Here is a 144179-nt window from a genome sequence, read left to right on the forward strand (position 1 = left end):
TCAGATGAGGGACACCCTGCAAGCCTTCCAGGTAACAACAGAGGCCTGCCATCAGGTGATCTAAGTGAAGGGGGAATCAGCCATGATGGAGGCATTGTCCAAAATCAAAACGGAATAGCCCGCTGCCGGATGTACATAGTTCTTTAGTTATAGTTTCCCTCTTTTTCTTATTTATTTTTACATGGACAATTTTTCCTGTCCCTTTTTATGCATAGTTTGTCTTAAATGCATTTTATTATCATGATTCTAACAGAACAATTGCTGTCTCTTTGTCAATGTGCAACTTTGGTTTGGCCATTTTCTCCAAGTGAGTATGTCCTATGACCGTCATGTGGGTTGGGTACACACTCTGTGAGTCATGTTGTAACTGTGCTGTTTTCTGGGGGGCATGTGTGTATGCTTCGGTTGGGTGATGTCTAGTATGTTGCATCCATGTCCGATTAATGTATGTTGTCTATTGTACATTTGGGGAGGTGATATGTTTTGGGATTCATATGTTTCACACCATTGACATGCGCATCTGTTACTTGCCTACTTCAGTGCTTGCAGTACAGGCATGCTGGACAATTGTCTACATGGTCAGTGTGGGTGTGTGATACATGTATGCTATTGTTGACATGGCACTTCGTTTGTGAATATGTTCATGGGTGTTGAGTGATGTTGTGGGTTGTTTTTGGTAGCTATGGTGGCCTTACTTTTATTGACTTGAACATGTGTTTCACATGTAGGGAAGTGACCACCAGATGGCTAGAGGTGGCAAGGGCTGCTTGTATGATGCCATTCTTTGTGCAGGGGCACTGCATGTTTGTTTTCTGTGCATCAGGGTTGGTGAAGTTCTTTATTTATGTATTTATTATATTTATTTTTAAATTTATAATACGCCTAAACCTGCAGGCATCAAAGCACACAAAAAGATGTTAGACAACAGAAATGACAGGACAAGTACAAAGAAAAGAACAGATACAGGTGGGGAAGTCAAGACAAACTAAGGTGCCAGGTGAAAAAAAGAGTCTTCAGTCTCTTGTGGAACACCGAAAGATTCTTTTCCACACAAAGTTCCACTTGGAGAGAGTTCTGAATGTATTAGAGGACTGAGTGGATCTGGTCTCCTGTTGTTGAGTAAGGCTCAGCTTAAGATAAGAAGGAGCTGCACCAAATAAGCATTTGTGGACCATGATGTTTAGCTTGAACTGAATTCTGGAAGGAATGGATAGCCAATGGAGGGCTCTCCTATGGTACGAAATGTGATCTCTTTTAGAGACATTTTTAACATTCCGTTCTGCAACATTTTGGAGAACTTGTAATTTGCATAAGGCAAGTTTACTGGCCCCACTAAGGAGAGCATTGCAGAAGTCTAGTCGAGGCATAATAGTTGAGGGTTTCACAATTTTCGGAAGACACGTAGTGCTTTACTGGCCTCAATAACCTCAGATGATACTGAGATTTTTTAACAGTGCTGTCCACCTGGGGGTCAGCTCCCAGGGAAGCATAAAAAATCACAGTAAGGCTCTTTACCTTTTCTTGGACAGTAATCACATGCCCCTTAATTATCAAATTGGAGAAACAAAAATCCATCTTCGCTCTCGCAAGAGGTGAACAAAAGATTAAGAGTTCTGTTTTAGAACTATTCAGGCATAACCAATTTTCTGACATCCAATGATTCACTCCGTTATATATATTGTGTACCATCGTAGAGTCATCAATATAGTCAACTGTAAGTTCGATCAGGAGGGTGTCATAAGCATAATTAGTGAATAAAACACCTGACTCATCTAGCAGATTGCATAGAGGTTGAATGTAAATGGTAAGGAGGGCTGGTGATAGGCAGGTGCCCTGAGGCACACCACAAGTAATGCCCAGTTGAGGAGAGGATGCTTGGTCAATGCTACCCTAGACATGCGATTGCCAAGGAAAAAGCTGAGCCAATCAATAGCTTCTCTTGAGCATTCACCTGTAGTCGATTGACAGTAATCTTTTGTGACCCACCAAGTCGAATGCTGATGATAGATCCAGAAACAGGAGAAGACCGGATTTGTCCCTGTCGACTATATCTAGCATTTGTGTCTGGAGATCAACCAAAGCGAATTCTGTGCTGAAATTGGAATGGAAACCAGACTGTCTGGGGTGTAAGATATTAAAAGATTCAAGGTGGCTTTGGAGTTCTTATTAAAGATTTTAGAACGGGTTGTGTATTTACAAATGTCAATGTTTGTGAAGGAAAATAACATCCTAAATAAATGGCAATCAGGCTTTAGACAGGGACACAGCACAGAGTCAGCCCTATTAGATATAAAATAACAGATCCTACAATATATGGATAAAGGACAAGCAGTGACACTAATGCTGTTGGACCTGTCAGCCGCCTTTGATATGGTGGATCATAACAAACTGATCACCAGATTGAGGGGCGTAGCGAGATTTTCAGAGAATGCAGCCAAAGTGGTTGATCCATTTCTGAGTAAACAGAGTTGCAGAGTCTGGAGTGGAGATGCAAAACAAACCCCTATAATCTCAAATGCGGGGTGTCACAGGGTGCAGCCTGTCACCCTCCTTCTTCAATATATTCACAGTGCCTTTTTTTAATTTACTAGAAAAACGTAATATAGGTTTCACCAATTTTGCAGATGATACTCAATGTATCATTTCCATGACAGGTGAACATGAAGAGTATGAAAAAAGATTAAATGAAACCTATAAAATCATTCATTGTTTGACGGTGGAAAATGGCTTGTCACTAAATAAGGAAAAAACAGAGTTGATGGTGATAGGTACAAGAAATAAAATCAATAAACTTGACAATGTTATGTTATGTTATGTTACTTGGCATTTACATAGCTCTCTATATGTCATTGGTATGACCTCAAAGCGCTGGTAGGTTGAACACCCTCGGGGACCGTAGTTCTGGTCAGTAGAGAGAGATAGTGTCATAGGGTGCATGGGTGCACCAGATATGTGTGCAGCTGATGTAATTGCCGAGTGGTAGCTGCATTCTAGCGTTTTGATGTGGTGCTGGAGATATCAGTTGGATGTGTGCAGTCTTTTGTGTGGACACCCAGACTGGGCTCTGGATGCGTTAGGCCTGAAGGACGCATATGTGAGCAGCTAGGCCAGAATGTGCTTGGTTAGCTGCTTTTTTATCAGGGTGATGAGGTGTTCATGGGCCGTATTTGTATGTGAACAGCTAGGCCAAATTAATCAGAGCTATAGCTGTGTTCTAGTTGAATGATGGTGTATAGTAGAGAGTAAGCCTAGTGATGTGATATGATGGTTATCTTTAAGGTGATAACTAACAACATTTCAAAATAGCTGGTTGTACTACAGAAACAAAAAATAAAGTGAAAACATTGAAGATAGTCTTTGATCAAAATCTGAATATGAAGGCAGATATAAGCAGGTTTGTCTCCGGCCTATCATATTAAACTAATAACCCAACTTAGACCTTTAATTTCCCAAGCTAACTGTGAAACGATTGCTAGGGCAATTGTTGGGTCAAATATCGACTACTGTGGTAGTCTCCTGGTAGGAGCAACCGTAAAATGAAGCTGCACGTCTGCAGACACTTCAAAACACTATGGTTAGAACCATTGAAGGCCTGAAAAGGAGAGATCATGTTACAGAGGCTAGACAAGGACTGCATTGGCTCCCCGTTGCCTCTAGGTCCCAGTTTAGATTACTTATTATTACCCATAAATGCCTTAGGGGAATCGGCCCATGCTATCTCACCAAAACACTTCAAAGAAAATGTAATACTAGAACATTGAGGTCAAACGCTCTATATCAGTTACAAATCCAAAAATGTAACCTCACTCAGGTTACCAATAGTGAATTTTTCATGGCAGCTCCTCCAGGCCTTAGAGATATTGACTCTTTAGCAACATTCAAGAAAGGAATCAAGACTTTGTTGTTCAAATAACACATTTTCTACTGTTGATGCTCTGCCTATCTCACATGACCTTCGTTTGTTTTCTGTTGCGCCTTCACGCCTCTGGGTTTTATGGTGCGCTATATAAATATAATAAAGTAAAGTAAAGGAGTTGGCTAGTGGCCACTTTATCAGCAATTTTCAGCAGGAAAGGGACATTAGTGATTGGTCTCAGATTGCTAGTATTGGAAGGATCAAGGGCTCATTTTTTTAGCCGGGGTGTCACTACAACATTTTATATTTTGTCTGGGATAATTTTGTGATGAAAAGAGGTATTTGTAAAATGTGTAAATAAAGGGGCAAACATTTCAAGTTGTTCAGTACAAACTTAGGCGAAAGAACATTGTTTGGGTAGGAAGTGGGGTTCATTTTTTTCAAGATGACCCCCATCTCAACAACGGAGATGGGGATGAAATTGAAAAGCAAGCCAGGCTTCGTAACCGTAGTGGCTAGGGCCACAGGAGTCAGTGAGGAAGCATCCTTAGGTGATTCTTCTGAAATGTTAACCCGAGCTGCTTTAATCTTTTCTAAGAAAGCCTGCCGGATTGTTGTGCAGTCGTTATCCGTGTGAAATGATAATTCGGTTTGCAAATGAGGCTGTTCTAAGTATTTGAAAATGGCAAGAAATGTGTTTTGCATCAAGGACATTTTGTCTATAAGACTCTTGTAACTTTTTCCAGGCCTGTCAGTTTTCTCCTCTGTTTTGTCCTTCAACCATACCCTTTCGACACGTTGCTTTTCCTGCTTCTACCAGGCATGAGAATTGCAGTCATTCTTAATAACCCTAGATTACAAGGGTACTGATTGCTCCAGAAAACGACTCAGGTAGTTGTAAGAGGCAGCTAACTGAATAGGGGTTTCAGAGTCCAAGGTTTCAGCCATTAATCTGCCTAGACAACTACAGAGCTCATCAGGGTCGATTCTCTTCATATTGCGATATGCTTAGAGACCATGGGTCTCGGAAGGGGTTTGTCTGGAAATTTGACCCTAAAATTAACAAAGAAATGATCAGACCATATACAAGGGGCAATATTTGAGGAATTAAGACATACATTTCTGAAAGCTATCCAGTCCAGGGTGTTACCTAATATATATGGGTTTGGGCACTATTGTGAATAGTCATGTCATTGTTCAGGAGGTGTTGTTCTAAAGCTGTAGCCTCACTGTTGGCAGAATTATTCCACCCTCTACTGAAATCACCAAAAGCAAGAGTAGAAAGATTGGATTTATTCATTGGTGCCAGTATATTCATTAAGGATTTGGTAAAGTTGGGCATAGGTAAGTTAAGAGGACAATAGGTTCAATAAAATCAGCACAAGTGTTAGCAGTAGGGGTCATGTTTAAGTATAGCACCTCACAATGCTAACAAAGAACAGGTAATGTGAAAAAGGTGAGCTCTCTTCTGGAAATTAAGGCAACACCACCACTGTTTCCATAGTAAGGTTTTGTCCAAAGAAGTTATAGCCTATTGGGGTATAACGGTACATTTCAGGACCATTGGGGTCCTTCAACCAGGTTTCAGTAAGACACATCAAATAAACATTGTTATCTGTTATATAACTGTGCATGTTGAGTGTGTGCCTACTAAAGGAACGAGGGTTGAGCAGAGAGATGACAATTATTTGTGCAAACGAGCAAACATCAGAGGAACAGGGCTAGCGGAGTCAAAGTAATAAGTTTGTAAGTTTACAAACTTAAGTAAGTTTGTTATTGATTGTGTGCCTCATTATGTCAATGGGTCTCATCATGGGTTGGGCAGCGAGGTAAAAATGTGGCAGTAAAGCTATTGCCTCCCCATTACCGCTCTGTCCAATCCCGAGTTTGGGAGGAAAGTTGGAGGGTAAATCTTGTCATTTTCCACCCATTTTTGTCACTATTACTGCAGCGCTAATAGCGCCCATAATGCCCCATTGGGTCTGGACTGAGTTGCGATAATGTATTTGCATTGGGCAGTATCCGGGCGGATTTACTGCTGGGATACCGCCCGACTTGTGATGAGGTCCAATGTGCAGATGTATTTGGTGATGGGTGAGATGTTGCATGATGGTGGTTAGGGTCTCTCATTGGGATAGGTACTCATTTCTTCATGTATCCTGCCACATGGTTAACAAGGGTTAGATGTTTGTTGTATCTAGTGACAGCTCATTCACCTCTACCCGTTCACTCCTCAAGGTTCTGTTCATTGTACGTTGTGTTACTTTGAGGGCAACTGATGTTTTGATGTTCCTTTGGCACTTACTTGTCAATGTGGATGTGCTCACACTACATTTACATGTATGGCTCATTTTCATTGGGAATGGTGAGTTGGTATATGGCCTCACTGTGAATGCCTGGGATACGCACATCACATCTGAACTATGTTGCATGTGCATCGTGGGACCAAGGTGTACCTGATGTAACTGTATGGTTGCCTGTTGATGTGCACCTGAGTATGATCCTAAAGTGAGCCAAAGAAGAGGCTACAGTCCTGGATTCAACCGGAATGCTCCCAGGTGTTCATTTTGGAGGAAGATGTCTGGCAGGTGTACTTCATGATGGGGCATTGTTGGTGAAGTTAGTTATTGATGTTGTGTCTCAACGTGTCAATGTGCGTATGATTTTGGTAAGGGTGAGATGTTTAATGATGGTGTTTGAGTTCTCTTATTGGGGTAGGTACTAATTTCTTCATGTGTCTTGCCATATGTTCAATAAGGTTTACATGTTTGTTGTATTTGGTGACAGCTCATTCACTTACTGAAGGTATTGTTCATTGTACGTCTAGTTATGTATTTATTTATTGGGTATGTATAATGTGCCTATACAGCAAATGGTGTTTCAAGGTGCATCAAGACAAAAGAGGGGTGGGGGGACAGGGATAAAGAAAAACAAACATGGTCCAACTAGGTCTTGCCTCATTTGGATCATGCAGGTGCAGTAACAAGAAGTGCAGGGGAGTGGGGTCGGGGGGAATTGCCGGTCAGAGCAGAATGTGCTAGTGCTAAGGTCAACCATTCTATCCTGATAAAAAGGTTCTGAGATTCCCTCGGCATCACGGACCAGGCACTGGAATGGCTAACCTCTTTCATCTCTAACTGCTTTTGCCAGTTGCAACTGGGCCCTTTCTCCTGCACCACCTCACTCTCTACCTGCAGAGTCCCCCACGGCTCTATCCTATCGCTCTAGCTCTTCAATATCTATCTCGCCCCACTTGCTCACCTGATCTCCTCCTTCTCTCCTTATTTCCAGTGTTAAGCTGATGACACACAACTCTCCTTCAAATTTCTCTCTACTACCTCCCATGCCCCAGAAAGCCTTGTGGTTGATGCAGAGGGTCTAGAACTTGATCCTCACAGCAACCAAGAGCCAGTGGAGAGATTTTAGGGTTGGAGGGATTCTGTCCCTGGGCTTGAGGCCGAGGATAAATCTTGCAGTCCTATTCTGGATTAGTTGTGCTACATTCACTACTCGGGGTACTGTTCATTGTACATTGTATTACTTTGAGGTCCACTGATGTTTTGATGTCCCTTTGGCACTTGCTTGTCAATGAGGATGTGATCACACTCCATTCACAGGCATGGATCATTGGCACTGGGTATGGTGAGGTGGGATACAGCCTCACTGTGGATGCCTGGGCTATCCACATCACATGTGCACTATGTCACATGTGCATCGAGAGACAAGGTGTACCTGCTGTGACTGGATGGTTGCCTGATGATGTGCAACAGAGCATGATCCATATGTGAGAAATGGTAGAACCTACAGACCTGGATTCAATGAGACTGCTCCCAGGTTTTCAGGTTGAAGGAGGATGTCTGGCAGGTGTACTTCATGGTGAAGGCAGGCCAGAAGAGTTGATTTAGGTTGGTGCTCCAAATTGGACTGTGAGGAGGACAGACTTCTGGGTGCTGCCTGGGGTTGGGGCACAGGTCAGTGAGGGTACTGGGAGGAGGATAGATTTGTGTGTGCTGCCTGGGGTTGGGGTACAAGTCAGTGAGGGGTGGGAGAATGGACTTGTGGGTGATGCCTGAGGTTGCGGCACATGTCAGTGGGGGTACTGGGAGGATGAAGGACTTGTTGATGCTACCTGGGGTTGGGGCACATGCCAGTGGGTTACTGGTAGGAGGGTGGACATGTGGGTGCTGCTTCGGGTTGGGGCACATATCAGTGGGGGTACTGAGCAGAGGTTGGATGTGTGGGTGCTGCCTGGGGTAGGGGCATAGGTCAGTGGGGTACTGGGAGGAGGGCAGACTTGTGGATGCTGCCTGGGGTTGGGGCACAGGTCAGTGGGGGTATTGGGAGGAGGACGGACTTGTGGGGGCTGCCTGGGGTTGGGGCAAAAGTCAGTGGGGGTACTGGGAGGAGGGTGGACTTGTGGCTGCTGCCTGGGTTTGGGGCACAGGTCAGTAGGGCTCCTGGGAGGAGGACGGACTTGCAGGTGTTTGCTGGGGCTGGTGCACAGGTGAGGGCACAGTGAGGGTGGACTTGCAGGTCAGTGGTGACGCTGGGAGGAGGGCGGGCTTGCAGGGGCTGCCAAGGTTTTGGGGGCTGGGGTAAAGGTCAGTGGTGGTACTGGTAGGAGGATGGACTTGTGGGCCCTGCCTGGGGTTGGGGCACAGGTCAGTGGGGGTCCTGGGAGGAGGACAGACTTGCAGGTGCTGGCTGGAGTTGGGACACATGTCAGTGGGGGAACTGGGAGGAGGGTGGACTTGCGCGGGCTGCCTGGGATTGGAGGAACAGGTCATTGAGGTACTGGGAGGAGGGTGGACATGTGCAGGCTGCCTAGGGTTGGGGGCACAGGTCAGCGAGGTACTGGGAGGAGGGTGGACTTGTGGGTGCTGCCTGTGGTTGGGTCACAGATCAGTAGGGGAACTGGGAGGAGGAAGGACTTGCAAGTGCTACCTGGCATTGGGGGATTGGGGCACCGTGCAGTGGGGGTACTGGTAGGAGGACGAATTTGGAGGTGCTGCCTGGGGTTGGGGTACAGGTTAGTGAGGGCACTGGGAGGATGGACTTGTGGGTCCTTCCAGGGGTTGGGACACAGGTAATCGGGTCCTGGCAGGAGGGCGGACTTGTGGGGGCTGCCTGGGGTTGGCGCACAGGTCAGTGAGGGTACTGGGACGAGAGCAGACTTGCGGGGCTGCCTGGGGATGGGGACACAGGTAAGTGGGGGTCCTGGGAGGAGGACGGACTTACAGGTGCTGGCTGGGGTTGGGGCAAAGGTCAGTGATGTCAATGGGAGGACAGACTTGCAGGTGCTGCCTGGGGTTGGGACACAGGTCAGTGGGGGTACTGGGAGGAAGGTGGACTTGTGATGGCTGCCTGTGGTTGGGGCACAGGTCAGGTAGGGTACTGGGAGGAGAGTAGATTTGCGGGTGCTCTCTGGGATTGGGGCACAGGTTAGGGGGGTACTGGGAGGAGGACAGACTTGCAGGTGCTGTCTGGGGTTGGAGGGTTGGGCCACATGTCGGTGGGGGTACTGGGAGAAGAGCGGACTTGCAGGTGCTGACTGGGATTGGGGTACAGGCCAGTGGGGTACAGGGAGGAGGGCAGACTTGTTGGTGCTGCCTGGGGTTGGGGCAGAGGTCAGTGGGGATACTGGGAGGAGGATGGACCTTCGGGTGCTGCCCTGGTGGCATTTATTTATGTATTGGCCATTTATATAGTGACATATACACTTAACAGGCGTTTCAAAGCACAGCAATGCAGGGAGGAGAGTAGATAAGCAATCAGAATTGACATTCTTAATAGGCATTGGAACAATCAGAAGGGGCAAGTGCTACATATTTGGAGGTACAACATAGAACAAAGAGGAATACAGACTGATTACAACATATAACATAATTATTATACATGCCTGACGGTCGTTTCAATAATGCAAGAGCTATACATAAAAAAAGGAGAGAGAGGATGGAGAGGGTAGGGTAGGTTAAGACGAAAAGGGCAATGAGTCCATCATACATGCCTGCAGCGTTTCTGATAGTGATAAGTGCATGAGACATGTAATAGGAGAGGAGGAGGGGGTGGCAGGGAGATGCATACTAGGCACAAGAACGAAATGTGGCTGTAGATGTAAAGACGAAAGAAAGAGGGGTGGGCTGCACTGCACAGTCCTGGCCTGTCTCTAGGAGGCCTAATAGATAAGGAGGGTACACCTGCAGAGCATTAGGTGGGGGTGCCAGTCATTTGTGCTGCTTTGATAGACTTGAACATGTGTTTCACATTTAGGGGAGTGAACATCAGACGTCTGGATATGGAAAGGGGTGCTTGTCTGATGCCATTCCTTGTGCAAGGGGTACTGCATGTTTGTTGTCTGTGTATTAGTGTTGGCGAAGCTAGTTATTGATTGTGTGTCTCATGGTGTAAACGTGTGGATGAATTTGGTGATTGGTGAGATGTTTCATGATGATGTTTGGGGTATCTCATTGGGATAGGTACTCATTTCTTCATGTGTCTTGCTCCATGTTCAACATGGTTTAGATGTTTGTTGTATCTGGTGAAAGCTCATTCACCTCTACCCATCACTCTTCTAGGTTCTGGTAATTGTACATTGTGTTACTTTGAGGTCGACTGATGTTTTGATATCCCTTTGGCACTTGCTTGTCAATGTGGATCTGCTCATACTCCATTCACAGGTATGGCTCTTTGGCATTGGGGAGGGTGAAGTTGGATGTGGCCTCAATGTGGATGGATGGGCTAAATCACATGTGCATAGGGGGACCAAGGTGTACCTGCTGTGACTGTATGGTTGCCTGTCGATGTGCAACAGAGAATAATCCAAAAGTGAGCCATGGAAGAGGTTACACTCCTGGATTCAATGGGCCTGCTCCCAGGTGTTCATGTTGGAGGAGGATGTCTGGCAAGTGTAATTCATGGTGGAGGCAGGCCAGAGGAGTGGAGGTAGGTATGTCCTCCACATGAGACTGTGAGGAGGGTGGACTTGTGAATCCTGCCTGGGGTTGGGTCACAGGTTAGTGAGGGTACTGGAAGGAGGACATACTTGTGGGTACTGGCTAGCATTGGGCGTTTGGGGCACAGGTCAGTGGGTCTACTGGGAGGAGGACGGAATTGTGGGTGCTACCTGGGGGTGGGGCACAGGTCAGTGAGGGAATGGGACGTGGAACTTGCGGGTGTTGCCTGAGGTTGGGGCAAAGGTCCGTGGGGGTACTGGGAGGACCAAGGATGTTTGGGTGCTACCTGGGGTTGGGCGGTTGGGGCACAGGTCAGTGGTGATTCTGGGATGAGGGCGGTTCTGCAGGTGATGCTTGTGGTTAGGGCACTGTTCAGTGAGGTTACTGGGAGAAGAGATGAGGTGCGGGTGCTGCCTGCGATTGGGGCACAGGTCATTGGGGGTACTGGGCAGAGGACGGACTGCATGTGCTGCCTGGGGTTTACAGGTTATGCACAAGTAAGTGGAGTACAGAGAGGAGGGCAGACTTGCGGGTGTTGCCTGGGATTAAGGGTTTGGGGCACAGGTGGGTACGGGTACTGGGAGGGGGGCAGATTTGTGGGTGGTGTCTAGGGTCGGGGGTTGTGGCACCGGTCAGTGGGGGTACTGGGAGAAGGGTGACCATGTAGGTGCTATATGTGTTCGGGGCACAGTTCAGTGGGGTACCGAGAGGAGGGCGGACTTGCGGGTCCTGCCTGGTGTTGGGACACTGTGAAGAGTACAGACTTGCGGCTTGTGCCTGGGTTTGGGGCACAGGTGAGTAGGGGTACTAGGAGGAGGGCAGACCTGTGGACGGTGCCTAGGTTTAGGGGTTGTGGCACAGATGAGTGAGGCTACCTGGAGGGTGGCGGACAATCAGATGCCACCTGAGGTTGGGGCACAGTTCAGTGGGGGTACTGGGAGGAGGGTGGAATTGCGGGTGCTACCTGTGGTTGGGGCACAGGTCATTGGGGGTACTAGGAGGAGGGTGGAATCGCTGGGCCTGCCTTGGGTTGGGGGGTTGAGGGCACAGGTCAGTGGGCTACTGGAAGGAGGGTGGACTTGCAGATGCTTCCTGGGGTTGGGGCACTGGCCAGTGGGTGTACTGGAAGGAGGGTGGACTTTGGCTGCTGTCTGGGGTCAGGGGATTGATGCATAGGTCAGTGGGGGTACTGGGAGAAGGGCAGACATGTGGGATCTACCTGCGTTTGGGGCGCTAGTCAGTGAGGGTACTGGGTTGAGGGCAGACTTGCGGGTGCTGCCTTAGGTTGGGGCACAGGTCAGTGGGGGTACTGGGAGGAGCACATATTTTCAAGTGCTTCCTGGGGTTCAGAGGTTGGACACAGGCCATTGGGGGTACTGGGAGGACTGACATGCATGTGCTGCCTGTGGTTCAGTGGTTGCGGCACAGTGGGGATACTTGGAGGAGGGGGAGCTTACAGGTGTTTTCCTGGATGGTGGACTTGCAGGTGGTACCTGTGGTTGGTGCACAGGTCAGTGGTGGTACTGGGACTAGGGTGGACTTGTGGGTATTGCTTTAAATAAGAAGGCCGAGGCACCGTTTCGTCGGGGTATGTGGGTTCTGCTTTAAGTTAGGGGACCGAGGCTCAGTGTCATCGAGGAAACACAGAAAGAGAAATGCTGTTGCCAATGTTGATACTAATGTGGTTATTAGCTAGGAACCTAGTCGCATCATCCAATAATATATCGTTCAAAGTGGTAACTGTCTCCAAAAGTAGTCATACAGACCATTGAAATGTGTTCAGAGCGGAACATAAATGTTAGTTTATTACTATAATGCATCAGAGTATTCGAGATTTGGCTCACATAACAACATGGACAATTAATAGCAATAATACAAATCCAAAACCAATTTGTGTGTAATGAGCGTAGATACAATGCAAAGAATGAGTGGAAGTACTGAGGAAGAGAGATCATGAAGGAGGCCCAGTGATGGTAGTGTCTGGAACCACAACTAGAAGATGAGGGTTGCAGAAAACTTGAGAAAAGTGAAAGAAAGTGAATACAATGTGTATAAAAACGGTATGCAAAAAATACGTATATGCGGAATAGTAAGAAAATAGTTAATTGGAAAATATTCGCCAAATTCCCTTAATTTACAAAGGCACTGTCTTAACTTTGTACACAGAAACCAGCAAATGTGGTTGATTAAGCAGTTTGATAGTACTGCCTGTTTAAAACATGGAATGAGACAAGAATCCTAAATCACATCACATACAGTAACATTTCAACTGAGCACTTAAGTCCAATGATGCTATTTGTTCAGAACAGGAAATGAGGCAACAATAATAATATTAAATCACATAACATATGGTGACAATTCAATTACTGAAAGCTGAGTTGCTCCTATTTTCTCATGTTCTTCTTAGGTTGAAAGAGGGAATTTAAAACAACCTAAAGATGATACACCAAAGCCAAGGGTCTGCCTACGTGACAGCGGGGTTTTGTTTAGTTTCATGCAGTAGGTTGGTAGTCAGTGCAGGCAAGCGTGGTGTGGTCCCCAATTCAAATCACGTTTCAGCGGCGTAAGGATGTTGAGAGTCGGCTTCCTCAGGGCGTGGCTATAGAGACCCTGTGGGATGTTTGTGTATAAGTACAGTTATGTCTGCATGTGGTTGGAAACAATCGAGACGGGTACAATTTAATTGGAGAGCAAGTTAATATAGGGAATAATGGCAACGTGTATTGGATTCCATGTTCATAACTTACCATGACAACATATACTCCAATTTTGAAGTGCTGGACTGGAGAGACACTCCACGAGTATGGCGCGTACGTGGCAGAAATGGCAGGTCAGGGGAGGTGAGCTGCTTGTTGCTAACAAGTGGCTGCGTTTGTGGTGCACAATGGGCTAAGCTCTGGTGCAGTCCTAGTAGAAAGGCATGAAGAAAGCATAGGAAGCCTCAATGTATGAGTTCCTAGTATCAAGGAATGGCTAGCTAAAGGAAACGGCAAGTGAAACTTACCTAAAATTCACAGGGGCGTAGTCAGCGGGGTGAAAAATAATAAGCGCACTTACGTGCATTGTCCCTGAAACTGGCGTGAGCGCCGTGTGGTAGTGGCTCGAGTTTGCAGTCCTAAATGGAGAAATGTGGTCAAGCGAAGGCAAGTAAGTAAAATCCTTGGTGATAGGGATCCACTGTCGGACATGTTCGGTAACTGAGTGGACAGAGAGGAAAGACGGAGCCTGGAGTGCTTAATGTCACATGTCGGGTAGTCCGCATGTAGAAATCATGCCACCAGCGTACGTAGTAGAGCTCGTCCGGAAACAAGCAGGGACTTGCTAACCCGGATTTACTAAGCTACAGGGGGTGGTTGGTCTATATTAAAGGGACCGATGGATGAGCAGATTGGATCTGCTTGTGCGATGTCAAACTGGAAAGAAGTGCGGGTGTTGCTAAGGCAATCCATCGTGCAAGCCCTGTATCGCTTGGTAACAGAGACGCTGATGCATGCAGGGTGTAGGTGTGGCTCCATGAGCCAAAAGGAACCTAAGGCTGCAGTAAGCGAAAATATGTGCCTCCGCGCTAGCTACAAGCAAGACCAGGTTGTACGAAACAAGGGTGAAAGGGTCTTCATGAAAGGACGTGTAGTGGCCATTGCCAGTGGAGCTGGCGTGCTATTCCAGTATAAGTGAGTCGAAAATAGACCCACGTTGTATATTTCTGTGTACTAAATACAAAGGAGAAAAAGTAGCTTCTGGGTTCGCAGTATGAACCGGCTGGTGGATGTAAGCGGGAGGGAAACACAGGGGCTTATGTTGGTATGCCCTGGAAGGTGAATTATGCGAGTGGTAATGTAATGTCACCAGATGGCATAGGAATGCCAGTGTTGTAACTAGCAGCGAGACCTGGGGGGAGGGGAAAAGGCGGAGGGGCTGGTGGGAGGGGAGTGGCTGCAAGTTTGTGTGTACAAATCACTATCTAATGGGGGTGACTGGATCAGCAAAGTAATTGGGAGACAAGCAGCGAGTTTAATGTCTGAGTGCATCCCTCTAGTCCTCTAGTCCTGAAAGTTCTGACAAACTATGGTTGCAGGGAGGAGGAGGGCATGCAAGATAGTGTCATGAGTTGGTCAGCATATGGGACACCTTCTTATGTCAGAGGTGGTAGGAACTGGTCACTGAGTCCACTGTTGACCGTATCAAGTCTGTGTAGCCACCTGGAGTGGAGTGGAAGTAATGGTGATTACTGATAATGGCGCAAACGTTCTTCGCAGCTGATATGTTCTGTTTACAATGGGAACGTGGTGCGGTTATTCGAGGCGCAATTCGTTATTGTTTGCACAGCAGGTTTCTTTGCGCTTTTGATTCCATGAATTGGCTCCCCGCGCTATTCTTTTCGTCCTTGCAATGTTCTTTCTCACGCAAAGTAGTTAGTGCAGACTTAGCATGTTTTTAGTAAATTAGACCCCTAGTGTGAATGGAAATCCATATCTGAGAGCAAAAAGCGTAATTCTTATGTTTTTTAACTACCTTCGACACAAGAAATAACAGGAAATTAAAAGAAGCTAAAAACAAAACACCAGTTATTTACTTCACGGACCAACACATTAGCAATATCCAGTTTAGTATATAATGGGCCTCATTCCGAGTCTGCCGGTCCGGAATGCAGTCATTCCGTGACGACGGTGACACCGTTACCGCGACCGCAAGGTTGCGGAATGAATGGATGATTACGGCTTGTCAGTCACGTGCACCACACCAACACGGAAATGGTGTCACCACTGGCATGTAAACACCCACGGACTGGGTCATACTACCCCAAAAAGCGGTGCAAAACCTGTGACCGCCCCTGCCGTCATGCGCACAGAATCACTGGAAGTGGAAATAGCGTGACCGCGAAAACCAGAAACAGAGAGGCGGCCATTACTTAAACCACAATCCACTGCCATCCTCACACATTACAGGCCAGATCACCTCCCTGAGCTGTAAAAATCATCAACCACTATGGCATCCAGGATTCCAGCACGAAGACAGCACAAGCAGAGGTTTAGTGAGGCTTAGTGAGGCAGAGCTCACAGTGCTTATGGAGCATATAGTGGACCATGCGTAAATGCATTTCAGCGCAGACCAGCGGCGCACCACCCAGCAACGCCGTGAGGAGGTGTGGGCTGAAGCAAAAGGTGGGTTGACCTCAGGCTCAGAGTGCATAACCTCATCGCTGCACACTGCCAGCACAGCACTGGCACCGGTGGAGGCCTAGCATCCCCACTGAAACTGAAGTCATGGGAGGAGCGGTGCAGCAGTGTCCTGCACCTTAAGGGCATACACAGCATTGGAGACACAGAGGCAGGACTGAGCCCACCTGTTTATGCCGGTAAGTGCACAAAGTACAAAGCCATGACTGTGAATGGACCCCAGGAGTGACCCAATGGACCTACTGATAACCCCCCCCCCAGCCAGGGCATGAGCGACCCAATGGACCCACTGATAACCCCCCCCAGCCAGGGCAGGAGTGACCTAATAGACCCACTGATAACCCCCCTCCAGCCAGGGCAGGAGTGACCCAACCCAACACCCCTCTGCCGGGGCAGGAGTGAACCAATGGACCCACTGATAACCCCCCCACCCCCAGCCAGGGCATGAGTGACCCAATGGACCCACTGATAATCCCCCCACCCAGCCAGGGCAGGAGTGACCCAATGGACCCACCAATCACCCAGATGACAAGCAATACGCACAATACATGGCCCCTGTACATGCACACAGTGCGTGACTGAGTACACGCTGAGACACACACATCTGAGTGCATGAACAGTCAAATGTGTGTACATGCAAGTGGTCACAGATTGTTCAGTGTGATGCATGTGATGAACCCATCAAGTACCACCACACAACTAACAGCATGCCCTCTGTATCCCCACAGGCATGTCAAGTGAAAGCGACAATGCCCAACAGGCACAACATCCACCTGCACGTGATGACGAGGCAAGCAGCTCCAGGACATAGGCACCAGCACCAGCTGCATCTGGCATGGATACACCAGCCAATGTCTCCATCCCCATGCAGGCTGCCACCACACAAGTGGCACACACTCCCACCATGGCCACAGATTCCATCCTGCAGGCCGTCTGCACTGCGGAGGAGGCTGCATCCAGTGGCAACAGTGCACCAGCCATTCAGTCCGAAGTTAGAGGACAGGAGGAGGGGGACAACATGGATGACCTGTCAACCCTCCACAACCTGCAGTTCAGCTCCCCTCAATGCACAGCCCCATGAGGTCGCCAACACCCTCCATGGCAGAGCTAAGTGCCCGCATGCAGCGGATGGAGGAACAGCAGGCCACCCTATCGCAGCTTGTGGAAAGGCAGCTGGAGGAGGCAAGGCTGCAGTGGGAGGGGGCCATGCAGCAGCGGGAGGAGGCGAGGCTGCAGCAAGAGAGCAATGCAGCATCGGTGCGTCGGCCTACCAGGGCCATCGGACGTTTTGCCACGACCATTGTCACCGTGGCATGCCATGTCTGGGAGGGCAACAGTGTGACATCCACCATTGCAAAGTCCATGTTGGTTGCCCAGCAGGCGTTTCTTGGATGTGTGCCACCAGTCACACCACCAGTGCCGTCCACCAGCATCACCTCATTAAGCTCCACCTCTGCCAGCCCACGGAGGCGTTCCAGTCAGCTTGCTGAACCCTCCGGCAAGGACTCTCATGTGCATAAGCACCCACAGAAATAGTGCAATGTGGAAATGGCTGTCCACAAGACATTCTGGGACACAATGGGTGTATGGGGGTGAATACATTTGGGTGGTGGCGGAGGTCCATTAAGGGGTTAATGGTTTGGGGCCTGGTTGGGGATGGGTAAGTTTGGGTCGTGGGGGAGGTCCATTATGGGGTTAGTGATTTGGGGCCTGGTTGGGGGTGGGTACGTTTAGGTGGTGGGGGAGGTCCATTCTGGGGTTAGTGGTTTGGGGCCTGGTTGGGGGAGGGTACGTTTGGGTGGTGGGTGGACACGGGTGGACAGCTTTCCTATCCAATACACCTTCTTTCCTGCTTTTTTGACATAAATCACCTTTGTAAACTCTTTCACGAGTTGACATCTGTAATTTCATTTGCAATCAATCCATTTATTAACGTGCATCATCATATTCATGCACTGCTGTTCATGTGCAGTCTCTCAAAGTAAATGCGAATGAAGGCATCCCTTGCATGCTGACCATCTTGTGCCCCCCTGCGAGGGAGTGCAGCCATTCCATCCCCATCCCCATCTTCATCATCAACTTCATCATCACCCACTATGTCTGGGGGCAGAGGAATGTTCCTGCGCATGCACAGATTGTGCAGCATGGTACACACAAGCACTATTTTACCCGTCTTCACTGGGTTGTACAGCAGTGATCAGCCGGATCTGCTCAAGCAGCAGAACCTGGCCTTCAGTAGACCAAATGTCCTCTCGATCATGCCACGTGTGCTGACGTGTGCCCTGTTGTAGGCCTCCTCATGCCTGTTCCTTGGCCTCCGTATGGGTGTCATCAGCCATGGCGTGAGTGCATATCCTGCATCACCTACATGGGATGTAAATGGAGGGGACATGTCAGTGTTGGTGGTATACATGTCTTCATCAGTTGCAGTCCAATCATGTGTCATCAGTCATTCAACCATGTGGTGAAAGCAGTGGTCTGACCAGTGGGTAATCACCATTCCTGGGTCAACTGTCCACATTTCCGCTTAGACATTGCCCAACGACCTGCTGTGCATATGAAGTTGTCCTTGTGGCCAGTAGTGGTTGGTGAGTATGGCATTGTGCAGTGATGTACACACATGGAGGAGTAAGTCACTAGACACTGTGATGATGTGGTCGATGCAGATTGTCTGATGTGCACACATCATGTGCATTGGGGGACAGTGGTGCATAGTGTGGGTGGGTGTATTCAGTGGCTCTTGTCGTATTAGCTTGTGCTACCAGTACATGTCTTGGTGTGCATCTCCTTTGGCACGGTGTGTATGGGCACACTGTGCCCACCTGTCATGTGTAGCTTTGTGATGTGTGGGTTGTGGTGACTGTCCATTACATTGGCTAGGGGTGATGCATTGGCAGTAGCAGCCCAGTCACACAGGCCATTGCCCTGGACCCCCCCCTTTCACAGGGGCCATGCATTGGCAGATGTACTCACCCAATAGCCATGTGCTTTGTCCAGCATAGCGTTCCATGTACCGTGGCAATGTAGAATTCAGCAGGACCATTGAGTCATGTGTTGACCCCGGGAAACGTGTGCAGCAATGTGTTATCACTTGTCCAGCGTCACATACCATCTGTACATTCAGTGAGTGGTATTTTTTCCTATTGCCATCTCCATAGCATGTGGTACTTTCAGCTCTATGTGGGTGCAGTGTACTGCACCAATGCAATTTGGCATGGCAGCAATGGCATGGAAGGCCAAGTTGGTGGCAATGACCTGGGCAAGGGTATAGGGTAGGACGATGTGTTCCGACACATGGCGCAGCGGGGCATCCAGTACCTGGCCCAGTACTCGTGAGAAACAGGGTTGTGACAGCCCATGCAGCTCACCAACAGTGTGCTGATACATTCCAGTGCCAAGAAAATGCAGTAGCGAAACCACCTTCAGAAGGGGGAATTGCCGTCAAAATGCCAATGCAGCTGCTGATGTCGTCCTCAATCATGGTGGTGATGTACATGATTGTTGGGCGGTCCAGCTGGTATAATGTGTGGATCTGTCCTGGGGTCAGGTTCCAGGGTGAGGCCCTGATGTAGGGTTTTTCAGGCTGCGTGCGGGGTCGTGCCGGGTGCACAATTCGGTTTGGCATGGGTGCAGGGTTTGCTAACTGCTGCCTGCGCCTCCTCCGCCTCCGCCTCCTCCTCCTCATCCTCTGCACCATTGCTGCCACCATGTGCACTGCTGCTTATAGGTTCAATAGCCCCAGTCCCAATGCTGCTACAGCGGCTGCCTGCATAGTTGTGTTTGGAGTTGAGGGGTGTGGGTGTGGCCCTTTTGTAGGCTCCCAGTGGCCTGCTGGGTACAGCTGGGCTCATTTGGTGCACCTCTGGCCTGATTCTGCTCACCAGACACTATTTAACAACATCTCCGCAGTGGTGGCGATACCGCCACGGTGTCCATGATGTTTCTGCCATTTTTGTGGCGGAATTTCCGTGTCCGTGCTACTCGTAATGCGCACGGTGTTACGTATTGCCGGTAACTGGGGGGGGGGTCGTCGTGCTGTGTCTGCCGACGCAGTTATTGGGTGCGTTGACTCTGCAGTGGCGGTTTCGGGGTGGTGGAATTTCCGGGATCGAAGGTCAGAATTCGCCAGTCCGGTAAACGGTGACGGTATGGTTATACCGGCAAAGTTAAGTCCGGACCGGCGGACTTGTAATGATCCTTACCATCCTGCAGAATGTACACAAGAAAGAAGCTCTGTAGTTGCAGAGCCACAGAAACTTTGGCATTGTTTATGCCAAATCAGCAAAATAAAGAAGTGGACACACTAGATGAAATTAAAAACGGTGGTTTTGATCCATAAATCAATCTCTTAGTTACATTAGCTAAGGAACTGAAAAAGAACAGCAGACTTTTAAAGGCGAATGTGGTCTGTCAGGGTCAGCTATTAATAGGAGTGGTAAGGCTGTATTGAGTAGAATCATAACCGCAAACATGATATCCATCTGGGGAGTGGAGGCAACCCTGCTGCAGATGTTCTACTGTTATCAAAGCGGATAATGCCAAGCCTATGGGCCAAGTGCATCTGTTTTGGGGGCTCAGTTCATTGTAAACAAGAGAAAGTATATTCAAAGAAAAAGTGGAACACCAGTGTTTGAAGCAACTTGATTGCAATGTAGTGCGTTGCAAAGCCCCATAAAAAAATATATAAAAATGAAGACGTGAACAAGAACACAGATCGTAAAAGTGGCTTTACATATTCTAAAATGTAAATGCGTATTTTCACGCTGAATCGACATTCCAAGAGGTAACTTTTCTTCACAAACGACTCTTTGAATGCTGGTAAATATGTACTTCCACTAACGCCAAACGAAAAGATCCAACGTTGTTACACAAAGAACGTGCAATGTGTTGCTATCAACAACATAGGACAAGAAAGCAGTTCATTGCGAAATATTTGGCATTTAGAGGATGAAGAAGGATCATTTTAGCACAGTCTGATGACGCCAATTTCCGCGGGGCATAGAAATAGTTCTTGGAGTCCAAAACGACAAGGTTTTTTGAAATGAAAGAGTACAATTATATCAAGTTGGGCCATTTTTCACACACATTTTATTTAGCTAACGCATACAGAACTACGTGTGAAATCTGATTATAGTTCTTTCCTTATCGTATGATCTGCCATCACAGGTGGCAATGCCAACCGGCCTCCGATAACGGTATTGGCAACAGAAATGCGACCTTCTTAAAAGGTGTTCATTAACAGCTCCAAATAGAGAAATCGGCCATTGGAAAGGACATCTCGTGGAATGAAGCACCTTCTGATGCTTTTAAAAGCTGGGGAATTAAACCAAACAGGGCACGTCACCCGTCTATTTGTTTAGCCCTCTGGCAACAGACCAAACAGCCAGTGAACTGGCAAGGCTCATGACATGAGTGCACTATCAGCAACGATATAACCATGAAGGACAGCAGCACAGAAGCACATCGTCCATTAAGAGGTTTTAGCGATGAAAGAAAAGATGATCAGAAGGAGAGGCGTTATGGGCAGATTCCAAGTCAAGTACAGAAAGGAAGGACATATGGACCAGGCTTCAGTGTTTAAGTACTGATGCTGAGCAGGTGGGTGATTGTGTCATCCGCAGGCAAGAAGAGAAAAACACAGGTGGTGGGTAGCGGCCGAGCAGTGTAACAAAGTACACGTATGGCCAGGGACGTCATTTCACCAAATTGCCAAGGGTAGCAGAAGTGATATCATACAACCCTTGAACTCTGATGACATCACAGGAAGTGATGTCATTTGACCGCGCCCCAAGTAACATCACAGGAAGTGATGGCACGCAACTTGTCACACCTTGACAAAAAACTGGAAGTGGCATCACATAACATTGTTCCTCAGTACACTAAGAAAAATATGGTTACAATATCAATGTAAAATTATATACATTTCATACAAGAATTGATCACCATATGTAGCATTAATATCAGTGTGTTTAGACCCATATTACAAAATGACTGCAAATGTAAGCAAACGTCCAACACAGCAACCTGGACTACTGTACATCACTCAGGCTAAACTGTAAACAGACAGAGCATCTCGAAGAGGCCCAAAGCCCAAAGGGCAGACATCCAGTGCCTGCCTAGTGTCTGGCCAGAGACGGATAACAGCATTAACCAACACAAGTCCAGCCAGAAAAACTATAGTGTGGAGGGATGCCAAGAGCTGTGCCAGTGGTTATGAATGATTTGAAACCTTCCAGCTATCACCTTTCTGTTTTGCTTATTTTTTAAGTAACCCACCGTTTATTTTTCTGTTAGATGGGTGTTAGAGTGGAAGGATGTGTTGCACAGTAATTGCAGTTTTTTAAAACTTTTAAAATGAAAAGAGCAGCGCCCTCCGCTCCATGACATCACCCCTAGAAAAGGCCAATTTTATGATTTTCTTTGGTCCTTTATATCTTGCTTAATGTCTCCTCCAGCTTCTAAGCACTGATATGAAATGATATGGCATTTATAACGAAACTATACACACATTTTTCAACGTGCGAAACAGGAACAGGAACCCATGTTGCACTTCATCCTCTTGTTCCCAAAGCAAGTGCGTTGCCCATGAGCTATCCTTCCAAATATTTATATTTTTTTACTTGAGGAAGTAACCGATGGTTTACTTGAAAGGTGACACATAAATGAAGTCCCTGTCTATGGCTGATGACGCATCTGCACCACAGAGAAGGCATTAAACAGTCTCGCAAGATCAGGCAAAAGCAAAAACATGCAGGGCCACTGCAAAATAAATAAATACGTATCCTTTCACAGGGCTGTAATAAAAGAGTAGAAGGTAGAAGGTAAGACACACATAAGAGAGGAGACACACAGGGACTCATGCATAGCAAGTAAATGCGAGGTACTGTAAACAAAAAAACATTCAAAATAGAGACATGTATTTGGTGCATTACAAGACCACAACATGAGAACTACACACATGGAGAGATAGGAGGGAGCTATAAAATGAACTGAGAAATTAGCCTGGTCGTGACATGGATGAAACATCAGAATCCCCTAACAAACACAGAGATAAAGCCATAGCAGTGTTAATGTTAATGTTAAAGGATATTTGTGCCGTGCACTATCACCACCGGAGTGGTCCCCTGGCGCTCTGGAGGCTCTGAAAGAGGGAGAAGGGGGGTGAGTTAGTGGGAATAAGCTGGAAAAGTGCAAGAGAGCAGTGATGTGCTGTTGGCAGCCTCAGCCCGGTGGGTCCGTTCGCTGGGCTTGGGGTGTTTTACGGTCGGAAGTCATTGTGCGCCAAGAACCAGGCCGGTGTATAGAAAATATATTTGTATTTATTTGAATAATATATAATGTAGATCACACTAACACGGCACATGCCACCTTCTTCGTGGCTCACAATTAAACCTCTTGTTACACAAATAAATCACACAAGTTGGTTGGGAAAAACACAAATCACAATACTTTACCCCAATTTCACTTCCAGAAATATTCACACCGGTGAATAAACAAAAGTACTTTACCTCTATAGTGCTGTGCAGTTTCGATGTATTGTGTGCTTAAAAGGCTAACAGGTTGGCATATAGATTGGTACAAATGCAGATGGCATTTATGATTTCACTCACACCTTTGCTTTAAAACAAACACAGGGTGATTAACTGCTATGTTTTCAGACCTCGCTCACATAAAGGGCCTGTGTTGGGGAAGCTGGACAACACAAATTTGGATGATTGACACATTTTGGATGTTCAGCTTCCCTCCACTTAAAGGCCTTTCTTAGGGGAAGTTGAACAGTACAAATTTTAAGGATTTAAGAATTTTGGATTTTTAGCCACCTCCAATTAATGGCCTGTGTTAGGGGAAGCTGGCCAGTATAAATTGGGATGATTTATGAATGTTGGATATTCAGCCCCCCTCCAGTTAAAGGCCTATGTTGGGGAAGCTGGAATCATAGGATAAATTACAGTCTATAGTTTTCAGCGCACACTGGGAATGAGCTTCGTTAATTTCAAATTTTAACAAAAATCACCCTGTGATGTTCTGCCAAGGGGAATTAATTAAATTAATAGTTTTAGTTAAATAAGCTACGGATCTACACAGTTTTGCCCCCATCCCCACCCACCCATTATAAAGGGAAAGGATTTAAGGAAAGCAGACTCCCCCACCTTTGGTTTAAATTTACTCAACTCTACTTACATTGAAAGCCTCTGTTTAGATTTCAGGAAAGCCAGCTGCATTTCAGGACCATATGGGAGGACAGGGCAGGGGTCTGGTGACACCACTCTCATGGATGGTCATCAGCTCTTCATTTTAGGGCTGAGTCAGCTTTTAAGGCCTCCTTCTGATTTTCCTTAGGTGTTTCCTTGTGGCTGTCAGATAATAATTTTCAGCAGCTCTCCCCTTCTCTCACAGTGCAACCACTTTATATACAAGTAATGACATGATCAAGATCTCAATATTGGGCACTTCCCGCAAGAGTTCTCACAACCAGGATTAAACATTTACCCCTATCTCTCCTCCCAGGTCCAGCCTCTCTCTAAGGATTGGTTTAGGAGTCTGTAGCAGACATATGGCAATTTCCATTTGCATTCCCCCTTGTTTTTACGTCAACATTTGGCAAACATCTAGTTATGTGTCAAAAATGTTGTGATTTACTTGGAGCTGCCATAACATATATATAAATATATATATATATATATATATATATATATATATATATATATATATGTATATATATATATATATGCTTCTTTCCTGCGCCAAAAATTGGTTTGATGGTCTATGCAAGAACAGATCTATGGTGTCCGTCAAACTGGATTTACCAAGGGAGTCGGAGTAGAAGGTAATTTACTGATACTAAACTCATTAAAACTTAAAAGCTTGAAGGAAAAAAGAAAACTATTTTTTGCAATCATCGACTTAAGGAGGGCCTTTGAAAGCATCAACTGAGGTAAGCTGTGGCCGAAAATGACAAACTGGAACTGCCCTCAAAATCTGCTGCAACCAATAAAAGCCCTACACTCCAACACCATCATACGGGTACGCCTAAACAATAAGGGCGACCCATCAGAGAAAATACCCATGGAAAAATGAGTGAATTAGGGTTGCCCATTGGCTGCTGGACTTTTCAAACTGTTCATCTCTGATTTCCCGATACAATTACAATCTGTTCGTTGCTTTCCGCCAAAAATTAACAATATGGAAATTCATTGAATAACTTATGCCAATGATCTCGTTTCAATAGACCTTATGCAGATTGGCCTCCAACGGCTTCTAACGAAGCTATATGAGTACCTTAGCCTGAATGATCTCAAATTAAACACAGAAAAGACTAAGATCATGACCATTGGGGCTGCAGGAATCAAAAAGTCTAACATCTTCCAGTGGAAAATTAACGGAACCCCTCTAAGTTTGGTAAATTCCATCAGATATCTCGGCATTAAGTTTAATACATCTCTCAGAGAACGCCATTGGAAGCTTGACCTCGTTAATCGAATGACGCAATTCAGTATCCAAGGCCTGAAAAAAAACAAGTTTTATGGAAAATTCACGCTCGCCCCAGTTCAAATTTTTTATGCCCAAAAGGTTCTCCCAGCAATTACCTTTGGGTCTGAATCGGGCTGGAACATCGAACCCCAGTTTTGGCAGAAGCTAGAAGGCATATTCTGGTGCCGGGTACTGAGGTTGCCACCTTACATCTCGATGAGCTCACTTTGTTATGAACTTTCATTAAACTCCATGCACATCTGTGTTATGTGGAAATCATTGATGGTGATGCGAAAGATGAAACTGAATCCCTTGACCCCGTCGTATCGAATCTTTGAACAAATTGCAGGTCGTGGGAGTCCAAGTCTCTTAGACGATTGGCGATCGTCGCTAGAGGCAGTCCTAGCCAATGCTAATCTAAATCTAGCCAATCAGATTTCACAACCCCAATATGTTAAAAAGAAGTTCTGGGGCTGGATTCAGAATTGCGATTTGCGACAGATGATGCCATCTACATTGAAATCGGGCATCAGTGAACACAAGCTCAATGTCCAGTGTCGCTACTTAACAAACTGCCCATCGCGACATCATCACGACCAATTTTTGAGGCTGCGCCTAAACGCTTTGAAGACCAGGGAGATGCAATTTCGCCGACATTTCAAGGAAATAAACGACGATCTCTATCGCTTTTGCAACGTTGAAATTGAAACCTTAGAACACTTAATAACTGGATGTCCTGCAATAACCTTATGGCGAAAGCGCCACCTAGGAGGTTTCCGACCCGTGGAATTCAACGATCAGAGCTGGTGGTCATACGCCATCGTGGGTCACAATGTTAAACTAACCTGTGCAATCGTGGACTTCCTGGATTCTTTACATCTAAATGAGAATGTTGTCTCAAAATGAATATTAACGTGAACTCTTGTGGATTCTTTAGAATCAGAACGAAATTGTTGGTTGCAACAAATTTTCTTACCTTAATTTATGTTATGGTAATGGAGTCTCTTTTTTCCTAGCCTCATAAATGAGGCCGATGTTTTTTATGACTTGCTGACCAACTTGTTTGTAAAAGAGGAAATAGGTCGGGAGAATCTGCTGTAACAAAAATTTGGCGTCCTGTTAGCTCGCTTTCAGGGTTCGCTGAGCTGGTGTATTACAAAAATAAATAAAATATATATATATTCCACTTCAGGTAATCATGGGGAATTTGATAAAACAACACCCGGGTCCGCACCATGTTGCACGGCCGTTTGACAATTTATGCCATTTTTACAAAAAGCATAATAGTTTAGGAACATGTCATTTACTCCCCACATTCCTAGTTTTACCCTCCACCAGCACACCAATTCTCATATTTGGGACATGTTCGGCACAGCCAGGAACACCTTTTATCTGCCCATTACAATTCCCTAAATCGCAGGTGGAGGATTTTTATTTCAACAACATTGCCTGAAAAAATATTGAAAACGTGACATGAAAATGAAGGCAGTATGACTTATGGTTGCTGAGAAAAATGCCTAAATGATAATAGTCCTTTCAAATTAATAGCACATGTTTCTGTTATGCAAATTGCAGCTCTGGGCCAGCCTGTGACCAGAGTTTTTTATTAGTCCCTTTTTTGTTTTCAGTGTAGGCTGCAGATCGTAAATATCTGGGATGCACCAGCCACACAGAGATCCCCCACTGCAGCCATCTGCAGCATCCTGTCCTCTTATCTGAATGAGACCACCATTTTGTTCTGGAAAGCATCTATTTTCCTGTCATTGTTTTCAGAGTTCAGCCTTGATTTCTGCACCTATTTTCACACATCCCCCTACATTCCAGTCATTCACTGGCTAGGTCATCTGCCCTGCACAGAAATGAGCTTTCAGAGTCTCCCAGTCTGGGGGAAGTCTGTTTTCAACACCCCTAGTGGCCACACTTTATTGCAGTGTAAACAGTTGGGATGCAAGCCAGACATTCAGTGGGGAAGTCCTTTGCAACATTTGCCCCACAACAAGCAAAAGGGTCTGCCTCAGGCCTACAGGAGCTTTTCATGGAAACAAAGTGGGCTTTTCTTTTCAAATGTTTGCTGCTATTTTGCTGCTATTTTGCATGTGAAGCATAAGATATATTATATCTTTTCAACACACACTATGGGCTTCATCACGCCTTGGTGGTATCCCAGCGGTAATACCACTAGAATACCGCCAGCACAAATAGCATTACTGCTATTCGGTCTGGCGCTATTAGCTCCTTATCACGAGTAGTGATATGATAGTAAATGCCCATTCCTCATTGAGTCCAATGACCCCATGGGTTTTTCGGCACTACTAGTGCCGATGCAATTGGTGCTGGCACTGAAAATGGGCAAAAAGTTGAGATTTTTACCTCCAGCAATAAGCTGGAGGTAAAACTCCAACTTTCCGGCTGACTTATGATTGGGCTAACCCTTAAATGCAGCGATAATAGTGTTAACGCTTCATTTTAGGGCTGCCTCCCAACTCGTGATGAGGCCCTATGTCTTTTCCCTGACATCTTTATGTTAGAAGGGGAACATTTTTCTCATTTCTTGCTTTAAACTGCAAACACACATGCAAAGCGGTTTAGGTGTCAATGTTTGAAACTCTTGTTTTTCATGTGAAAGGAACCTTTCAATTTCTTCCGCCACTTGCAAATTGAAGTGCTGCTTTTCCTTTTCTAATGACAGGTAGGCCTTTTTCATATGACCCCTCCTTTTGTTACTTGCAGAAACACCACAGCCTGCTTTAATAGGCATGTTTTCAGTGTGAAGGTTCTTTTATAAATGCTGCAGGTCATTTTTTTCAGTGGGCCCTTCAGTTCCGTTGGTTTGGGTCCTTTGATTGCACCCCACAATACAAACAGTAACTGAACACACTTGCTAATAAGAGCTTAGATGAGCAGCAGGTGTACCCTTACATAAAAGTCACATTTTCTATATAGCATTCCTGTCTTATTTCTATTGATGCAGTACCCAGTAGTAAATTATTCTGACATACAATGGTTGAACATACAATGGTATTGAGTTCACAATTCTTACGCTGGCAATAGTCATTACCGAGATGTTCTGAGGTATAGTAGCTGCTAAGCTAATTGGATAACATTTGATGAAAACACTTGCATGTTTTTTCACTAATGTTATGGATAACATATTTTGTGTGCACCCTTGGGTAATTAGCTTGCTCCAGGCTCGTCCCACACTGGGAAAATGTAGCATCTTCCTGTGGACCATGCTTACTCATGTGAGGAGTGGTGGGTGGGACATCCTTGAGGGGGTCTATAAGCTGCCTGCTGGTAGGTTTTTTGACAATTAATTCACATTTTTTGTTGGCTCTGGAAAGTACCCACGAACGGTTGTCCCTTTGGAGGTTCACCCACTCTGGCTTGTGTCTGATGAAGGTGATAATCAGTTGGGGGAGGGGGTGTCCTGGATGCCCCCTGACATAGCTCTGCTGGCAGTTGTGGGTTATTTTCAGGCTCGTCAACCAAATGTAGAAACCAGGTGGACTGGATGCTTCCAGCCCTTTAAGATAAGTAGCAATACCCTGGAGATAGATGGGGATGCAGATTTTAATCAAACATCAATAATTCAGATGACACAAATAGCTTGGCAAAGGTTTGTCTGTTTTAATGCAAGTATTTAAAACAGGGTGTACAATGAACATCAGCCATCGCTCGATACTCTAACTCTCAATCATTTCATAAAAAAGATGCGTTCTTAAACCCATAATTGGTCATATTTGACGTGTTGACCTGCATAATTACCAACGTCATTGTAACGCTCACCTGGTATCCACGGGGAGGTCACTCAGCCTGTTCTGACCTCTTACGACCTTGAACCCTTCCCTGGAGTCTACTCGACTGGAGACTTGGCCTGAAACACAGGATTGGTAGAGTTTAACTCCCTATTGTCTCTGTGTGCTTGAACCCCTTCTTCCCCATGGTCCAACCCTTCCCTTTAATCCACAGCTCACCTTGTTTTCTTGGAAAGTGTGCTCTCCGTACTGCTTTCAGCGCAGGGGTGCGTTGATTGATGCGGGCTCGTTGCTGCCTAGTTACTTCGCTGGCAAGAGTCTGACAGGTAAGTATAATGAGTCTTTTGAACAGTTCTCTAACTTCGTTCCTTTCCTTCCTTAGATGATGGCCGGCGTCCGGGGATGGCGACGTACTGCGGAGATGAGTAGCGCTGAAGGTGAGTGAGAGCACGATGCGCCATGCAACCCTTTCGTATTTGTACTGAACTGAGTTCTTTTTCTGTGTCTTTTAGGTGCCGCAATGTTTTCAGCGTGGATGCTGGTTATGCAGAAGAAATGCGGTGAGTAAGCGTGGTATGCGGCGCCCCTAGATGTTTCCACGCTAACCTGGAGTGTCTTTTCCTTCTTGCAGATGGATGAGAAGTTCCAGAGACAGAGATCCACCAGAGCGGCTGGGATTCAGGTAAGCGTTTGAAGCTCGTACAGTCTTTAAAAAATAAGCGAAGTTTTGCTGAATGCTTACTAATGCCTTTTTTCTGTTCTTTTCCCTTTTCCTTAGGAAGCGGCGTGCTGGGATGGGATTGACACCGCCGAAGATGCCCGCAGAACAGAAGGAGCGATGAATGATGGGCAGAAGTGCCGCAAGGTATGTCTGTTCCTAACGGTGTTCTTGTTCTTGCAGGAGCTGAGCGCAGAAGAAAGATGCAGGCCTACTGGAGACCGATCCGAACACGGTGAGTGTCACGCTGCAGGTGCAGAAAACACAAAGCATGTTTCTCAGCCTGGGCATGGCTTAAATAGTCTCTGGATATCCCAGGTGTCTCTGGGCTGAACCACACCCAAAAGACTAGACTGCACATGCAGTTCTGGGAACCAAAATATGTGGGGGCATCCATCTTGTCCCCATAAATGCACTACAAGTCCAATCCCCAATGTTATCCTATGTCCTTTGCTCTGCTTGACCTTCTTCACCAGGAGTTTCTGTTCTTTTACATTAATTGTATCCAATGTCAGCCAATTCCAGTTCTGATAAGACCTTGGCTTCTTTGGCTCAGCCAACTCCTTAGCTGAAATATATTCTGTTTAATTCACTTGCTTTTATAACTGCTACACTGAATTGAGGCTTTCCTCGTTGCTCAAGACTGCTTTAAACGTAGTGGAATCATTCATTCTTTATTTAATCCATATGTATCTATGAGGTATATATGTATATGTTGGCGCTAGCCACAATCTATCTATTTGAAAGCATTTGGCTAGCTTCATGATTGCTTTGCTGCTTGTGTTTCATTGCATCTGTACACGTTTAAACTAGCTAAGTTCCTTCATCACGTTTGTGGCATAAGTTTCTTTATCTTGATCCCAAGATGTAACTTATCCTTGGTATTTCTTTGTTCTTTATAAATCGTCTGCCTCTCTGGTCTGGTTATCTTTTTATCTGGGTGTCGATTAAGCTTTGCATGGTGTCATCATTCATCCTGGTCTTTCAGTTTCTTTGCTTCTTCAGGAATCTCGTTCAAATGGACATCATATTGTCTTGGATGCTGGCATGGTTTCCTCAATGGGTACTTCACCTCCCATATTCTCTTAGGTATAGGTATTCTTATGGGTACTGCACAAAGACCTCTCTCTTTCCTTTTCTGGTTTACTTGTTCAGCATATGTCACATACTTTTTTCATACGTTTCAGGTAATGTAGGCGGGGCAGGTGGAGTGGGGGTACTTGGCTCCTCCTCAATAAAGGTAGTAAGGTAGTAAAAAATCAGCAGCAGTCTCAGGTGAAGATTCCAAGTTACTTTAATCTTTAGTCTTACCGGTTACAGGTTACAGGATACATGGAGTAAAACATCCCCCAGGCACAGCTTTTCATTCAGCTCCCAGACACCAGTGGCTTCTCATGGAACATTTAACCATGCAATACTCTCAACATTCCACTGAGCATCATACAGCAACGTCACACGCTCACATCGTCACTACTCAACTGGATGAAACAATAGTGAACACATACAACTTAGGCATCTCAAAGTGTGAGCCAAATACATTTAAACTGTCCATGAACAAGGACACATTTGATTTTTTATCTAGCTATTAATTAATTTAATCATCTGTTACTTGTAGCTTGTCCATGTGATTGGCCTGATGCTTTGGAGTGAGATGGGTATTAGCAAGCAGATAGTGATTGTCAGTGTTATAGGTTAGCTGAGCAAAGGGGTGTGTGGAGGAGGACCAAATGTGAGGTAGAATGAAGTGAGGAGGGCTAACGTATTTGTCTTCAGAATACAATGGAAGTAATTGTAATTCTCTTCCTGCAGAAGCTCGATTGGTTCAAATCAATCTTCGTGAGAACTTGCTGTATAATCACTCTTGGTGACTAATATATTTCTTTATGTTCCTCTGCATAGTGTTAGTACTATATCTGTGTTTACTCTGTTATTAAATAAACATAAGACCACATTAAAGACAGATGCAATACAAAATAGAAAATGTGTGAATCGTGATAGAACTTGTCCCAAAGCCTTAGGTGAGTGTTCATATACACTATCACGTATGAATACACAACTGTTCATATAGAAAAGAAAAAACAAAATAACTCGGTAGAGAGTACCTTTTGTTAATTGGTAAATCTATCCATATACCAGAATCACTATCTAATGAATGTTTCACACAAAACTAATCACTATTATTAAAATATGAGGGCCCATAATACTGAACCTTTGATCATTCAAATCAAGCCAGTTAAGTCAAATAATAGTGATTTCCTCTGTTTTTGTTTCCCTTTTTGTGCATCATTCTGTAATATGTGGAAAATGACAGCCTTGAACACGGCTCTGTAGTGCGAGACACTTGTTGGTGTGCCGAATAAACAGGATTTGTTACAGTGTTGTTAGATTAATACACTGTTTAAATGTGCACTTGAATATCAGTGTTCCAAGAACTACTGTTTTATTGTTCAGAATTTGAAAAAAAATACTCTGCATCATGTTCAATTAGTTCTACGCGTTTGTGCCACATGGCATATTTTTTCAATATAACTGAATGAGATAAGTGCTAATTGATTTTAAGTGAATTAAGTTAAGTGTAAAAAGACTGGCAGCACTATTTCAATGATTAGGGCAGAGGAACACTTTTACATTGATTCGTTGTCTTAGAATCTGTATTGGCAAGGAGTTCCAGAGGAAGCGGCTTGTACTGTTAGTCGTCAGCCACCCAGTCCTTGCTTGGTGAATGGTGAAACTGACACGAACAAGGCATTTAAGAATCCCAGGGAACTTTGTGTCAGGTAGACCTTGATGTAGAATCAGAGAAATATTGGGCCCGGCCATGGACACCTTGTACCTATGGTAAATTGGATTGAATTCTGTCCAAGAGGAACAATCGGGTAGCCAATGAAGCTGAAAAAGTGCCTGGCAGTTACAATTGTGTGGTATCAAGTAGCTAAAGATTGGTCTAGCTGCTTTATATTTTACAGTGCGAGTCTGGAATGGCCACTTGCGAGTATTCACTATAGTATGGTCCAACCTTTGTTCACTTTCAAGTATTCTAAATGTGCGCCAAGTGTTTGGATATGTTAGAGTGCCTAGCACACTCCCCGAGCTTAGTGTAATCAACATACACCTGGAACACCTATTATGCGTGTGCATGTTTGTATTTAAAAGTAGAGAAGACACCAAAGTACCCTGTGGTGAGCTGCACTATATTTCAATTGTTATCTTATTTTTCTTTCCAACAACAAAAACAAGTAATTTACATAAATTGCTTCATACACATAGCACTTGTAAGAGGTGCAGCATAGTAAGAACACTGATGGGGAAGTGTGATTTGGTGGATTTGGGGAAGTTTGAAATGTTTGTAATAGCTGAGTAACCAAAACATAACATAATTAATGATTACATACATAGCAAAACACTCTATACGTTTAAACTTTAGCAGCCTGCCATTTTAAATGTCCATAACTGGTCGGTCACTATTAGCGAAATATACTGGTGAAGAATTACACCTTACATTGCGAACCAGAGAAGCTTGAAATGTTCATAGAAACTGAAAAAAATAGTGTATATAGTGAAAATATCCCTATAGGATGAGATTTTTATAGGTCCAAAAAGAGTCAAGCAATATCAGCCATGTATACTAATTGTGAAAGGCACTTCAAAGTGAGAATCTGGGAACTTTCACATTTGCATGAAAGCAGAGTAACATGACATACCGTAACAAAACAGTGCTTGAAATTCTGAAAGATCACATTTCAGAGGTTGAAACAATAGTCACTCACTATCAGCAAAGCATACTGATGAGGAATGACATCTTAAAGTCTGATACAGAGAAGTTTGAAATTTACAATAAAACTAAGTAAAATTGCAAGATAGTGCATATTATCATTCAGAATGTGAAGTATACTGATAATGGAAGACACTTTAAAGTGAGAATCTGAGAAGTTTGAAATTTGCATAAAAGCAGAGTAACATTGTATAACGCAACAGTGTATAAAACCTATATGATGATATACCAGAAATCACAAAATAGCCCATAGCTATCAATGAATTAAACTGATAATGAATCATACCTTAAAGTCGGAATCAGCAGTTTGAAATATATGAACACAGATTATCACCCGGGTGGAGGTAGCCAGCCAATCAGATGGGTAGGAACGCAGGCTTGAACCACCGGTACAAGTCCGTGTTTCAAGCCACCTGTTGGTCGGCTCCCCCTTCCACCATCTTCCCACACTCTGTCCCATTATTTTTATTCTTTTAATCCCCCCAAACCCCTACTTACCTTATTTCTTCGGCAGCGATTGCCACTACCGCCGCATCCTCTCCTTCCCTTCGCTTCCCACATGCCACCATGGAAAGGGAAGAGAGGCTCCGTACAGAGTTCTGCCTTCCCTTTCCATGGCATCCATCTTGGAAAAGGATTTTCCGTCTAACAGCGGGACGTTGAACGCGCCCCATTGTAGGAGGGAAAATCTTTTATTTTTTAGCACCCCGGGTTACTGGTTTGGTAACCCAGGGTGCTAATGGCCTTCATCGCCCGTTCCAGGGGCTGGAACGGAGGATAACAGCCCAGAGGCCTAGTTATCCACTTGCTTCGCTCGGGCCGATAACTTGGGCTGCCGGGCCATTATCCCCTGTTGCAGGGGGATGAATGCCACAGTAACATGATATATAACATAACATAGTGCATACAACTATACATTATGACATTTTAGTTGTACAAAAATATTGCCTTACTATCAGCAAATGATACTGCTGTTGTCCACTATCAACGAAGTATACTGATAAGGAATATCTTAAGGAGTGATTGGGAATAGTGCATATTTTTCAAGGGATGCCATTTTAGAGTCCCAAACGTAGTTGCTCACTATGAGCAAAGCATATTAATGGTGAAATCAAAGAAGCTTGAAATGTGCATGAAATGGAGTAAGATACAATTGAATATGAATAGTGCATTCAACTCTACCAGATGGCGTTTTGTAGGTGGAAATGAAATTTCAGAGGTTCAAAAATGTAGTTGCTCACTATCAGTGAAGCGTTACAATCACCTGATGTGCAAAAGGTACCCACCCTACTCCAGCCCCTTTTCAATCACTGCCAGCATGTGTTTCTTCACCTGCAATCGTGGCACCATCTTTAAGCCAAGAGATGGTGCACCCTGCTTTGTGAGGGCACTTTGAATCAAGATTCTACACTCTGCCTTTTACTTTTCCTGCTCTTCATCTCGTCAACCTATAAAGAACCCCATACAGAGTTTCAGCATCCTCATGACGTCAAATGAATGAGGACCAGAGAATTGAGGCACGGGACTTTTTTGGCCTGTGCCTATGCGTGTTGGGTGAAAGGGGTTTGAATATTGTTGAAGACACGGGAGTACAACCACTCGTTCTTGCCCCTGTCCAAATGACCTGACAAATGTCTGATACAAGCTTTTGTATTGCCCTGATTAGCAAAGGTCCCAGTGTCTAGCTGAGTTTGAGATGGCCCTCAGACGGCCAACCAACAAACTAAGCAAGGTGAAATGAGCTATGGTGGGTTTCACATTTTAGGCAACCCTTATACAACTAGGCACTTCAGATATGGCATTGAGCAGATACCCTTGACTATTGCCCTCATCTGCCTGTTCCCAGATTCGTGGTGCACACAGTGCACGATGTACTATTTAAGAGAGACAGAGAGAGTGACAGAGAAGGGGTTTGACTTTGGCAAAGTGGCAAAGTAAAATGTGAGCTGCATGCAGAGGCCAATACTTGGTGTGCTGAATTAAACGTCAGATTGCTATGCTTTGCAAACCCTTCTTCATGCTTTTTATTATAACGTCTAATGTTTCGTTAAGCCTTCATATGATCTTCTGGCTTAAAGTTTGTTTGTACCCCTCACCAGCCTACCCTGCGAGTTGTCCACTTCTTACTCCCCGCATAAACACATTTAGATTCAACATCCCAACAATCAATACATATACAAACGAAACCACCCATAAATGGCAATTGAACACCTCTCTCAATATACTTTAAAAAAACAGACAACTACACCTGAACATCCCGCTTACATACTGTATGCACAACCAATGCATACCAGCACCAGGGACAGGAGGTTTCCATTTAGACCAAAAAAACAATGTTGCTCTTGACACAAAAAACAACTAGAACTGAACCCACATGCAGTATTCAGGGTACCTCGAGTCTGCACAATCAATGCCACAACAAACCTATTTTGCATTTTCCCAATAACCTCTCTTTCAGATGTGCCAGAAAATCTGGAGACTATCAACTGGCAGTGGACCATGGTATAAGTCTCAGCAATATAAAATAACATACCATACCATAAATGTACTTAAAAAAATCAAACACCAGGTCCAGCTTGCTTCCAGCCCCTACTGCTATTATTCGGACCTAAAGATCAAGCCTTTTTACCCTTCCCAATCTTTGGTCAGATACAAAGTGTTCCAAATAGGCTGACACCTAAATCTCATTTGAGTTGTCTCTAGAATGACCTCCTCTTAAATATGTTCCCCAATCACTTCACAGCGATACTGCTTCGAAGCAGGGGATCACAAGGAATACAATGTCTGGAAGTCAAAATACCTTTTTGAAAAAACATTGTCGTTCTCCTGACTAAATAGCCCTGTATGGACAGCAAAACGGATCTTGAATGGTATAATAATGTTTAATTTCTATTGATATACATTTCAGACACCCTGCCTGTAATCCAAGAACAGAATGCCTTCTGTTTAGGGCATTCTGCTGTAATGTGAAAGAGATCCACCCCAGATCCAGGAAATTGAGACAGGACACTATCAGGGTCAGCTACCCTATATGTGCCATGGCAGGGTAGTGCACATGTTTTAAGCACCTTTAATCGTGTATCAAGAAATGTGTATAAAGGTGAACATACAAACATGTTTTTAGTTTATAACAAAATGCACCTTACGTTTCCTGCTTTGGAAATATTTGCCCCCGCTTATGCATTGTCTTATCCTGTTTCCTCTCTGAAAGTTTCAGTAAATAGCTGTAGTAGCTTGCAATGGCACCTGCCCCAGTCACCACCTTATTAATGGAGGCATCTTATTTTGGAGTCAGATCTTTCCCTAATATGTTGTGACTGCTTAATAGCTTCTAATTTGAAGATATTTAAAATGGTTTACACAACAGATTACATTTTATTTACAAGATCTAAACTGATATTAAGATGGCCTCTGGAAACAGCTGTGCCATTGTGCTCAGGCTACTTTTTGTATATCTTTTAATGTTATTTTCTGCAATGATCTCTGATATTCTTGGTTTATCAGAGGGGCTCCCATTTAAAATGTAAGTAATCTGTGGTATATCAAAATGCTTCATAATGCTGTTCCAATTGTGGGCAGAACTATCTAATGTTCAGAGGTGTGTGAGCTTAAACACCCTGAATGGTAAAATCCTGTTTGAGTTCCTATCCCATTTTTGCCATGGTATGAGCTCTATGGATTTAGAGTAATCAAGTTGGTAATACTTCTTGATATGGAATAATCCAGCTGTGCATTTATTCTGTGGTAGCTCTGCGAAAACCAACTCACCATCATTCCCGACTTTAAGTAAAAATGAGCCCTTCGATCTAGTGCCTCGCTCTCATAAATGTTTTTATTTATTTTAATGTTGTCAATCATTCTTGGTCATATGTATGGGTAGTACACATGAAAAGCATACAGGACCTTTGTCAAAGCCAGCATTTAGGTGATGTTCATGCCTACTGACAGTGGGAGTCTTGATATGTGGGCAAAGGTTGGTAAACGCTCATGTTGATGAGTTCCAGCTCACTCAAATGTGGTCTGTGACAAAGCATCCAGCTTCTATCCTGATAATCTCTTGAACAAATGTGTTGAATGTATTATGTGAGGGTAAATCTGAGCAGGGTTGCTATGGATAGCGATGAAATCATATTCAGTCACTTTGTAAATGTTCATGCCTTCAGGGTTATATTTGTATAGGGCAGGACATTGCATGGCTCAGAGCCCTGCCAAATACCTTGCTCTGTTGAAAGAACATCTTTGGGGTCTCCACACACCAAAAGCCGGCAATGTTGATGGAAAGAAATCCTCCAGCAGTTGACTTCCATCATGACCTAGCAAAGGAAGCTCCAGCAGATTTCGTCAAATGACTTTTCAGTATTAGAAACATGTAGTTCCAGCCTAATGTTCAGATTAGTGGCCACTTCTAAAACATTTTACACCAACTGAGAGTTTTTGAGGGTATCCTGTCTGAGGACAAACCCAGACTGCCACAAGCCCATAACAGATCTGATGTTCTGCGACAATCTCACTGCCATAATACTGCTGAACATATTATTATCCATCCCGCTTGTCTTATCGCCCAGGTTTGTTGCTGCTGCCGCTAGAGAGAGAGACACAGGGTTTAAAAACCCATTTTGGCCACGGAGCGGCCGTGGAGAGCTGCGAGGAGGTGCAGTCTGGCAGTCGACCCTGAACTTTTTTCTACCTGCTTCAGAAGTCTTTTTTCACTTTCTACAGAGACACTGGGTTTAAAAACCCATTTTGGTAGCAGAGCGGCCATGGAGAGCTGCGAGGAGGTGCAGTCTGGCAGTCGACCCTGAACTTTTTTCTACCTGCTTCAGAAGTCTTTTTTCACTTTCTACAGAGACACAGGGTTTAAAAACCCATTTTGGCTGTGGAGCGGCCGCGGAGAGCTGCGAGGAGGTGCAGTCTGGCAGTTGACCCTGAACTTTTTTCTACCTGCTTCAGAAGTCTTTTTTCACTTTCTACATAGACACAGGGTTTAAAAACCCATTTTGCCCACGGAGCGGCCGCGGAGAGCTGCGAGGAGGTGCAGTCTGGCAGTCTGGCTGCCAGCGCACTGCGCGACTGCTCACGACAATGTACATCAAGCCAAAGCCAAAGTCTTGCGAAAACAAGCTGTTTACAGAACCCCGTTTAAACGACTGTGAGCCCCTACTATATCATTACTAATTCAGCATCTCAAAACATCTCAACTGCCGGTGAACCCGGTATTATGGAAGGCGCCCCGGGGGCAGGAAAGCCTCAGTCTAATGATCACGAGGAAACGGGCCGCGTGCTAAGAAGCGGCGTTCAAACAACAAAAACGCCGGCGACGACTCAAGCACATACAAAATCAGTAACTATACCAACTGAGACTTCGAACTTGGGAAATTTCAATTCCTCGCCTCCAATTCCCCCCCTTAGATCTCCCCACCACCACAGCTTACCTTGGAGGGAAGCAGCAAGCTTGGAGCTTGAATCCGCCAGTGTTGAGCCGCCGCGGATCCCTGGGGAGCATGCGCCCTTTGATGGGTATGCCTCGCCTCGGTCTCCCCAGCGCGGGGGGGATGGTGGGGGGATGCTCCCTGGAGAAGTCGGGGCTGGGTCTGCCGTCTTCCGCTCCTGCGGGACCGGACGAGGTTGGGGGAGCTGGTGGCGTTCGAGCGGAGGATCCCTGTGGGGAGGAGGAGGAGGCTGGAGGGACGAGGACGGACCCCATGCTAATACATCCGGGGCTGAGCTTGGAAATCCAGGGGAGAGGAGTGCGAGGGCTCGACACAGTGCAAGGAGATGATCCGCCCCCTGGTGGTACAACAGAAACATTTGATAAAACGTTTAACACAGTCAATGAAAACGAACAAAATCAAATTACTAAAAATGGTTTAAAAGAGTCCTTAGACAAAACTCCTTCAAAGAAAAACAAGAGGCAAGAATCAAATGGACTTTCACAAAAATCTGAAAGAGACCTCCACCCAGTGACAGTTCGAGCTGATCTACCAAGCCCGGACTGGAACCTAAAAGAGATTAGAGACACTATCTGTCAGAATACAACTTTATCATACCTGGATGAACTAGAAGTGGGAGAAACAGAGGAAATAAACATTCTGAGAGAACACAACTGGGTAAAAATACACACTTACTCACAAGCAGAAAATCAAGTTGAGGAATTCCATCAACCAGAAGTAAACCACCTATTTGATGATCAAAAAAACTACAAAGAACAACAAATCATTCTCGGACATAAACCAAATGAACTTCTAACTGACCAACAAACAAAAACACAAGGAGTCAAAAAACATAACCCAACTGGCTCATCGACCCCAACAACGGATTACCATCAAAATTCTAGATAAAAAAAACGGGCAAACTGATACTTCCGTCTAACAACCCGATTGGAAGATTCTTTGAAAAATTAGGGAAGACTTCCACAGTAAACCGCTTTGAACTTTCTGATCTAGAAATTCTGGAAGGAATCCCACTATCTCCCCAAAGAAACCTAGCCAACACACCAAAGCCAGAAAAGCCTACTGAAACTGGCGGTTCGCTACCGCATATACGCTGGCACTTTAGCCAACCTTTCCGCACCAAAAGACAGAAACAATTAAAACTGGTATAGACAGCGGAACTACAGAGCATAGACCACAAGGCTATGACGGAGAGAAGGACAAACCAACACAGAAAACACTAACACCAGTAGAGGATAATGGAAAAAAACAAGAAAGTAAACCAAAGTGTGACCTGATTGACGGAAAAAATTATAAAGAACCAACAAAGCCAGAAGACAATGTAAATCACAAATCACCACCCACACAACCAGACATGTCGGACGAAAAAAACACTGATACTTAATTTAACGAAAGCAAAATTATGAAAGTGAAAAAAAGAGAAGACAGCCTAACGAAGTCTCGAACATGTCATCAGTGGAACCAAGAAGAAATAAAACTGGCAGAGGCAATATTGAACTATAAAAACATGTTAAAACACAGAGAGAATACCCCGGGGTGGAAACCATCGCCACAACAAAAGAAGCCTGATGTCTCGGTGGATGCCTTACGGCTACTTTTTTCAATGCCAAACAAAGCAAAAGCGGAAAGCGAGACTCAAAAGAAAAAAGAAAAAAAACTCACCTATTAAAAATGTGGATATACTACCTGTCATGTCAGCCGTGACCATCGCACTGGCACCATTTGGGAAATTATACGAAACGATTAACGAAACATTAAAGGACCACACCTCATTACTAGCAGCCTGCAATTCGAAGCTAACCCATTTGGAAGGGTACATAACAGCCTTAGAGGCATGGAAGGCATCCACAACAGAGCAAGGCACCCTGACGGATATAGCTGAGGCATTTCAGTTTAAAAAAAAAGCAGTGTCCAGTAGTTCCCAGACCGAGCGGACTGAGAACAAGGAAAAGAGATATGTAGATGATCAACTAGCGACCCCAGCAAAAATTAATCCGAAACCGACATCCATTAAAGATAAAGCAGAACACGTAGGACACTCGCGACAACCTGGTACAACAAAAACTTCAAAAGCAAATTTAAGTGAAACTAAAAAGAACTCAAAAGGCGAAACCAAAGAAAAGCAGTCGATATGGAACAATAACGAGAGTAATCACCAACTCCAGAGAAAAAAGATCACAAAAAATAGTTCAATACTGAAAGAACAACCAAGCTTAAGAGGATTAACCGTACAGAACAAACAGCGCACTGAAAGAAACGCAAACCTGTTCATGACTAAATGGATAACTGGGATCGACCAAAAAACAAAAGCTTCAGAGAGTGACTCCCAAGAGATAAACACAATAAAAGCGGTACATAAAAATGCGAAGGACAGCTCGCTCGACCTATCTGACTTAAGCACATATTCGATCGAAAACTCGGAGTCGGAAATACCTCGACCGAGTGGAAAGAAAAGAAAGGTGTCTTTTGCAGAGAGTAACTCCCCAAATACAGACCTAAGGGATAAACATTATCAGAACCAAACAAATACTTCGGAAAAAGAGAAAGGCAAAGTAGACGAACTAAGCTACAGAAGAAGTAGGATAACTCCAGAAAGGAAAACGTTTTTCCGACTGGCCAACATAAGGATAAACAAAACTGAATCCAAATACGAAGGCAACAAAGATCGGCATCCACAAAGTGCAAAGGAAACACCTGAGGTCGAAAGGCTTGAAAATACACCGAACAGCGAAATCCGTCACAGACAAAACCATCAGTACAGCCAAAGAGCAAGGCAAAACAAATCAGAACAACATCATACAGAAAAAAGTTAGACACATCAGCCCACAGAAAAAACAACCAAAGGTTGGAAAAAAACAGATCAAGTGATAAATGCTCAGAAAAAAGAACTGGATCAAACCGAAGACCTTCGGACTCTTTCACACAGCTAAACCCCACTCGGACATCTGCAATCTTCACTCACAAGAGCAATTCATCACGCACTTTGAAACTAGAAAAAAGTGACAAAAGGGAGAAAAGATTCTACTTAACAGAAGAGCAACTATGAGACTTCTACAAAAAGTCCACAAAGGAGACCAAATCAGAAGTGTGGACTTAAATATAGTGGAGTTCGCACATAAAGCTCGGACGGACAGTGTCTTTCTGCATATTACATCTCAAACTGTGAAAAAACTTTTGTTGTCAGCGGCAGGAGAACTGTCAAAAAAAGGGTACACCTTGAGAGAAACAACATCAGAGGAAAGAGGGCACAGAAGAGACAATTCATACACAACAAGACAAAAACGTAATTATGAGATAAATGAAAAAGAAGAAAGGAAAAATTCACAGATAACACCTGAAACCAAAAAATCCACTAGAGTGAAGAGAAAATTCAATCTAATATCAGAGAAAGATGCTCGAAAAGAAGAAGACGAACGACGAAAACCACGAGAAACAATTGGCTCAAGCTGGTCAAACACGAAAAGCGACAAAGAAAGATTAAAGGCAAGAGAAAATCTTTCCACTCAAGACAGCTGGATACAAAATGATAAGGAATCACAAAGAATGTCTCCTAGAAATCCAAAAGGTCCATTTCCTATGCAGTCCACCAGAGAAAAGGAAAGTCGTACCGAGGGTGGAAACCCTTCGATTCAGAACCAGGCTAAAAAAGCTGAAAAGGATCCCAAAAAATGGGCATGGATCCCTTCGGCTCTGACACGATATGTCAGGAAATAGCAACTAAATCGTCCCTCTGACAATTTAGAAAGGGAGACATTAAAGGAGCAACACGGGACCCAAAAGCCAGAGCAAAACACCATCTTTGGATCATGGAACAAAAGAGGCCATACTCACCTGACACAACCAGGAGAGGTGAACCTTGGCCTATTTGATCTAATAAGTCTGCAAGAGACTTGGTTGCTACTTCCGCTGAGCCTGGATGACTTTGAGGTATTACTTACTCCTGCTCAAAAAGGTGAAAGAGGTTGCCCCACTTCAGGCCTTTTAACAGCAGTACGGACTGGTGGAGCCCTTTTCATAGTTCGTAACCTGATATCATCTCTGGAAATTCAGGCAATATTGCTAGAATGGAACAAAGAAGACTCAGTACAGAAAAAGTGCAGTCAGGATCTTATCCTACTACTAAACATCTACTGGAACCCAACGGTAATTAAAACTAACATATTCCTAAACAACGTGGAAAAAATCCTGACAGACGTCACAGGAGTGTACGACGTGGATCACATCTTGATATGCGGCGACTTGAATGCTACCTGTCCTGCTTTTGAGATGGAAACGACACCTCAAAATATTGGCAGCTCACAATCAATAGCAAGAGGTTTAGCATGGGCAAAGCTGATGAAATCCTGTGACTTGTACAACTTAAATTCTTTAGAATCCGCCAAATCCAGAACTCCAACATGGGAAAGTGGCGGCAGAGAAAGTACAATTGACTACATCTTCGATTCAAAAGACCTTTACCTAATAACCAAGAGTTTTAAGGTAGTGAAAACCATCGTTAGTGACCACAACTTACTAACTGCAACGTGGCCAGCAAAAAAAAAGACGCCAGTGATGATGCCGCAAAACTTGGAAATAAACCAACAAGGAAACCGACTGAAAATCACAACAGAAGCCTTAATTTCCATCACAGCATCATACAATAGACAAACAAACTTGAACACTTCCAAAGAAAAATTGGACTACCATCCTCTTCTCATTCCCTATCTACATCCACGAAATAAAAGAACACAGGACAAAACTCACCTGCATAATCACAATGAAGAACTGAAGACAAAGGCCCTCATTACGACCCTGGCGGAGAGGGGTTTATGCCAGCGTAATGCATGGCGTACCTCTCCGCCAGATTACGACTTTCCGTAGCGCCATGGTGATTTTTACGCCCGGATTTTCCGGGCGGAAAAATCCATGGCGCTACGGGACCTCTTGTTAATTACGCCACCGTAATCTACGGTGGCGTAATTAACGCCTTCCCCACTCCCATTATACCCTATGGGGCAAAAATGGGAATGGGGAAGGGTAAATGGGGATTGGGGACTAACCGCCCCGCCAAAGTCGGAATGGGGCGGTAAGTCCGCCAACCCCCATGGCGGAGTTGGCAGCTCTGCGCCATGGACCATGGTGCAAATTGCACCATGGTCCTCCGCCAGGGTCGTAATGAGGCCCAAAGAAATCAGACCTAAGAAAGGCTACACGGCTTGCACAAACAAATCCAACACAAATAAATCCTGACTTGGCAATCAAAAAAAAAAACTGTACAAATCGTGGCTACAATCAATACGATGGAAACTGTATCAAGCGGATGCAGAGACTATGCTGAGAGCAGTGTGTAACAAGAATTCACGAGATTTCTGGACAATAATAAAGCACAAACTTCCACTCACGGATACGAGAACCATAAGCAGTGTCTCAGAAGGAAAATGGAGCGAACACTTTACCGATCTATACAAAGATCCAACTCCATTGGAAGCAATAGTGATCAATCAAGACTCTTCCAAATGGATAGTGTGCTCAGAGGAGAACATTTTGGAAAAGATCAAGAAACTAAACAACTCTCGCGCACCAGGCCCAGATGGAATCTCCAACGTCCACCTGAAACAGGATGCAGAAACCTGGGCTCCGCTAATAACAGAAATCTTTAGACGATCCAGGATTTCGAGAACTATTCCTGACACGTGGAAAACAGCAAACATCGTCCCAATCTATACGAAGGGCCCGAGGGACGATCCGAGAAACTATAGGCCGATTGCACTACTTGATGTGCTTGGCAAACATTTCGGATCTTTGCTGTTGGACGAATTTCAGACATGGCAGAAAGAGGCAGAAACAACTGACCCATTTCAATCAGGGTTCGCAAAGAACTTGGGGACGTCGGTCAACATCACGATGATCAGTATTCTAAAATCAAAAGTCTTTGAGGGGCATCCATCAATATTCATTGCCTCGATTGATTTGGTCCAAGCTTTTGACCGCATGAATAGAGTAAAATTGTTGAGAATATTGGAGAAACAAAAATGCCAACCATCCATTCTTGAACCAGTGAAAGCCCTGTATAGCGAAACTTCTATCAGAATCCGGCTTAACGAAGCAGGCTTGATGTCCAAAACCATAAAAACGGCCAGAGGGGTAAAACAAGGCTGCCCCCTGGCGCCGGCGCTGTACAAGGCATACATGGTAGATATTGCAGACCCGGAAAATGACACTCGCTCATTTCCTCCACAAATAGGCGAATCAAAAGTGACAAGACTGCTGTACGCAGATGATATTCTATTGCTAGACCAAACAGCAATCGGACTCCAGAGACAAATAGACAGCCTCACAACCTATCTAAAGAAAAATGATTTGGAGCTTAACACCTTAAAAACGAAAATCATGATCTTGGAAAAACCATCGAGACCAAGCAAAAGATGGCAGTGGTTCGCAAACTCTGAAAAACTGGATATAGTCAAACGCTGCACATACATAGGGGTGAAACTCTTGTCCAGAAAAATCAACAAGACGATGCAAGAGCATCTTTTTTCCAAGACTAAAACATTAGCAGCTCAGGCATTGTCTTTGGATAGGAAAGTTGGGAAATTTTCAATCCTATCGCTAATAAACTTCTATAGAGCAAAGGTCACTCCAACTCTGACCTTTGGAGCGGAGGCTATGCCATATTTGCCGAAGACATTGTGGGCTAAATTGGAAGGGACATTTTGGCGCAGAGTGCTACGACTGCCGAACTCCACGCCCATAGCAATCATTCGACGCAAATTGAGTCTGCAATCACTGGAATCTGTGGTCATGAGAAATAGCCTATTATTTTTAGGTAAAATCATAAGGCAACCTTGACCCAAAATTTTGGACATCATTCTCCAAGAGATGAAGAGTGAAAAAAATCCAATGATAACAACTTGTACATCAGACTACAGGAACAAGCTGATAAAATTGGATGTTCAGAATGGGACATAGAACGGATCCCGGGAAAAATAAAGGAAAAACTTAAAATACAAGATTGGATCGAGACCTTAGACAAAGCGGAAGACCTCACATCTCCACACATCACACAACGAACACCCAAAAAATAGATGAAGTAAGAAATTATTTTAAAAAGTTTCCAGATAAACGACTGAGAACAACCTTTCTAAGACCACGGTTAAATATACTGAAAACCAATGAAATCCTCTTCCATAGAAAGCAGTCGACCAACAAAAATTGTCGTTACTGTAAGAATTTGGAAACTGAAACATTACTTCATCTACTCCTTCACTGTTCAGGAACGGAAAACCTTCGAAAAACATACCTCAATTCACACAGACTTCTTGCACTTGACCGCAAATGAAGAAACGTGGTGGAATAAGCTAATGTGTGGCGATTCAACAACCCTGAGGGTAGCCACAGCGAAACTACTGGAAAGTCTGAAGTTGGAGGAAATCAACTCTTGAGAAAAAACAAATAGAAAACCGCACAACGACTACAAAGGGAAAAAGGAAATATGCCTGAAGATATGGACAGATTTTGTACAAATTGTAAATACAATTAAACACAAATAAAAAAAATAATAAAAATATTATCCACATTTAGCAAAGCTACATGTCTTTGGTATGAGGAGTTCCATGGGTCTTTATGCTTTTCATGAATGATCACTATATTTAATTTGCTTCATGACTGTAGGACACTGCCTCAACACCATATACACTGCAAGAATTTAGTTAGGTCTGTAGCAATCATCAGCCATAACTGTTGATAGACTCTTGTAGACATGCAAACAGTTCCCTTTACCAGGGTCCATAATGTGCAATGGATCGCTTCATCTTCAATGGCTTGTGAGAGATAACCTTTTGCATAGCTGAACAACTGAGGTATTTCTGGCATTATTTTATAATTTGTAATACTGTCAAAGTCATCGTTGTACAGTTTGGAATAATATTCCTTCTTATTTGACCATATGTTTGCCTGGTTAGAGATACATTGATTTCTTGCATTGACAATGTCCTTCTTTGATACTGAGGAAGATCTTTCTCTAGTGTGCAGTGCGATGAATTGTTTTCCTTTTTTGTTAAGTAAAATTCCACTGGCTTACCTTAACATACCCCGGTGTAAACACATAAAGCAATAATGTTAACATATGTATGGCCCACAGGCTTGCTTTCATAAATATATCTGACAAGGACAGTCTCCATTTCCATTGGTTTCTCTTTTAATGAGTTCACCACCTTCTGCTGCATTTTAAGTCTCTGCAATGGAATTGAGCTAACATTCCTCTAAAGAAGGTTTCAATATTTTCATTGGCAATTACTGGTCTTAGGTTGTGTCATTGGTTTCAGAGTATATATATATATATATATATCTATGTCCTGTATAACGGCTAACCTAACGGCCTCCATTTCCAGTAGTTTTCAGTCAAATGTCCACCTTCTCTGATCCTTCATTTGGTGCAAACCTTCAAACTTTGTAAACACCTCATGGCGATCTTCCTATTCTGCAACTTCAAACTAGCACAGTCATTTGTGAGATTGGGCTCCCTGGGACACATTGGGCCTCACTACGACCCTGGTGGTAGCCGTGCTGGTAAAAACTGCACGCTGCAGCCAGGGTTGTTTGTTTTCCAGCGCCTGGAAATGGGGAATTACTGGGGCATGACAGCCCCGGCGTTTCTGGTAATTCCCCATAGCCAGACGCCAGAAAAAATTACACCCCATTCCCATTTGAGTCCCAGAGTACTCAATGGGAATGGGGAGGACGGATGCACCGGCACGATGTGCAGCAGTGCCGGTGCATCCGTCAAGGTCTGCAAGTGGGTGACGTTCCACCCACCAGGTCAGTTCTAGTCGGTGGAAAGACACCCACTCGCAGAACTCGGAGTATGCCAGTCCGGTAACAACAGTGCTGGTATCTTACTGACACCGTTGTTACCAGACCAGCATACTCATAAGAACGACCATGGTGAATCTATTCCCAAGTACTGAAAGTACAGTGAAGAAAGAAATGTACATTCCCAGGCATAATGATGTGGTTAGGCCAGGCATCTTGCATTTGTTTTTTTATGATGACGCCACTTCAAAGCAGCACCTGTCCTGGGTTCACAATGTGTGAGTCTCCCTGGGGTAATTTCTACTTGCGGACCAGCACATGTTTAATGTCATCACACACTGAAAGATGGCCTTTACAATTCACCATTTCTTATTCAAGATTGTTGACAAATTCTAGATCATCTATGTTAATTGCAGAAATTCCAACTGTTATGCACATGGTATCCTGTTGTGTCTGTATTGTTGGTAAAAACCCATCTACCACCTCTGTCTGACCAAGCTTTTAGAACCTGCAGTGTGAAATAGCCCCAGATGCCATAAGTACAAGGCCAGGGTAAGTGAGGGACTTGCCCCTAAGTAACAGGCCTGCTCTGAAATAAGGAACAAAAACACACATGGACATCTGCACTGACATTCTCAGAAACAGAAGTGCCCAGAATATTGAAATGAAAATGCCAAGATTGCGTTTCAAGCCTTCGCAGCAAAATTAAGCATTTTTACTGTGAAAGAAACAAATGCATGAATATTCATTTTTCGCTTTAAAGTAAAATTATGCTCAGCAAAATGTATGCAAGGCCTTCAAAATATGAACTTGGTTTCTGTATATCATGAGCCATCACATATGAAACAACAGTGCAGAGAATCTATTATGGGATGCTGAACTGGGTTTAAGCAGCTGCAGTAAAATGGAGTCCTTTAATGGGTGAAATCAACAAAATGACATTTTGATTTTGCCTCTAAAGTGACAATCTGCAAATCAAGATGTTCACCAAAGCCCCTAAAAATGGACAGGGGACAACTTTGTAGTGACACTTATACATATAAAACTGTGTGCCTGACAAGAATTCATTTTAAAGTGAAATGTGAAGTTAAAAGTCAATCTACGGCTGAGTTGAAAGTCCCTGTGCTGCTTGCCATTTTTTTTCTCTTTGCTCAAGATGTAAAACTGCATTCCTTCACTTGGTTGTCATAGAAACCTAGAGAGGCCTGTAACTTAAAACCTGAGTGCCTTCCCTTAACAATACAACTTAAAGATGCTTTGAGATCAAATCTGCGGCCGGACAAGATAAAGACAGGTCTGTTCCCCAGCCTTTATGACCCTAGGTCACATAAGCTGCAATAAAACATGCATTAGTTAGTCATTAGCACTTGAAGGGCTGAGCTAATCTAAACACAGAATGCTCTCTGACGTCACAGCCATGAATAGTAATTGGAACTGGGAGAGCAAGGCTGGGAGCCAGAACGAAGGAGTGGTTTGGCTGCCCATTGTGTAAGAATGGAGGAATGCATTTAATTGTGTAAAATTGACAATATTTAACCACGATAGTCGTTTTAGGATTTTTGGAAAGGTGTCATCCCAAAACAAATTGTGTGGGATAAACACAACTAAAGTTATTCATGAAATTGTAATGTGGACCTGCTTGTGAATGTGAGAGATATGAAACGTTGATTAAAGTGGGCCGAGTGTGATTCATGTTCATATGCTGCCTACAAAGGGCCATAGTTTTCAATGATATAATTCTGGACTAAATGAAGAAAAACTGTAGCTCTGCACAGGAATGACATAATGATTTGCAAAATAATTGACTTTAAAAAGCCCTGTTTTCATGTGTGTCCGATTGTAAGGCAAAAAATGAAATTGTTCCCATTTTCCCATTCTGTTCCTATTTTCCCATTGTAACGTAAAAAATGAACTCCCATTTGCATTTTCTTTCCCCACTGAAATTGTGCTCAACATCCCAAATTGATTTCCCATTCTGTTCATAATTCCCCATTGTGAAGTACAAAACGAATTCCCATTTTCATTTTTCTTTCCCCATTGAAACTGTGCTAAACATCCCAAAATCGGGTTTGCCGTCCTGTTCTGACCATTAACCTAAAACCCTGTGTGTTATTGTCAGGGAGCACAAAACAAATGTTCCCATTGTATCTCAGTCTTCTTTCTATTGTTTTTGTGATCAAGCCTTCCAAAATCGGATTTTCCTATTGTGTGCTGACTGATAATCTATAAAAACCTGCCTGTCTTTTAAGCGTAAGCAGAACAAATACCCTTCCTTTCAATACTTTCCCATAGCAGTTGTGATAAATATTTTGAAAACCCATTCTTTCATTGTGCTCTAAAAACAAATTTTCCCATTCTTTGCCTGCTCCCCATTTTGTTTCTGTGAACCATATCCCAAATGCAATTTTTCCCTGGTGTCTCGACTCCTTGCTTCTGCCTTCCATCCAAAAGAGACAAGCCTAGTGGATGTTTGGGGGCGTGAGGGTTGCTGGGACCAAAGCATAATTCTGTGGGTATTAATTTTCATGTTTGTTTGCATTCAATTTCCTTGTGCACGTTGAACTGTTCTCCGATTGTAGTAGTGGGAGAAGTAAAAGGAAATTCTTGTCACTGTATATTTTGAGTTATCTCGGTGTGCTTGACCAAAAAGGATATTTTGTCTTTGTGTTGCCACAACATTGGTCGCTGATGTAAGCTGTTAAATTTGACATACATAATAATTTAATAAATATCTTCTTAATACACACTTTGTGAGACAGGTCCGAGGCCTTCTCAAAAAAGGATCTGGATTGTAGAAATAAAAGTGTTTTTATTGTGTGTCACATTCATTGTAGGGGAAGGATATCCCTGACTTTCTAGTGACCATAGAATAAACCGCGACACACCTTTATTTAAGTATGAAAGAAAATATAGCTACCCCCTGGGTTGAACCCTACGTGGTGTTGTCCTTATCTCCTTAGCCCCTTGACATAAAAGTTTCCACCTGTCAGCATGTCTTACCTTTGTATCCTGCAAGCAAGCTAGTACGTACATAAATGAGATGAGCACACTAGGCCTCAACTGCAATAGCCAATCATCAATCCACATTGGTCCTTTATTGTTAACCTCAAAACTATTGCTGATGTGCTAAAATTGCTACAGATACCGGCCTTCCACTACAGTCCAGACAGTGATATTACTTCTAAGTGGCAAGTCAATGTGATGTAGGTGGTTGAGTACTGGTGGAAAAAACATGAAAGGATGCATGACAAAGTGTGCTTACTGCTGCTTACCAGGTGATAATGTTGGCGTTTGTCCTCTTGCAGTATTGTTTTGTTAAAAACCCTGCTTAATGAATAAAGTCAATCACTGCTAGGTAGTGTTCAATCAACATTGCTTTTCAGGCAATGCGTTATCCGAGTTGTATGATAAGGTACCTTATGCCATGGGGAGGCACTAGATTAGTTGCATAGCCAGAACAATCTATTCACCATGGACAAGTAGACCAGTGGGCAAACCATTGAGTACATCACTGTGACTTTCCGTTCCCCAGCCAAATTAGAGGGACCCCGATCACTATGTATTCTTAGAGGACAGCAAGTGCAAAAACCAAGCAGCCGGCCACTTGGTGTATGAAAAGGTTTGAAGCACAGACTCTACAGTGCAGTTACAATCTGGAAGAAGGTGGAGAAGGTGTGGCAGACTGGGTAAGACCATGACACCTACAGCTGAACTTTAGTGCTGCTGATAATGGGCTGAATATAAGTGCTGCCTTATGAATTGACGAGACCATGCATGTTCCTTCATTTGCCCATGTTCTTCAACTTGCACTGACACATTTCATCAGCAATTGCCAGCCTATGAAACATTTCTGTGGCCTAGCTAACATTGAAAGTACTGTCCTGCACCAATTGCAGGTGTTCAACAAGTTGCCATAGCTCAACTTGAAGATGGCAATTGCCACCTGCTGGAATTCCACTGTGACCATGTTTGACTAGCTAAGTGATCAGTGCAATGCCATCACTAATCATTGCAACATTCACAGCCAAGCTTTAGATGGGGAATGCTTTATGACACAATAGTGGCAGCTGCTGCCTGATGCCTGTTGGGTGGTATAGAGTTTTTTTAAGGTGGCCAAGAGTGTGTCAGTTTCCACGGTGCATCACTCAGTGATTTACTGGCAATTCTGTGCCTGCTGGATTTTAGCCTATCCATTTTTTTTATAACTCTGTTTATTTGGATTTAAACAGCACAACAACAACATATATATAAACATAGGCATTAATCAGAAAAACATGGCGGTATTGTCAGTAGCAAAGGCGGCACAGGACAAGGAAGCAATGATACAATCGCAAAACAGGTAATTGCTGGCAATACTGGTTGCGTCTTGTGTCCTGAGTTGAGGGGAGGGTGAAGGGGAAGGGCGAGGATGGGGGAGGAGGGGAGAAAGGGAAATGGGGAGGGGATGAGTCTCAGTGAGCATCGAGCCATTTACCCCATATCTTTTAAAATTTACGTGGGCAACCCCGCGCATTATAGATTTGGCGTTTCAGAGCTGCGCATCTGTTCAGTTTAATGCTCCAACGGTTCGGGTTTAGTGGGTCCGCAGAGCTCCAGTTTGCGGCAATAAACCTTTTCCCCGCACCCAACGCCACTGCAAGAATTTTTTTTTCGTACTTTGTGAAGTCCACTTCTCCCCAGATGCCGAGGAGTGTCATTTTAGGGTCTACAGGAATTGGCGTCGCTAGGATGGTGGAGATTGTATTAATGCAGTCCCCCCAAGACTTGTAATACATGACAGTCCCAGATCATGTGGTAGAAGGTGGCCGGCTCACGCTTGCATCTAATGCATGTCTCTTCCTCGGTCCCCCCCATCTGGCCATGGCTGTACGTGAGTGGTATGAGCGGTGGAGTATACTAAGTTGTATTAGTCTGAGTTTGGCTTCTATCCCAATCTCTCGGGGGGACATTAGTGCATCTAGCCAGTCCTCTGGTTCCAGATTACCCAGGTCTCTGTCCCACCTTTCCTTCAGCCTATCGAGTGGTTTAGCCACGAAGGAGTTAAGGGCCTGGTAGAGGGTGGAGGTGACTTTGGAGAGGATTCGTTGCGGGAGAACATTAGTCTCTATGGGGGATCAGGTGGGTATGGTTGTTATGTCTGGGAACTGGGTACGTATGGCATGAGCTAGTTGTGCGTGTCGAAACCGGTCCATAGGTAACAAGCCAAATTTGTCTTACATGGTATCAAAGCTTAGGAGGCGGCCCTCTTGGATCACGTGCGCTAGTGTGGTTATCCCTTTTGTTCCCCAGTGTTCAAAAGAGCCCATTTTCACTATTTCCGGGAGATATGCATTGTGCCATATGGGTTGGGATAGTGTTGGTTTTGCCTTCCAGCCAACCAGTTTGTGTGCATCTCTCCAGGCGTGACGGATGTGGCGTGACATTCTCGGTAGTGTTGGGAATTGGTTATTGGTAGCATACAAGACCTGTAGTGGCGGGACTGATAGCATGGTCTCTATTTCAATGTGGATGTGTGGTAGTGTGGGGTCTGCGTGTAACCAGTCATTTACCACCCCTATCTGTGACGCTAGCTAATATGTGCGTATACAGGGTAGACCAATGCCTCCCTCCCATACTGATCTTTGGAGTGTATCGAGGGCGATTCTGGGTTGTTTCCCTCCATAGCAGTGTGCGGAGATTCCTATCAATGAGTGTGAAGGTTTCATGGGGGATGGGATGCGGGGCATTTTGGAGAATGTATCGGAGTCTTGGGAGTGTCATCATTTTAAACAGCGCTGCCCTGCCTATTAGTGATAGGGGGAGTGATTGCCAGTGGGAGACATCTCTGTTAAACCTCTCCAATACAGGTTGTAGGTTGAGTTGAACAAATCCATCTAGAGTCGGGCCATTGCGTATCCCCAGGTATTTAAACTCCCTGATACAGACATGGTAGGGGCAAGTCTCTGGGATTGCAGACTCGCCTCCCTGAATCGGGAATAAAGTGGTTTTGGCCTCATTCACCTTTAGGCCGGCAAAGGTTTGGTATTCCTTAAGGATAAGGGATTCATTCGGGCATGAAGTAATCAGGTTACTAAGGTATATAAGGAGGTCGTCTGCGTACAGCGAAAGCCGATCCTCCCCTCCCCCTGGCCAGGTGAATCCGGACCAATTTTTGTTTGATCTAAGTTCAGTTGCTAGTGGCTCGATAGCGAGGAGGAAGAGAAGCGGAGACAGGGGGCACCCCTGCCTGGTTCCTCGGCCCATAGGGAATGGTCTGGAGGACTTGCCGTTCACCCTCACAGTGGCTTCTGGGGATGCATAGAGGAGATTAACCCATGAGATGAAGCTTTGCCCGAAGTTCATTCGGGCCATGATTGCCCATAGGGCATCCCACCCCACGGAGTCAAATGCCTTCTCAAAGTCCACCGCCAGGAGGGTCAGTTGCGACGGTATTTCCGTGGCTCTGCTCAGGGCAAGTTGAATTCTACGTAAATTCATGCGGGTGGATTTGTTGGGCATGAATACACATTGATCTGGGGGGACGAGTGTCTCAATCACCTTGAGCAGTCTGTTAGCTAGTGCCCTGGTGAGGACCTTAGCTTCTCTGTTGATCAATAAAATAGGACGGTAGGAGACACATTCTTCCGGGGGCTTTCTAGTTTTATGTATGCCTACTATGCACACCCTCCTGAAGTCCGGGGGGAGTGCAACTTGCTCTTTACTACGTAGGAACATGCGGTGCATGTGAGCCGATAGTGTGCAACCTAGGCATTTCCAGGTCTCTGTTGGGAACCCGTTTGGGCCCGGAGTTTTCCCCAGTTTGAGTTGTGCTCCTGGATTTCGTTCTCAGTAATTTTGGTGTCAAGGAGATCTCTTTGTTGCTGTGACAGTTTTGGGATCTCAATCCAGTCGAGGAAGCGAGAGGGCTCTAATGTGGGGTGTTCATTGGTGGAGTATAGAGTTTCTTATAGTAGGCAGCGAATGTTTCCACTATGTCAGAGTCTTCCATCAACCCCTCCAGAGATCTGATAGCTTGTACATGTCTTTTGCTTTGTTCCCATTTCTCTAACCAGGCCAGGGTTTTATTTGCCTTGTCCCCTTTTTCGTAGATTTGGCTCCGGACCAGCCAGTGGGCCGTTTGCGCATTATCCAGAGCTATGTTGCTGAGGGCTTCCTGAGCTGTGACCAGGGCTTCCTTTATGTCATGGGTATTATGTGCAAGGAGTTGTTGTTTACATTCTTGTACTTGCGTTTCTGCCTCCCTGATCTTTTGGGCATGTCATTTCCGGTGGGCAGATACCGCAGAGATGGCTTCCCCTCGGAGGACGGTTTTATATGCCTCCCATATCGAGATCGGACATTCCACTGAGCCTTTGTTTAATTCAAAGTATTCTGTGGTCTTTTTCTCGAGTTCTTCCGCGATTTTGGGAAGCCGCAAGTGGTATGTGTTCAGGCGCCAGTTGCTATCTGGGTGTCGGCAGGCATTTTTCATGGTTATCAGGAGTGGGGAGTGGTCCGAGATGCCTCTTGCTAGGAATTCAGCTGATAGAAGCCTATTGGTGGTGTTACAGGGGATGAAAGCATAATCAATTCTTGAGAATGACTTGTGCCCACTGGAGAAAAAGGAGAAGCCAGCCTCGTCATTGTGCAGTGATCGCCACGTGTGCAGGGGGACTCATTTATGGACGAGTATCATTGTACCCATGGCGCCTTTAGTGAATACAGCTTGGTAGGTGGGCGGGTAGTTGGATCTTCTGAAGAAGCTGTTTTCAGTGCCAATCAGATGTGTTTAGGTAAGGAGAACTATGTCTGGTGAGTATTGATTGAGATACTGGAGCACCAATCTTCATTTCACACTGGAGCCGAGGCCATTGACATTCCAGGACAATAAGGAGAACTTGTTTGTGTTTGCTCTATCTGCGTGGGTCTCGTAGTGGGGCCTCTGGGAGGATTAATGGTGGTCTAGTGTGTTTTCGGAGTATCCAAGAGTATTTACCGATTGGAGACGTCCAGAGATTGCCATGTGATTGTATGACAGGTAGCTGGATAGTGCGGGTATCATTGGCCCCACCAGTGGGCGGTTTATGATTTCTGTGCCAGTGTGCGTAGGTGTCTTGCCTTCTCATTCTATGATTCTGGTTGCCTACACCCATAGAACTCCCCCACCCTGTACTTCCCCCCCAACTGGGAGCACCTGTCACCCAAACATTAAACTTAGAACTAGAAAACTTCTTCGGGATGGCCCGGACTGGGGTAGTGCTTACACTGCGTGCTGAGCGGCTGCCGCTAGATTAAAGTTCCATGGTGTTACGCTGTAGGTCGGGCCCCATGGGGTAGAGGCCTCTTACATTCTCTGTGGTGCTGTTGGCAAGATGCTTTGTGGTTTCGGCATCCGAGCCCGCTGGGGATAAAGGGGGCGAGGGCAGCCCGGGCCTGAGTTTCTGTGCAGACGGCCTGGGGGGGACGCATCGCGTTCCAGAATCATTGAGGATTTTTGTTTCGAGCCAATCCCATGCATCTTTGGGGTTGTGGAACAGGTGAGTGGTGCCCTCATAAAGGACTTTAAGCATTGCCGGAAAGAACAGAGCATACTTAATTGATAATGACTGGGGTTTCTTTTTAACTGAGTCGAACGACTGGCGGGCCTTTTGGACTTCCTTGGTGTAATTAGGGTAAAACTCAACTCTGTAGCCGTTGTATGTGATTGGGCCGGAGGCCCGTGCAATTTGAAGGATAGCGTTGCGGTCTCGATAATTCAGCAGGCGTGCCATTATCGTTCTAGGCGGGGCTCCGGGGTAGGTCGTCCAGTGGGCACCCTGTGTGCTCTTTCAATGGAAAAGAACCTGGATAGTTTTTTTGGAGCGAAGACATGAGCCAGCCAATCTTCCAGGAAATGTTTGGTGCTGGGGCCTTCTTCCTTCTCCGGAATCCCTAGAATCCTGAGATTATTGCGTCGCGCCCTCCCTTCACTGTCCTCAGCGCGGTATTCAAGCTGGGTAACTTTTTGGGTGATTGTGGCTAGTTGCTGTTCCAGTCGGCAGACCGTGTCTTCTGTGTCTGATACTCTTTGTTCTGCTTCACCGACTCTAGCCGACAGGTTGCGTAGATCTTGGCGAATGAGGGTCACCTCTGTGGATAGGCCTCCAATTTTGAGTTCCAGAGATGTTCTTGAGTCCCCAATCGCTTTCATGAGGTCAGAGAGATAGGAGGGTCGTGGGGCTCCTCTCTGGCACCTTCCTCTTCTGGGGTCTGAGTCTCCCGGCGGGGGGGGGGGCAACAGTGTAAAGGTCCATTCTACTTTGGAGGGTTTGTCTTTTGACCTTTTCTTTTCCCATATCGCTGTCAGTGCACCCGGTATGGTGTCAGGTCTGGGTATTTCGCGTTGCCGCCCCAAGGAGGGTTGGTGTTGGAGTTGGGGGGATCTTGCGTGGCTCTAATTTCTATGCCGCCAGCCGATAAGAGGTGTCCATGGTTGTGTCTGCATACAGGCGGTGTCCAAAGCTGTAGAGTGTGCACCCCCTGGGTATGGATCCCTCCTCCAAGGCTGCCTGTCCCGTTGGGACGGTGCTTAGTGTATTGGGGGTATTCAACCCTTTAGTGATGTTGCCCCACAGGAGCTGCTCCATTGCCAGTCCTCTCAGCCTCCAGCCCGCGGCGCAGTGAGGGAGGAGGAGTCTAGGGTTCCGCCGTGGTTGCAGGGTGCTTATGTTGGTTGGGAGGAGGGGTGCCCCCAGACACTGCCCCCTCACCACACCCTGAATGTATGTAGTCTCTTTGTAGGGGAGGTGGGTCACCCCCCCGCCGACGCAGGGTGATACCCCTGCTGCTCTCACAAGTGTGGCACTGTCCGGTGCATCAGCTATGTTCAAGGAGGGGCGAGTCAGATGTCCCCAGCGAGTCTTGTAGGCTCTGGTGTTGGTGTGGTCGAGGGGGGGGGAGAGGTGGCCCCCACCTCCCCTGCATGTACCTTGTTGGCACTGGGCCCCCTCTGGTGTTTCCCTCACTGGCGGGGGAGCACGGCATAGAGATCCCGTGTCGTGCCGCATCTCGACCCCGGGTGCTGCAGTCTCGCTGGCGGGGGGGGAGCCGCTGCGTGGAGGAGATTGGTGTTGTGGACCGCCCGCGACCTTCGTGGAGCTCAGCAGCTTCAGCCAGGGGCACACTGCATACCAGTCGCTGAAGGGGGATTGCGGGGCGCACATGAGCGCAGGATGTTCTGGTGTCCTGCGGGCGCCGGTGCCGAAGGGGAGCAGTCGCCTCTTGCCGCCTCTTGTCGCAGGGCGCACCAGTGCGGTCCATCCCTTGTGTTCACCTCGTCCTCTCCGGAGCCTCAGCGCTGGTAACAGCCCAGGTGGGAGGGGCGGATCGGCCGTTCAGCAATGGCGGCCGGCCCCGCGCTGGCAATCCTGGGCCGGGATCTGGTGTTTCCAAATTCGTTTTTTTTCTGCAAATGCAGCGTTAGCCGCCCCTGTGGGTCCAACACCGTATTGGAGCGTTTGAGGCCGGGTAGGTTTACAGAAAAGGGAGTATTTTCAGGATAATTGCTGCGGCCACCAGGAGCCGATGTAGTCAGCTCTGCATGCGCGGCTCGCGCATGCGCAGTCCTTGACCTCATTTCTTGATCCATTTTTAAAGACTAGATGGCTGCATTTCAGCCTCATAAGAACTCAGAGAACCAAGAAGAATGAGACAGAGATCTGGTTTGCAAAGATGCACTGATCCATTTTGGTGGAAATTAAATTGTATGAAGACGGGTTCAGGAGGAATATGGAACAACCCCTGTACTTAACACACTACCACCAGTAGATTCAAGAACATTATCATCTTCATTGGGTAGTACATTGCTCATGCCAGCTACACCATTTGACCCTGTGTGCACACTACTGGCTATAGTGATGAGCAAATGATGGAACGCTGGCAGAATACACTGCTCATTTATATATTTTATTTAGTTATTGGATATTTGTAAAGCACCTATAAAACAAATGGCGTTTCAAAGTGTCACAAGACAAAAAAGGCATAGGGACAAGGGAGAGAAATGCAATAACATCCTACTAGGCCTTGTGGCATTCGGATTGTGCACGTGCAGAACAAGAAGTGTGAGGGAGGGTGGGGTAAGTGCCAGTCTGTGCAATATGTGCATTGGGAAGGGAGAGGCAGGGTAAAGAGGATAAGGTGCAAGTGCTAAGGGGAGGCCAGGAAGGCAAGTGCCAGGGAGTGCAGTGGTGCTAGACCACGTGATAAGTGCGATGAAGGGATTTGGATTGTGTGGGGGGACTGGAGCCCTTTAGAACTCAGAGGGAACCAGGCAGTCAGTCACTGAGACAGACAGAAGGTGCTAACAGGGAAGGAGAGAGGAAAAGAAGAGGAAAAAGGAGGGTCTTTAAGAGCTTCTGGAACTTAGGGAGATCCGACTGAAGCCTGAGAGGCTTAGGGAGACTGTTCCTGCGGGAGGCTCATGTGAAGGAGAGAGATCTATCCCCACTCTCTGCATAGAGATGTGTCTGATCTGTAGAGAGTTGGAGATAGCAGACTGAAGGGCTCTAGCAGGGATGTATTTAGGGATTGAGAGTTGGATGTTACAGGGTCTTAGGCTCCAAACAGCCTTGTGGATGATGCAGAGGATCATGAATTTGATTCTAGCAGCAACCGGGAGCCAGTGGAGGAAATTAGGGCAGGCGATATGTGGTCCCTGGGCTTGAGACCAAGGTAGGAATCCTCAAAGTGCAAGGGTATAAAAACATAAACAGACCACTAGCAGTTCCGATTGTGGGTACATATTTATATGTATTTATGCATTTGTATTTATTGAGAACACATGCTTTTGACCAGAAACACACACAAAAGCAAAACACAGTCAGTGGGGAAGCCATGAGTTAGGAGCTATATAATAAAGAGAATAATATTTTGTTAATGGAGGTGGTGGAGTAGGGAGAATGTGAGAGACCAGAGAGAGGCAAAGCAAATAACAGACAACTGATTATTATTTATTTATATATTGCATATATTGTACCCCCAGACCCTGAGGTATCACGGCGTAGTTACAGACATCTTAATTAATCATTGGCATTCAAGGTACATATGTGTCTAGAACAGGTAAGACACAAACATGTACACAACAATTGCATATTACAGATAATAGTTACTTAGTTACTTATACTATTTACAAAACCTATAGTCAAATGCCTTAATTAGCAAAATCAGGGAGTGGGGTGGTGGGCTAGTGTTAGCTGGGTGTGGGCAAGCTAGGATTGGTTGAAAAGCCACGTTTTTAGTCATTTTTTGAATCGCTGGAGAGAGTCTTCATTTTTGATGCTTAGAGGGAGAGAGTTCCAATGTTTGGGGGTCATGACTGGGAAACTACTTCCTCCTGGTCTGGAGTTTTTGAAATGCAGGGCCGAATTTTGATTGGATCTAAGTGTTCTGTTAGGTTCTTTTTTCTTAAGGAATTATTGATATAAGAAGGTGCTTTCTTAGTTAGACAGTTGTGTGTAATACACAGTGCTTTGAATGTGATTCTCGTTTCGATGGGCAGCAAATGGGCCTCCCTCCTGGTGTTTGAGATGTGGTTTGATTTTTTTAGTCCCGGGGCAGCTCGTAGAGCTTTGTTTTGCATTAGTTGTAGTTTGGTTAGGTTGGCTTCAGAGGTACCTAAGAGGAATACATTGCAGTAGTCCAACTTGGATAATATCAGTGCCCTGGCTAATGTGATGCAGCTTTTGAATGTGAGGAACTGATGACTTAAAGCAATTAGTTTGGATGTGTAAGAGGTATATGAGGATAGGGCATTTACATGTTTCATCATGGTTAAGTTGGCGTCTAGTTAAACACCTAGCATTTTTACCTGTTTCACTACTGGGATCCTGGTACCATCAATGATAATTGACGTGTAGTCTGCCTGAAGAGCATTCATTTTTGATGGAGAGCCCACAATGCGGATCTCTTTTTTCTCATCGTTGAGGCATAAACTGTTCAGGGCCATCCAAGTTTGAATTATTGAGTATATTTTGTTGATGACCAAGACGTCATAGTCGTAGTCCCCTGTGATTGGTATGAGGATCTGGGTGTCATCTGCGAAGTTGGTGTCGATGACACCCATGGCATCCAGGGCTACAAATAGTAGCTTTGTAAATGCATTGTAGAGAATGGCCAATAGGCATGACCCTTGGGGACTGGTATGGGGTTGGCTGCCTCATTTCCAATGGAGACTCTAGACGTGCGCTCAGCTAGGAAGGATTTCACCCAGAGTGTGACTTCCTTAGAGAATTTGAAGTCATTTGCTAGTGTCGCAGAGTTTGTTATGATCCACTAGGTAAAATTCTGTCCATAAATCTAAAAGCAATAGTATACATAGTTTGCCAGTATCCCTGATATTGTCCATCTGGATTTTCAAATCGAGGAGTGCCGTTTCTGTGCTGTGGTTCGGTTGAAATCCTGACTGTCTGGCTCCCAGGAGCTGGTTTTGTTCGAGATAGGCCTGAATTTGGGTATAGGCTATTCTGTCTATGATTTTGAGCAAGAGTGGGACCGTGGTAATGGGTCAGTAGTTTGTTGGGACTGTTGGGTCCAAGGCTGTTTTTTTCAGAAGTGGGTTTACCCAAGATTCTTTGATTCTAGGTGGGACAGTGTTTGTATTGAACGAAGCGTTGATTAAGTTAGTAATGATGGCCGTGAAAGTGGGGGCACAGAGTTTAACTAAGTGGGCTGGGAAATGGTCTCCTTTGCAGTTAGAAGCTTTTAGTTTGGATATGGTTTCTAACACTAGGTTTTGGGTCACAGGAGAGAAGTGGAATAATGCGTTAGTCTTATCATTTATTATGTTGATGGTAGAGTGAGGGGTGTTTTTCTCAGCTAGTGTCTTTCTTTTGGTGGTGATTTCTTTCAGTAATAGTTCAATTTTGGAGGTTAGTGCATTTTGAATCGTGATACACCACTCTTTACTAGAATTAATCGGTGTGGTGTCTGTGATAGGATTTTCCGATTCTCTAAGAATGGTGAAAAGCTCCTTGGAATTAGAGGAAGCATTGCTAATGCGTGTGTTATAAGCATTTGCTTTATGAGTTATGATTTCTGCTTTGTAGGTTTTATTCGCTGCTGTGAAAGCATTGGCTGAATCAACTATAAGGTTTTTTTTGTGGATATGTTCAAGGGATCTTTTAAGGCGTCTGAGCACGCCTAGTTCATCATTAAACCAGAAGCTCTTTTGTTTCTCAGCACATCATATTTTAGTTATGACTGGTGCTACTGAATCGATAGTGATGGTAAGAGTAAGACACTTATGGTAGGTGTCTGCGAGGTGGCATGGGTTGTCACTTGAGATGAAGTTGGACGAGAGGGCTTTGCTCAGGATGGGGGATATATTATCTACTGTCAGTTTCCTAGTATTTCTGGTTTCGTAGGAGTTTGCTAACAGGGATTTAGGTGGCTGTTTCTCGTTACTGGCTAATGTGAAGTTGACAATGTGATGGTTAGACCAGTGAAGTGGTACAATCGAGTCAATGTATACCTGGGAGTTGAGTGTGAGTATCCAGTCGAGTCTTCTGTCCATGTTATGGGTAGGAGCATTCACTATTTGCATGAAATTCATGTCTGTGCCACATGGAAGGCGTCTGCTTTGTGATCCTGCTTGCCATTACAACCTAGGTTGAAGTCACCAAGGATAATGCATCTAGTATTCGGCTTGATATGGGGAGCTAGTAAAAGCGGAATGTCAATGTCCGATGCGTATTGTTATTCGACGTACTGTATATGATCAGGAAGTTGGCTGTTGTATTGTATTAGGGTTGGGTGTGAATTTGGCTTGGAGAAGTTTGTAACCTGCAATTTCTTCTGGGGGACATGGACTGATTTGCAGACTAGTTTTTACTATTATGGCCACACCGCCTACCTGGGCATTGGTTTTATCAGACCTAAGAATACTGAAGCCAGGTGGGATGGCAAGAGCTAAAAGGTGACCTGATGCTTGGTGCAACCAGGTTTCTGTTACCACTAATAGGTCCAATTGTTGGTCAATTGTGAGATCATGGATCTAATGGCGTGCACTCCAAGTGAGCGGGCATTAATGAGGGCACCTTTTAGGTTGGATGGGAGTTCAGAGGGAGGTGTTATCAGCATTTGGGGTCCTTTGGTGTTAATGGATTGTTTGGCTGTGGCTTTAGATGGTGAATCTGCTGTTGAGTGATTTAAGTGGGAGTATTTGGTCCTTGATCTTAGTCTAGTTAGTATGGAGTTGCCCTGAATGGGATGGGATGGGAATCAAGTGAAGCTCTAATGAACAGCATAGAAAGTAAAATATAGTTCAGAAAGGCAAAGTGATGGAGGAAGAGTAATGTGAGCGTAGGCAAAGAGCGCACCTTCTTGGTTGAGGAGTTGGAGCTTAGGTGAGCACTTCAGTTATTGGATAGAAGTATCGTTTTTAAGATATAGGGAAAGGAAGTTCCATTGAAGCAGCCCAATAAGGAAGAAGGAGTAGAAGCGACAGGGAGCACAGGATGGGGACGGAATGCCTGGGAGTAAGGAAGAGAAGAGAGTGTACTGGAGGGCATATCTACCTGACACATCTCACATGAGTAGGAATGATGATCAAGAGCAGTGCCAGCTCCATAAGTCATCTGGCAAGGACCTCTTGTGAGGGTTTCCATAGAATCCATACATTTCCCCCTGCAACTGTGCACACTGAGCAAATATTTAGGGCTGATGAGGCTATTGTTTCTTATTCTAGAAGCCTGGTATTCATTAAAAAGCACCAGGTCGACTATGACATGACACCTAGCCATAGCTAATACACTCATTTTGACGATGAAGATCTGTTGTCTACTACAAGTGACAAACTGAAAAGTGCAACAGAGTTTTTAAGAGGTTTCTGGTTGTGAAATGGATAGCTCTAGCTTTTGATTGCTGCTGCGGTGAGGTGTGAATATCATATCATGATGAGATACCATTGTGTTATTACACCTGTCATCTAAAGTCCTGCTCCTATATCCTGTTTAAAAAAAAAATCACAGTAGTTTAGGGAAGAGCTACCTTTTAACAACGTTGAGAGCTAGCAACAGGAATATTTTTTGCTCTCTTTCAGCTACCTGAGATCCACCTTCATTAGACTTTTTTGGGTTCTCCCTGATACCAGAGAGCTGCCAACAGAAGAATGTGTGAGTTCCCCCAGCTACCTGAAAGATGCCAGTGTTAGAATGTTTTAGTTTTGCCTATGCAGGCAAGATACGAGAGACCCACACATAACATTTTTCTTAAGGTCTTCCTGTCGATGGTGATATGGAGATTGAGGAAGGTTCAACATGGTAGTGTTCCAGGAGGAGATCAGTGAATCAGTGCCAGGCTATTATGCAAGTCTATGCAAAAAGCACCAGCATACTCGTCCTTGGCACTTAAGGGGTTAAAGAACAGCCAGGTGAGAAGTTTGCGTGAATCCAAAAATATGTAAAGCTTTTCAATCGCCCCCACACTCAATTTAGTGTGGGATAGTGTTGGGAATGAAATTCAGGTCAGATCCCAGGGCATCTTGAATGGCAGTGTTTTATAGCCTTCATCGTGCTCACCTGGATGACCACCACACCACCATGAAAGTCAGGTGCCAACTACAACAACACAGGCCTGATAGCCGCATCTGGTGTAGCTGACCTTGTGTTGCCCTTTTTCTAATTCTGTGGTATTCTAAGTCATAGTAGGGAACACCCTGCAGCTCCACACAGGTTTTCAGATGCTTCCACAACTGTAGGGGGTTACCATTGCGCATGAGTGGCATGTGCCTATAAAATGTCTGCTAAATGTGATTATGTATTGCAGTTGTACCCAATGTGCAATGCTCCCTCCTTTTGCCCCTCCACGCTGCCTTATTCCAGCATTTGACAAAACTGCACTTGCCTCTGCCTATACCTTCCCCTCAGGCAGGGTGCAGTACTGCCACATTCAGACGGAGACTGCACTACAAACATGTTGGAGCACTTTTTGTTTGTCCCCTCCTCTTGCCACCTTATCCCTTCCACACGACAGTAGACACCAGCAGAACCTCCTCCTCTGGCCACCATGCCTATTCCTCCTTACTTTCTTCCTACTCTTCCTTCTGCCTTGCATCTGTCTCTTCCTGTTCAACAATGTCATGTACCACTGGCTTCTCCCCACCTTCCTCTTCATTGTCCCATTCCTGCTGCCACTCACTTTCTGCCTCTGTATGTTCCACCTCCCGTTCTCCCTCTTCTAGCTATTCGAGTACCCCCTCCAGCTACCCCTCCATGTTTGCATCCTCGTGTTCCACCATCTGTTTATCTTCCATCATTTCCTTTGCCTGTTCCACCTCTCATTGCTGACCCTACCCCTCACTTGTAGATTACATGCTTCCAAAGACATTCACGTGTTCCATAACAATTGTGGGGATAGATAGGGGGCTAAAGAAAAGATATTTTCAGGGAGTTTCTAATAGTACAAAAGATTTCACAGCATGTTTTCAATTTTTTGGGGGTGTTGTAAGAGAAAGCGATTAAAAAATAAAGCGGTTCACAAAAAGCTTCACAAAGGGTTTTTTTAACTTTTTTGGTGTGGAAGGAGAAAAATTAAGGGAAAGTGTCAGAAAACTATCAGAAAGGGATTCACATGGGTTTTCCAAAGGGGCAGTGAGACAACCCCAACAAGAAATCAAATGAAATATAAAAGGACACACACAAAAAAAACACTTTGGCTACAGCACAATCTCTCTCATTCCCGTTGCATGTGAATCAGCCCTAAAACAGCATAGTCCTACTCACAGGGATCCAGCAAGTGAGCTGTGCCTTTTATCTGGTGGTCAAGCTTCTCCAGGGAATCAGGGGATCTAATTGCATGTTATTGTGCACCCTGATGCCCGCGGGCTACTGCCACGGTATAAATAAATAAAAATAAAATTAAAATATTGGCCCATATCTGTGTGGTTTTGCTTGTAGTGCAGGTTAATTTTCCCTCATACCTCTTTCAGTTTTGTGAGCCCATATCTGCGCACCATGAGCTGACGCCAAACCCTAAGGAAAGTATTTGTACAATACCCAAGAAGGTTAACGTCTTCTACATATATAGCATTTTTTCCATTTAAAAATTCTTACTGTCAGTGAAGAAAACCAATCGGCTTTCATATGTTAGTGAACAAAACCAAATAGCCCAGATTTCTGATGTGATCAGTGATGTCATCAATGAAAATTGTGATGTCATCTTGGGTGTTAGTCTTAGCAGTGCACGGTGGTGGCACGAGTTATGGTAGCTTACCTTACCATAACTGGCAAATTTCTGGGGTTTTCAATTTATTTTACTTGTTACCATTATATCCCTTTAACAAAGGTTTCCACTGAATTTGTAAGGATTTTATTAGTGCAACTTAACCATAACGTCTCTTTAACAAAGTTTGTTAACTGAATTTGATAGGTCTGTATTAGTGCATCTTAACCATAACATCAATTTAATGTTTTTTCACTGAATTTAATGGGTTTTTACCAGGATGTCCTTAATTTTCTCTGCATGTTCCTTACATCATACTGAAACCCCTCTTGACCATTGTGATAAAATCAGAGTCCGCGTACCACACAAATCCGTGGACAGCATTCACACTGCCCAAAAGCACAGGGGTTACCTTGCATTGTTGTATCGTATAACCGGCAGAGACAAATACATGGAATAATAAGAGATATATGTACTACATCCAAAAATAAATAGTTATAGGAATTCTGTACTTGAGAACCACAAGTATGTTTTCATAGGGTGCACAACATAATGGAATGTACCAAGCACAAAGCTTAACTGTACACCTAACTGTATCACCTCAGTAGATCCTTGCTTATACACTGACAAGCACCTGGCAGTTATTTCAGAAAAAAACCCTTAGAAAAATAGTAAGTAGACTGTATTTCTTTCTGAAACATTACAATTTATAATGTTACATAACTTGTCAGAAATAGCAGTATTGATTTCTTTGAACGGAAATGACAAGCACACTGGAATGGTTGGAGGAACATTTCCCCCATGACAAAATGAGTGAAGAAAACAACTGTAATGGTACAGAATCCATTTTGTAAAGCAGAAAAAAGTGATGTAATTTGTTGAGATATCACTAAAACATGTTTTTCTTTTTAACAGTACATAGTGGAAAAGAGGAAACAAGGCCCAAATTACATTTGAGTGAATCTTAGATAGGAGCAGACAGCCCCTAACTCCAAATGCAGGGAATGAACTGATGAACTTATCAGCAAAAATGGATGAACTAAATAATCATTTTATGCAGTTGATGACGTTTGTGAAAAATCATGTGAAGCAAAATGTACAATATCTCTGCCTGACTTGTACCTGTGCCCATTCACCCTGTCTCAACCAATCATCCCCGTCAAATTCCCTAAGGGAAAGATGCTATGATGAAACCGAAAACCCTTCCTTCCCTCATGAACATTGTGTAGAACATCACAACTCTCCCATATATGTTTCACATTTCGATTCCCCATCTCTTTCCTAATTGGATGTATGTTTTTGTTTTAAATAAATATGTGTGTGTGTACTGTTGCTGCATTTAATTTTTTTATAAAGCCTAATTTGGAGTCTGCGGACTGCGTGACTCTCCGGGCTGTCGTAACTAAAATGGAGGTGCCCCCGGACACCGCGCCTGTCCAGACATGTCTTCTCGCACATGTCACACTTTGAATTAGTTCGGGGAATCCGGCCCTGTCCTGCGGACACTGGCATGCATGCACACCTGATCTCACTGTGCACCCGGACAATGTGCCTGTCCAGACATGTACATTTGCATGTGTCACACTTTTAATTAGTTTGGGGACTCCGTCATGCTCCTGCAGACACAGGCACGCATGTGCACATGGTCTGCCAGCCAATAGGTGTCCGTAGACATCCGGGGATGTCATCATGTGATGGCACCCGTGTGGCATGACAGACGTGTCAGCGGACATTCCCGGTACCCCAGGACAGTTTAAAACTGCATTTTGGGCCAATCTAGGGAGTTTCAAGCTGAAATTTTACCCGTGCTGAGCTCCTAGACCTTGTCTTAGTTGATCTGGCAACTTTGCATAACCTTTTAAACCCTATTTGTGGCTCGATAGTCCGCAGACAGTCGCACTGTCCGCAGACAGCCCCTCTAAACGGACCCACCAATTACTGCTCCGCATTCTCAATCTGAGTGTCCCGTAGAGAGTACTGGCTGGTTTTTCTGTGATTATTTGAGACCACAATGGCATTTACTATGGCCACTGCAACTGCCCCACCACCATCTGGAGGGCCTGGAGAGGGGAACAGGCATAGTGATACAGAAGTGGATCAAGAGGAAGATGAGGATGAGGTACTGGAAGTCCCTCTTTCCAGCTCTGGTCATGAATCCTGGGTGTGGCAGCTTTTTACCACCATGGGGGTGTACCAAAGGCTAGGGCAGACAAGGTTCAATGCACTGAGAGCAAGGTTTTACTCAGTTGTGGAAAACCAGGTCTATACTCCTATGGGACCATCTCCATGCGACACCACCTCAGGACCAATCACAAGGAAGAGAAGGGACGAGTAGGCTGATGCCCACTACTTCATCCTCATCATCCACTCCTGTCACCACAAGGTACTCTCCTGTGGGGCAGAGGATCCATTGGAAGCGTCACAGGCCATCCATAACACAGTTGACCCTTACCTTTCGAGGGTGACAGTGCTGTGCATGTACTGTAACACACCGTTCTGTAGGAAGGAGCAATATCAGAGTGTTTTTGAGGAAACAGTCAAGGAGCATGAGAAACACTGTCCCCTACCTGATTAAGGCCCACCCGACATCTTCCTCTCTTCACCTGCACCTTCGTCCCTGTGGTTGATGCCCCTTCCCTCTCTTCCCTCCCCTCCCTTGTCTCTACTGTGAAAACAAAAGCCACAAAAAATATAAAACACAAAAAATAATAAATAAAGGTTCTTTTCAGTCACCTTTCACAGTTGAAAAATAGAAGCGCCCCAAAAAGCTATAAGCCCCTATGTAGCCTGCGAGTATGCAGACAGCGCGGTAGCCCACGGACATTACAAAAAATGTGTGTGGTGGCAGCATCAAAAACATTTAACTCTTTTGCATGGGAAAGTGGTGGCTCTGAGAATAACCTTTTTTTATTTTTTGTTTTTAAAAGTTTTTTCAATTTTTAAAGTAACCTAAACAACATTCTACTTAACTAAACATTCTCCCCGTGTTTCCATGTATTTTGTTTTCACCTACTGGAAAATACTTTGTATATTTACAAAAGTTGCTTCAAAGCGTTTTGAATGTTTGGCAGAAAAAGCTGATTACCGTCATAAGTAAGATGTACTCCATCTCTGCGGAAAATATTGGCAATGTCAAATTTAATATTTTCATTATGGAAAGACGTCATGCCAAGATCTCCCAAAAATGCACACACAGCCTTGTTGATATTGTGCCTGGCTTTCTCCATTTATGGACCAAATTAACTTGAGCGCATCCACATCTGACTCTGGGCAATGCGAGAAAAAATCTCGAGGATCTAATTACCACACATGTTCATCTCTCACAGGGGTTCCGGCATAATTTTGAGTTGATGGCAGATCTATCGGGAATACCACATTTTGACACTGATATTATTCCCATCCCATTAGATAAATGTGTTGGGGTTGTCAATCACTTAAAACCCTGCAACCGGTGAGACCAGCATACAGATCAACCCCAATAATCTTAACCACCATGCACAGCACCAGGAGCAAATATGACCAAACCCTGCATGCTCAATGAATAGATATGGCCAATCACAACATGACCATAAACATAGAGAGGCACAGCTCCACCTCACTGATGATGCCCAACAAGGCTGAAACACGTATCTGGGGTTGCTGTTGGTACTCTTGTTCAGAGGAGAATTGCCTAGCATTTTGGTGCTGGACTGCCCAGATGGGTGGGACCAAACTGATATGAAAATAGATAATTCTTCTCTGTGAAAGGTAGAGTGAGCTAAAACGTAGTTGTAAATTCTCCTTGGTGAGAACCTACCCACAGACAGGTTATTTGGACATGTTTGTTCTCGGGTAGAGGTGCACCCAGACCTTTGTTGAAATGGCCAGAAACATGTATGGGCCACATGTCAATCAAAAGTTATTTCCAACCTCCACATATCCACGCACCGTTGTTCCATCTTGCTTGCATCTCTTTCTTCCTTCCATTTTTTTACTCCCTGTCCTTTGTTCTATCCTTCAGCATTGTCTTTACCTTTCTCAACCACTCAGCTCTCCAAAATTCTCAATGAGTTAAGAAATAGTTTTGAGATCAGTGTTAAAACTGCAGATTTCTGTTTAAAGGCCAGCAGGGCCAACCCAGACTTTCAGCCGCCTTTCACCCTTCTGTGGTGGATAACTGGAATACCATTAAATTGCATTAAAATAAAACTGTCATTTACAGTGCAACCAAACAGCAAAATGGCGCGACAATGTATGAACATTCTGATCTCTGATGGATGGCGGCTGTGAAGAACCTGACTGACATGGCATTCCTGCTGATTGAGATTTTCACAGCTATTCTGCAACATCTCAACATTCATTGGCGATGGATCAGGGAAGCACTCCTTACGAGAGGAAACCCTCTGGCCATGACAGGTTTACCACTGCACACATGTAGCAAACCGGACACATCTGCACATTAGAATTGTGGAATGGTAGCCATCACTCCTATTACTCTACTGCCATCGCAGCCCACCACCTCCCACTCAGACATGCATTGGGAAGGATTTCATATTTTTTGTGTTTCATCAAAACTGGATAAAATGTGCCAAAATAATCGGAGCTTGTGAGGCTCAGAATGTTAAAACTTCTTTGAATGAAGGGTTCCTGAACCTATGTGAGGTGTCCACATCCATGTAGCAATCAATGTTGCCATGATGGACCAAAGTTGTGGAAGCAGTGATTTCCCAAGTAAATCTGTTTTGCCGGGTGCAGTTCCACATTTACCAGACTTGGAATGATCCTTACTGTGGTAAGATAGCCAAGTGTTTCATCGATGTGTGAGTTTTCCTTAGGTCACAGGTTTAAAGCATAACTTGGTGACTTCAACAGTTGTCTTCTTTGGATTGCTTAAATTGAGGCGGGTGGTGATAATACCTTTAATTTTGAAACATAAATAGACCAATCGGTTTGTGGTATATATGCATGTAATGTATCTTTATGTATGTATTTATGCATCTCGGTATCTTATGCGGCACAATCCTAGATAGAACGTGGCAGAGATGGCGTGCGTGGCGTTTCTTGTAGTGGGGCCTTCTAATCTTCCTTGAAGTATAGGAGGAAGGGAATCAGCCTGCTATTTCTAGCTAAGTTGTTTTAGAACGCTGGGCCTTTGCAGGACTGCATTTTGGAGGTGCCCTGCCTGTGGGCTTTGCACTCACCTTCTGAGATGATGAAATTCCCAACTAGGTATAATCGTGCATTGATCGTCAGTGTTTTGTGTCTGGTGGACACCATTTTGAAAGTGAAATGTACTCGTTGGAGGCGATGTGAAATGAAAATAATGAAATGTCGTTCTAAATGTGTGAGGGTTTCCATTTGACAGCCACTGTTGGACATTTCTTGCGTTATTAGCAAATTATAAACATTATTTGCGAGTCTGTGTGAATTTGTCGAGCCTATAACCGTAATTGCACTCAAAGCAGGGGCTGCCTTTAAGTTGTGACTGAATGGAGTACATCTGCTCCTGGTTTTAGACAACATAATGTTGGAACCTTGACTGGTCTCCCCTGTGCATCTCGGGTAGGACTCCCGTGAATGCTTTCCAAAATATGGGCATTGGCGAAATAACCTTTTATGTTGTTTAAGGATATGTTAATGATATCACCTGTTCGCATCTCAGTTTATTGAACATACGGACAGCTTAGCTCTCATTAAACATATTGAATGCAATCTATGTTATTAAACATAAATGTTATTTTTTTTAAATGATGTGCGTACGCATTTAAAAATAAAAGTATTAGTTGTGTTGCATAACAAAAATCAGGATGCTGTTTGCGAATATTCGAGGGGATCAAGTTACTGGGAGTGAATTGTGTCACTTATAATTAGCACGCCTGCTTGGGTCTCGCAGCCAGACCTTCTTTCATAGAAGGGAATTACCAGAACACATTTAGTTTTGCAACTACAAAAAAAATCCCCTTCAGGCATCCGTGATTTACAGGTGAGAGATTCAAAGGTGCAAGGTGTGTGAAAAGGCCCATTATGAAGAGCGGAGGCTCGGATTACTGGGAAGGAACAGCCAGCAAAGCCTTTGTGAACTGGCTGCACCCTCTTGGTATTGTACTATCTCCGTGGCAATGAGTATTCATGCTGCCGGAACTGCTGTCCTATGAGCAGACAGGTTCTGCAAAGGTCTGTTGTTCTTGCCAATAACCCCTCTTCCTAGTTAACCCATACATGTCTCCATTTAGCAGAAGACGATTGCGGTGTAAACCAGGAAGGTGACACATGGGCCTATGAACGAACCTTAGATTTGTTCTGCAATTCCAAGTAACATTGAAACACAAATGCATAACACAAATGCGTACTGGAACATGCTCCCAACAGATGTATAGGTTTTAGAACATATTTATGCATTTGAAGACTTTCTGTTGCCGCAGCATACTTTAGGCCACATTACAAGTTTGGCTGTGTGGGGAAAAATGGCCGTACAATAGTGGCAATGGAAATACTGGCCCTCATTCCGAGGTTGGAGCTAGTCATGGCGCTATTAGCGCCATGACTAGCACCAATACCGGGACCGCCACCGACTTGGTGGTATGGGGACCTACAGGTCTATTCCGACCTTTGCGGGACCACTAAGTCCCCATTTGAAAAGCCATTCCCATTTCCATTTGAGCCCCCATAGGGCTCAATGGGAAGGGGGAAGGCGTCAATAACGGTACTGCAATTTGCGGTACTGTTATTGACCCCGGTATCCCTTTGCGGGTCCCGTCCATAACGCCTGGTAAAACCAGGCGTTAAGGGAGGGACCCGCAAAGGGACCTCGGAATAGGGCGCAAAGGGATTACCGGCACCGGTGTCATTACCAGTGCCCGGTATCCCTTTGCGCCCGGGTCGTTCTGACCCCCACTGTCACTTCTCCTCCTCCACCAAATACCGAGGTTGGAGGTGAAGCGTAAGTTTTACCTCCAGCATATAGCTGGAGATAAAGCCTCCAGTTCACTTCCAAAAATCACCCTCTTTAGCAGGATTTACAAATGTCGAAACTCAACTATCTTCAAGCGACTCGTACACCAGAACGCTACATATCGACCTCAATCTGACAGCTCCACTGACTGCAACTGGCTGCAGGGTCCATTTGTATTGCCTTCAGCACTTAGAACTGACGAGCACTTTCACAGCTTTTACGGCAGACTGCAGGCATTATCTGGTAGCCCAAATCCGCCTTTGCATGGCCATCTGAAATGTGCCCGTGCATCTGCCTTGCCTATTGCTCTGGTGTCGCTCTTAATTAACACGTCAGCAATGTCATCATCTCAATAGCTCTCTAAATGCCCTTTCACCATTGGTTATTTTGCACCCTGCCATAATAGTGTATATTGCAATCGTGATAAACGTGTTTACAGACCTCTAACCACACCCCATCATGCTCTCCTTTTACAACTTGTCTCCCTCTGGCTACTTTTAACCAGTCCCTCCAGGCACCTTTAAGCAGTACTCGCATGATCTTGCACTATATACAGCTTCCAAATACATACATTGTTAAATCATGTTCTGTGCAAATTTAGAAATGATGGGAGCCCGCCCTCTGCCCCCCTGCCCCCACCCTCTCACTCCACTCACTGGAACCGGGGGAATGCAGCGGGAATTCCACCTCCTGGTAATTCATGTTGAACTAGAGAAGTTCTCGACATGTTGCTTGGGCACAGGGAGGTAAATGGAACTTCCACAGGCAGTCTTGAAATTGTGGGCCTCTATTTACATCTTCAGGCAGAAGCACTCCTCTACCTGGCAGTGCATAGAAACTGACAGGTGGAAGTTCTAATAGCAGATTCCATTGCCACTTGTGACTACGTCACATCGTTTTTGTTGCAAGTGTTGAGAATCAGCCATTTTCTGTAGAGACATGTTATGTCTTGTTTTCCAGGTACAGAGCTGAAAGCAACAGAGCAATACTACCTTACTAAATGTTATTCATTTAGGCAAGCGGAGAGGGCTAAAAGTCTTCTTCATGCCCCTACTCTGCCTTCAAACATAGGAGGGGGATTTTATAAGCGCATGAGCAGTAAAGCAGGATGTAACGTGATGGACTCCTTGCTTTACCACTCCAAGGGGCAATTCCTTCTTTTTAAGGCCGAGTAGGAGCACCAGGTGGTGATAACATTTGCACTGTGCATTCCTGTTCTGTCTTCAAAGAGCACATGGCATGCAGTTTCATGCTGGCGTTAAACGAATGGATTCCCATGGAACTTGCCTGCATTTAACACCTGCAAAAACAGGCAGATTGCATAGCAATCCATTGCAAATTCCATCTTCAAAGTGTAAATTGCAGGCCGCACTTCCTTTTTTTTTTTTTTTACAAAATGGAGTAAAACAGCAGTGCAAAGGTGATTTTTACTGTTTTTTACTCTTCACTTTAGCACATCATTTTGTAGAAGTTAAAAATTGCATGCAGGGTATTCAACCACATATAAATGTAATGGAACTAATCCCCCTCCCGGATGAGCTTCTTGTTTAGGTCAGGGAAACATTCTGGGCAACCCATCAGCATTGCTATGTTGGACACCTGGCCTATGCTCAATGGTGAAGTCAAACCCTTGCAGGCATATGGACCACCTGAGCAACTTAGTATTCTCTCCCATCATGTTCATGGGCCACTTTAAGGGTTTATGGTCAGCTTGCAGAGTGAAGTGGGTCGCATACAGGTGGGGCGTCAGCTTCCTTAGGGCCCACACAACAGAGAAACATTCTTTCTCTGCTGTGGACCACCTGAGATCTCTGTCCTTAAGTTGGCGATTTATGGATCCAATCAGGTGTGCCTTGCCTTTCTCATCTACCCGTGATAGTACAGCACCTATCTCAGAGGCATCTGTCTGCAAAAATAAAAGGTCTTTTGTAGTCAGGGGCCCTGAGAACAGGATGGTTCCGGTTTTGACCAGCTGATCAGCTAGGTCATTTCCACTTTTGTCTGGTCCCTCTACTTTAGAATGACCCTTGATCTTTTTCCAGTAGATGGTCATCCCATTCGAGGTGACCAGATCGTCAATATTTTGTATTCATTTTCCATGTTTTAAAGGTTTATTATTAGCACATAGCATTCCTCTGGTTTTCCAATTAACCAGGTGCTCCACAAACCCGTTCCGTACATAATCTGAATCAGTAATTATGACCAGTTCATGGAGTTGGTGTTGGACAGCAGTGAGGATGGCTTGATGCACAGCCATCAACTTTGCCACTTGACTACTTTGGGGACCGATTTTGTACCCAGCGGAGGGTTCTGGGGCAATATTCACCCATGCATTCCCTATGCCGGCCACAAGTTCCTTTTCCCTGTTGTTGTCAACATGGTAGGAGCACCCATCCACATTAACAGTGGGCATTCCCTCACACTGGTCTCCTTCATAGACTTTGTGTGGGGAATTAAGGTAGGCCTCCATGTTGTCCTTGATTTTAAGACTTTGTCCTCGAGACAGTTTTCTCTGGCACAATCATGCAAGTCAGCCAGTCCTTGCGCGAGGGGACTCTTCTTGTTTTATCCTTATCTGACCTCCACAGGAAAGCCTTGCATTGACAGAATCCAGGAAGTAATTCCGGAATTACTCACATTTCTGGCCCGGAGGTTGGTGTGGAGTCTCCACTATGATGTGTTCCCTCTGGATAAACGGGCGATAATTCTTCAATGCCCACACCTTTGCCAGGAGTGCCTTCTAACAATCGTTGAATTTTTCCTCCACAGAGGATAAAGTCTTACTCGCATAGGAGATTACCTTATTGACCTTGTCATGCTTTTGATATAATGCTGCAGTCAAGCATGTATTTGAGAACCCTGTCTCCAAGAAGACCTCCTTGTTTTTGACAAGGTAAGCTAGGCAAGTCACTTGTGAGAGGCTTCTTTTGAGTTGTCTTACTGCCTCGGTTTGTTCTGGACCCCACTCCCACTTGACCCCCCTTCAAAAGATGGATCAGGGGTCTTGTGATCTCTGCATAGTCCTCAATGAACTTTCTGCTGTAATTAGTTAGTCCAAGGAGGCTCCTTAGTTCACGCAGAGTTGTGGAGTCTTTGATTTTCTGGAGGGCTTCTACTTTCTTTTCCTGTGGACAGAGACCCTCAGAAGTTATCTCATGCCCCAAGAAATTGACACAGGTCCTGCACCACTGTGCCTTTTGAAAGGAGAGTTTTGCTCCGGCAGCCCTCAACTGCGTCAGGACATAACAGATCTCTGCTATGTGTTCCTCCACAGTTGAGCCTTTGACTAGAACATCATCTATATAGGCCAGGTTACCCTTTTCACCCAGGTCGGCATGGCCTTATGTAGAAAGATGTTAAATTAATTGCCGGAGTTGATTTATCCAAAGGGAGTCCGGGTCCACGTGTACTGCTGCCCCCCAAAGGTAAAGGCCAGCTTGTATTGGTCCTCCCTACTGACAGGTACAGTCCAGTACCCATTGGTCAGGTCTATTGCAGTGAATACCTGTGACCCCTGGATCTGGGCCAGCCCTTGGTCAATGTAGGGAAGAGGCCATCGGGAAGCATGGACCCGTTTGTTGAGCTCCCTTAGGTCAGCACAGAGTCTCCACTGGCCGTTCGGTTTCAAAATCCCCAGCACTGGATTATTCAAGGTGCTGTGGACTGGACGAATTATCCCACAGGACTCAAGGTTCTTAATTATTTCAGTAAGGGACTCCATTGATGCGAGAGGCAAACGATATTGCTTCACCAACACTGGAGTCATGCCAGGGTCTGTGGGAATTGTTGTTGGGTGGATGTCATTGCGACCACATTCATATGAGTCCACCGCAAAGAGCTCTTGAAAATCTAAGAAAACATGTTTCAATTTTTGTCTTTGCTCCAGAGTCTCACAGGCATCAGCTAGGTTGACTCTCTCTTCAACCATCTGCCTGAAGCCTGGAAAGACTTCCGGTTTGGCTATCTCAGCGGCCTCCTCCAGCTGGGTGGAGAAGTCCATGGTCAAGGTATTGACTTGGACTAATGGCTTCAGGTAGGGAAGGCAGTCCTCGTGGACTTGAAAGATCACCTCATCCCTCCTGAAGTCACAGGTCACATCTTCCTTACCATAAGGGCAGGAAGAGTACACCAGGAAATTCCCCCCATGCGGGGTGAAGATCCTGTCTGGTGTTGTGTCATCATCGCTATCACTGTAAAAAGAGTCCTTGGGGATTTGTCCTAACAGTTCATTCCCTAAATCTATGGAAAAATGTCAGTCATCAACCACCATTCCAATAATGGTGCCCGCCCCCAGATTGATGCTCTTTAGGTCCCTGTTATCCACCTCTATTAGAATGGTGTCGTGTTCTATGTTGACTAGTGGTGTTGGGTTTATCCCCAACCCTTGCTGTTGAAAATGAGCATTTGGATGGACATAGGCATCAGTTTTTTTTAATTTCTGTCCTCTTTTCATTTTTATTTTCAGTGAGAATTGTCGAGTCTGTTCTGGGATGGTAACTTCCTCTCCAGTCTGAATTTCAACTGCATATGGTAGCAGTTGAGCTGCCGGAAATGCTGTCTCTGGGTCATCAAAGTCCATGGGATTACCCGCTAATCGGGACCAGGCTTTGAAGCTTATTAGGTCCAAACTAATGGCAAAGTGATTGAGAATGTCACTGCCTAAATAAAATGCAGCAGGGACATCTCACACGACCCAACAATTATGGATTATGCTCTTGTTGCCTATTTAAATTTTGAGCATGCATCTGCTAGGCAGGAGATGTTTGGAATTGGGTGTTTCCAGGTCCATTTCCCATTTGTCTAACAGTTTAAATGTGGGAATGGCTGGATCTTTTGGGAGTTTGCGGAACATGGCCTCGCTGATGAAGATCTTACCGTTGTTCACACATACTCGGGCGAGAACAGAGTCCTTCCTCTCATTTAACTGAATAGGGATGAACAACTGCTCTCCAATTTTCTGAATATTAGCCAAGCGTTGAGCTGATTTCTGATCTTTATGGACTATAGGAATGGGATTTTCTGATTGTGAATTTATATAGAACTTCAGAGTGTTCCCTTCCAGTGTGGAATGCCATCTTAGACTGGAAGGAAGGTTGATTTTCAGAAATAGAGAGGACTCTCCATCACCAGTTTGTTGTCCTACTGCAATTACTGTCACGTCTGGGATTTGATTAATCTGGAAGTGAAATTCAATTTGGTCAGGTTTTTGTTCAACCATGTGGCATGTGCCATTTAAACTAACACGGTTGACACTCTGTTTCAATTTTATTGGTCGGTTAGTCTGAGTCCACAGGACCTTGTTTACACAATCTATGAGGGGAGGCAATCTACGCAAGATGTCATTCCCTAGTAAACAAGGGGTGCCCTCTGGAGTCACAACTATGACCGTGTGCTTCACCTTTTGTCTCCCAATTTTAATGTCTAAATCCACAGTCCTCTCGACAGGAATTTCCTTCCCATCGAAGTTCTGAAGTTGCCAGGAAAAGGGGTGAGAGGAATTTGGTTTTTCTCCCCCCTTCCTGAATTCAGTTGATCGAAGGCCCTTTTTGACAGAAGGGTAGCTTGGGATCCAGTGTCCACCGTGCCAAAATTGTACATTGCCCCTGTATTTGGATTGGGGAATAAAATCTTCCCTCCTTTTCCTTAAGGGGGCAAAGATAATGCACATTTTTGGCCAACTGGTGGGTTAGTTTCTTTGCTTTGGATTCTGACAGAGAGGTTATTTGGGCAGGATTCTGTTTGGGATCTTGGGAACCTGTAAGAAAAAGGTGACAGCTAGATATGGGGGAAGATTTGGGTTCCCCTGGTTCTGATTCTGGGCCACCCCCCACTCCCCTTTCTGGAGGCAGTCACCAGAATGGGTTTTAACCAGGGGATTTTCGTTCTGGTGATTCTGGGATTTGATGATGGGCAGTTCTAACTCGGTCCCCACATCTACCCAGTATGAATTAGGATCTTTTGGGACCCATTCTTCTTTGGGAGGAGTTCCCCCATCCCTGAAGGAGAAGATCCTTTTCCCAGAATCCTCTGAGGACCCCCCTCCTTCAAACTGGAAGATTTGCAACTCCTCCACAAAATGGGCCTTTTTAGGCTCTTTATTTCTCCTACCCCCCCTCTGTTCCTTGGGTTGCAGACTTTCGGGGGCAGGAGATTTTGGTTCCAGTTCCTGGGCTTCCAGGGGCTTTTCAAAAGTGGGGAAGGAAGCTTCCTCACAGTCTTTACACCCCCCTTCCCCTTGTGCCTCCTCCCTGGGAACCGGTGGGTTGTCGTTATTGTTATGGAGCACCAGACCCTGGATTGGAGGAGTTCTGAGCCGCCATTCTCATCTGAGGGTTCTGTTGAGCCCTCAGCATGCGACCCAGATCCTGTGCCATGTTCTGGACCTGGCGCTCTAGTTGGGACCCCCGCTCTGGCTGGTACGGGGTCCTCAGATCTACCCTGGGTTGATCCCAGTAAGGGTAACTATCCCTTCTCGCATAATACCCCTAGTTAGGAAAGTTTGGGTACCCCTCCACCCTTGGCCTCCCCTCTCCCAGATTGGGTTGTCTGGGCTCAGGAAAGTGGAGAAAGAAAGAAGGGTTGTTTTGGGGGTTGAAGTTTGGCAGGTACCGGGGCAAGAAATTTGGTCTGGCACATGGGGGATTGCTGCCCTCCTGGGGAAAGTGCAGAGGGAAGTTTCCTGGGTTGCCTGCTGTTTGTCTGGACCCCCCCCCTGGGCTGGAGGAGTCCACACATAGCCCAGAATGGGTCTATTTCCCTTGTAGCGGTGGCTGATGTAGTCAGGGGAGTTAGGGGTCCCATTTGTGGGGTTACCTCCCTGGCTCCCTGATTGGGATTGACCAGAGGGCCTTCTGGTTTTGAGGTTGGTCGGATTCTGCACGGGAAGGTTTTTAGGCCCCCCCATCTCCAGATCTAAAATGGGGGCAACCTTCACCTCCGCCACCTTAGCAGCAGCAGGGGTGTTGGCCGGTTTGGGGCTTTTGCCCAGATTTTTACTTTCCAATGGCTTCTGTACTTCATAGATGCGCGTTGCTTGTTCAATGACCCAGTCTACTGATCTTTCCTCATGAAAGTCCCTCACTAGCTGGGTCATAATTTACTTAGGGAGAGCATGAAAGAAGGTGTTCACAAATTCCTTACTGTCAGTGCACACCCTTCTAGTGGTCTGCGCAAAAGCGAGTTTCAATTCCTGAACAAATTCTTGTGGGGCCTGATCTTCCCCACATTGTAAGTAGTAGGCTACCTTGCGAGCCTCTTGAGGGTTCCTATGAATGGAAAAATGTTTCAGGATGGCCGCCCGATAGGTGGACCTTCTGGAACGGTTCTGATCCTCCAGCCCCGCAAAGAAGCTGGAGTACTCAGGAGAAAACATCCACTTTACATACTGAATACAGCTTTGGCTGTCCTTCAGATGGAAAGTCTCCATCATCTGCTAAAATAATTCAAGGTGCTCCCAAACCGAATATTTGGCATTTTTGTGGTAGGGCGTGATGACGCCCCTAATAGCTTTTATTTGTTTCTGGGGATCCTTGAGTAAGCCCTCTTAACTTTGTTAGCATTTTTATTTCTTGTCACCCTGGTCCACTCATCCTCTGACTCAGAGGCACTGCTACCAGAGGTGGCTGTCTGGTCTTCTAGACTCCCCCAGATTCTGCAAGCTTGGGAATGGCTGGCAGAGTGTGGTGGCCTAGTCTCTAGGGACCTGTGGTGTTCAGAAGAGTCTTCTGACTCTTCCTTGCTCCCAGGATTGGTTGAGTACCCCTCGCACTGTCCTAGCTGGGAAGAGGTTTTTAGTATGTTCTTAGTGGGCCTGATCTCTTGGAATTCCCCACCGAATTTCACTGCCTGATCTCTTGGTAAGTTATATTTCTGAGGATCCATTTCTCTGATTCTCCCCTCACTGGAGTCTCCCTGATCAGAGAAGATGGCCCTAGCACTTGGGAACCTATACATAGATGCCCGCCCATCCATTTCTGGGAGGTGCTGACTTATTAGCCCCATATTCCCCATTGGATTGAAGTCTACCGTGCCCATGGCCCTTGGTTCATGTGAGCCAGTGGACATGGGGATGGCAGAGTCCATGGAATTGAAGAGATTAAAGTCTCTGGTGCCAGGATTCCTGAGGTTATGCTCAGGGGTTTCCCTCTCCCATCTGACCTCATCTCTCTCAGCCCCTACTCCCTGATGGCATGTAAGAATCTGACCCTTTTGTTCTTCTATTAAGGCCTTACTGGTCTCTGTTAGTTGTTCCTACATGGCTATCTGTCTGTGGAGCCTGTCATTTTTCTCACAGAGAGCCTCATTGTCTCTCTGCGCTTCCTGTCTGATTTGGGAGTATTGGGCCAATTTTTGCTGCAGGAGACTAACCTCCTGAGTCCGGTGCTTACTGGCCTGATTATTCTTTGACAGAGCATCTTCCACCCTCCTGGTATGCTCTAACAGCTTTTCATAGTCCATTTTGAGTTCACCCAGTCCCTGAAGGGCCAGGTGATTTTCTTCCACCTTGGTTTTTAAATGGCTGACTTCCTAACCTAAGGCATCCCTTTCCTGAATTAGAGTACCCCTCTGTGCAGCCAGGACGTCTCTTTGTTTTCTGAAGGCACATAATTTCTGGCGCTCCTCCTCAAACTCTGTTTGGGATTCAAGATATTTAATAATTAATTTATTATTCTCCTCTTTCAAGGATACTAGGTGGTTCTGTAACGTGACTACCTGCTCTGCGCAGGCTCTATTAAAATTCAGTTGCTGCTCCAGCTTTTGTTGGCTCTGTTGTAGAGAATCCAACCTTTCTTGGCACTCTTTTTGCAGTGTCAGTAATTTGGTATCCTGCTCTACCTTCTGCTCTACCTTCTCTTGCTTCAGAAGGTCCAGATCTTCCTTTAATTTTGTCAGGTACTGTCTGGTTTCTCTCTCTGAATCTTGGCTCCAGATCAGTTTGGGTCTTCTCTAGGGATTGTACTTTCCTTTTTGCCAGGTCCAGGTTTTTGGCATATTTTTCCTGTATCACTCCAATGTGGAGGTACAGGTACGTCACTATTTTGGCAATTTTACATTGCTCTTCTTTTACCCTTGGGGCCATATACAGTTCACTCAGTGCCTGGTGTAATGGACCCTGGTCCTACCATGTATCTAATTCTGTGGCAGTGGCTTGTTGTTTGATTTTCTGCAGCCAAACATTCTCATCCTGCTCAGTCCATTCACCCCTGACAAACAATTTGTGCAGTAGGTGTTCTTTTGCCATATTAATTTCCACTGGGGTCACCATTCCGGAAATATTAATTTCCTTCTGACTTATTTCAGGGTTACTTTTACCTTTGCACAACAGGCCCAACCCCTTTGAGTATTTCTATTGAAGGTTGCTTTTACAGTGTAGCACAGTGTGGTAGCCCGACAAGGTGTATGTACCCCGTCAGTTAGCACGCTGTGTCAGACTGTCACAAGTGGTATGTCTAATTCAGGATCCCGCGACAAGCCCCCAAGCTGTATGTGATTTCAATCCGGCACACACCCAAGTCATTGCCTAACGTGTAATGCACAACTGAAACCCTTATTTATTTTTGTCTAAAAGTTCTTTATTCTGAACGATATACCACTCATATCACGCCCCTCTCCTGGAATCCCCCCGCCCCGGTCACACTGAACCAGGAATCACGCTTGTTTGCAAAGTTAAAATATTTATTTATGTATTTACAATTTAATCGTACTATGTTTAAGGGGTACACCATAATCACCAATGGGGTGATGTAACACTGAATAATCTCTTTAATACACAAGGAGTAATATTGAGCAAAACAAGTCAGCACAGAAATAATACTTGTGTGTGTGCAGATCAAATAGCACTGTGGTTAAAGGTTCCCCCTGTACACCCCACAATCCCCCAATGTAAAGATATAGGAGGATAGAACAGGTTTTCAGGGATGGCAGAACTCAAAAGAATATCAAACCCATTTTCCCCCCAGCAAACACAAGAGAAAAACAGAATTGACTGTAGCTTTTAAAGTTATCTTGAGAATGGACTGGGCAAAAACACTAATATGGTCAAAATAGCTGAAATTGCTATACATTCTTATGGGAGCCGCTTTGGATATTTGCGCACACACACAAGCAATGATTGGATACCAAGATGAATTTAAAATCTTAAAATTCAAGTCAGAAGCAATCAAAAGCTGTTTTACACGTGTCAGAATTTCCCAAAAACGAAATTCCAACATTTCACTGCACGATAATCATGATTACGGGAGAACCGTATGGATTTGGGCTGCGGTTTTAGATGCGATTTAAAGCTGTGGATGTTAGCTACAAGCAGAAGTTTCTAGCACAAAAACTGAGGAACCTATGGACGTTTTAGTGGAGGTCATTTTTTTTAGATAGGTGCAAGATTGGAAAACAGGAATGCACTTTTAAAATGACAAATGGGATTTCTTACACTAGAGGATGACTATGAATAAACAAATACCACACAGGAACACAGCCACTTGATCTGGGTGACTGCCTGTAGAGGAGTTTGCCTTCTTCAGATGAAAAATTATCAGCGCCAAGATAGTTGTAACAATACTAGTACCGGAGGAAGATAGGATGGTTTGGATGGAGAGTTCAGACAATTCAAAAATACTCCTAACAACACTGGTTCTGAATACAAAATAGGATGGGTTTAAGATAGGGATTAACTAAGCAAGGTACATATGCTAGTGACACAGTTCTTTATTTAGATACTCACTAGATATGTTTTTAAACAAAACCGTCAGGATTATGGTCCGTCAAAATTCTGGTCAGGGAACTGGATCTGGTTTTAAGACAGACAGCTGGGCACATCGGATTGGGCAGCGTCAAGGTGCTCTGGTCACCACACGGCACCAGACTGGATTGGATCTGCAAGGCACTCTGGTCACAGCACGGAACAGGATTGGATTGGACCTGCCCTTCTTGGTTAGGATGAAATGTATTTTCAACAGGCAAGCAGTACAGCGCAGCCCGGCTGTCTTTTGGTTTCCCCTTAGGTTTGTGGGATTCTGGTTCTGAAATTTGAGGCCTAGCTGAAATGGTTCAGCTACGCAATGGGCCTTTCTGCTTTGCCAAGTTTTTGGAGTCTGGAGCAAGGAAGATGGGAAGTTCAGCAGCAGGGTGCTCTGCCAGCGTCGGGATAGGGAGTGAATCTGTGTGTCTTTATCTGCCCTCTGCTGTCTCTATTTATGCTATGATAAAGGTGGTGTGTGTGATGGTTTAGCCTAAGCTCGCCCCTTTGACAGTTGATTGGTCAGAGTCTCCTCTCTGCCTTGCTAGGAGGAGATAAACAGGGTGTCACCTTTATGGTGTGGGTTTATGAGGCTTAGAGTCCACCCCTAGCCTCTTCAACACAAAATCTACTTTTGACACAATAGATATTTACACGTGAGCACCCTCTATAACAATCACATATACAGATTACATATTTTGTGTAGCAGCTACTCCTCAAAACCCTGTCGCTGTGGGATCTTGTGTCTGCTTTTCACCGAATTTTGCCCTTTTTTTATCAGGAACACAATGTCCAATTTATCAGCAAATTTCTACAAGTGTGCGCGTATAACATGGGCATGAGTGTCTAAATTTTCATACTTCTAGCAGAAATACATTTGGTGTAAAATAACATTTTCTGCTGTTTCTTTCCAGAACATGTCACACAATCTTGCCGCCTCTTGAAATGTGCCGCCAAAATTTAGATTCACAAATCTGTTACTTTTGTATTTTTGACAATTTTAAGTGGTAAGTAAGAAGTCTTTAAACAAAATGTTCCTTGTGAATGTTCAGCCACAGATGGCTGTTCGGGTCTGCCTCTTTTTGTCTCCCTTCAGTTCAGAAGCAGTCTCCTGCCTGTTCTCTTGCAGAAGCCATTGTACGACTGTCCTCACACCTAGCATTTCCTGCTTTGCAGTTTGCCATTGTTTCCTTCCCCACTGCAGACCAGGTTCTTTCCAAACCCTATAATTATCACTTTGGTGTGATTTCTTGGTCGAAGGAGAGTCCTTGCCTCTGTGAGGAAAGCTGTTATTCCAGTTTGGAAGCTTTAGCCAGCTTACTTTAATTGTTACTTCTGTTGAATTTTCCCTTAGCATAAAACAAACTTGTGGGATCAAATCATAGCTAAATACTTATTCAAGATTTTAAACCATGGAATCAAAACAATTACAAGATGGGTTACTCTAAACAACAGGCCTCTTAGATTGCAAACATTTGATTTTAGTTTATACATATTTAAAGGTTAATCAGACAGGCTAGTGACAGCTGTCATTCAGGCGGCCCAGGGTACTGCACCCAGATTTTGACAGATTCACAGACAAGCCACTTTTGCTGTGGATATCCCTTGATGCTTTCAGCTTTTCAGGACATTGTAAGTTCACAATGATTTCCTTACACTATGTGAATTGTAGCACCCAGCAAGAATTTTGGATGTTTGAGGGTGTTTTGTACCGACAGTTTCAGCAACAAAGAAAAAAGGGATTTAAAGCAAGATTTTGGGGTTTCCTTTAGCAAAGCACTGCTTTTTCCTTCAGTGCTCCATTTTCAGATGTCGTGGAGCCCAGTGACATGTTTCAGGAGTGGGATCTCTGTTCCACCACTGACAACATGCATGGCAGATTGGGCAGCCATCTTTTTGGGCTTTGCAAAGGTTTTGGCACACACAAGGGTTTTGCAGCCATTTTACTATTTTGGCACCATCATGACACAGTGATGCTGCATGGCAGAGCAAAAGTGGGTCAAAACATCACACAACTGGGCACCACTTCTGAAAGCCTGGTGAGTCATGAGGAGGGCAGAGTGATTCAGGTAGAGTACCTGAACATTAAAACCAGAAATAAGCATTGGCAATGCCAACAGTTTGCGATTTTGTGTAGACATGACAAAGGCACTTGCCAGGCACTGCTGTAGTGGTATTAATGGGCCATTGATGGTAGCAGGTACAAAATGGTGCAAGTAGCTGTGCATCTAACAGTAGTGCCTGGGAAATGACTAATACGTATACACAAGCCAAAACTGTTGGCTTTAGCAGTGCTTTTTTAACAGGATTTAAGTGAAGGACCACAGTGAAGGACCACATAGTGCTTAGAAATCCAGTGGCTGAAGGCAGACTTGGTCAAGACATTTTTTATTACACCAGTAGCGCTTCAGTTAATTCAGTAACTCTCAGAAGACGGCTTTGAAAAAACACTGGCAGGCACTTTAAGTGCAAAATATGATGGTAAGTCTTGTTTAAAGGAAGCTCTAGAGTTCTCATGAGGAGTATTGTGGGCAGGGAGTGGCAGGAAGTGGGTGGGAATAGCCATGGAGATTAGCATGGCCATGGGCAATCAATATATACTCCCACATTAATACTCAATATTATTCTTATATTTCCATACAAATATATACATATGTTCTATAGTATCTTTCTAAAGCTTGTTGAAAACCTGTTGTTATGTCTAGCAGGAATGTTGTCACTAGTCCTTCCTGCTTGTTTCTGGTAGAATGTTGGTGCATGCCGATGAATGACAGCTCAGAGAATGTTGGATGAACGTGATGTGTGCATGACTCCATTGTAGTTGTAGTAGTCTATTCAAGTTGTAGTAAGAAAGGCCCAGTTTAGCAGGAAAATTGTAGGTAGGGTATTTTACACCCTAACATGTGGGGTAGCATACGTGTTTATTTTCCATGGTGTGGGAATATGGTTTTTTAGATTGTTCATGTCGAGGTATCATGAACAGAGGTCATTTGGTCCAGCCAACCCCTGTCATCTGGTGTCCCACGGCTGATTATAAGGAATGTGGTTTTGTATTGGTCTTTCTCATCTGAGTTCAACACCATGGGTACAAGTTTGGCTTGCCACCAGCCAAGTACTGGAGTTGAAGTTTGCATTCTTCCTGTTTTGGAGATGGTGGTGATCTGCCCATGTTTGGGTTTGTGTCTTTTCTGTATGTGTGTGTTGTGGAAGAGAGGGAGGTGTGTTATATTCAGTCTGATTGGTGTGTGCTGTGTAAGAGGGGGAGGTGTGTCATATCTAGCAGTGCACATGTTGTCACTTGTCCTCCTTGCCTGCTGCTAGTAGAATGTTGGTGCATGTGGATGAATGACAGCTCAGAGAATGTTGGGTGAATGTGATGTGTTTATGGTTCTATGAATGCCAGTTAGACCTGAGCTGAGAGTCCCTGAGAATGGACCGGTCAGTGTCTCCGCCAATGTACCTATAAGAGTAACTGGAACCTGGAACTACAAGCAATAAAGGAACGTACTTGTACATGCGGACCGTGATGTTACTTCATGTGTCTTGAGTAACTACAGCAATGATCTTCAGTATAATATCTTTACTTACTGAACATGCAAAACAAAGGTTTTTTTAAAACTATGCATTGACTCTCCACTAAATTTGTCCTCGTGGATCATCTAGCATTTCACTCTCAATTCAGGCATGGTGCCTAAAGGGAAATTATTATTTTCCAAGATGAGATCCACAGGTAAACAACAATATCATTATCAGGAACATCATACAATTCCAAGATGGTAGCCCTGCCATGCCTGGCGAAAAGTGGTGAAAATATAAGAAAAGGACTATTGAATTTAAATTTGGCAGTGCTGTGAAAGTGGCAGTTTGTTCCTTTGCCCTCACATGTTTACTGCATTCCCAATCACTTGATGATGTTCATTATTGAAGACACAGGTGCTTCATAATTTATAATGCATAGCAAAACTGGATGTGAAAGTGAAATGTTTACCCTCTGCTGTACAACCACACTCCATACACTTATCAGATTAACTAAATTAACGTACTCAGACCGCCATACATGTGCAACCTTCAGTCACAGTTTGATTGCTGGCATGGCAGACTTTGGCTGCTGTCTTTCCAATAATAATACATTGCATAACATGATTGTTTTTAATTATATATTTTATATTTTACAGCAATTCATGATGTGATGTGTATACTTGGCATATTGTTAGTTCCGCTGGCACTTTAATCTGAGCACCACGGAACCCACAAATGTGCCTGGCTTCTCCCAAAACCTGTACACGTTTACTTGGAATGGACTGGGTAGACCAGGAAAGTTGTTGTAAGAGCCTTCTCAAACAAGTTCTTATGGTTATCTTAACTAATCTAGTCTCTTAACTGAAACAATAAAACCCACTTGCTGAGAAAATCCTTGTTCATTATAAAATGCATTTGTGGATGATATAATCACCTACTTCCTGAATGCTGCTTAACCGCTATATGGACTGAATTACATCAGTCAGTGTTATTGGGTCTAACTTAGGGAAATCCCTTCCTGTGGCTGTAAGAGTGAAGAGTAAGTGTGCTTCTCTGGCTAGCCTATGACTTTGTAAGCCAAACACTATGGGCCTCATTACACGGAATGCGGTAAGCCTTCCACCTTACTGCGAGGTCCCTTTGCGGGACCCGACCTCAACGGCTGGTTTTACCAGCCGTTAAGGAACAGGCCCGCAAAGGGACCTTGGTGCTAATTACGGTACGCAATTTGCGGTACCGTAATTAGCTCCTTCCCCATTCCCATTGAGCCCTATGGGGGCAAAAATGGGAATGGGGAAGTGCCTTGGTGAATGGGGAATTACCGCCCCCGCTCACCTTGGAGTAGGGTGGTAATTCCGCCATCCACCAAGGCGGACACGGTAAAATACCGGCGGCAACCATGGCGCTAATAGCGCCATGGTTACCGCATACCGTGTAATGAGGCCCTATGTGTCCTCTCCTTGCTCAACTAATTGAAGGTTCATAACATTATAACTGCTCACTTATGTAACGCTACATTTTTCCACTCTTAACAATTACATAGATGTATTTGACTCTCTCAGGTGTGATGTTTCATAGTGGGCATGCGTTGGTCCTTGCTCAAATTATCATTGCTCTGTTTGGCAAATATAATCCCAGTTAGGGCTTGCCTCAGAGTGCTCTCATTGGCCAACGTTCCTTTAAGTTGAGCACAGATCCTGTGTTCAAGTGCAAGTCTCTATGTATCTAGAACAGAAATCTGCAAGCCACCCTGACTTAGTAGAGGTGCATCTTGGATGCACGCAGGCTCCCTCATGTGATTCTCGAAGTCTTCAAAAGTGTAGCAGATGCTCTCAAAGGCTGAGCCGTCTCGTCTCTCACTGGATTCGCCTCAATACTGAGCAATGCGTATTGGGTGGTGCCTTCCTTTGATAGCATGTCTGCTAAAAGTGCTGCCTACGCTTTCTGGGTAATGTAGTTCTTTATCCTTAGTTTGGCTCCTGCCTTTTCTGAGTCTTAGAATATTTGCCACCCTGTTTATTGACATTCATATTACTCTGACCCATGTTCGTTTCTCCTCTGTGTCCCTGACCTGAATGTGAGAGATGCCTTGGGTGTATGCAGTGTGACCTCTGCATGTAATATTTGTAGAAATGTACCCCTGAACGCAGGTACCTTTTACGCAGTACATATGCTGGATGTCATATAGCTAAGAGATCACCACCACAAGGGTTATGAGTACCAGTGTAGTTGGAGCACAGGTCATGATAGAGTCCTTGCATTTCACCCTCACTAACAGCTACTGCCACTTGTTTTCCGTTTTCCCTGGGAATTGTATGTGACTGGTGCAGGCCGAACGGGTGACATGGACATGGATCACAGGTTTACAGGATCTATCCTCATATCCATACCGAGCCCAACCCACCAGCTACCAAAATTGACTATTAACCACCTTAGAGTCCAGACTCTGCTGCACCTTGAACTTGGGAAATCTGTATGCAAGCTTCCACTATGAAACAGCCAATGTATTTCGGCTGCATCCTTGTGGCATCCTTAGACCATGGGCCTCATTACGACCCAGGTGGAAAACCATGGTGCTAATAGCACCATGGTCCATGCCGGTAACTTACCGACTCCGCCATGGAGAAAGGAGGAATTACCACCCCATTACAAGGTTGGCGGGGCGGTAATTCCCCCTTCCTCCATGGCCCTTCCCCATTCCCATTTTCGCCCGGTAGGGCTCAATGGGAATGGGGAAGGTGCTAAGTACGGTACTGCAAATTGCGGTACCGTACTTAGCACCAAGGTCTCTTTGCGGGTCCCTACTTTAACGGCTGGTGTAGACCAGCCGTTAAGGTCGGGTCCCGAAAAGGGATCTCGTAATCAGGCGCTAATGGGTTAACAGCGCCACAGCCTTTTACGGCGCCGTTAACCCATTAGCGACAGGGTCGTAATGAGGTCCCATATGTTGTTGGAGGCTAGCTGAACCCTGTCCTGTCTGGTAAAGTTTGGGCCTCATCACGACCCAGGCGGTAAGTTACCGCCTGGGCCGTGACTTTACCACCATGGCGTAAACTACGTTTACGCCATGGTGGTTGGCGGACTTACCGCCCCATTCCGACCTTGGCGGGGCGGTAAGTCCCCAATCCCCATTTACCCTTCCCCATTCCCATTTTTGCCCCATAGGGCATAATGGGAGTGGGGAAGGCGTTAATTACGCCACCGTGAATTACGGTGGCGTAATTAACTCCATGGTCCCTTAGCGCCATGGATTTTAACACCTGCTAAAAGCAGGTGTTAAATTCGCCATGGCGCTAAGGGACCTCGTACTCAGGCGGTAAGGGTCGGCGCTGTTTACGGCGCCGTAAACCCCTTACCGCCTTAGTCTGAAAACATTTTGTAATCTGTCTTGGTCACCACCAGGTTGGAACAATTGTACCTCAATGCCCAGTGAATCTCCCTCTTATAATCGTGTATGGCACCAGTGAAAGAGTCTCAAAAGTTCCCTCCACAAAGTGCAGAAAGTTGATTCCCATGGTGCGACATGAAGAGGGCCAGCTGACAGCTGTTGTACAGAAATACCATTTTCCATTATCCAGCAGCACAAAAGAGGTAACAGCCTAAGTACTATTCCAGTGATGAATTCATATTCAGTCTGGCCATCCTTCTGTTGGTGAAAACTGGTGGAAAACTGAAGTTGAAATCGGTGGATAGAATGTAGTTCCTTTAAAAAATAAGAGGAAGATTATTGTATATCTCCTAGAATCCTAGGTGCACAAGAATCAAACCTACAGGTGGGCTTCAGACGTGGTATCAGCACAATTGATCAGGTATTTATGTTGGTCCTCTTAAATCAGACATGTGTGCAGTTATACAGGCAATCTTTGTATCTGATGTTTGTTGATCTACATCTTCAGCAGGGGCCTCTCTTTGGAACAGCCTTCCTGCCTCCCTGAAACTTGAGGAGAACCATCTCTGGTTCCGGAAACACCTCAAAAACGTCCTTTTTGCTTCTGCTTTCTCTCCTCCCCTCCCTGGCTGAATTCCTGACCGTAATTGCCCTGGCTACCTGGCCACTCTTTTGATCTCTGGCCCAGGCCTCGTCAATTACCCACCTGCACTGCCTCCCTGGCAACCCCTGCACTTGGGGACCGTTTTTCTGTATCCTTTCAGTCCCCTTACTAGCACTTACGTCTGCACTTCCTTGCACTTGCCACTAGCTGGCTGTTTATGTGTCATATTTATTCCACTTCCCATGTACTGCACTTCCCCTCTCCCTTCCCCTGTGCACTTTTCCTTTCCCCCTTCCCATGCACTTGCGCGATCTGAATTTCACCTGGCCTAGTAGGATCGTTGTTTGTCCTCCCATTGCCCCCCCCTTGCCTCGCCGCGCCTTGAAACACTTGTGTATAGGCGCGTTATAAATGCCATATCATATCATATCAAACAGCATCTGCTGCTGTTTCCAGCAGTAGCCTGTGGGAGATAGTAAACAGAACTGGAGCACTGAGTAACCTTTTAACCGCAATCGTAAATGTATACATTGATAACATTGCAAGGCTCCGTTATTGAATCAGTGGTGAGTGTACAGCTCAATTTCCAGTCACAAGAGTGGTAAGGAAGGGATGCATCCTAGCTGCTTCTTTTCTCATTATACATTAATAGCAGAGCCGATTCAATGAGCATACGCCAAAGGGATGCCCCAAGACTGGGCGACAACCCGACTAGTGTGTTGCTGTTTGCGTATGATGTGGTGCGGATTAGCTACAATGGGCATTGGGGCACCTTGATCATTATTGTAACCAACATGGACTCAAAACGAAAACCAGCTAAACCAAATATCAAATATGGTCTAATAAAGCATCACAAGATATTAATCTAGAACTGTATGGTAAGAGACTTGAAAAGGTCGTATTTTATGACTACATAGGGTGAGACTGGATGAAAGGGGTCACTGGACAAAACAAGTATTAAAGAGCACATTAACTTTAGCAAAACAGGGAGGATCATGCATGCTTTCTCCAAACGTATTTGGAGGTAAGACTATAATTCAGACATTGGATGCATGCAGATCAAAGTCATTGGCAGTGGCTCAGTATGCTGCTGAAATCTGTGGTGGCTGTAATATCTCTTCTCTGGGAAGAAGGGACATTTGAATAATAAACATCTCTGTGATCCAAGGATTTACGTTTGAAGTAGGCCTTTTGGCGAAAACTGTGGACGAGTGAGACCCTGGAGCCTTATAGAGCTGCCTGCTCAAATGTGTTATACAAATAGGTGTGCAAAGTATCCCCTGATTCAAGTATATTTACAAGTCTTTAAGATGCTTAGCCTCGAACAACTATGAGAGGGAGTTTCCACAAACAAGCTATACAATCTTCTCATGAAAGAGTGTCTGAAAAAGACGAACAAAGAAGGGCATTTCTCATGCAGATTTGCTAAATCCCTAATGCTGGTATTGTCGCTAGTTTCTAAGACAGGAATATTAAACTAAGTCATGAACCATAACTATCTTTTAAAGTGGATAGCAAGACAAGACTGCTGTTTTTAAAGTTTTGTTTACGGATAGCACTATTAGGTAGTTTCTCCTGTAAGTGGAAACTAGCAAGGAATGCAGATTGTGCTCGAATAAAGAGGAACATATTGGGCATTTTCTGCTATTCTGTAGAGCCAACATTAATTTGGGGTCCAAATATCTGAAACTGTTATTCCTGAGATTCAAAACTACAACAGTTAGACAACACTTAATATTATGCAATATTTCAAATAGTGGCCTGATCCTTTGGGATATGTCACAATATTTAAAGAAAGCTTGAGAAATTGGAAGGAGACCAAGATAAGTACGTTATTAAAATCGTACTGTTTTACAATTCATTTATGTCTGAAATGTTCATTTTTTTTTAGATAAATATAGGGGGTAATTCATAGAATTTAGCGCACAAGTGGTGCACACGGCTGGCGCACAGCCGCGTGCGCCAAAACCCATTTCGGAGCACAGCGTATTCATGGATTTATACATCCATAAGCAGCCGTGGCGCAGAAAGGCGCAGCGACCCTGCAGCAGCGCCAGTTATGCCCCCAACCCCACCACATGCGCCAAAAACATCGCACAAATCCAGTACATTGCGCAAAGGCCAGTGGACCAGCATATAGCCCCCCAAACAGAAAATCGCACGTGTAAATCCACATGCACCCCTCGGAATACACGTACCCTGCTTGCGCCAGGGAAATCACGTGTAAAAATATAGACACACCCCTGGAATACACGCACCCCGCTCGCGCCATCAAAATCGCGTGTAAAACTCCACGCACACCCCTGGAATACACGTACCCTGCTCGTGCCAGGTAAATTGCGTAGGAAAAGTCACCCCTGTGGTGTGGGCTGCCTGCGGGGCATGGTCTGGGGTGATGGGCTGACTGCGGGGCATGCCAATGGTGATGGGCTGCCTGCAGGGCATGGTCTGGGGTAATTGGCTGCCTGCAGAGTTTGGGGAGGGTGGTGTTTAACACACAATTTAATGGCGCGAGTGGGGTGCGTGTGGAGTTTTACACGTGATTTCACTGGCGTGAGCGGGATACACATATCCCGAGGGGTGCGCGTGGACTTTCACACGTGATTTGGCAGTGTGTGCCCTCCCGGGTATGCCCCTCCCTCCCCATTCCCCGCAGGCAGCCCATCACCCCAGACCATGCCCCGCAGGCAGCCCATCACCCCTGGGCATGCCCGGCAGGCAGCCCATCACCCCAGACCATGCCCCACAGGCAGGCCACATGGCACCATGCACTCGGGAGCACCGACACATGTCCCCCCCACCCACAGTGATGGGCACCTGTCAGCAGGCCCTGACTCATGTCCCCCACCCAACACGTTATCACAATCCAGACCTATGGCCCTTATGGCCACCCAAATCCCACCCCACGCCAGTCCAAACACACAACCAAGCATTCCATCCACTCCACATTGAAATCCCCATGTCATGACAGATCCCAAAAAACCAGCATGCCATGAATACATGTCAGTCAGACCCACATAATGGCGACACATGACTGAGAAAACCCACATTGTTACATGCACGAAACCAATGAGAGAAGACCATACAAATGAATTTAAAAATAAAAATGTATTCTATACAAAACGGAACAATGACATGAAATCACACAAGAAAAAAATAAATAAACAAAAGTCTGGATATCCAAAATAAAGGCAAAAAAATGAATGCAGAAATCAATGAAATCCAAAGCAAAATGGCTGCAAAGCGTCCGTCCATGAACCAAAATCCAAAGTTCGAAAAAAAGAAAACCATTCCTCCATGGAAAAAATAATACAGTAAAATCAGGTCCATAACTACGTTCAAATATAAAATCAAGGGTCCATGAGCCCGACAATCCAAATAAAACCTAACAAAAAACCTACCTAACAAACAACTATTTACAAAAAGGCGGGGCATAGTCCATGCGCCCCAAAGAAAAATAAGAAAGAAAGGAAACCTATACCTACTAAACTATTTACAAAGGCGGCGGGCCAGTCCCATGGCTCATTTAGTGATGTTCCGGGCCAGGCCATCATCGAACTCCGTGTCGATGTTCCGGAGGCGGGCCTGTTCCCTGGCCTCAAGGTCTTGCAGGGATGCAGCCATGGAATCCCTCAAGTCCCTGCGAGTTTCCTCGAGGCCCTCCGCCCGCCTCAAAGCCCGGTGCATGGATTTCTCCGCCCTGACCATCCTGAGCCGTGCCCTCTCCGCCCGCCGCCTCTCCGCATCTATTTGCTGGCCCAACCGCTGCCACATGAAAGACACTCCCACTCTGGGGTCCTCCTGCCCCTCGGCTGATGCCTGCCCCGGGGTGTTGATGGCCCAGAGCCATGATGCCTCCCACGCTGAGCTTGCCGCTGCCTCTGATGCAACTGCCTCTGCCACCACAACGGCATCCGGGCTGATGGAATCCACCGGCGCCGTTGTGCACGTGCCCTGCACAATGATGCTAGCACATCCTCCATCTGCTGGGGTCCAGTTGGTGGGGTGGCCATTCCTGCTGGACCTCTGACTCCCGACTGTGGCAGGGATGGGATCGCCACCAGCCTGGCTGCGTTGGTTGGGGCAGGTCCACAGGGGGCCCTGGTGGCATCTGTGCCGGAAGACGGCACGGAGAACGACTGGCGTATAGTGTGCACAGAGGAGGAGAGGACCGCAATACTGGCCGACACATGTAGGAAACCCCCGACCATGGTCCCTCCTAACTGGGCCACGTTGGCACACAGCTCTTCGTGATGACATGTGTGGTCCCCCCAGGAAGCAGGCACATCATCACGAATGTCACGTGTGCACAACGTGACACCAATCAGGACAGACTCAATCCGGTCAAGGGTCCCCTCGTCCACAGGTAGAGGAGTGCCAGATGACGTGGACCTCCCCCCTACCTGCGGACAGGCCTGAGATGGGTCATCCCTGCTGGTGCATGGTGATGCAGTCACAGTGTCAGGGATAGACACATGCACAGGCACCTCCACAGCGACCTGTGCTGCCTCCTGCCCCTGGACTGCACCACTTGCACCAGTGGTACCACCCCCACCAGGCCCCATGTGCGGCTCTGTAGCGGCCTCCTCCTCCTCTATACACACCAGCAACCTGGATGGCTCTGCACCGTCTTCCGCCATTGCAAGCCCCTGTGGGGGCTCATCCACCCCTTCTGCTGCAGCTGTAGTGGCAGACACAGCACCAGTCCCCTCGCTCCTGGATGATGGAATTTCCTGGGAGGGTACTGGGCCTTGCGTCGCTGTCCGGTAGAGGCATCCCTGCTGCTTTCCTCCACAGCGTTGTCTCCGCCCTCTTCTTCACTTGCTGCTGTGTAAAGGGAGACATTGAACACAAGCACCAGGGTACTGAACTATAGTCCCCTAGACACAAAGCAATAGCAAATGAGTGGCACTGTCAAACGTCACTTCCATCATGTCCCTCCACAACACATGTGTCAGTGCAGACAACACACATGCAGGAATAGGCATGGCACATGCAACATACATTGGCATCCATGTCCAAGGCACCATAGATTCATCCAATGGTGGGCTGATACTCACATGCATCATGGGACATGCTGGTCACATGCACACACATCACTGGAGGGTCATGCATCTGGCCCGGTATACCCCCAGACATAGTGGATACAAGGATGACTAGGCTGTATCAGTGAATCAACACATCGTCACGGACATGTGTCACGCATCCATTGCGCACACACTACTCAGACACACGGACATGTACATCATGCATGTCCATGACAGCAGCACACATCTCTCACACCCCAAACATGTCAAAATACAGACACAGGCATGCATACATGTGTGCATTCCGCAGGCTGCTCCGCATGATGCATTATAACACATACACCATCCATGTGGGTCACGCCTGACTGGACTCACATGCAGCACCATCATGTCCCTGCACACACACAACCAAACATGACCCATGTCACACATGCAGCCAAGTAGCTAACTACCAGCATTCTGCAACATGCCCTTTTTTAAACGTGAATGCATGTCCACTCACCGCTCAACTCCAGACGGGCCTGCATCTTGAGGATCTGGTGGTGAAGCACTGGGCAAATGTGCTCTAGGACCCTCATCTGCTGGGTAGTAAGCTAGACCCGGCGCCCCACTGCATCCACTGCTTCCAAGAGGCACCAGGCCTTCTTGAGGGTCCTGGACTTGTAGTCCTCCCAGCGCTTCTAGACGTGTTTGATGTCGCAGGGTGCCACCCCCTCTGCGTTGATGGCACCCACTATGTCCTTCCAGATCCTCCCTCGTCCTTCGTTCTCGGCGCGCAATGGTGTGAAGAGAGCATCATAATGCCCCAGAACTTGCTCCACCAGGATACCAACTTCATTTTCACTGAAGCTGGTAGCCCTCTGCCTCTGTGCTGGGGGGTTGCCACTGGTGCCGGAAGGTGTTGTGTCGGACATGGCAACCCCCGAGGCAGGTGTGGGTGGGCAACTGGGTCCTGGGGCTGGGCTGTGGAGTGATGGAAGACCAGTCAGGAGTCTTCTGTTCCAGCAGGGGTGGTCACAGCAACTGGACCCCTACAGATGGCAGATGTGCAGGCACCAAATGGCAGGGCACAGTGGCAGCAGGAAGGCAGGCAGCAGCAGATGGCTCGTGGGAGGCTGCTTGGGGCTCTGGGGGATAGTAATTCGGCCTTCTGGGCAGGAGCGTGGTCTTCCGTGTGCTGTCACGTGGCCAGCTTGATACGGAGTGATTTGGCACTTGAAAAACAACACGTTTGCGTGAATTCTGAGGGAAGGCCTTCAGCGCATAAACACATAGGTGACGTAACGTATACACGGGCATTTGCCTCAGCACGGGTTGAAGGTCCCATGTGGGCTTCCATCGCTGTGTACGTGCTTTTTGTGGAAAGCGGTGCGTGTGTTTTCCAGATGTTGGGGTTCACACGCGATTACTTCACAGCTGCTACAGTACGTACTTCTTTTGGCATGGGTGTTGGCTACGCGTTCTTCTTCTACACGGTGAGTCGCACACACTATTTTTCCTACTGCGGGTGTCCCTGTTAGTCATGTACCTCTTTTATTTTGGGCATACTAGCCTGCGTATTGATCACGTACACGTTTTTTTGTGTTCCTGGCTGCCACAGCGTACTGCATGTGTTTCTTTCGTGCACGTGGGCTACAGAGGTCGCGTATCTCTTTTTCTTGCTTTTTTGGGATGCCTGAGCGTTGCGTGACACATCATTTCTCCTAAGGGGCCACAGAATGGGACATTCATTGTAGCTCTATATACGTGTTTGTTGTTTGTGCGCCCTTTTATACTGCGCAGGGACGCTTCTGTCTGCCTTCGTGTGGCAGATGTGTTTAGGCCTGTGCGTGTCTTTTGGCGTAATCGTGTTTCCCCTATTCGATTCCATGAATACGTGTAGTTCGCGTGCGTTTGGGCATTCCGTGTATTTCCCAGCAGTACTTCCCCAGTTACGCCCTCATTTTCATGCGTTGTTCCCCATTCCGCATGTTCCATCCCGTGTTCTGCACCCTTGTGGTGTGTGCGCTACACATTGTGCGCTTTCGCTGTGCGTGTCACGCATGGCGTTCGGGATGTTACAGTGACGTGTGTGCCACACGTGCAGATTTGGCACACATCCCGGGGAAAACACGCGCAGGGCCTTCCATGAGTCGCACGCGTGCACGTGCGCTTGCTTTTTTACACTTGCGCCAGCTTGCGCCACGGATTTCGGCGCACATTTGTTCCATGAATTGGCCCCATAATCTGAAAATACTGTAGGATGTATGGAAATAGGTATGATGTAAGGATGTAAAGATCCCTGATACAGCTTAAACATCTAATATTAGCAATACTCATGACAAAGAAGAGAGACAGCATCTAATGTATACACGCTAAGGGGGTGGTTGGTATTTATGAAATTTCAGAGTTGAGCTTTTTTATTGATGTATTAATATATATGTGATTTTTAACAATTTGATGCTGGTAAATTGTATTTTTATTCTTTTGGTGATTTTATGGTGCATCATAACTGAAATAAATCTAAATTGATTGATTGATTGAGGTGTATTAGAAGCTTCTTTCATTGATGATGGCAGATGTCACAAAAAGTTTGCCAATTCGGTTGCAGAAGAGAGGACATGCAACACTACAAAGTTACCAATTTAGTGAGGGAATTGGTCATTGCAAGGGCATTATTATATCCAAAATCCACTGCTACTGCCAATTTAAAATCTAATGTGTTGGTATGCCAGGTGAAAAGTTAATAACAACACCCTTTTGTTCGAAGAGGTAGGTCACAACTGCTGGTGTCAAGCATGGCACGACCTCAGGCTTCCAGCATATAGGCGTTAGGGGGGCAGGAAATCCTGCAGAGGCATGCAGCTGCTCTTCTATATTTTCAAAGGTCTCATTATAAGGTGCTTGTATCAAAGAAGGGTTCCACACCATTGCTTTGATGGGCTTAATAAACATGTTTGCATGTGAGTTTCAAACCCAAGGCAGAATAAGTATGTCATGTGGTATATTAAAAATGATAAATAAATTTTGTGAACAAACTTGGTTCTTTAAAAAGGACTTGTCTGAAGAATACACTGACAGAGAAGGTCATTCCAGTTGTGAATAATTTGAGCAATGTACGAATCACCATAAGAGATTAGGTCAAAAAAGGAATCAGTGAAGTTAAAAGAAAACATTATTAGTAATAGCATCAGTGCAGTAGAGTGGGGTTTCCCCGGGACCTCATATATTGATTCCCAGCGACTGAGCACTTGTATTTTCCCTGACAGACATCCTCTTCCACATATAGGATAAATGCAAATGTGTTGGCTATGCCCGTTGTTTGCATTGATTGTAAAACATTCATGCCAAATGACTTGCCTACATCGACATGCAGAGAGGTTAACTGTGCTAGTGATGTTTGAAGGTTTCTTTCAGTTTGTGAGGATGACACTTGGTCTTTTTTCAGCAGCATCCGTGTTCCAAAGAATGATCTATAATTTGCTAAAGGAATGACAGAAGTGCAATATTTTGACGAAGACTAGTATATGGAAACAAGGAGAAAGAATATAAAGATCGACTGAAAAGGGTGATTGGAAGTGTTGTTGGAAAGTGTGTTGAGCCTACATAGGAGGCACGTTTGCACGGTTCATGCTTGGAACTTCTTTTGCAGGTTGAAGTGAAGATTAAACTAAACAATAGACATCTTGTGGACTGTTGTAATTTGCAATTGTGAAGGAGGAAGTAATTGATGCTTGTCTATTTTCTGAATGAGCACATGGTATTTCCTTAATGTTTAAACATTGTCCTTTGGAAAAGAAAGAATTGGTAGAGGTTTAAACTTTCTCAGTAGGTGCAGGGGGTTGTAGTCACTTTCTGCCAAATGTTCTCCTTTTCTCTTGCTTTGCATTGCGGTCTTTGGAGCAGCTACAGCTAATTAGAAGGTTTCTTCTATCATCTCTCTCTGCTGGCCTATGTTCATGCCATCCGCAGACTGGTCTCTGTGTAAGAAGCCCCTCAATGTACTGTTAATGCTGCCATCAACATGTTCCAATTCACATTTTAGCAGCAGCACCGTTTATCCAAGCATGGTTTACCTAGGTCTCCCTATGCTATGCATAGACACGTAGTATAGGAAGGTTTATAATCAATCAGATAATAAGGACACCCTGCAGGACCAGCTAGCCACCCCATTGATTACCCCTCAAATTCTCAACCGTACTTACCACACGCAAAGTCAAAGTAGCCATCCAGACATGGCTTTCAACAGACCTAACAGACCCTCTCAGCAGACATCAAACAACACAAACCTGCAACTGCAACACAAACGGACACACCCAGCCCCTGGACAATACAAGCCCACACCCTTAAGCTTATGTCTTTGTAGCAGGATTTTGGGAGAGCACCCTTAACATGGAGAGTTCCTTCTCCCCAATTAAGGTGCCACACAACAAATCGGTTATTTCTGTTTAGCCCTGTCTATGACTCGTATAGAGCCACGTAGATACCCCCCCCTGTGCCACAATGAGCAAAGAATCAGGCCGGGGTACAGAAAGAACATATATTTATTACATAAGATGTTCCTTGAACATTTGTTATGTTATGTTCAAAGTTATTATACAGCGCACTGTTGCCACCTGTGTGGTTTCTTGCCATTTGCACTAAATGATTACACAGATCACCTTCTCTGTAGCACCAAACAAAGCTTTGATACAAATGTTCTTTTCTTTCAAGTTTACCGTTGTTTTATGTACAGGGAACACAGGCCAAATAAACAGTTCCAACCTCTTGTCCCACAAACCCCTTTATGTCAAAATAAACAATACCTTGGAACATTACCAGATCATGGACATTAGCATTCCTTGATAAGGTTTATATTTAAAACAATGCAACATTTTTCGAGTTTTAAAAGCAAATTAGCACGTGCAGCGCATTGTGTATTTAGTTTCTCCACACACTTGAAAATGCTAACACTTTTGAAATCACAACAGACATTTGGTACTACTTTGGATTGATAGAACCCATCTTTCTTCTTCACCCCCAAAGCAATTCAAAACCTTCCTGCTATCCAGGTCACTTTCTGACTCTCAGGAAAGAGTGTGCATTTTTCAATTAGAAATTACACTTAGTTGCATTTAGCAAAAGCACTTTGCTTACCCAACTCCAAATCCACACCTTCCATGACATTCGGCACTCCTCTCCTTAAAGGCTAGATCTAAGGAATGGTGGCAGTTAGGAATCTCGTTTTTGGGCAAGGACACCCCTTTCCTTTAGAGAAGTGTGGGGTGTCAAGAAAAATAGGTTTACCCAATTACATTACAGACTATAGTGTTTAAAGTACACTGTGAATGACATTTGTTAATTTCAAATCTTAACAAAATCGCTGTGTGGTATTTAACAATAGGGGAATTAATTGAGTTATTATTTATCAAATAAACTAAGGATGTACTTCCATACCATCCACCCATTAATTAAATGGAAGGTATTACATCAAACAAATCCCCACACACTTTGCTCTGTTGAACAAGCTACTAACATTGGATTTCTCTGGGTTTGGTGTGTAGGAATGTCAGCAGGCTTTCAGGACCCTCTCTTGTGGAAGCACAGGGATCTGGTCAGGTACTTCAGTCAAAGATAGCCACCAGCATTCAACCCTCTATTTGACTCTCCTTGGTCATAGGGCCCAGTCAGCTGTTAGGCTTTCCCAATTGCTGTCTTCCGAGGCAAAATTAATCCTGCAGCAATTTGTAGTCCTTTCCAACCCAGGTAGTATCAGTCTTCCCAGGATTCACTCAGATGATTTTTAGGCAAGTCTCTGTTGAGGACTTTTAGGCAGATCTCAGTCTTACCCTCCAAGTCACACCTCTGAAATATTGAAAACAGGAGGTGTTAACTGATTAGCACTGAATTCATTGGAGATGTATACCCTTCTCCTCCCTCAAGTCCCAGCCCCTCTCCATCGATATACCCCTTGGAGTTGTGGAGTGGAATTGATAGAAAAGATTAACCCACCCACCAGAGTTTTCATTTGGCATTTGTTTTACACATGTAGTTTTGCACTGAAAAAATCCTACATGAGAAACATTTTTGTTTTAGAAATAAACATAACATATATATGTTGGCGCGCCCTTGTGGAAGTGGCCTTTTGAAATAGCTTGTTAGGCCTGGGAACTCTTGGACGTCGGATATTTCATTTCAGTGTTCTTCTCTTCTAAGGCATTTGTATGCCTGATTTTATGGACTTTTCTCTCACCATACTAAGTGACTATCCAAATCTTTCTCTTAATACTGATACGTCTTGTTTGTTCTGTTTATTTAGAAGCCAGGCCCCCTGTTTCTATCTGACTGTGGAAGTGGCCTTTTGAAGTGGCCTGTTACAACTGTTAGGCATGGGGCAGGGGGCTTATGACTAAATAAACCTGAAGAAAATGCAGTAGTAGATCTCACTCAAACAGTGCTTTGTGGCTTTCTTAACTGTTTGAATCTAAAGGTGAGTGGTGCACACCCTGATATGATTCTCCCAGGGTCATCCAACACTGATGATGACTTGCTGGAATGCGCACAACAATGCTCTAATGAGTGAGTCATTTTAGAGAGCGTGACACCAGACATAAAAATAACAGAAAACTTTGAGACTTCTCAATCTCTATTTGGTGAGGATCGCTATACAGATCCTTTGAAATACTCTGTTGCTGTGAATGAAAGTGTAACTTTACCTAAAGATCTTGATTCAAGCTATCTTCACACAAATACTCTGCCAATTTTTCGCATGGGGGAAATCACCTTACTAGGACTTTCCCAACATTTGGATTCAATGTCTGGGTACTCGAACGCACCTAATAATAACATGCTTAAGACGAATGACGCTCTTGAAGCATCAGCAGTGAATGGAATCATGAATGCTTAGGTTCTAGCGGAATTTAAAAAACATACAAGAATTCTGAACAAAATCATGCTAGTCCTAACGTTGATGCCTGAGATGCTTGGGAGGGTTGTTTCTCGTATGGCCTTACATTGTAAGTAGGACAACCTACCTGCAGGTAACGCTCTAGAAATAAAAGAACAAACTGATACTAGACCTAACAGCATAGAGTTTGACTTCAGTGCAGACATACCTGAGGAAAAAAGTAGACCTGATGCCCCTGACCAAAAGTCTGATTTGGAACAGTTCACTGTAAAAATATCAAAGAAAAATAAAAAAATAAAAATAAACGAAAAAAGGCACTAGCGCAGAAGGCATTCAATGCCTCTTCCCGCAGGTTTCTAAGAGACAGAAACTTGCGTGAGGCTATACTGGACAGTCAGTCTGACAAGGATGTAATTCTTATTTCAGATTTGTCTGTATAGAGCCCAAGACAGAATGGTAGTATGGATCCCAATGTACCTCAAAACAAAAGGATTCATGAAAACAGAGCTACTCAATGTGAATACTCAGAAGGAACTAAATGACTCTCTGAGGCATTAAAGAACAAAGAGACCTCTGGAAGGATAGATAAACACCTAAAACCTATAGAACTTGGAGTTCTCGATATATTTGACATATTTTTAATAATCCTGCTATGATTTCCCAAACAAATACACCAACTTCAGTGGGCCCGGTTAAGCTTAATGATATGGAAACTATCAGAATACCTGGTGCCACTAACTTTGGGGCTTCATTCCCCTTCTTGAACAATGAGACAAACGCTATTGTAGCTGATAACAGCACTATACATCCAAGACTGATTAACTCTATAAGTGGTGTAGAAGTTATTGACCAAAATAGGCCTGTACCAAAGAATGATGTGACGGTTCGGAAAAATAATTGAAAATTGTCACATAGTAAAGGGAATACTAATCTTGAGGAACCTGAAGTGGCTGTTGGGAGGGGAGTACTCTTGCCCGACCGAGGGCTGACAGAAGACTCAGTTCGGGTTTTAATTGAAAACATACTTCATCAAAAAACCCTTGACTCTAAACAAGGGAAAACCATGGAAGGTTTGAGTTTTTCTGCTCTACCTAACTCGAGGTCTCATGCGTATCCTCTACACCTTGGGAATAATGCTCACAGTGGTGTGCACTCAAACAATAATGATGAAATTGAGTCTCGATTTTTACCTAATGCTGATAATAAAATCACTGACACAAAAAAGCCTATCGAAATGGAGAATTGTCTTAGACGTCTAGTGTATCCGAATGACCCTAGTTTAATAATGAAGTATGTGTTTGAGGAAGGAGGCCTTATTCATTGAATAGATATTATATAATTAGTCTATTTGCAGATATTCCTGAACTTACCCTGATCACATCGGCTGACATAAAGTTGATTGATTACATTCACGGATATAGATATGACTATGTCCGGCTGATTATTCCATCGCCGCTTGTAAGATCATTGATCCTGAAGGAAGCAGGCTCACTACAGAAGCAGGAATTTGATATAACTATTTTTTATGAACCTGGTAAAGTGAACTCTGACTATATAACTAACCCTTGTAGATTTGAAGAATCAGAAAACTCTTGAGGTGCTGGTAATTTCATTACTGATGGTGGTGAAACACAATCGAAAGAGGTGCAGGATGGGAGATGGCTTGCCCTATCCCTGAGAGACTCAATTGTTCAGCTAAAAACACTGGGAAACCCCTTTAGTGAAGAACAGTTTTACCGCCTAGTGTCATGGAACGCAAAAGGTTACTCTCAGTTAGTATTAAACAACAAGTTACGAGACAAACTGGCCCCGTTTGATTTGATTTTAATCCAAGAATCGTGGGCGAGAGGCCACCTGTTATGGGATGGTTTTGAAGTGTTGTGTCTACTTGCCACATGTGGAGCTAGAGGTCATCCCAAAGGCGGCCTTGACCTTGCATATTGCAGACTCTTCAATTCAAATGGTTTCAGAATCGCATATAATAGGCTCTACCATGTTAGTCACTTTTCAAATACGTACTCAAAGTAGAAATATTCATTTGTTGCTGATAAACATGTATTGGAATGCATTAGAGCACACTGATATTCAGTTTGGCCAAATGATTGAAAAATTGAACTCAATGATAGATGATTGGCTTGATATTTAATCAAGGGGGCTTCATAATCTTGGCCGGTGATCTGAATGCCGACTGTAATTTAATCGTTGTTGATATGGAATGGGCAGTGGCCACTATGGGTGAAGTGAACTCAAAGAATGGTAATAAAATGTATAGAGGAGGACTAGGCTTGTCTTTTGTGAAGAGCTGGGGCTTAAAACCTATATATAATAATATATCTACATGGCAAGCCCGTGGCAAGTCATCCATAATCGACTACATATTTTTATGTGAACAACTTTATGAGAGTTTGGGGGATATTGCAGTACATACATCTACACATAGTGATCATTCAAAGTTATTCATCAACTTGGAATGGACTAAGAGCGAAAAAAGTAGTGAGACATATTGTGAGAGCATTGAGGTTAACATAAGAGGTACTCGAGTAAAATGGACACCGTATGAGACGGAAAAGGTTAATAACCTTATGATACATGACTTTAACCTGAACACTCTAGAAATTAAGATGATAAATTACTCAGTCGATAATTTGACAACCACCTTAGTTGCATACTGCCAAAACTCTCTAAGCATGACCTACAACACAAAACAAAGAAACATAAACACAAACACATGTTTGATGTAGAGATTAAACAACGGAAAGCTCTGCTAAGGAAAGAAATGAGAGAGATTGAAAAATAAAAATATGAAAATTAACTAAATAAATAAAAAATCAAACACTGTAGACAAAGTTATAAAAACTTGTTCATTCACCATTGCTCTGCTTTACATCAAAAAGACAGTCAGAACATGCTATTAGCTATGAATGAACACAATTCATGCGCGCAACTTTTGGTCCTTGATCAATAGCACTGTAGTGACTCAAATCCAAATGACTATAAATCCTATAAATACTAATGTTTATTCAGATTACTTTGAAAAACTATATAAAGTATCTGATTCAGAAATAATTGTAACGCCATTTTCATTATTGGTATGGAACCTGGATGTCTCAGTTCCTAACATAACAAGATACATTAACATGTCTAAGTCATCCAACACCCCAGCACTGAATAATCTGTTTTACGTAACTCTTAAACAGAATGTATTAATGTGGGCACGAATACTGCACTTTCTTTTTACTGATGTTACTCTACGTAGAAGAATTCCTGATGCTTGGAAAATCTCTTGCGTTCTCATAATATTTAAGGAGGGGAATCACCTATGCCCCATGAACTATAGGCCAATAACTCTAATGAATGTGGAGTCAAAGATTGTTGCTTCAATAGTATTAGAAAAGATTGATGCCTGGATTGAAGAGAAAGGAATTTTGGATTTTAGACAGATAGGATTTAGAAACAAAATGGGGACCGATGCTGGTGGCCTTCTTGTCACCTTGCTTCGGAGAAATGCTTGGGGGAAAGGCCAGTACCCTCTTTACATTGTCCCAATGGACCTGTCGATGGCCTTCGACATGGTCGATAGACCTACTTTATGATGAAGGCTGATGGAACTTGAGATCGACAAGGGCCTATTAGAATTGTTAATACATTTAGACTCAAATACAATGATGAGGGAAAGATTGAATAATGATGAACTGATGTCAAAAGAAATAAACACACACAATGGGCTCAAACAAGGGTGCACCCTCGCCCTAACCCTTTTTAAATTGTATGTGTCTGCAGCTGGGAAAGTACTTGACAATAGTGGTGTAATAGTCCCAATATTAGGCTTAATGAGAGTACAATGGGTCGCTTATGCCAATTATTTTTTACTACTTGATTGTACAGAAATTGGCCTACAGAGACTTATTAAAACTTTTGAGACATTCATAGCTGCACTGAAATTGAAAATTCATCCGCTGAAAACAGTGATCATTCATTTGAGTCAAAGAAATAAAAACATCTCCAAATATAACTCGAGATGTGAAGGTGCAAGGATCAAAACACAACTAGTACTACGTTACCTTGGGTACTCGTTTTCCAGGCAATGGTTGCTTCAAAACAACTAAGAGTAATAGAAAGAAAATTTGGAAAGTTTTCGATGTGGCCCTGTAGGGAGTTCTATTCTATGAAAGTAATTCCATGACTTACATACGGTTTGGAGCTATCATCTTACTTCAAAATTATAGAGGCATTGGTATGGAGAAATGTTTTGTTTTTTCTCAAAAATGTATTCCCATGGAAATTATTCACTACGAATTTGGTTTGCAATCTCTGAGGAGCTCTATGAATTGGAAAAAATTATCTCTGTTAAGAAAATGTATTACTGGTGACAAAAATGTAATATATTCTAAACTTGGTGATGAGAAATCGAACAATGTATGTGTAACCCAAAAAAGGAAGCAGAAATTATGTTAATAAGCTTGGGATTATCCTTACAAATTCTTATAGAAAATCCTTCCAAGGTAAAAACATTGGTTAGAGCTTTTGATTTGCTGGAGAACAATGCTGTGATTCTGAACTCTAAGCTGTCCTTCTGAATTGTATCCTTCTGGAAATGGTATCCTTCACTCGAAATGTATATTGTGAAATATCCATCTCGATTATTTAGGAATAGTACTATGCGATTCCGATTCAATGTTTTAAAATAAGCAGGAGATATGTAATATTTGTTATCCTTCCTCTGGTGACTGCAAGTACTATAGACATTGTTTAGTCACTGGCGAGAAAGAGACACTGATGCATTTGTTACTAATATGTCCTAAATTGATAACGTAAAGAATTACATACATTTTACAATTTGTTAATAACATCTCCTATGTTGACAGAGATCAACTATGGCATAAAATGCTTCACAGTGACTCAATATCATTGAAAATCAAAGTGAATGCCTTTTTAAAAAACATATGTAATATTGAATGATGACAAATGTGAAATGTTAGACTGAAGAAAAATGTATAGATACTGTTATGCATTAAGTTAAGTAATGATGATTTTATCTGTTAATTTTGACTTAAATTCTATACTTTCATTGATGTTTAAGACATTTTGTAAAGGTTTAAATAAAACAATAACAAATAAAAATAAAAATAAATAAAAAATATATGTTGGTGCTACTCTGCTCATGCTGTCTTATTACAATGACTCCTGTCTTGGCTGGAGGTTGCAGGATCAAATGCCAATTTATCGCACTTTACAAAATAATTATAACAGTTATCAACCTTATATTTTTGATGCTGATATATAATTTAATAGGCCACCAGCTCCCCAACTTTCGGCTTCATAACATTTTCTGGGGCGCTAGAAACACATTTTAGGCTGTAAAAGGATTTCAAAAAGTTGTTTTTTAATACAAATTTAATCAACATCAAGGGCTTGTGATAATCTTTAAAATTATATTAGTCCCAATTCTGTCACTATCACAGTCCAAAAGTTAATGGGGGGAAACGTAATTCCTAATATGAACCTATGGCCACATATTTACAGACATAATTCTGAGTTTCATTTTACAATTTAAGTTTATGTTCTTGTTTGCACACGTTTTTCAGGCTCTGTGGCCTCATTGTTGACCTAAGCCGGGAGCAAAACAGTTAGGCTTTCTTCTCCCAAGGCTAATGTTCATTCTAATGCTTATCTGAGAGAACAGGCCCTCCTAACATCCCTCACTGGTCACCATAGTTTACTGATTAAAACGGACTTCTTCTCAGAAACTTACAGTCATGCCTCCAGCAACAGACACTTATAGTGGTGCAAGTTTCATGTCCTTGGGCACATGAGGCCTTCTGCGTATTCCTAATATACTTGCATAGGACCAACAATGTTCCTTTCACATCATGACATGTTCATTTTGGCAAGGGAAATTCTAACTCCATGTGCTTTTTATTTCAGGTGCATCATATGCAAGGCCTAATCAGAAAGGCTATTTCTCTTTATTTACAAATGGCCTTTTTAATGTGACAGATGCAAGAGAAATACTCCTGTTCATTTTGGTATTCACAGTGTTCCTTTCCAGTTCCTTTCTGCAGTCTGGTTTTATTTTTCACATATCCCTTGTTTCAACTGCAGAAAAACACACTGTTTGAAATTACTAGGCAGCTTGGTCCCACGTCTCTCCTGACACTACTCCTAACACATCACACCTATAAAGGTGACATGCATACAGAACTCAGGGTAATTCCGATCAGCACCATCAACTGCTGTTTACCTCTCCTCCCAACTAACCAAAGCAACCTACTCTCTTCCAGAATCTCCAAAGCACCTGGTGACCATGTAAATGGCAGCAAAGTGGGGTAAATATCATAAGAACATAATACAACAAATAATGGAACTTTGCAAGAGTGATACGTCTAGACTATTTGTGATATTGGTGTCTAAACTAGAAATACATTTTTCAAAAGAAAGTGTCTGCATTCTTCGTATGCAGCCTCCAAAACAATTAGAACTTCCATCTACTGTGGCATTACACCTGCTAGTCAGAAGGCAAAAACATATCAACAACTTTGTTTTTCTAAAGATCAACTTTGCACGTATTAAGTTCAAATTAGTCTCCTTTTCACAATTTTGTATAAATATGTTTTCAGAATTAGTGAGGGTCTTTGGTGTTCTATAGTATCAATGACACTTCTTGGCCCTTTTCTGCAGTTCAGCCACTGTTGGGATGGTCAAGTTGTGCTGTTCCATTAGTGAGTTGGCACTGAGAAGGGGCTGGGTCTCTGTGGATTAAGTCAGCACTTGACAATGTTTGAGATGATGGTATCCAACAGTTCAAATAGCGGTTAGGTCGGATCAGAACAATTAGTCTGCTGGGTCATGTCAGCATTTGAGATTGGCTCTGGAGTTTGGTTGAGATGAAGCTTCTGTTGGGTTGAGTCAGCACTCAACTCAGAAGACTAGCTATAGGCAAATGAGCCTTGGCCCTGCCAACAAAAGGCACAGTTAATTGTGAACCACTTGGCCATGTCCTCTCTTCACCGGAACACATGCCACCCTAGCCAATACTAGGCCTTGTGATTTTGCAGTTTGGGCTGAACTGTTTTCATTAGTGGCAGAACCAAGACTTATTTGCAAACAATGGAGGCTTACCAAGAACAATACCACTGGTCTCCCTGCCCTTCTACGGCTTCTGCCGGTTCTCTTTAAGTTCCGGAAGCTCCTCAAGACCGTCCTTTTCTCTTCTTACTTCCCTCTCCCCTTCCCAACTAACACCTCCGCTCTGCCTCAGTGACCAGCTTCCTTGCTCCCTCTGAATTCTATAGGGCACCAGCCCCCCTCAGTTCATCCCCCCTCCTTGCACCTAGCATATTGACCTTCTCCCCCTGCACACCATGCAATCCCTTGCACTTGCCCTCCTGGCCTCCCCTAAACATTTGCCCAGCCCTGTGGCCCCCCCTCCTCCAATGCCCTATTTTGCTCCTGCACTCCTTACCCTTCATTTCCTTTCCCATCCTAGCACTTCACACTTTGCGCTGACCAGCACCCCTCTCCCACACTCTTGTTACTACACTTGCACAATCCGAATGTTACAAGGCCTAGTAGGATCACTTTATGTTATCTTTCTCCCTTGTCCCCGCCCTCCTTTTTGCCTTGTGGTGCCTTGAAACACCATTTGTTGGATAGGTGCCTTACAAATATCTAATAAATAAAATAAATATGAAAGATTCAAAGCCTTCAATCCATCGGTTTTTGGTTTTAGTGTCTCTTTAAGAGACAGCGTACATTCTTCAATGTGGGTGGTTTTTTGCTGTGATTAGGGAATCAATCTGCTCCTCATTTATTTAGATCCTACAAGTTTGCACTTGCAATCTGAAGCCCAGGAGGGCAAGCATGGACTACATTAGTGTTCCCTGTCAGGTATACCTACCTGAGGATTTCTGAGCTAAAAAGAATGTATATTTGTATGGAAGGCTGCCCTGCCAGAAATTGACATGATTTGGACGGGTAAGTACAGACCTGTTAATCCAATACTCGTTGAGTAACTGTTTGCATAGTCTATATGCATATAGAAGCAATCATGAGTATTGTAGGAAGTATCTTTAAAAAAATGTATGATGTAACACCTGGGGGTTTAAGTTGCTCCTGCATGCACATCCAGAGGAAAGTGTGCAACCTCAATTGAAAACCTGGCTCACCTAGATAAAAGGAAATTGTAAACTCGAGTCTGCACCCAGAGCCCCACAACTCCTATTTGTATAGGTGCTATTAGCAAACTAGGCAGGCAACAATAAAAACGTTCACCCATGTTCAAAAAGATGGCTTACGCAATAAAAGTAGCAAGACAAAAGAAACAAACAACGTGATCTTTGGCTGCTCACTCAAAATGTTATGTTAAAATGTCCTCCTCGGGTTTGTGGGCAATGCAGTTGTTTGCCTTCTAATTACGGATGTATTTAATATCAGGGCAAATTCCCCCTGATCGCCCTGTTCTTTCAGGTATCTATATTGAAGTTTCAGTCTCATTTAAAGCTCAGTATTGTTCAATCCTTCCTTCAGACTGGCGTTGTTGCAAGAGTTATGATCCACGCACAACAGCAGAGCTCTCTAGAAGGAGATGTATGGGATGTATAGGAAGGAGATGTATGGAATGTATTCCAGCAGCTTTCCAGTACATGAAAAACAAAATCTGTAAGTAAAACATGCCACCCTTTCATTTGCTGTACTTGCTTTCCAATGAAAGCACCAAAAGGCGTCACCAGACCATTCAGAAAAGGTTACTTTTTTTTTTTTTTAGTTTTGTACCTGACATCAATTTCTCTTCGCTATTCGGCGTGACTTTGAATTGCACAGTGGCTGCCCGAGGGAAGGTATTCATTTTGAAGAATAGTGCAGTGTATATATTATCTGTTTCAGGGCCTGCGGCGAAGGCATTGGTTTCCTGTGCTGCATGATTCCCAGCTCATGTCTGCGAGCAGGTACACAAAGCTTCCTTTAACTTGCCTGAAATGGGCGGCGACATGAAACATCCCTGCTGATGGTTAACAGATCTGTCCCCGAAGACTCCTCTCCTCAGAACATGGCGTTTGTTTACACTCGGCGAGGCTTTCAGCGTTTTCAGGCCTATAAGAGGATTTGGCGGGCAGCCCCGCTGCTGATTGTCATATTCCCCAGCTAGAAATGTCAGTTACCACTTTCCTTCCTCCATCCGCCGGGTAAGCCTTTTGTGCCTTCTCTCGCACCGTTCCTTGGAATTAGTGATGACATCTGTCATTTACATATCATTGTAGTTCCTCCAAGGGATGTGAGTGTGTATGTAGCTTTCAAATACAGAGGTCCTGCTTTATTTCATTACCCTGACAGTTGGGAAGTACATGAATGCGTAATGGCTTCTTTGAAAAGTAATGGGCGCAGTGGAAATCATTAAGTGCGGTTTCCCAGGAAAAGTTATTCTCCGATTAAAACATTATTTTGTGATGTTAAACGTCCATCTTTCACGACTGTGTGCTTTTGGTTCTTAAAACAACTTAAAACCCCAGGTATACATGCATCTCGTTTTCTTTTATGTTTATTATATTGTAACCGATTCACTTTTTTTAATTACCAACACAGTTAACATTAAATCAGCTTCCATTTTGAAATGCAACGCTACGAAAATTGAGAACATTTCTACAAGCATGACACTGATTTCAAGGGAATTATGATGCATCTGTTTTTTTTTTTTTAGGCAATTGTGGTCAGAAATGTGACGCGGACACATTTTAGAGGGTATTTCAAACAATGACATTTTATTAAACCAAAATTATGAATCCAATATCTATCTTGACCTATTCTAATGGGGATTCCCTGCATAGACAAACTAAGGAAAAACACTCTAACATAGCATTTCTGGCCCTCACACTTATACAATAACATAAACAAGAAAGTATATGGCAATTTGTAAAATGAACACTTAAATGTGTAACACCTTTGAATTGGATGTTCTTAACCTCAGTGAATTCCCCTTCCTCAGGTTTTAAGTCAGGTTCAACACAAAACAAGGAAATTCAAGTTTGGAACAGGGTTGCAACACTCTTCGGGTAAAGTCCCCCTTCCACTATCAATGGCAGCTCGCACCTATGACCGTGCGCTCCCAAGGGGGCTGGGTGGATGGGAAGGCTCAATGTGCCAAACACCATGTACACCTCAAAGGCATCTTCCGCACTGCGACCATTGTCCAAATGGCATCCTCAGACCCGGTGTCTGCAGACTCACCTTTGAAGACCCCGTACCTGCAATCAACATATCCCTGTGTTCCTTGAACATTGTTCCGAGCCTTCTGCTCTCACCCCATCCTCCTCCATTCCTCCTCCGCTAACAATGACAGTTTGCACCTGTGGCCATGCGCTCACAAGGGGGCCGCACTGGCCGAATTCAGGAGGTCAAACATTGTCATAAAGGTCTGATGGGAGTGAACGAACATGTCAGACATTCACATACACACCCACTTCTGTAAACCTTTATAAACACTTTACAGTTACCAAGAGAACATCTATGAAATCCACAACGGATATCAGCATCTCTCCACTTCTTACCTTGCTTGCTGAATCAGCTCATTTGTTGTTCTAAGTACCAGTTAGTCAACTTTTAGTGTAGTTTTCTGAATAGTTAATGATATCCACTAGGATGCTTTCTATTGCTCTATACTGCAATATATACCCTATTCTCACTTTATTTTATTTAAAAAGTCTACACCATTATCAACCGGCATAATATTTATCTCTGTAATTAGGACATAAAATTACAGAGTATCATTTTTAGATGTAATTTTTAGTAGTACATGTTTTCTTTGTGCTTTCAGTGCCATTTTCTATAAAGTCAATTTATTTTTATGATCTGAGGGATGAGATGTTTGGTTTACCCACTGATACTTTTTTAATACTTATAATTTTTCTATTCCTTTAACAAATCATAAGGGCAATCGAACCATGCCTTCTTGTGTAGTTTTCGGTTTCAGTAATACAAGCAATTCTAAAAGTGATACTACAGTCCTTCATGTTTTTCCGAAAGATAAAAATTTAATAAGAACATGGCTCTCCAAATGTTGATTTCCAGTGTGCGAAATTGAAAGCAGAGCCAAGGATGTCTTGGATGACGTGAGAGGCAATCAATTCCACATCTGCAGTATGCACATCTCTGAAGATATGTGCGACCAACCACAGTACATCAAAAAGCGTCGCCCCCAGACTACTTCAAAAACTACTGCCCAATGCAGTTCCAACTCAATTTCAGTACACGCTGACCCAGGTGAGCAGTGGACGCTAGATTTATTAATGTATTTTACCTTTATCTCTGTTTGCATGTATAATAAGTCTTTGAAGTGAACACTTATATTTAAATAGTCAGTGGGCAGGTACCATAAATAACGTTTTTTTTATTTTTTGGGGAATAAGTCAATTCATATTTCATTGCATGTCTTTTCTTCTTGACACAATCTTCTTTGGTTTATATAATTGTAATTTAAGATTACTTTGCAATATACTCAAATAGCTTCAAGCAATGGGAGCCTTACCAAACACACACTCCCATTTCGTCTTTTTTAAAATGATGTCATCTTTTTGGATAAATTATCATGTCTGTCTTTACGTAGACCGCACAGATGGAAGTACAGACCATTAGCATGGAGGAAACCACAAACACTTCCAACAGCCTAATAGTGAGACTTGCACACAAACTTCTTTTTTTGTTTTTGATGTGTTATAAGTTATAATACCAATGTGCATTTTCTTTTTTTTAAACATCTTTTTATTAGTATGTCAACCAATAAATTACACAGCAGTACAATACAGAAATGATTAACAATCAAATAAACAATCCAAAATCAATTAACTAAATTGCATATCAATAAACAAACATCACAATCAAGCAACCCCCCAGACATACTAAGAAACCTTTTAATTAATGTCAACAAGAAAAGATCAAAATACAATAGTTGAAAAAACACCCAACATAGGACACACACACAAACATTAACACCACACAAACAACACCAGACCAAACCCCCCCAAAAAATTGTTTTACCTATTTTAATTTCATAAAATGTATCCACTCTTTACATTGAACTACAACCCACATTCTCCCTGTGTATTAATGTAGTTCATCAATACTTTAGATGTCAGAGGATATGATGGGACTAAGAGGGTCCTTGTGGAGTCAACAAAACACAAATCCGGTTATTCCTTGTCTTTTTTTATGTATAATGCCAGATTTATAGTTGTTTAGTTATTTGTTCAGGTGTCAGGCAACATATTGTGGTGTTGAACTATCTTGGTACTTCTGGATTCGTTTTGGAAGTCGAAGTATTGGCTATGTACTATGTGAAATGCGTATAACAGAACATCTTGCTACTCAGGATTTAATGGTTTATTGGGCTGTATGATTATTAACTCTGCAAAAGTTGAAATTTAAAAGTGGATGTGAGATGCTACATATTGTAACTGTAATACAATTTACTCTCTTGTCAATACTACATTTAGTAAATATGTGTGCTTATATTTGCTGACATGCATAAATAATGTATACATGAATGGGGTATGTGTATTAGAAGGTATGTTGCTTTGTTACTGTGCTCACTTAGTCAAGATGTCTTCATGTTTGTTGGTGGTTCACTGCTCTACATTCTCTACTCTGGTGTCTTAGTCATTTATCTCAATGTTTGTTCAATTGTTTATATATTGCCTATAATATGCTGAGTTGAGATGAGGGGGTTCTCCCTGTCTTGCTGGGGGCTGGCAAAACAAATAGTTTTTGTATATTATTGTACTTTAGTTACTTACGATTATGGGTGGTTTGTGGGGTCTCTCATAGTTAGGCTTCTAGGATATATTTGTTGGTATAAGTTTATATATTTTGAATATATGTTGCGGAATAACTAACTTTATGACCACTGTGCTATTGAAAGTGTTGGGTTGATTGTGTTAACAAGCAATCTAGTGTTTGTAATGGACACCATAATGGAATGCTAGTAGAAACCATCAAATATGATATATAATGTGGTTTGGTAGGGTTCGAAAAAAAAAAAGGAAAATATATTTAGATTGATAAATGCTATGTGTCATGGTGATTTGGTTAAAAAGAACGAATTAGATGATGTGGGCAATGCCTAATTGATAAGTCTGAGAAATGATGGGGAATTGTGTGGCGGATTGTTGTAGTCTGCTGTGGGCTGGGTGTCATCTTGAAAATATAGGCTGGATATATGGTGCAGTAGCTCAGTGGGTTAATAATCTGTGTGTTATATAAAGATATAAAAGGACGGTGTTGAATGTTGAGGGACAATCAGTTTTTGGGTCCGATAATATGGATTTTGGGGTTTGTATGTTATGGCAAAATTTGGGATGAGGAAGAGAGGGTTGTTGGTTGACATAGGTTCATGATGTTGTTAGGTATTTGGAATTATAGTTTGGGGCGGTATGTTACAGAGTTTTCGTTGTATACACATAGGAGTAAATTTGGGTTGTTATAACTTCAAAATGAGGTAGAAGTTTGATTTTTATGTTATATATAAATTGGCCTAGGATGTCTCGGGAGTATAGTTCTGAATAGGTGTTGGTATGTATATAATATTGCTTATCGTAAGCCTGATGGTTGTTGGGCTTCTGGAAATGATAGATATGTATGTTTTGTGTTGTCGTTTGTGAGTGTGTGGGTGGGGTTTTCTTTCTGTTTTAAAATTATTTTCTTATTTATTATGTTTATCTTTATTACTTTTCACACTCTTAGGTTGGAAGTTTCTATCTTTCTATCACAAATGGATTTAGTAAAATATTTTTGTATCTGCAGATGGGAATTTGGATATGTAAAAATGCATGTAATTATAGTGGTGAGATATTGATACTTTAAACTTTGTTTCATGGAATGTTAGAGGTATTGGATGTAGGTTTAAAAGAAGGAAAATATTGGCATGAATATGGAGGAGTAGAGGAGATGTGGTGTTTCTTCAGGAGACTCATTTGAATGAGCAAATTGGTGGTTATTTATCTACTCATAAATACCCACAGGTGTATCGAATTATTATGATACGAAATCTAGAGGGGTTAGTATATTGTTCAGGAGGGGATTGTCTATCAAAATTGAAAAAATAGTAAAAGATCAAGAAGGTCGTATTTTACTCATAGATGTATTTTATAATGGCAGGAAATGTACTATTGGGACAGTATATGCTCTATGTGCTCCAGATGTTTTATTTGGGGAAATTAGATGATCTTTTGGAGGAAATGGAGGGAGAAGTGGTTATTTTGGGTGGGAACTTTAACTTGGTGATGGATAGTGACCTGGACAGGAAGTCATTTGCAGGTATAATAGTGGGAGTTTGGGAGAACAATTGAAACAATTTGCTTTTAAATACGATCTGGTTGATGTTTGGAGGGTTCATCATCTAAGAGACAGAGAATATTTGTTTTATTCGGCAGTACATAATTCGTATTCGCGGATAGATTACTTTTTGATTAGTGATAAATTAGTGGATCAGACGTTTAGTTCCAGTATAGGGGAGAGATGTATTTCTGATCATGCGCTAATAGTTTTGAAAGTCAATTTGCATACTGTTCGTAAAAAGAATAACAGATGGAGAATGCAAGCCCATTCTCTTGAGGACTCATTGATTAATGAGGGACTAGATATCTTTGTTCAGAAATATTTTGAGGAAAATAATGGATCAGCAGACGTTAAGATTGTATGGGACTGTTTTAAGGCTGTTTTGCGGGGTGAATTGATTTGTAGAACTTCACATGGTAAAAAAGGTAGAAAAGAAAAGATTGAAAGGTTAGAGGAGGAGATTGTGGCTTTACAGAGTAATTGTGCGCAAGTGGAAAAGAATTGCAGGAAACATAAATTGAACAAATTAGAAGGGGAATTAAAGATACTACTGCAATCGCAAACTGGGAAGAGCATATTTTATACAAAACAACTTTTTGGGGAATTTGGAGACAAAAATGGAAGACTTCTGGCAAATAAGCTTAATGGACTGATGGCAGACAAGTGTGTTTCATCAATTGAAAATGATGTAGGTGAAGTTGTTCATAGGAGTGATGATATTTGTGAAGAATTTAGACTATTTTATAAAGAGTTAAATAAGGAGAAATTACATCCTAATGAATCAGATTTGCAATCCTTTTTTGGTAAAATTAACCTTCCGCGACTTAGGGATGGCAAAAAAATTGATTCTTGAATCTGGGATTGATGTGGCTGAGGTTACTAATGCTATATTGCAATTGAAAGATGGTAAATCGCCAGGGCCGGATGGGATTGTTTCAGAATTTTACAAAAAGTTTGTAGAGCAAATATCGCCAATTTTATGTGTTCTCTTTAATGATTTTCCAGATTCAGGAACTGTATGTGAATCAATGACTGATACAGTGATTATTGTCATTTCTAAGCCTGATAAAGATCACAAAAAATGCAGTAATTACGGACCAATTTCATTGTTGAATGTAGACTTTAAGATTTTTACGAAGATATGGGCAAATAGACTTATTGTAAATATGGGCGATCTAGTGGATGAATCTCAGGTGGGTTTTATTCCTGGGAGATATGGATATGATAACATCAGGACTGTTTTGAATGTCATTGGGATGCATCATAATAAAAAATCAAAGGGGGTCATTGGGTTTTTTGATGCGGAGAAAGCATTCGATAGGGTTAATTGGAGGTTTTTGGAATACACCCTATTAAAAATGGGCTTTGGACCAACTTAATGCGAATGATAGAGTGTATTCATTATGGGGTCAAAGCAAGGGTGTCTGTGAATGGTTTAATATCAGAATCGTTTTCATTATCCAAAGGCACGCGACAAGGATGTCCACTGTCACCTTTTTTGTTTGACTTGGCACTTGAACCATTGGCTGCTTATATTAGGCAATGTGGGGAAATTAAAGGTTTATGTGTTGGAGGGGTAGAAGTTAAAGTTTTGTCCTATGCGGACGACATGTTGGTCCTATTATCTAACCCAGAATAATGTGGTTTGGTTCTGAAACAGATGTTTGAAGAAGTGGGTGAGATTTCGGGTCATAAGATTAACTGGGACAAGACTGAGATTTTCCCACTGTCTAAAGAGTGTAGTAAAGACATTCTGAAGGTATGGAAGTGCAAATGGTCCCCTGAATGGGTTAAATATCTTGGTATATACATCATTGGAGATTTGAAGAAAATTATGCAATATAATATTGATAAACTCATGGTAAAAATTGTGTATCCAATAAGAAGATGGGAAAGGCTTCATTTATCATTGTGGGCGAAGACAAATGCGATAAAGATGATTGTGTTACTAAATTCAGTCGATTCCATTTTTGATTTCCAAAAAGCACGTTTTACAAATTGAAAAAAAAATTCTGTGTTTCCTGTGGGGGTTGGGCAAAAAACCACGGACTCCGAGATTTATGTTGATGCAGAGTGTGGAAGAAGGAGGTTTTGGTTATCCGGATTTAAATAAATACTGTAAGGCGTTTCTACTCAAGAAGGGAACTTATTATTATGCAAATGAAGATTTTAAATGTGCTATCTGGCTGCCCATGGAGAGGGATGTTTGCCATCCGTATCGTTTGAATAATCTGTATACTATGGGTAATATGTCAATCAATATATTAAAGTTAAAGTCAATGGTGGCAACCAGGCATACCATGCAGTTATGGTTTGGAGAGAATAGTCAATCGTATGGCTTTAGTGAAGATGCTTCTCTCTGGCATAATGATGTGTTGCAATTAAACAACAGATGTCTGATATGGCAGAGTTGGGTGCGGAAGGGGGTTTTGACACTGGATGATGTATTAGAAGGAGATTGTCTTTTGAGGTTTGAAGAAATACAGAGGAAGTTTGGGTTGCATCAAAGAGAAAGACGGAAATATGATGAACTGCGCTCCCTGATTAATCTCAGGAAAGGCATGATTGGTAATTCTTTAGACACCAAACCTGCATTGTGTCATCTGCTTACTGGACAAGAATATTCTGTGCATACATATGAGATAAATTGAGAACGGTATGATCGGATGATCTAAACATGAACTTCACAGATACAGAATGGAAGGGTATACTGATTTGAACGTACGTCTGATCACACAGAAAGTAGCAGGTAGAATGTACTGGACACCAGTTAGAATGTATGAACTGGGACTACAAACAGATGATTTATGTTGGGGGTGTGGAATTGAAAGTGGTACCCTTCTACAGCTTATCTGGAGTTGTTTTAGAGTTCGATATTTTTGGAATGATGTGATTGATAGGATCTACTTGATTTTAGATGTAGTTTTACAGAGATCGAGTGGGAATATTATCCTACTTCTACATCGAGATAGGTGTAAACCTTCTTTGAAATATAGCAATTGGATAGATAAGGCTTTATTAATAGCTATGAGACTGATCCTTCGGGTTTGGAAAACTAGGAAGAAGCCAAATGTTGAAGATTGGTTAGTAGAATTGCGTACTTTATCGAATTTTGAGAAGCTTTCGTTTAAAGTAAAAGAGAAAGATGAGGTATATAATTTATTTTGGGGACCGTTCAATACCTTATATGATTGATTTTGTGGGTTGTAGTTCAATGTGAATTTTCTAACAAACAATGTTCTGACTATTTGCATCGATTAAAGGACCAGAATGCTACATCAACCACTATTCTGGAGTCCGCAGTGATCTCACTCACCTTTCGAATACATTTTTTCGAATAATCCTTCACATCCTACTACACGAAATATGTATTTGTTCAAGTTCTAACCAAAAACGTATGAATTATTGTTATCAATAATGTTAACTTTTAGGCGCCTTTGTCAATAAAGACCTATTCAATGTCATATTTTGGGATTTTATTTTACATCTTTCTTATTTCAATTATAACTTGGAAAACTCATTACTGCTGGAAATGTAATTTGTTTATCTGCATTGTTGTTTTGCGGATCAACATTCTGTACACTTTCAAGTTTGTTGAACTTTGTGGGACTCTTTCAAAAACTTTCAAAAACTCAATGCTACAAATTTCAGAATGATTTTTTGTTCCCCGTTATTAGCCAGGCATGGACACTAGAATAATGCTCTTGCTGGCAAAAGGCCCTTTCTTGCTGGTGATGGACAGTGCAACAGACCTGTTTTTTTCTGCTAAATACTGTACTTACCACTTACAAGACATGGAAACCAAAAATTGTGAGTTCAGTGGTTGTGCAAGTAACAGAACGTACATATTCTGTTGCCATGGAAAAATATGGTTCCATCAAATCCATTCAACTTCTGCAATTGAGAGAACTGCACATAGACTTCATAGCCACTGACAGGCACGTTTCAATTGCCAAGGCAATGAGAGAGCAGTTTCCAGACATAAAACATTAATATGATGTATAGCAGGTAATAAAATCCATTTAGAACAAAATTACAGCTGCTGGAAATAAAAGGACACAGAAAACATTTTAAATTGGTCGCAGTCTGTAAGCAACCATTTTGGTGAAGCTCAAAAACCTGTCAATGATCTATTGACATTCTACTTGAAAAATGGTGTACAGTGATGCAACATTGTTCTAACATACATTCTTGGCAAGAAAACAAACATTTCTATGAATGTGCACATTGACCATTTAGCAAGGAGGAGAAGCGTAAGAAAAGGTGGTTGGTTCAAAGCTCCCCACCTCACGCAGCACTTCAGAAGACTGTTTGTGACAAAACGCTTTCAAAAGACTTGAGGGTACTCTCCCAATTATGCCACACTGGAGATTTACAGGTGTTCCACAATATGTGCCTAAAGTACAGGCCTAAAAGGTTACATTTCAGCATAGACGGTATGGAGGCCAGAACAAGACTAGATGTAGTTGCACACATTGACAGCATTGAAAGGGAACAAGTACAAACTGCAGGAATGTTTGGTATGCTTCATTTCAATTACCAAAAGAAGCAAACAGTGGGTGGCAAAGCCAATCTACCAGCAGATGGATTTTGAATTTGTGAAAGATCTGAGAATGAATGTGCTCCCCATGCAAATGCATGAATTTGAACCAGATTTTGTTTCTAGGGCCTAGGCTTTGGCTCTCTTTACAATATTTGACAAAGGCAGTTTCAAGCTTCCGCACAGTGCCTGAAAGCAGTTTTCATTGTACAAAAAATGAAATCGTATGTGACTTGAGGTATAATTGAGAAAAAAATGTGCTTTTTAATTAATCACTGTTTTTGCATTCTCAATTTTACATAGTTATGTGTGGATGTGTGTGTTTAAGTTCCTGGTTCTACGTTAGATAACGTTATGACAGGGTATGTTTGGCTACACTGCCCACCAACGTCATTGGAATAGGTGGAGCACACAGGGAGTATTTAGTGATGTCAGCATTGGGGGCGGGCCATCCAAATCAGTGCTGCAAGGGAACTTGAACTTAGGGCGATAGATCAATAGATAACAATAGCACAAGATGGCGGTACCCCAGCCGTCGCTTTCCCATGTGTTAAAGTGAGAAAATCTCAGGTAAGTTGCATTGGAAATTAATTTAAGAATGATCAATGCATGCCATGAAATACATGCCTGATCCATTAGGTCGATAACATTTCTTTTTTTTTAATAACAACATTTTTTATTGAGTTTTTGTCAGTACATACAAAACATTCAATATTCAATCAAACAAAAGAAATATAACTGTGCATACGTATGAAAGAGCATTGTGAACAGTTACTGCGTGAGTATATACATATATATGAAGAAGGATTATACATATACAAAGTCGACTTCGGCACATTCTTGGTTATCACAGCCGGGTGTTGACAGGTAGTTGTGTTGCGTTTTGGAGTGAGGGCGAAGTTGCACGCTGGAGCTCGTTAGCTCGTTCTCTGCCTGTTTATGACGTTTGTTCCCATTTTCCCCATATTTTATCCACCTTGGCCGGGCAGCCTCGTGCTTGGTATATTTGGCGTTCCATTAGGATGATAGCATCTACATCTGTGGTCCATTGGTCATAGTGTGGGGTTGTTTCTGATCCCCACAGTTGTGCGCTGTTTCGTTTGGCAATTCCTGTGGATGTTGAGAGTAGCAGCTTTTCGAAGCGAGACGTTTCCCCTTCCTCTTCAATCCCCAGGAGGAGGAGTTTGGGGTCGGTTGGTATTGGGCGGCCCATGACCCTCGAGAGCCTTTCACTGCATTGTCGCCAGAAGTGCTGTATTCACGTGCATTGCCATAGGATGTGGTAGAAGGTTCCTTCTTCTCGTTTCCAGCGTAAGCATTTGGGGTTGGTCGCTTTGCCCCAATTGTACAGTGCCATTCGCGGGTAGTATATTCTGTGAAGTATCTTCAGTTGAATGAGCCTGATTCTGGCCGAGATTGCAGTGTCTCTGGGATAAATTAGGGTCGAAATCCATTCTTCAGGTAGTATTGGGCCTACATCTCTTTCCCATTTCGAATTCAGACTCGATAATTCTGTCGTGGCAAATGAGGAGATGGCGTTATACATGGTGGATGTGACTTTGTTTTTCACACTGTCTACGACTATGTTTCTATTGGTGTGCATTCCGGCATGTCTGTCAGTTGGTCCCTTTGTTCAGAGAGTGCATGTTGCAGCTGTCCATAGTGGTAGCACTCGGTGGCCGGAAGACCGTATGTGACGGAGAACTCGGCAAACGGTATGAGTTGGTTGTTCACATATATTGGCTGTAGGGTTTGTATACCGGCTGCTGCCCAGGTAGGCCATTTGGGGAGTTTAGTGAGACCTGTGAGGTGGACGTTGTTCCAGATGGGCTGGACTGGGGTGATTCTGCTATCCCAGCCGATATGTTTATGTGTTTCTTTCCATATCTGGGCTGTCTGCGCCATTATCGATCACTCGGGAGGGTGATACTTTTTGCCGTAGAGGCTTTCGATCAGGGACATGTCATGTCATGCAGCTATTTCCGCTTGTATATGGGGAAGTTTCGGATTGCCATGAAGTATATAATTTACCATCGCCATTTGGGTCGCCCAGTAGTAAACTTGAATGTTGGGAAGTCCTATTCCACCCTCCCAGACTGAGCTTTGGAGGGTTTTGAGAGCTATTCTCGGGTGTTTGCCTCCCCAAAGCAGTTTACGTGTCGTTTTATCTATTTTGCGGAATTCCTCTGTGGGGATGCGGAGAGGGGCGTTTTGGAGGATGTACAAGAACCGGGATAGAGCCAGCATCTTGAAGAGCACTGCTCTGCCTAATAATGTTAATGGTAATGCTTCCCAGTGGACCACATCCTGGGCAAATTTCTTGACTAGTGGGTGTAGATTTTGGGAGACGTAGGTATCCAGTGTATTGGCGATTATGATGCCTAGATAATGGAACTGTGTGAGTTTGATTTGGCATGGGGAGCCGTTTGGTGGGATACAGTATACTCCCTTCACTGGGAAGAGCACAGATTTGGGCCAGTTCACCCTGAGGCCGCTAAAGTCTCCGTATTGTATTAGAATTTCAGCGACTATGGGGCCTGAGATTGCCGGGTCACCTAGGTATATCAGGAGGTCATCTGCGTATAGGGATATCCTGTCTTCCCAATCTGAGTTCCATCGGAAACCTGTGTGACTGCCAGTGGCTCAATTATCAATGCGAACAGCATTGCCAAGAGGGGACACCCTTGCCTGGTGCCTTTTCCCAGTTGAAAGATGCACGAGGGCCACCCGTTCACTCTCAACTCTGCCAGCGGGTTGTTGTAGAGTAGCTGGACCCATTTTATGAATGGTTCACCGAAATTCATCTTTCCCATGATTGCCCATAGAGCCTCCCAATACACCGAATGAAAGGCTTTTTCGAAATCTATGGCTAGCAGCGCCGCTGATTGCTGTAGGGTGGGCGCTCTCTCCAGTGCCAAATGCAGCCTGCGGATATTCATTCTTGTTGATCTTTGAGGCATAAAGCCGCATTGGTCCGGATGAATCAGTGCAGTGATGACCGTTTGGAGTCTGTTTGCTAAGACTTTGGCCAGTATTTTCGCTTCGCTGTTGATTAGTGATATGGGCCTGTAGGAGCTGCACTCATCTGGGGGTTTGCCTTTTTTGGGAATAACTATTATTGTGGCTTTGCGGAGGTCTGGCGGGAGCTCGCCCTCTATTAGGGAGTGTTCAAACAGGTTGAGTAGGTGGGTGGATAAGTCTAGATGGCTTAATTTTTTCCAAATGTCGATTGGGAAACCATTGGGGCCTGGGGTCTTGCCTGCTTGAAGTTGGGCGATGGCTGTTGAGATTTCTTCTTCTGTTAATTTGCTGTCTAGCACATTGGCTTGCTCCATGGTGAGCGTTGGGAGAACGGTGTTATCCAGCATGGAACTGTCTGCTGTTCCATTGGGAGGCGCATAGAATTCTTCGTAGAAGTCAGCAAAGCGTTCTGCTATTTCTGCATCGGTGGAGACTATTCCTGCATTTCTTGTCCTGATGTTCTTTACTTTGTGCTGTCTCTCATCATGTTTTTCCAACTATGCGAGCATCTTGCCCGCTTTTTCCCCTGGTTCATATAGGCGTGCTTTCATGGCGCTGTGCGCTTTCTTGGCACAGTCTAAGGACAGATTATGTAACTTGTTCTGTGCCAGCATTAAGGCTCTGTTTGTCTGGGGTGTGTCGCTGGTGATGTGCTCTGTTTCTTTGATCACAACTTCTTTTTCGGCTTCAGTGATCAGTTCACGCTGTGTCTTTTTCTTGGCGGAAGTCCACGATATGATCTCGCCTCTCAGGACTGGATTGTATGCTTCCCATAGAATAGTGGGGTCATCTACCGAGCCTGTATTTAACTCGAAATAGTTGGAGGTGGCCGCCTCTATTTTCTCTTATAGGTCTGGGAACCCTAGGTAGTAGGAGTTAAGCCGCCAGGTGGGTGGGGGGCGTGGCCTCTCTGTTTCCAGCTCCAATAGTAGTGGAGAGTGATCAGATATGCCTCGTGGAAGGAAGGATGTGTTGCAGGCTTTGTTGATATTCCAGAGTTGGACGAAAGAAATAGTCTATTCTGGACATTGAGGCATGTGCTCCTAAGTGGAAGGAATATTCACGTTTCTCCCCATGTAGGTCTCGCCACGTATCTCGGAGCCCCAGTGCGGACGCAAAGGTGGCAAGTTTGGTGACAGTGGTGGGGTTTCTGGCCCTCAGATGCGTGCGATCTGAGGCATTGTTCATTACTTCGTTAAAATCCCCTCCTATCACGCATGTGTCTGCCATGCTTGTCGCCAGGATAGGGGTAATGTCGGCTAGCAAAGTATTGAGGAGGGCTGGTGGAGAATATATTGCCATAATCGCCAGAGTTTGGTTCCATAGCGTAGCTTGAATTTGTACATATCGCCCACCACTGTCTCGCTTTATGTGATTGATCTCAAGTGGTAGTCTTTTATGATCAGTATTAGTACTCCTCTCGCCCCCATGAAGAAACCCGCATGTATCGCTGTCCGGTAATTGGATCTATGGAATAACTTACATGTGGTTCACGCCAGGTGCGTTTCTGTTAGGAGGGCTATATCTGGGGAGTGCCTGTTTATGTGTTGTAGAACAAGTCTTCTTTTGATGCTGGAACCCAGCCCATTCACATTCCATGTCAGGAGCGTTAGGCGTTTATTATTTGGAGTCATCAGAGGCGCCATCAGGTGTTTGGTTGTTAGGTTCCCGGATGCATTCTGTAGGTTATAGTCGTGTCGGAGTTAACAAGGCAAGTCTTGTTGCGGCGATTGCCTCGTTTAATGTGCTCATGGTGTCATCATATGCTAAACATCGAATAAAGGTATTAGTTCCAACTCCCCCCTCCCCATATTTCGCCCACAACTGAAGCATCTGTCAGCCCAACATAAACCTATAAACAGTTAAACTTTAGCTTGCATGTGCCTGATGTGCTTTGGCCAGGCTTTCCAGTCTAGGAGCAGCCTGGGACTGGGCAGTATAGTACCTCCGGTTGGTGCAGTGAGTTTGTTACTTTGTCTAGGGGGGGTGGCTGCTGGGTGGCCGCCAGTCTTTGTGTGCTTCGTGATTAGATTACGGAGCGGGGCGTAGGCTCTTTTGGTTTACATTTGCAGCATTAGCATTGTCTTGGGTGATATCGGGTCTCGTTATTCGTTTGCTTGTTGCGGGATCTCAGCTTGTGGGTGCTGCTGGGGTTCCAGGTCTGGTGGTTGCTCAGGGTGTGTTCTGTTGCGCTCTCTTCTCCTCCTCCCCTCGTCACTCCAGTCACCCTCTATGTGTGTCTCAGCCCAGTTCCACGCTTCCTTCGGGTCAGTGAAGTGTACTGTTGTGCCTTTATGGAAAATTTTAAGCTGGGCAGGGAAGATTAGCCCATATTTGACTCCCATTGAGTGTAGGTGTCTTTTGAGCGGGTCGAAGGACTGGCGCGCTTTCTGCACCTCTCTGGTGAATTCAGGGAAGAAAGCGATTTTTGATCCGTTGTACGTGACTGTCCCCTTCGATCTTGCTAGCTGTAGCACAGTGTCTCTATCCCTGTAGTTTAGGAATCTTGCAATAACTGTGCACGGTGGTGTTCCAGGTGTGACTTTGCCGGTTGGTATGCGGTGTGCCCGCTCGATGGAGAAAAGCCTGGAGAAGGATTCTGCATTATATGTGCCGTAAGCCATTCTTCAAGAAACAGTTCCATGGAGGCCGCTTCTGCTTTCTCGGGAAGACCGAGAATGTGAATGTTGTTTCGCCGGGATCTGCCCTCACTGTCATCTGCTCTTGGTTCCAGGGCTTTGATCCAGGCTAGCATACTGGACATTTGATGGTTTACCCCTCGCATGTTGTCTTCATTCTCCGATATCCGTGCTTCTGCCTCACCTGTGCGTGAAGTTAGTTTTTGTAGATCGTGCCTCAGCACTTTCCAATCGATGTTCTGGAGCTCGCAATGGCACTCATTATCTCTCTGAGGGAGATATCATCTTCCACGCAATCCTCTTCCGTTGACAACAGCCTCTCCGGGAGCGAGACAACGGTGTAGTTGCATATTGCTCGATCCTGCTTTGTGTCGAGGTTTTTCTAGGTTTATCCTAGGTTTATTCTTCCCCATTTTGCTTATTTGGCAAGGCGATTCTGGAGTTGGAGTTGGAAGCCTTGTCTGGAGTGGGGGGAGGTAGTGACAACTCGGATGAGCAACCGCCTCCGTGGCGATGCGGCTAGTCACTCCAGGGCTTTGCTGTCCTCCACTATCAGGGGAAAGGCCGTCTGTGCTGCTTTGGTGTTATATTTGGCGTGAGTTGCGACAAACCAAGTGGGCCAAACCTGTATACTTGTAAGTTGAGTTGTCGCTGGCATCGCGTATACCTGGCAACGGCTGCTTGGCAAGGCTTATGTGGGTCTTTACGAGCAGCACTAGTGGCCCCTCCTAGTATGTGTGACACCGATATTGCGGCTCTTTCCTTGCACTGGGGTAGGTGTCAGGGCTTCGGCTGCTCACCCTCAGTTTCAGCCCCAGTATAGGGCTCGGAAAGAGTTTGCTTCCCGCGAACCGCCACCAACGGCCTGTTCAATTCGAAGGACTCCTGGATCTGCAATGTTATGTCCGCCCACTGGTGTTGGAGGCCAGTGTCGAGTTATCGGGTCTGTCCCAGTGTGCGGACCTGGCCGGGGGGGCAGGCGGCATGTCAAGTCATTGGCCCCGGAACTCAGCGACCCCCCCACTCCTTACCGCTGTGTTTGGTCTCCAGTGCAATAAGACAGGATCCGTGACTCCAGGTCGCAGGGATTTTCGCAGGCGCTCTACGCAGTGTGGAGCACCCGCCTTCTCGCCGGTGGTTTTGGTGGTCTGTGTTGGCCCCAGCAGCACGTCACCTCAAGGCCACAGAGAGCAGGACGTGGCGCCTCTCATTTTGTGCGTGGCGCCTTTGAGAGCGTGTCGGCGGGAGCCATCCGTGACTTCCCCGTTCCAGGGGACCCATCTCCGCAACGCCTCCTCGCGGGGTCATCTCGCACCTCTCCGCTGGATGACAACAGCAGGGGAGGAGCGCTCTTGCCGCAATGTGCGCCCAGTCCGGAACTAGGCAGGAGAGCGGGTGGTGGGTGTCCCAGGCGATCTCGCGGAGTCTCCGCTGGCAGCCGATCAAGGGTCTCACGATCAACTAGCAGACCTCGATCCAATAGATGTCATCCGACCTTGTTCTCTTCTCGGCCGGCCCCGCGATTATGCGTCACGCTCCCTGCTCTCCGCCTACAGCAGGCCCACGGCAGCCATCAGCCTGGAGTCCGCGCCTTTCGAGCATCGCTACCTCGGGGTCTCACTCCGATTTTGCTCTGCTTCTGCACGGATTGATGCGGCATATATTCATGCGTCCCTGAGGTGTTTTTGGACAGTTCACACTTGCTAATTACGCAGGATGGATGCAGGATCTGGCTGGTGGCTCGGGAGCGATGGAAGTTTACGTCTCCATCGTTCGGCTGTTGGCCACGCCCCCCTCGCCGATAACATTTCTGACCGAAGTTCCCCTTTAAGACTCTTCTCACAATGCTTTTTTCTTGGCACCATGAAACATCTCACAGTGCCTTTCTCTTAGCACCATGAAACACCACAGCTCCAACTTCCTTCGGCACTATGAAACATAAAGCTCTTTTCCCAATGCACTTCTCCTGGCACCATGAAATATAACAGCTTCACCTTTCACCCGGTGATCTACTCCTAGCCTTCTACCTCCGCTTCTGTCTGGTCCACTCTCTTGCCAGACCTAACTACTTCAAGTGTATATCACACACTCTTCTGTGTTTCAACTCAAAAACTTCTTCCATTCTTCCACTTTAAACAGCTCTTAACATTTCTGTACAATGTTATAAGGCAGACAAGAACTTCACCAATGCCCTTTATGCTCTGAAGAAAAGTGATGTCTTTGGCCCCTTGTTAGCACCACCTTGCTTCTTTGGCTACTTTCAAACAGTCTTGTCTTTGGTTCAGCCACCAACCAAGTATCACCCAATTCAACCGCTATTGCCTTTCACAGGGTAAGTCTTGACTAATAGCTGGGTCTCCCACACCACAGTTATACATGCACAAGCTCTACCTTCAGAGATGTTATATCAGCTCTGTTCCTTTGTTAGGAATGGTTATTCCCAAAGGAACTGTTATTTCATTCTCTTTTAGCTGAGGGCAATACTTGTTCACCTCTTGATTTAATGTAATGCTTGTTCGTTCTTTACTGTTCAATTTATAGAGGTTTATACTTGGGTAACAAGATACAATGTTGTCAGGTGTTTACCGCAGCTTGATATTTGCTTTAAAGTCACTTTGAAGTGCACGTGACCACTCTTACCATTGTTTAACGCAGTTTTGAAAACATATTAGGTTTAAACTTCCTTCCACAGCATATTTTCTTATACAAATGCTACATTTGCTGCACTCAATTGTCTGACACGCTCTGGTCAGCTTTATTCAATTTAATGCCTTTGCGAGTGAAAAGCAACTGGTTACAGTTGCCCACCTGCACTGCATGAAGGCTTGAGAACACGTAGCAACACTACCCTGCTCACCGGCTTCTGTCATACGCTGCAGGGTTTCTACTTTGGGTATTTTCTTGAAGCCACCTTTGGTTCCATTGCACAGGCATGGAGTTTGCTCACTACAACCCCCTGGAGCACGCCAGCCTCCAGGCATGGTCTGCTGCACGCTTCTCGCTGAGAAAACTCTGCAATTAGGTTCACATGTGGGAAAGCTTTCTGACTTTACATGCTGCACAACCTCTGTAATCCAGACTTTGTGGGAAAAGGACCAAATGAGGATTGAAAAATTGGACCAATTGAGGATTGGAAAATTGTAATAAGTGGATGGTAAATCCTGGTGTTCCTTATTTTCTCCCACCAGCAATGTGTCTTTTTTCCCACCTGCTTCTGCTGCTACAACTGCTATTACTTCTCCAACCACATCTGCTTCTACTGGCCTGCACCTGAGGGTGCTTTTTAAGCATCCCATCCTCCCTCAGGTGGGGGCTGTTAAGCCCAATTGCCTGACCTTCAGGCCTGCCTGGCTCTCAAGCCCTGTTCTCCGTCCCAGTACTCCTGGGATTATGGGACCTGGAGTCATAGTAATTAGAGTAGAGTAGTAATTTACTATTCTTGACTTTAGAACTATTTTGTTTACACATTTTAAAAGGTACTTCATCATGTTTAATCGCAGTATGGAAAGGCAGTTCACTCAAGCCACCAATTACAGATTTTCTTTTACCATATCTTCGGGAATAAGGGAGATGTCCAATCACATTAGGTGTAACAGGTGTGGGATGTATTGACCCACTCTGCTATACTATGCGGCTTCACTCTGCTATCCTCGGTGCGAGAAACAGCAAAATTGCGGCAAAACCCTAGTGCGCGACAAAAACTCCAAAACCGCATTTTTCAACACACAAAAAGATGGCTGCACAACCTGCCACCCATTGTGCGTGTGTGGTGGAACAGAGCACATAATACATAAAAACTGCCAGTGGGCCCCATGACAAGTAAACATAGAGTGCAGAGGGAGCAGCAGCGCTTTGCAAATTAAACTCCAAAATTTGCCTGTAAATGACATTTACTTTGCTGCTGAAACTTCAAAATGCCTGTACATAACACTTTCCAACACTCAAAATCTTGCTTGGCGCTAAAATTCAGTTAATCTAATTAAGCACTGTGAATGTACAGGTCCTGAAATGTGAAGAGCAATACACCTTCTCAGCAAAACTGGATTACCTGTGAATGACAATTCCTGTCAATATCTGTGTTCAGCCACACTGGGCTACGTGTGAATGACAGGCCCTGTCAAATGGGCTCTCCTGATTAAACTTTAAAGTTGTCTAAAAACTAAAGATCTGCCGGATTAGCAAGTATAAAAGGATTGTGGCTGAAAGGAACACGGATCTCAGTGCTTTTGATCCAACAGGTAAATCTAAGAAAGTAATTTATCTATGTCATCTGATACAACAAGTTTGTTTTAGGCTGGCTGGGCCTGCAAGAGTTTGAAAAACAGGTTTCCACCCAAGGGGAGGGCATTCCACTCAGCAGATGCTCACTGACACATGATGATTGTGGGGTAGGCCAGACTTGTGTCTGCAGCCAAGGACTGAACAATGGCAGATTCTCCAGGCCAGGAAATGGATGTGTAAAAAGGTCGTAAACTAGGCTTGCAGAAGGAAATCCCGAAGGTGGGGGCTGCTCCTTGAAGGAAATCCCAAAGGTGGGGGCTGCTCCTTGCCTCCAGAGACAGACAAAAGGAAGACCATTTGCTGCTATGAATATGGAATGAACATTTTTTAGAGACTTATAACTCGCTATCAGAAGTGGTGAAAATTATAAAAAGGGCAGAGTTGCTACTTTAATTTTTGGCCCTACATTTCAAAACGTGGTGGAACTGTGTAGCATATTCTGAACAGGAATGGCAATCTATGTGGTTTTATGGGAACTGTATTTATGCTAGAATTGTTAAACTTTGCACATACATTCCTATGGTAATCACGCATATTTGTGGAAATTTGGAGGAAGTTTGGAAAATGTTTTCATGGCGAAATGGACAAAATGCTGCAAAAAGGCGAAACAAGTTCTCACAGATGTGGGATTTTGATGAACAGATACTCCATAAAATATGTAACCCTTGTGTGTGATTTTCGTGGATGTTACAAATGTATAAATATGTATTTAGGACAAAATTCATTTTTGACACTAGTGGCTAGGGGAGGTTTCAAAGGATTGTAAAAATCAAACCCTAAACTTGACATCATTTGGCTTTGATCCAATCACTCGGATGCAAGACGGAGATGAGGCTCTGATCCAATCCCAGTTCACAGGGGCTAGTTTAGTTAAGCCGGCCCATATACCCATGTATGTCATTTGAAAGGATTTGAAAGGATAGAGACATCTGACAACACATAAAGACTCTCTATTCTGATTCCAGCGAAGCACTTTGTTCCAGCATTCAACATCCAGCCTTCAACATCCTTCCAGATCCAGATGCCAATGACCAGACCAAGCAGTAGCTGAACCATTTTCAGCTAGGCCTCATCCTTAACTAATCCTTACAACCCAGTGAAGCGCTGTGGTGTAGGGAAATATCCTGAAACTATCTGGCTTGCTACCATAAATGCTTGCCTGATGAACTCGCCATCCCGCTGATCTGAAATATCCAGAAACAAGAAGGGCAGATCCCATGCAGTTCCGGCGAACGGCCTAGCTGATCCTGTCCCGCGCCTGATGTGCTGTCCTTCCTAGACACGATACATTGACCAGAATCTTGACGGGCCTAAAACCTTAAATCCCAGTGGATTGTGAGTATTAATAGGACGCTAGAGAACTATTGTATACCTTGCATTATCTTGTCCTACCCTAAATCCCTGAACTATCCTTAATTTCATAACCAGTAACAGTGTCAAAATCTTTAGTGCTATCTACCCTGTTTATTTGCTAAACCGTCATTTTCATAGTCATTTTTATTTGTGTAACTCTGATCCATAAATCCCACTTCGAGTGTTTGGACTGGTTCTGCCAAGGAAGGCGCTGGGGATCTGTTACTGAAGTTATGAATCAGTCTCAGACCTCTCTTCATCCCAACCTGGTTGTCTAGACTGCATGCTCTAGTCTTGAGTAAAAGCATAACCCATATTTTCTGATTTTAAACTGAAGTTCTTGTCCAAACTTGTGTCTTTATTTCCGAAAAACACCTCTCTTTAAAACCTCTATAACTACCTCAGTTTTAAAGATAGAAACACAATTTCAATTCACACTGATACCTAACATCCTTAGCTATCTCCAAAACAGCAACAGAAACAAATGACCTATTTTTTCTCAAAAATCACATATTAAATGTTTACATTTTGCACAAGTTTTACACGTGTGAATTGTCTATTAATCATTTCCCCCTTTGCCTTTGAGATTCAAATTGTTTTCTTTTGATTAAATCATTGCTTGTGATTGCTTGCATCTGTTCAAAGCGGCTAGAATTTTATAATATTTAAGCATTTTTAACCACATACAGGGGCCGATTCATGGAACAAACATGCGCCGAAAATCCCAGCGCAAGCAGGTGCAAGGAGGCGCAAGCGTGAGAAAGCAAGCGCACGCGCACGCGTGCGATTCAAGGAAGGCGCTGCGCTACTTTCCACTGGTTGTGCGCCAAATCCGTGCATGGCGCACGCTGGCGCACACGTCTCCAAACAGCGTGCGCTAAGCGCACAGCGAAAGCGCACATAGCGCAGCGCACACAACAAAAGTAGGCGGAACAGGGGGCGGAACACGCGGAATGGGGAATAACGCGTGAAAAAGAAGGCGTAACGGGGGAAGTACTCCTGGGAAGTACACAGAACGCCCACACGCACGTGAACCACACGTATTCATGGAATCGAATAGGGCAAACCCGCGCACGGGCAATGACACGCACAGGCCTAAACACGTCTGCCACACGAAGGCAGGCGGTAGCATCCCTGCGCATTACAAAAGTGTGCACAAATAAAAAGCACGCGGGAAGTTTTACATGCGATTGGCCTGGGTACGTGTATTTCAGGGGTGTGCGTGAAGTTTCACACGCGATTTCAGCAGGGTATTTGTATTTCAGGGGTGCGCGTGAAGTTTCACAAGCGATTGGCCTGAGTACGTGTATTCCAGGGGTGCGCAAGAAGTTTCACACTCGATTTCAGCAGGGCACGTGAATTTCAGGGGTGCGCAGGAAGTTTCACTCGCGATTGGCCTGAGTACGTGTATCTCAGGGGTGCGCGTGAAGTTTCACACGCGATTGGCCTGGGTATGTGTATTTCAGGGGTGTGCATGAAGTTTCACACGCGATTTCAGCAGGGTACGTGTATTTCAGGGGTGCGCGGGAAGTTTAACACGCGATTTCAGCAGGGTATGTGTATTTCAGGGGTGCTCAGGAAGTTTTACATGCGATTGGCCTGGGTACGTGTATTTCAGGGGTGTGCGTGAAGTTTCACACACGATTTCAGCAGGGTATGTGTATTTCAGGGGTGCGCGTGAAGTTTCACACGCGATTGGCCTGAATACGTGTATTTCAGGGGTGCGCGTGAAGTTTCACACGCGATTTCAGCAGGGTGCGTGTATTCCAGGGGTGCGCTGGAAATTTCACACGCGATTTCAGCAGGGTACGTGTATTTCAGGGGTGCGCAGGAAGTTTCACACGCAATTGGCCTGGGTACGTGTATCTCAGGGGTGCGCTTGAAGTTTCACACGCGATTGGCCTCGGTACGTGTATTTCAGGGGTGCGCGTGAAGTTTCACACGCGATTTCAGCAGGGTACGTGTATTTCAGGGGTGCGCGGGAAGTTTAACACACGATTTCAGCAGGGTATGTGTATTTCAGGGGTGCGCAGGAAGTTTTACACGCGATTTACCTGGATATGTGTATTTCAGGGGTGCACGGGAAGTTTTACATGCGATTTACCTGGGTACGTGTATTTCAGGGGTGCGCAGGAAGTTTTGCATGCGATTTACCTGGGTACGTGTATTTCAGGGGTGCGTGGGAAGTTTTACACGCGATTGGCCTGGGTACGTGTATTTCAGGGGTGCGGGGGAAGTTTCACACGCAATTTTGCTGTCAGAGCGGGGAACGCATATTTCGGGGGTGCGCGGGGAGTCCAACACGTGAATTGGCAGTGTGGGTCCTCCCAGGTGTCCCCTCTACCCCCTCCACGGCCCCTGCAGGCAGCCCACACCACAGGGGACTACCCTGCATCCCTAGCCACCCAGCAGTGAGGGGCACCTTCCAGCAGGCCCCGACACATGTCCCCCAGCACCCCCACCCCCCAGCAGTGAGGGGCACCTGCCAGCAGGCCCTGACACATGTCCCCCAGCACCCCCACCCCCCAGCAGTGAGGGGCACCTGCCAGCAGGCCCGACACATGTCCCCCAGCACCCCCACCCCCCAGCAGTGAGGGGCACCTGCCAGCAGGCCCTCACTCATGTCCCCCAGCCCCTCCACCCACCCAGCATTGACAGGCACCTTTCAGCAGGCCCCGACACATGTCCCCCAGCACCCCCACCCCCCCAGCATTGACAGGCACCTGCCAGCAGGCCCCCACTCATGTCCCCCTGCACCCCCACCCCCCCCAGCATTGACAGGCACCTGCCAGCAGGCCCCGACACATGTCCCCCAGCACCCCCACCCCCCAGCAATGAGGGGCACCTGCCAGCAGGCCCCGACACATGTCCCCCAGCACCCCCACCCCCCCAGCAGTGAGGGGCACCTTCCAGCAGGCCCCGACACATGTCCCCCAGCCACACAGGGCCAATCGAGTGTGAAACTTCCCGCGAACCCCAGTAATGCGTGCGGGTACAAGGTTAGCGCAGCCCTTTGCACTGGATTGGGGATTTTGATGGCTTTTCCCTGCGCGATGAGCGTTCTTGGGGGCGTAACTGGCGCTGCTGCAGGGTCGCTGCGCCACTGTGCGCCACGGCTGGTTTTGGGAGCTAAAATCCATGAATACGCTGTACGCGGAAATGGATTTTAGCGCACGCGGCTGGCGCAAAGATTCGCACGCGCACACTGTGCGCCAGCCGCGTGCTCCACTTGTGCGCTAAATTCTAGGAATTAGTGTTTTTGCTCAGCCAGTTTCAAAGCCACACTGAAACTGAGTCAAATCCGTTTTTCTTTTGTGTTTAAGTGGGGAAGGTGGAAGAGATATTCTGTTTGGGTCTGTATTATTCCTGGGTACCTGCTCTCTCCTCACATCTATTTAAATTTCCTATTGGTGGGTTGAGGGGTGTTGCAGGGGGAACCTCTAACTATAGTGCTATCTGTTCCAAAGCAACCCAAAAGTATTATTTTCTGTGCTGCATTCTTTTTGTGTTCATTACCTGATTCCCAGTGCATTAAAGATATTATTCAGTGTTCTGTCACCCCATTGGTGATTGTTGTTACCTTTTAAAATATATTGTGATTTAAATTCTAAATAAATAAATAAATATTTACTGTTCCAAACTAGCCTGATTCCTGGTTCAGTGTGACTGGGGGGTATTTTGAGAAGGGTGTGATATGAGTGGTATATCATTCAGAATATTGAATTTATAGACAAAAATAAATAAGGGTTTCATTTGCGCACTACATGCTGGGCGAGACTTGAATGTGTGCCTGATTGAAATTCCTTACAGCTTGGGGGCACGTGTCCGGGATCCTGAATTTGACCTACCACTCGTGACAGTCTAACACAGTATATTAGCCGGCAGGGTACATACACCTTGTTGGGTTGGCATGCTGTACTACACTGTACATGCACCCCTCAAAAGAAAAACTCAAAAGAATTGGGCCTGTTTTCAAAAGTAAATGAACCCTGAGATAAGTCAGAAGTAAATTAATATTTCTGGAATGGCAACCCCAGTGGAAACTAATATTGCTAGGGAACACACCCTGAACAAACTGTTTGTCAGGGGTGAATGGCCAGAACAGGATGAACAAGTATGGCTGCAGGAAATAAAACAAAAAGTCACTGCAAACGACCTTGATATCTGGCAAGACAAGGGTCCGTTACATCAAGCGCTTAGCGAACTATACTTGGCCCCAAAAATAAAAGAGGAGCAGTGTAAAATTGCCAAAATAGCAGCCTACCTGTCCCTCCACATAGGAGTCGTACAGGAAAACCACGCAGACAATATAGATTTGACAAAGAGGCAAGGGGAAGCACTGCAGAAAATCCAGACTAATCTGGACTCTGCAGAACGAAGGCTCCAGAACAGCCAAGAATCAGAAACAGAGGCTAGGCAGTATGTCACCAAACTAAAAGAAGATCTGGCTCTCTTACAGCAAGAGAATGCAGAACAAAATACCCAAGTACAGACACTGCAAAAAAAGTAAGTAAGGAAAGGCTTGACTCTTTACAACAGAGTCAACAAAAGCTGGTGCAACACTTAACTTTTAATAGAGTCTGTGCAGAACAGATGGTCGTCTTACAAGTCCAGATACACCAATTAAAAGAGGAAAATAATAAATTCATTATTAAAGACATCCACTCTCAAGAGGAATTTGATGAGGAGCGCCAGAAATCTAGTGCATTTAAAAAACAGAGGGACGACCTAGCTGCACAGAGGGGCACTCTAACTCAGGAGAGGGACGCATTAGGCCAGGAAGTCAGCCAATTAAAAACTAAGTTAGAGGAAAGAAAGCTAGCCCTTCAGGAGTTTAGTGAAATTAAAACTGAATATGACAAACTACTAGAGCACACCAGGTGGGTGGAGGATGCTCTGGAAAAGAACACTCAGGCCAATAAGGACCAAACGCAGGAGGTGAGTCTCCTGCAGCAAAACTTGGCCCAATATTTACAATCCAGTCAGGAAGCAGAGAGAGACAATGAGGCTCTCTGTGAAAAGAATGACAGGGTCCACAAACAGATAGCCATGCAGGAGCAAATCATTGAGACCAGTAAGGCCTTAATAGAGGAGCAAAAGGGTCAGATGTTGGCATGTCATCAGGGAATATGGGCTGAAAGAAATGGTAAGAAGGGACAGAGAAACCCCTGAGCATAACCTCAGGACCCCTGTCATCCGGGACTTTAATCCCTTCAGTTCCATGGACTCTTCCACCCTCATGTCCACTGGCTCATATGAGACAAGGGCGACGGGATTGTAGACTTCAGCACTATGGGAAATATTGGACTGACAGATCAGCACTTCCCAGAAATGGATGGGCAGGCATCTATGTACAGATTCCCAAATGTTAGGGCTAGCCTCTCTGATCAGGAAGACTCCAGAGAGGGGAGAATCAGAGAATTGGATCCTCAAAAATATCGCCTACTAAGGGATCAGTTTGTCAAATTTGGTTGGGAACTCCATGAAACTAGACCCGCCAAGAGTATCTTAAAAACCTCTTCCCAGCTAGGGCAGTGGGGGGGGTACTCAGCCAATCCTGGGAGCAAGGGAGAGTCAGACCAACAGAGCCCATGCCCCACATCACATGCCAGCAGCCATGAGCAGTCTGGGGATGAAATCGTGGCAGGGTGCTGGAGTCCCACGGTGACATCACCTGATGGTGGACATATGCCACAAGGTGCAGCAGGTACCGTACAACGCAGACACAGAGGCCATGACATGGCCATCATCCGACAGTGCCAGGAAGACATCACTGCGCTGGTCAGCCAGCATGTGGGCGAGGCTGCCCTGGCGAGGTAGGAGTGCAGAGAACATGCCAAGGGCATCAAACAAGCCATAGAAGCCTGCACCAACCGCATATGTGAGGAAATATCAGCTGTGAGGCAGGTCCTCACACGCATCGCAGACGCTATGGACAGGCAGAACCCCCCACCAGCACAGGACCAACTGAGCACCTCCTCCTCTGCCACCTCAAGGCAGACCTGCCCCCTGCGCAGGTCCATGCGGGCTATGCGGCGCACAACCTCACAACCCCCCAATGGTAGCAGAGGGGGTGGGAAGTAGGGCCAGCATGATGTTGGTGACACATGTGCTGCAATGCTGCACTGATGTGCAAGCCATGTTTGGGAAAGTTGTAGGCAGAGGGGGTAAAAGGGTTTTTGGGAGAGTTGTGGGGGGAGGGGGTAAAGGGTTTTTGGGAGAGTTGTAGGGGGAGGGGGTAAAGGGTTTTTGGGAGAGTTGAGGGGGAGGGGGTAAACGGTTTTTGGAAGAGTTGTGGGGGGAGGGGGTAAAGGGTGTTTGTGTTGTTGGGTCCATACACTTCATCTACTTACATCACTTAATACACACTGGTGACATGACGAATCACAGGAGTGGACAATTTTCTTTGTGTATGTGAGCTTTACTGGCGGACAAAGCACAAATGGACATTTCACCACAAAACCCAGTGCCCCAATACCCACATCCATCGCACCCTCTTCATCCATGCGTATTAGAAATATTGGTCTATCAGATGCTGGCGCACAGCACGTCCCTCCTGTGCATCGCCACATGCATGACGTGCAGCCCCATCTTCTCCCTCCTCAACCTCATCCTCACCAGGTGGTTGCGGTTCAATGTCAGGGGACAGCGGCACTTTCCGTCTGATGCACATATTGTGCAGCATGACACATGCCATGGTGATCTTGGCCACCTTCTCATGGCCATACAGGAGTGCCCCACCCGACCTTCTGAGGCACCGAAACCGTGTCTTCAAAAGGTCAAATGTCTGCTCAATTACCACATGGGTACGGGTATGTGCACGATTGTATTCCTCTTCATGCCTGTTCTGTGGGTTCCGTACAGGGGTAAGGAGCCACCTCTTCAGGGGATAGCCAGCAGCACCTGCATGGGTGCAACAACGGGTATGTGTAAGTGATTACATCAAGTGGAACCAGTACATATCATACAAGTTAACTTAGCATTGTGAATGACATCCACAAATCCCTGCATGCATGGAGGTAATCAAAGTAACTGCAATGTGGGAAGGTGATGTAGTCCTTGCAAGTGTATATGCACTGTGCATGCCTACGGCAGTTATTGCCATGTACTGGGTGAGGTCCAGTCATTTGTGTCCTTTGGTCCTCGCACTGTTTGAACCGCACTGCTAGTGAACCGCCATTCCAAAGTTGATGTCCCCAGCTGTCATGCAGCACTTCTGTGGTGGTGTACGGGTGTGAATCAGTATAATGGCTACAGGTGATGACTTTGTATGCACTCAAGGGCGCATTTTCGTTGTGATGCTGTTCAGCGTACATTTCCATTGTCCATATTGACTGCATGTTGCTGCATTGTGTTGTAGAGGGTACGGTCTGATGTGCAATGTGCATGTGGATGGATATGGCATGGTTGGGGTAATGGCCTCATTTCATTGTTGTGCAGCTTACTACTTGCATGTGGTTTATATGGGTCAGGTCCAGTATGGGCTGCCTTGGGGTCAGTGGTGTATTTCTGTATGAGCATTGTTCATCCTGTCAACTATTCTCAAACAGTTGGAGTATGCATTTCTCCCCCCCCCCAATCACACCCAGTTGGAGTATGCATCTCTCCCCCCAAATCTACTCCCCACATCACACTGCCATGTGCTTGCCATGCTACTCACCAAGTAGCCAAGAACGTTGTCCAGCATGTCGCTCCATGTGGCGTGGTATCGTTGCGTTCCGCAGGACCATTGAATCATGGGTTGATCCAGGATATCTGGCACAACAATGTGTGATCATCTTGTTAGAGTCACATATCATTTGGACATTGATAGAGTGGTAATGCTTTCTGTTTCGGTAGACTGCCTCATTGGCATGTGGGACCACCAATTCCACATGGGTACAGTCGATGGCCCCGATGCAACTTGGGGTGCCTGCCAGTGAATGGAAGCCAACTTTGGTGTTGGAGATCTCCTGGGCAGTCCGTGGCAGGTATAGGTGTTCACTTGTGTGCTTCAGGAGGGCATCGAGCACCTGGTTCAGTGTGCGTGAGAATACTGGTTGTGATATGCCATGCATCTGCCCTACCGTATGCTGGTAGGTGCCTGTGGCCAGAAAGTGGAGCACAGTAACCACCTTCAGTAGAGGGGGGATGGCAGTACGGATGTCTATGAGGCTGACGATGTCGTTGTGTATCATGTCCACAATTGTGGTGATGGTATCCTGGTCCAGACGGTACAGGGTGTGTATCTGCTCAGGGGTTAGGTTGAATGGACTGGCTCTGATCCTGGGGATTGGTGGCTGCCTCTGTGGTACAACTAGGTGCACTGGTGATGAAAGGGGCCCCTAGGGGTCCCTCGTGCTATGGAAACAAGGCAATAACCATACACGAAAAGATGCGCCAGACACGAGGTTCAAATTCCCAATGCTAGGGTTTATTGCAAGCAAAAGATAGTATCAATTGGCCAATTATGATCTCACGCCCCGCAACGTGAGTTTCCTAGACCTCGAGGGACGCAAGAGAGCAAATTACGTACATCAGTTACATATATACAAAATGCATATCATACAATCAGCAAAGTCATGTTCAACACCCGTCTTTATTAAGTTCCTTTGAACTCGGGATGATGATGGACATATCCGACGAGTATGACGATTATAACATTTTCGATGTCTATTCTAGTAACCATGTGCAATTAGAAAGTGCGGAGGGATCTTTTAGTTGAACAGAACACGGTGGTTCTGTTCTTGGAAGCAAGCTGCACACGGGGGAAGAGCCACATTCCAAGCTTTGCTATCTATGAGGTACTATTCGTGTCCTGGGAGCCGACACGTTCTAAAGGGTTTTGCGAAGGGGGGCCGTAAGAAAAGCATAATTCAAGCCTTTAGCTGTATTATTCTAACATATTCTACCATCGTACGAGACTGGCTGGCAGCTGTGAAGTGATTAAATGCCCTGCAGCTCCCTCCCAAGGCTACAGAGAGGGAGCATGGGCATTCCTCTCTGGGCTACTCATGAGGAGTTTCAACAAACCCTTCAGTCCCGCGACCTTGTCCTTTCATATTCAGACAACAATGTTAACAGTTGAGCAGAGTAAGCAGAATCCGCAAGAATTGCAAGCTGCAAAGCAGTTTTTAGACAGAAAGCAATGAGCAATGGTTAACAAGCAAAATGGCAATTATTGCTACATTTAAAATGGCCACTCGTTGGTCAAGCATAGCAGTTTAGATTTCTATAATTCGGTGCATAAGACGGTTGGCCCACGGCCATCAAGTTACGTCTATCATTCAAATGAAGGGTATTTATTTTTCCAGATTGACAAACCCTCCTTTTGGCCGTGTGCCAAACGTCTTATTTATTCATTGTATCCTCCTCTAATGAGGATAAGTCTGGGGTATCTACATCTGAATCATCTTCATCATTAATGTCTATCGCCATGAATTGTTTTACTATTTTTGTTTCCTCAGTGTCTCTGTTATTCCGGCCATGCGTTTGTTTTCCTCTCGACACCATGTGCATACATCCCTTAGTACATCCATCAGTTATTTCAGTGCACAGTATTGGTAAGCATTGTATGCAACAGCAGCATGTTATGAATATCCCGAGTACCATCATTAGTATCGAAATGAACTTCCATCCCCAAGACCGCAATAATCCCCAAAACCAGGATCCTATCCCCCAACCCCCTTCTTCAGTAGAGAGTGTGGAACTTATGACATGTAATTTCCCGATCGCTTTAAATATCGTAGGGGGGTAGTCATCTATATACACACAGCATGCAGTTTTTACGAGCTTGCAAACTCCCCCACGATCAACTAATATTATAACGAGAGCCATCCTGTTTTGAAGTGCCATTAGACTTATTCCTTTTTCTTCTAACGTCATATTCAATAGAATATCCGTTGTGGAATCTATTGTTTTTTGTAATATTCCAGACAGTTTTCTTATATTGTAAGAATTTTCTATTTGGGACAAGAACGGTATAAATGATTTGGCTATATCCATTGCTATCATTCCATCCTCGCTAGTCCTTTGAGTTCTACCTTTTGTTTGTTTGGCTACTTCTGCTGTCTCCAAGAGGAACACTCCTGGAAACAGTAGACCTCAGTAGCATGTACCTCCCCAGTTTCTAGGTAACCGTGGATATGCTTTTTCTCCACATATAAAGTAAACAGGGTCTCCTATGTACACAGGTTCTATTTCATGTTTTAAAACCACTGTGTTCAGGCAGTTGCTAAACGTTCCTACTTTATAGGAACCCTTTTTATGTAGACATAGGGGAGCAGTTTTGGGGCTGTGATCCACTGTATAGGCAGGGGGCACAGCATCTTTGTTCCATTCATCCCTCATCCGAAATGTCATTACTGATGTTCTTTCTGCTGGCGGGGTTGGTCTATTCTGCCTATGTAATCTATCTAGTCTTGTTATTTTTCGTGTATTCTTTCTCATGGGTTCTAGTGCAAACACGCAAGCTTTTTGGAATATGGAACAACCCACAGGTCTCATGATCACTTCCTCAAATTCATTCATATTGGTCTCATCCAGCTGACCCGTATTACTATTGTTCCATTTCCCAAAGAACATTGCACTTAATGTTACTTCACATGAATAAATCAATGGCAACGGTTGTACATACCAGCCTATCCCTTTCCCACCATGCTGTGGTAAATGGGTGCAAACCCAGCAATCTTTTTTCTTTAAAACCGCATGGGTCATGTTCATGATGAGCAACAATGTATTGTTGCCGTATCCTTCTCTATGTCTCTCTTCCACTGGGGGCAAAGTACCAGTGATTACATGAACCGGGCTTTCAGTAGCTGCTTTTGGCAAAAGTGTTTCTAATGGGTGTACGTACTCCAGGA

This window comes from Ambystoma mexicanum, chromosome 5q, assembly GCF_040938575.1.
Source record: "Ambystoma mexicanum isolate Mex_15411 chromosome 5q, UKY_AmexF1_1, whole genome shotgun sequence".
Classification (NCBI taxonomy): domain Eukaryota; kingdom Metazoa; phylum Chordata; class Amphibia; order Caudata; family Ambystomatidae; genus Ambystoma; species Ambystoma mexicanum.